At 34.6% G+C, this 144,179-nt stretch overlaps 2 protein-coding genes across 2 annotated transcripts; both read right to left on the bottom strand.

The window, feature by feature from the left end:
* Nucleotides 1–23,056: 23,056 nt before the first annotated feature.
* Nucleotides 23,057–47,374, bottom strand: GGH (gamma-glutamyl hydrolase). Its single transcript, XM_051970132.1, has 9 exons — nucleotides 47,154–47,374; nucleotides 44,357–44,471; nucleotides 38,696–38,746; nucleotides 34,791–34,875; nucleotides 33,295–33,433; nucleotides 32,645–32,751; nucleotides 32,466–32,556; nucleotides 28,765–28,902; nucleotides 23,057–26,888 (listed from the first exon to the last, which is right to left on the bottom strand). Exons 1-9 carry the CDS (start codon nucleotides 47,254–47,256, stop codon nucleotides 26,767–26,769), a joined length of 951 nt encoding a protein of 316 aa, XP_051826092.1. The 5' UTR covers nucleotides 47,257–47,374; the 3' UTR covers nucleotides 23,057–26,766.
* A 16,480-nt stretch (nucleotides 47,375–63,854) lies between these two features.
* On the bottom strand, nucleotides 63,855–118,748 carry TTPA (alpha tocopherol transfer protein). The gene is made up of 6 exons (XM_051970131.1): nucleotides 118,170–118,748; nucleotides 114,249–114,874; nucleotides 79,055–79,208; nucleotides 67,972–68,165; nucleotides 66,356–66,466; nucleotides 63,855–64,116 (listed from the first exon to the last, which is right to left on the bottom strand). Exons 2-6 carry the CDS (start codon nucleotides 114,453–114,455, stop codon nucleotides 63,943–63,945), a joined length of 840 nt encoding a protein of 279 aa, XP_051826091.1. The 5' UTR covers nucleotides 114,456–114,874; nucleotides 118,170–118,748; the 3' UTR covers nucleotides 63,855–63,942.
* Between the last annotated feature and the right edge of the window lie 25,431 nt (nucleotides 118,749–144,179).

The following is a 144,179-nucleotide window of genomic DNA, read 5'->3' as shown; positions in this document are numbered from 1 at the left end:
TCACTGGATTGAATAGTACTTGATGACTGAGTGATCTAGATTAAAATACAGCAAAGGAGATTGAAAAGAAAGCAGTCAATTAGGTAGGAGGAGAACCAGCAGAAAGTGGTATCCAGAAAACCTAGAGAAGAAGGTGATAATATTTGCATTTACCCACATCTGAAACTAGTGGTTCTAAGAGTTGGATCTTAAGAGGGAAAGCATGGCAGGCTTGAAAGGAAGAACAAATGTAGGAGATGGGAAATAACAAATTGGACAGTTAGAGTGTAAATGCTTTGTGAGCAGAAACTATTGTATTTATTGTATTTGTATTCTAATCACCTAACACAATAAGTGGAAAGTAGTAGGTATTTAATATATGTAAATTCTTTGATTTGGCTAGAGAGAAGGATTTGTTATTGAGTGGGATAAAGTTTCCTCCAGGGTTAAGGGACTAGATGCCTTGTCTCAGTTACAATCAGCTGTGCACAGGGGACCCCTTGGGTATCTACTTTGCTTGAAGGAACACCCTGCCCTGTTAGCATTTGATAGCTTGGGCTTTCTTACCTCATAGTTTTCAAAACTTCTTTGTTCTTCATCTCCAGGAAGAAAACTGCCATGCATTCTTAGAAACCTTGTGTGTGAGCTCCAAACCCCAGGCAATGGGGAAAGGAGCCAGAGGTTTAGGGTTGAGTTAGAGCTTGAGTTAAGGAATAAAAAGAGACTGTTACTAACTTGTATATGTGTCTCTCTTAAACTATGCTTTGTGTGTCAAAGACTGCACACCTTTCTCATAAGAAATATTTTTCCTGCACTCATACTTGGACTCCTGATTGTATTAGTGGGCCATTCCCCGTTATTAAGCCATTCCCTGTTATGCCACAGTCTCCTTGAACTGTTCTACCTCAGTTTCTCTGCATTAGTTTCCCTAATTATACTGACTAAGTTTTGATCAGATAAGATTTTATTGGTCCCCTATTTAAAAAATTTGAGGACCCCTGGACTAAAGGATCGATGTCCACCATAGGTATGGTTGTGGCTGGAGAACTGCTCTCTTCCCGGAGGCTCTGGAGAAATACAGAGAACTAACTTTTCCCAAGAAAAAACCCAGATCCTCAACCACCCCAGGCCTAAAGTGGAAACCAGAGGTCTCTAATCTCTAATCCAGTTCTCAGTTTTTATTATCTAGATGGGACCTCCAAATGTAATGCTGGAGAAACTGAGACAAGATAGAGATTAGAGAGTTTTTAATATTTTATTAATCGGAGAGTTTAATTGATTGACTGGATGGGACTCTTGTCTCAAAATATCCAGTTGCAAATGTGAGAATCCCAGGTTTTTTTTATAGGACTCTTGAACAAAGGAGAAAGAAAAGAGTGGCAAGTTTCAGGACCATAAATTTGGTTCTAGCAGGAAGGGGAGAAAACTAGGAAGCCAGAGTCAAGATATCTGAATAAACAGAAGTAAAGGTGTCAATGAGGTATCCGAGATAGTCTTATCTTTTGGAATGTGTAGAAGGGGTAGTGCCATAAATTTTTGATGACAGAAGGAATTAGGAACCAGGAAGTCTGAACTCCCCCTTATCTTGAGCCTCACATTAACAATTTGTAAGCTTAGAGCAAGTGGCCCTCAGTCTTAATGAACCGGGGAGGGGGGGGGGGGGTTGCAACTAAGGGGATTGAGGCAGAACAGTTAAGGAAACTGAAGCAGAACAATTTAGGGAAACTCAGTCAGGACAATTAGGGAAATTAATGCAGGGAAACTAAGGTAGAACAGTTGAAAGAGACTGTGGTATAACATCCCCAATTGACAGGAATCCCCTCAATTTCCTTTTATTTCTGTGAATATGTTTTATACATATAGATCATTTTTCCTTTTTTAAAAATCTCTTTTAGTATTCATGCCAAATTATGGTGTTATTAGGTCAAAAAGTATGCATGAATTTATAGCCCTTTGGGTACAGATCATTACCATCCCATACCTTATCAATCTGGAAAATTAAACCTGTGTGTGAAGAGATTTAAATGCCTGAGGAGTTTTTATTTTATTTTAGGGATGATGGGAAACCACTGAAACTTCTTGAGCAGGGGAGTAGCATGTGAAGACTTGTATTTTAGGAATCTGTGGAGACAGATTAGAAAGAAGCAGTCCATATATGTGACCACAGTATAATGACAACTCTCAAGAGGGGAAAATAAATGGAGTTTAGATGAGTCTCTAGAAGAAAGAACCCTACACAAATGAGAGTGAAAAGATAAGATGTGAGAGATAGAGATAGAGACAAGTTGACAAGGGACCTGGCAAATAACAGAATGACTAGAGAAGTGATAGAGAATATTTATTTATTTAATTCTTTTCCCCAGTTTCATTCAAAACAAAAGGAAAATTTCTACATTTGTTTCTAAAATTTTTGAGTTCTAGGTTCTCTCCCTTATCTACATCTACAATTAAGAAACCACTTGTGTATGAATGTTATGGAATATTATTGTTCTGTAAGAAATGACCAGCAGGATAATTTCAGAAAAGCCTAGAGAGACTTACATGAACTGATGCTGAGTGAAATTGATGCTATTTGAATGGTCTAGATCCCTGGTGGTCTAGAGGTATGTGGCTATAAGAGAGTTATCAAGAATCCCCTTTAAATAGGTCACAGATTCTAGGAGTGAAAGAATTCACTCATTCCTGAGTATTAGTTGCAAAATGAAAGTTTATTGTTAGAAATCAGTTTTAACCAGAAACTGACTTCTATAGTGGCAGATCTATGGAAAATGGAGTTTTGCACTGAGAATGCAGACAGAAGTGTCCTGGGCAGAAAGTCCTGGAAGCTTAATAAGCTACCAAGGTCCATCTGGACTTTAGTTGATGGATGCTTATTATATTGGCTATCTTAGTGGGGGTTGGGAAGCCCGAGCTGGGTGGCCCAAGCAAGTCAGAATGGGGACTGGGGCAATCGGAGCAGATAAGAAACAGTGGGGGCTGGGAGAGCCTAAATTGGCTCAGATCCAGTGGGGACTGGGACAAGCCTGGATCTGCTATTGGAATTCAAAGGGATGCTTTTTGATCAGGATTTGTGAAGCAAAGGCTCTGGCATCCAGGAAAGACAACTTTGTCTGGGGAGGATATGCCTCCGCCAGGAGGGGCTGGGAATCTGAAAGGGATCACAGATCAATAAGAAATACAGTTTTTTAAAAGAACCCCAACCAGCTTCAAAATGAGCAGGACCAGGAGATCATTATATACTTCAACAGCAATACTATATGATGATCAGTTCTGATGGACGTGGCTCTCTTCAACAACAAAATGAACCAAATCAGTTCCATTTGTTCAATAACAAATAGAACCAGCTATACCCAGTGAAAGAACTCTGGGAAATGAGTATGAACCACTACATAGCATTCCCAATCCCTCTATTTTTGTCTGCCTGCATTTTTGATTTCCTTCACAGGCTAATTGTACATTATTTCAAAATCTGATTCTTCTTGTGCATCAAAATAACTGTATGGATATGTATACATATATTGTATTTAACATATACTTTAACATATTTAACATGTATGGGACTACCTGCCATATGGGGGAGGGGGTGGGAGGAAAGAGGGGAAAAATTGGAACAAAAGGTTTGGAATTATCAATGCTGAAAAATTACTTATGCCTATATCTTGTAAAAAGCTATAGTAATAAAAAAAGAGAAAAAAAAACACTTCTGAAGTTAGGTAAAACATTTCCATAAAAGTCAAGTTGTGAAAAAAACATAGCTCTCCCACCCTAATGAAAATAAAAACTCTCAAGAAAAATTAAGTTTAAAAAGAGAGAGAAAGAGAGAATGCTTCAGTCTGTATTCAGACACAATCAGTTCCTTCTCTGGATGGACAGGATTTTTTATCCTAAGTCCTTCAGAGTAGTCATAAATGATTGTACTACTGAGAATAGCAAAGTTATTCATAGCTAGTCATCCTGTAACATTGCTATTACTTTGTATATAGTATATTTCACTTTGCCTGAGCTCATGGAAGACTTTCCAGCTTTGTTTTCTTCTTGAGACCATCCTGCTCATCATTTTCCATAGAACAATAATCATAGACACTCACCATAAACACACATATTACTGAGCCATTCCCCAATTGATGGGCATTCCCTCAATTTCCTTTTCTTTTTTTATTTCCCTGAGAAGAGAACTGCTATGAATAAGTTTTGTACATTTAGATCATTTTTCTTTTAAAAAAAAAATCTCTTTTGGTATTCATGCCAAATAATGGTGTTTCTAGGTCAAAAAATATGCATGAATTTACAACCTTTTGGTTATATCATTAATCATATCATTAAATCATTTATCAATTGGGGTATGACTTATTTTTTTTTATAAATTGACTCAATTCCCTCTATGTTTGAAAAATGAGGTTTTATCAAAGAAATTTGATTCAAAATTCTTTTTACAATTATTATTACTAATTGTATTTCTCCCCATTTGTTCCTTCCTTTCACCCTATCCCTCCTCAAAAGTGTTTTGATATTGATTATTCCCTCCCCTAATATGTCCTCTCTTTTATCACCCTCCCTCTCCCCCCTGTCCATTTCCCTCCTATTTTCCTGTAGGATAAGATAAATTTCTATATCCCTATTGAGTGTGTATGTTATTTCCTCTTTGAGCCAAGTAACAGAGAGCAAAAGTATCAATAGCAGCCAGGTATAGAAGCAAAACTTTGGTAGACTGTGCAAATAACCATATTAGATGATACAGCAAATGCCTCAGCCTAGACTTCTGACAATGTTGATCTATAATATCACTGCTGCCATTTTGGCTGACTTTGCTGCTTTTTTTTTTTTTTTATCCCCAATGTTTATAATAGTGTCTACGAGGTATTTAATAGGTGATTGTTCATTTGATCTGATTTTTGAATCTCTTTCCTTACCCCTCATTTTTCTTGACCTTGATTGTCCTCCTTCCTCTTTGAAACCAAAAAATACGTAAGATCTCTGATCAGTACAATGATCAACATTATTCCATAGAAATGATAGAAAAGCATGCTTCCTATTCTCTGACACAGAGATAATGGACTCAATATACAGAATAATACATACATTTTTTGAAATGAGAATTTGTTTTCCTTGATTATACATATTTGTCATATTGGTTTTGTTTTTCTTCTTTTTTTAATTGAAGGAAAGAAAATAAAACCTTATTAATTGAAAAATAAAGTTTAATTAAAAAAATAACAAATAGCAGTCATCAAACTATGGAAAGTGATCTGGAAACAGGTGGGACTATATCCTTTGAAAAGTCAAGCTCAGCTTCTTATATATACTTGATACATGTTCAAATTCAGACTAATAAACAGGAAAAAAAGGGGGGGGGGAGAGGGGAAGAGGGCGAATACTCAAAATTAAAAAAAAACCCAAATCTTTTTGATGCTAATCAAGACCATTAAATGTACCATTTAGATGTTAAATATTTAAATGAGGTTGCACAGATACCATGTAATTGCACCTGTGGTATACTAATTCAACATAGTAATATAGCAAATAGCAGGATCAGAAATTTTGAGAAATTACACAGGCTTTCCAACATGAGCACATTGCCATACTTAGTGGTATCAAGTGAAATGGCTCTTTAAGCAGCTGCTTAATAACAGCAGGGGTCAATGAATCTGAAGGAAAAGACAGATGGCTTATGGACATCTGAGAGAATTTTAATATTAACCAAATAAATGAAGATTGGAGGGGAGTGTCAAAGGCATATCCTTTTGAATGCTTAATCATGCAAAGTGGATATTCCAAATGTTTATTTCCTATAATCTTTTGCAATTTGTGCAGAATGGCATTAGCCAGGAAGCAATGGCTTGAAATAAGTTAGAAGCAGCCTAAAAGAAAATAGACTGTGAAACAGTCAGGATTCCTACAAACATTGAAAATAGTGTTATTGTTAAGTCATTTTTAGTCATGTCTGATTCTTCATGACCTTATTTGGGATTTTCTTGGCAAAGATTCCAAAGCCATTTACTTTTCCAGTTCATTTTACAGATAAGGAAACTAAGGCAAACAAGATTAATTGGCTTGCCCATGGTCATACAATTTGTAAGTGTCTAAGGCTAGATTTGAACTCAGTAACTTCCCATCTCTTTATCCACTACACTCACAGCTAACTATTCTACTTTTGCAGGAGACAGATGCTGCATATTGGATACATCACTAAGCAAAGGCCATGAAAGGATTCATTTAAAAGTAAAAATCAGGGGTCTTAATATATCTCTTTTTAATGCTATATTAGAACATCATTTCCATCATGTTCCATGATGCTAGCAGCCACATTTCTCTCCTTCCTATATTATATATCAAAAAATATTGAAAGAATAAGACCTAAAAATAGCAAAATATGAGCATCATAAGACCTTTTTCTTTGTGGACATGATCTGGATGTGTGTCTAAGAAGCAATAGAAGTTAAAATGGTTTGTGAGAACAATGGGGTAAGGTATGTGAGTGAGAATGTAGGTAATGGGGTACAAGTAAGAATGTGAGATGAGTGAGGGCATGTGTGTATATGTGTATGTGTAAAGGTTACTCAATTTTGTGCAATGATGAAAATACCTTTTCTGCTGACCTTTTAATTGTGAAGGTTTCTACACTTGAATTGAGTGCAAAAGTAAAGAAAAAAAGAATACTTTATTCTACATAACCACTTCCAATTATTAGGAATTTCTTAACTATTTTATCTGTCAAAATTCACCCACAAATTTTATTTTTAAATACAAAATGGAATTAACAATGTTTAGGCATTAGCTTCCTAACTCCCTTTAATTTTTCTGAAATTGATTATATAAGAAGGAAATCTAAGACAAGAGAATCTGGTTGTCACATAAGAAGAAAAAAAGGAAGGTAACAAGTATTTATTAAGCTCCAGTTATGTGACAGGCATTGTGCTAAAAACTCTACAAATATTATCTTAGTTGATCCTCACAACAGCTTGGGAGTTAACAGTTATTATTAATCCCATTTTACACTTGAGGAAATTGAGGGATAGTAAATTGTCCATGGTCAGAGTCTGAATTCAGATTTGAACACAGGTTTCCATGACTCCAAACCCTGTGGTCTACCCAGGGTCTAGCTATCTTCAGACATAGTACAGACTATACCCATTATTTCCAGTTGGTTTGTCATACTTTGAGAATGGCTTTTTTTTTATTTTAAAGATGTTTTAATCACTGCTACTTTAATTTTTAAGTTGTCGGGGTCTCTAACATCAGTATTTAGCCCAGGGCATAAAAAGTAACAAAGTAATTGAAAGTTTCATACTTTGAAGGTCCCTTTATATATTTCATACAATGTCCATCCTTTACAAGCTCAGCACTGTGGCTATAATAAGACATTATCAAAATCAGTTCCTTCATCTAAAAAATGATGACGTTGAAGAAAATCAAGAAGGAAAGTTAACAGGTCATCTAGTACAATGTTCCCATTTTGCAGCTGGAAAAACTGAAACCCAGAGAGATAAAATGATTTGCTTATGATCACAGAGTTTGGAAGAAGTGGAGCAAGAATTTGAACTTAGGTCCTTTAACTACAAATCCAATATACTTTCTCCAGTCCCACGTTGATAGTTAATTTTCCTTTATCTATGATCCTTGTATTCTCCTTGATATAAAAATTGGAAAGCACTCAGAGAACTCACAGAAGGACTGGAAATATTTCAATAAATGGGAAAGACTTGAAAGAAGGCCAGTATGCAAATGCATATTGCAAATGTTCCCTTTGTTATCTTATGAAACAGAAAAAAGTTATGTTTCAACATATGTGTAATTAGTTTGTTATTTTTTTTTCAATTTATTATTTGCTCCTTAAGGGAAAAGACAATATTTTGCCTCTTTTTGTATTATCATCACTTAGTGTAGTTTCTAGCACACAGTAGGTGTGTAATAAAGTTGATTAATTCTTATCTACAGAAGACAGAACTAGGGCAGTTGGTGGCAATTACAGGGAAGTTCATTTTAATTTATTATGAAGAACAATTTAATGATTAGAGTTGCATGAAAATAGAATGAGCTGTTTCTTGAGCCAGTCACTAGAAATATTCAAGCAAAGGTTGAATGACTATTTTTCCAGTCATTTTTCAGAATTTACCTGCGAGTCTGAGTTTAAGTAGGTGACCTATCACGTTCTTTCTAGTAGACATCTAGGATTTTTTATTGTATATTGAAAATGTTTGACTCAAAGGTGCTTAAATGAATATTCCAAATCACATGATATTTCAAAATTGAAATTATCGTGAAATTTGCATTTCTATTATGAAATACAAGACAGAGTTTAAGTTGCATTCATTTCAAATAATTCATGAAATCTACAGAAAAAAGCAAATTCATCAATCATAATTCATAGCCATCTTTTAGATTCAAAAATGCAAAAAAAATTTACATAATTCAATAAACTAATAAGATTCCAAGAATTCCAGTGGTCCAAATTAGAAATGACCAAAAAATAAGATTACATTGTCATAACATATTTTCATTGTCTTATTTTAATTCATTTTTATAACATAATTGACAAAGCTGAACTTAAAAATACTTGCCTATGAAGGGGGAAAATCATCAAGCAAATTACATCCAGAAAAACTTAAAACACTGAAAAAATAACACAGTCATTCCTGACACTATTTTAAAAGATTTTTTTAAATACTCAGCAGAAGAGATTGTGAAACTCGAACACAATAATTTAATTATACTATTTACATATCACCATCTGGTTGATTTCTTATCATCATAGTGTCCTTTCTTTCTGAAAATGAAATCAATTCACTGAAAGTGCAAAACATATGGCAAAAAATAGTATAAATACTCTTATTCTATCATTACATACTATTATTCTATCATAGATACTATCATTTCTAAACTACTATTTTTAAATACTACAATCAATGTGGAGATAGTAAGAATTCTTGGTCTAGTTAAATTAAAGAAAACTTGACTTCAAATCTCACTATTCATTCTTCCTAACTGCAGGATTCTAGCAAAGTAAGTCATTTAACCTTTGGTGCCTCAAGCAACTTCTTGAGTTTCTTATGTTATAGAGGGGCTGAAATTTGCATGTTGGGAAGAGGGAATTCCCACACTGGAAACTGTAATACCATCCTTTAAACAGTTTAGATAGCTACTGTTTCAGCTAGTTGTTCCTTTGCCAGTATCTAGAGGTCAAACATAATATCAGTTTGGAAAAATAACATTTACTTTAATTGAGAAAATATTTACATATGAAAGGAGGCTTTATATGTGATATATTCCCAGTTTTTTAAACAAAATAACTATTTTCAGAGGCATCCAATTTGGCTTAGGGCAATCACATTTAATTAGCAAAAGTTAAAAATGCCCATATCCTGGAACTACTTCCATTAACTGAAATGAAAATGGCATTCAAAGTGTTATGAATTTTTAGTATACTGTTTACATTAAAAAAAACAAAAACAAATAAACAACAGTGTACAGCATCATTAGAAACTGGAAAGTAGATAATATTGTCTCCCTTAGAATTGTAAAATTCTTTTTTACTATTTTCTTAGAGCATTAGAGGAAATTTTTGTACATTAGGGTATAAATAGAAATATTCTAACACATAATCAGCATGTCAAATATGACTATGTCAACAAATCATGTCAAATTTACTTCATTTACTTTTCTAAAAACATAATTTGACTGGTAGATTAAAAAAGTGTTATAGACTAATTTACTTGGCCAAGGTACACTTTGGGGCTTAAAATACATTGATGGCCTGAGGGAGGATTATGGGAAGATGGTGGAATAGGTTGGAAAATTCCCAAGCTCTCCAGACTTACCTCACAAACAAAATAAACTTGTGGTTTGGGGTATCATAGGGCAGTGAAAAACAAAGATGTGGGACAGAATAGGGCTCCTCCTGGGACAATGGAAGAAAATAAGAAGAAAAACCCTAAAATACAAGTTGGCCAGTGTGAAGTGTAAACACCTCCAGGCTAGTTCTGCTAAGGAGCAATGGGGAGTTACAAGGGGGAGTCCTGAGGATAGCTAAGTTCAGAGGTAACCTCAGCTGGAACCATAGGAACTTTCCGGACAGCCTGGGGAGTCAGAAGTCTGAGTCTATGAAGATTGAGGGAATCTGCTGAGATGAGGCATTGAGGGAATGTGCTGAGATGAGGCCCAGAGAAGGAACCAGCACACTCAGTGAGAAAGAAATGTGCTGGGAGAAAGGAAAAGTGAGAAGTAAATATTGTAAGTTATCTGCCATAAAAAAAGGCAAGCAAAGCTTTTATAGTGAAGGGGAACAGGAAGAAGAGAAAGTGAGCGAGCCTTACTCTCATCAAAATTGGCTCAAAGAGGAAATAACACATATACTCAATATGGATATAGAAATAATCTCTCTTATCCTGCAGGAAAGTAGAAAAATGGGAAATGGGGGGGCATTATAAACTAGAGGGCATATTGGGGGAGGGTAGTCAGTAGCAAAACATTTTTGAGGTCAAATAGCATGAAAGGAGAGAGAGCATAGAATAAATGAGAGGAAATGCAGTGAGCAATAGTAATTATAAAAAGAATTTTGAAGCAAGTTTCTCTGATAAGGCTGTAGAGGGCCAGTAGGTAATACTCTATTCCAGGTTTTGAGTCTTACAGTAACTTGGCTCACAAAACTCCTTTGTTGAAATAGCAAATTCTGCTTGTCAATATAATAAATTAATAATCTAGTGACTGAAGCAAAATGCAAACACTACTCTTTGGATTAAAAGCTAAATCTTTTAACTTAGGACAGGAAAGAATGTCCACAAGGAGACTAAAAATAATTGGGAGAAAGATACCTGAGATAATGGCATAATAAACTTCACTCTGATGCATATTTCAACTATTTACATCTCTGTCTAAGTAAGCAAGATCTGGGGCTTAAGGGGTTTAATCACATATCATAATAGGCTTTGTTAGGCTATAGGAATTTTAAAATAGTGTACTTTGTATCAAACCTATGAGCATTTGTCTTTCTGATCAATAAACTTCAAAGAGTTCATAATCAGTACTTCTCTGCGTGGCCCCAGTATGTTGTCACATCCTTCATCTCACTACAGGAGATGGACTCCAACATAAGCCCTTATTTCTCAAACATAAAGGTAACTTTAATAGAACATTTATAAAAAAAATTATTAAGAGCTATGCCTCAACTGATAATCAAAAGATATGCTCTATGTAAAAATGTGCTATAAATTCATGTATAATTTTTGATCGAATAATATAACTACAAGTCATGAATACCAAAAGAGATTTAAAAAAAAAAAAAGGAAAAAGACCTACATGTGCAAAAATATTTGTAACATCTCTCTTCTCAGGCAAAAATTGGAAATTGAGGGGACGTGTATCAATTGGGGAACAATTGAATAAATTATGGTGTGTGATTGTCATAGAATATATTATTTTATGGAAATGATGAGCAAGATGCTCTCAGAAAAACCCAGGAAGTCCTCCATGAACTCAAGCAAAGTCAAATGTATTGTATACAAAGTAATAGCAATGGTCTGGGATGACCAGCTATAAATGAATCTGATATTCTCAGCAGTACAATGATCCATGACTACTCTTAAGGACTTATGATGAAAAATCTTATCCATACCAGAGAACAAACTGAGCTTATCCATATATAGATTGTAACACATTCTCTCTCTCTCTCTCTCTCTCTCTCTCTCTCTCTCTCTCTCTCTCTCTCTCTCTCTCTTTTCCTCATTTTATTTTTCTTGAGGTTTTTTTTTTTTTTATTCTAGTGGGAGATCTATATTTTCTTTCATAACATGGTTTTTTTGGGAAATGTTTTGCATAATTTCACATGCGGTTTCTTAATAGGGACTGGGAATGGGAATAAGGGAGAGAATCTGGAACTCAAAAGTTTTTTAAAATGTTAAAAATTGTTTAAATGTGACTGGGAGAAAGTATTAAATAAACATTAAAAAAAAAAAAAAAAGATGATTTAAGGCAATCTCAATAGACTTGTTATGGAAAATGCCATCCACATCCAAAGAGAGAACTATGACAACTGAATGTTGATCAAAGCAGAGTATTTTTACCTTTTATTGTTGTTGTTGTTTTCTGTTTGCTTGGTTTTTTTCCCTTTTTTGTCTTTTTTCCCTTTGGGGGCATTTCTAATATCTTTAAAAGAATTCTACACATTTAAATTAAAAAAGAATTGCAAAGGATTTATCAACAGCTATAAAGCAAGACCACAGGTCCTGGAATACTATATATCAACAATCAAAAGAACTAGATCTGAGACCAAAAATATGTTCAACAAAATAAAGTATAATATTGAATGGGGAAAAATGGACATTCAATGAACTGTCAGATTTTTAGGGTTTTATTTCAAACAAATCTAAATTCAAGAGAAAATTGATGGTAATTCTAAAAACCTATTTGTATCAGAAATGAGTTAAAAAGTTTTATGTATATATACATATATATGCATATATATGTGTGTGTGTGTATATATATATATATATATATATATATATAATATATATATATATATATATATATATATATATATAATATGTATATATGTATGTATACCAAGAAAAGTATAACATCCTCCAAAAGTTATAAAGAAATAAGGAGGAAGGGAATAGGAAAGGTGGGTATAGAAGGGTAAGTAAATCAATGGAATTAGAATAAGGTGTGTAGGTTAATGGAGAAGTGATAAAGGGAGAAGGAAAGGACATAGGATAAAGTGGGGTAAAGAAGAGGGTTTAGATTAACAAGAGTGGGATAAGATGTAAATTTTAATAGGAATGGGATAAAGAGGGAGGAAAAAAGTGGGGGAAAGAAGTTAAGGGAGGGATCTATGATGGAGGGAAAAGGGAGGAAGTCAAGTAACAGCAGGGCAAGTCAATAGATAGAAGTAAAATAAAAGAATTAGTAAAGTTAGAAAATAAGAGATATATAAAGATATAATATTAATGATCAGGAGTAGAATTTACTAGGGGGAAAAGTGTTTTGTAATTGTGTTCATATAGCTTCTGAGTTTGGCTTAACAGGAAGACTCCCAAATATTTAATATTGTACACTTTTTAAATGGACTTTCTTTTTCTATCTCCTTACTGGATTTTCTTGGCAATTTATAAAACTCTGATAATTTATGTGTATCTATTTTATATTGTGCAATTGTGCTAAAGTTATTTCTTTCAAGTAGATTTTTAGTTGATTCTTGAAGAATATCATAATATCATCTGCAAAGAGGGATAGTTTTGTTTCTTCACATTCCCTATCTTAAGATCATAAGATCAGTTCTGGGAGATTGACAAACTTCGGAGAGAGCTCTTGGAACCAAGCAGAGAGATAGGCCTCTAAGCTAACCGGGCTATATTGGAGATAATAAAAGATCTGAACTTTTATCACCTGGCTGCTTTTTGAGAAGAAAAAGATCACCACATTTTGGCGCCCAATGTGGGGCTAACAGACCCCCCCCCCCCACAGTGGATTTCAGTGGAAAAGCTCCGATCCTGATTCAAGTGGAAAAGCCACGATCCTGATTCAAATGGAAAAGCCTCTGATCCTGATCCAGTGGAAAAGACTCTTCAACCCAGAAATTAGGGTGAGTGCAACAAAGAAATTTTGTTAGAAGAGTTAAAGTAGAATTTCAGCTAAGATGGGACAGATATTTAGAAAACAGCCTATTTCTGTTCAAGGAAAATGTTTAGAGAGCATTGTCAAAGTTATGGAAAGCCAAGGTTTAATTATAAGTTTACAGCAAATCACTGAATTTTTACAAACTGTAAAGGACATATGTCCTTGTTTCTCTCTTGATAAGGAATTAGATCTAAATGAATGGAAATTGGTTGGAGAGGATCTTTGTCAATTCTATGATAAAAATGGGCCTAACTCAATAATTAATACATATAATGTAATACAATTGGCTATAAGAAGTTATTTAAGTGATAGAATGATGAAAAGGAAAGTACTGGAGGAAGAAGTGCCAACTTTACTAGGTGGAAAGGAGGACGAATCAGATGAGAATGGAGTTAATTACAATTCTGAGTATGATACTTCACAGCAGGAGGAATTAGGTGATTCCACATCTCATGACCCTCCCCCCGCAATTAACCCTTCATGGGTGGAACAAGGGGGAGGGAGAGAGACAGAAACACAGTCAGCTTCTCCTGTAAAGCAGAATTTGACAAGATTAGAAAAAGCATTAATTAAGCAAAAAATGAAGGAGAAGATATATCTGATTTTATAAATGCATATCCTGTGATTGAAGAGCTCAACTCCTCAGGTCAAAAAGAGAGAAAATACACTCCTTTTAATTTGGGAAAAATTAAAGATTTGAAAAAGGGTTGCACTCTTTATGGGGCTACATCATCTTATGTGAAGATGTTACTAGATAATTTGTCTTATGAAATTTTAACCCCGAATGACTGGAAATCCATCGCTAAAACATGTCTTAACAGTCCTGACAAGAGTGACCAAGATGGTGAAGGTCAATTCTTCATGCCAAAGAATAACATTATGCCATGAGTCCTCCCTCAGAGATCCATAAACTATGGTATATAAGGAATTACTAAATAAATTTGAATTCTGCTAGAGCAGAAAAAAATTTTAAAATGGAGAGAACATAATTGTCAAATATTTAAATATGAAAGAAATATCATAGCATTTTGTTGAAAACTAATAAATGGTAGCAAGAGAAAGGCTTGCTTATGGGCAATACTATCCTTATAATTAGCTAGTTTTTATTTTTCAGAATCCTAAGGGGCCCAAAGTGAATTAGTTTTATGTTGAATGTTCTCTGTATCAAAAGATGATAAAATGATATGTTGTGGAAATCAATTTTTGAAAAAATTAAAGATCAATAGTTTTATTGATTCTGATTTCAGATTAGTTTTACAAATGAACACAATAATTTAGAGGGAGAATCACATACATTCTTTATGCTTAAAGAACTCAGTACTGAGATAAAAGGACAACTGGAATAATCAGTGTTAACCAAATTTCACTGTCTTGGTCTCTAACCATGATAGCTGGTGCCACACAAAGCAGAAACAAGTTTCAGAAATCAAATAGCATTTAATTAATTGCTTTCAGAGAGGAATATAGTTTGCAAACTGGATGTTCTCTGGGCAGAAGACCTCTTCCTGTTGCAAAAAAGGCAGAGATTTTATACACAGATCATAAATGAGAAGGAAAACCGTTTCAGGACCCATGAAAGGCCTGTGAATCCAGGACAATAAGAGTGTTCTCTAATCCTGTGAGAACAGTTTGTAAGTGGTTGTTTCAAATCATGGGGATTGTTATATAGTGGAGGAACAGGACCAGAGTTCTGAGACAAGAACAAGTTCAACAATCTTTGAATCACTTTGCTTAATATACACAGTAGGGTGTTGTCAAGAATAGATCATTTCAAGTTGCATTGAAAGATTCTGAGTCCTAAGCTAGAAAAGGCAGTTCTGAAAAACTAAATTATTAATATATTCATTACATAAATTATCTTAATAATTTTTCATCATCAATGACTGTATCTAACACTGCCCCTTGCATTTTAAAGAAAACCAATGTTTGACAAAATTTATATTTCATCTCAAAACATTTTAAAAGTGTAATAAAACTAAGGCTACTCTGAAGGATTTATGATGAAAAAACACTATCCATATCCAGAGAAAGAACTGATTGTGTCTGAATATAGAGTGAAGCATATTTTTTTTTAACATAATTTTTCTTAAGGGTTTGGTTTTGGGTTTTTGGTTATTGTTGTTTTGATTTTTTTGGCAGGGGAGGAGAGCTATGTTTTCTTTCACAACTTAGCTTTTATGGAAATGTTTTGCATGTTTTCTTGTGCCTTTTCAATGGGGTGGGAAGAATGGGGAAGGGAGGGGGAAAGAGAGAATCTGGAACTCAAACTTTTAAAAAATAAATGTCAAAATTTGTTTTACATGTAATTGGGGAAAACAAAATATTAAATAAAAAAAAGTGTGATGAAGAAAAACTGGATCTTATCATTTGACTTCGGATTTCAACATATGTGGGACAAGACCACTGTCTCAAATAAGTCAAATAAATTAAAGAGATTTCTCAAGGCAAAAATAAAAAGGAATTTTATTATGATCTCACGAGAAAGAGCGTCTCCCTCCCAACAAGTACCCATACAAGGAGTGGCAAGGCCCAGTTAACAGGCAAGAATTATATAAGGGCCCGAGCTAACATTCCCTAAAGGCTAGGTCTTTGCCCTGATTAGCCAGGACAAATGAGCTCACATTCTAAGTCATAAATGAAGAAAAACTTTCAGCCCAATCATATCTTTAGGATTATTAAACTACCTTATATGGAAGTGTCAGTGCCAAGTTGACCCCAACTTAGTCTCATAAAGAAAAGTTCCCACTCCTTGTAAACCACATGATTTTTGGAGAAAGAAACCTGGCCCCGGGGCACAGCCAACCTTCACTCAATTTTTACACTGTCTTCATCTTGTGAGACAGCTTTCACAGTTCACTTCATTCAAACACATCATTTTTATACTTAAGGTATGACAATGTACGTCCTTCCCATTGTAGAGATAAGGGACTACGGATGTAGAATATTATTAGTGCTGTCAGTCATGCATGATTTGTAGGCTAATTCTGATGAACTGGGTTTTTTTTTCCTCTTTTTTTTATTCTTCACTGTAAAGACTGCTCTCTAAATAGGAGTAAACTGGGAAATGAAGATATTAAAAGATATATATAAAAATTTAAAACATAAAGTTTAACATTTTAAAGTTAAAAATAAAAATAAATAAATAGAATGTTCTTTTTCTCAACAGATAATAGTTGTCCAATAAAGATATATTGGTTGTTTAATTGTCTACCCTACTTGAATGAACTATGAGCAAATATACTCTCTTTTCTTTGACTCCAAGCTACTTTTTTAGTGTTTCTACATATTTCATACTCTGAGATTGGCCAAACTGACCATCTTGCAGTCTGCAAATAGGACACTTTCTCTCCCATCTCTAGACCTTTTGCATTGGAATGCTTGGAATGTACCTGTTCCTTTACTTTAAATCCAACTGGAAATGTCCAGGTACTTGACTGTATAAGAATTCCCATCTCCACCACTCAATGAGATACCCTAGAACTGAGTCAGATATCCATGAAAACCTTTTTGTATATTCATAGTAGTTCAGACCAAACACTAATTCATATCTATGCTGTTTTGTAACAACCAGATGGTTAAATATTCCCTTAGTTGGTTTTTGCCAGAGACGAAGAGGTTTAACAGTTTGCTGACATTATCTTTCTTTGCCAGCATTCAGTGAGAAAGGGAAATATTGATGGAAATCAGATCATGGCATAGAAAAATTTGGTCTTTAATATGGAAATATATATTACATGTCAATACATATATAACTTAGTATTTTAGGGAGCAAGGAGAAAAGAGCAAAGGAAAAAAATTTGGAACACAAATCAATTTTTTAAATGAAATGTTGAAAATTGTCTTTACAAGTAATTGGAAAAAATAAAATATTATTAATAAAAGAAAAGAAAAAAGTTGATCTTTTTCCTTTCTCATTTCCTGCAAGAAGAAATGCCCTGACCTTAGCTGTTGCATTAGGAGACATAGGACACCTGCATCAAGCAATTTGGGATTCTATAACTTAGAGGACACACATCCAGTCTTATTCTTTTTTATTTTTTTAAATTGTCTCCTTATCTCACCCAGGTTGGAGTGAGGAACTACTGGGGGGCTTGCTCTTACCGATGACTGACTCTGGTGCTTTAACCTACACTATTTCCTGGACCAGTTTATCTCTCCTTGGGCAATCTAGTGGTCCTTGATTCCTGGGGTTCACAATATTAATTTCCAAAATTAATTCAGACACAAAATTGCCCCAAACTATTGTAGCTCAGAACTCTAGAGGTCAAAAGATCCTCCAGTCTTACTATATACAGCACTTACTATATACAGCTCACTTTACTTGCTATGACAGTCTTATATCTTGAATTACATACAGGTGTGTACCACTATTCCCTTCCAGTGAGCTTCTTGATATATTTTTATGCAACCAATTTGCATTAAAATAACTTCTATAATAACTGGACTATTAAATATTTTTTAAACTTTTGACAGTCTATTAAAAATTACATTAATATTTCTAAACTGTTGAATAAAAAAAACCCAAAAAAACAAAAAAACCCTTTAAATGATAAACTGGTTCTCTTCTGACACCTAGTGTTGCTTATATACTACTACAGTGTAACTCCCATTAATGTAAAAACCATCTTTATTATGAAAATGTAACTTTTAATACAGAAATCCTTTACTTTAAAGGGATTTTGCCATAATAGGTTTCATGTCAAATATTATTAAAAAAAAAAAAAAAGCTCCTATGTCTCAGAAGATCAAAATGATTTTCTCTTTTTACTTCTTCCACATGAGAGTATTCTTAAAGTGTAAATACATGTTATACTAGAAATGACACAAAAACACAATATGCTAAGTCATCAAGAGTGGATTAACCTCATTCTTTAGTCTCAGGTCACCATTCTAAAACCAATAAGCCATATGTGCACAATCACTCATTTCCAACACTAACTTCTATTCACTAGACACAACTGGGGAAAAGCAGAATGAATTAGAGAAATTCTGCAGGCAAGAAGTTCCATAACTCCTCCAGGCCACAAATAATGATCTTGCAGTAGCTTCTACAGGAGAGCTAATCAGGTTAAGTCTACCCCATCAAAAATGTGATAATGGATACACCTCATCCTTTATTGGTTTGTTCTTTCCTGATTTTTCTCATTCGATATATATATAATATGAATTCACTTACATACTCAGATTTCATTTAGAACTATTCTAGAATGTTTTGGGCATCAGAGAAGAGGGTGGGAATGAACTTGAAGTTCTAGACCAGTTTAACTCTCCCTAACCTTCCTTGCAATGGATTGGATTCCTTTGACAAATCAATCTAATTTTTATTAATGAATTTTTTTTGGATAAGTTCTTTTAAACCATTTTTGTGAACACATCTTCCTTGGAGCAGCAACTGAACAATCTATATAAATTTAAAGCATTTACTATATACAGCTCACTTTACTTCCTATGAGAGCATCATAGGACAGTTTGACTTGTGATTCTGTACCCTCCATCATCTTCTCTTCCTTGTAGCTTTCATATCTGTTTCTCTATTGATTCCTTCCCCTTTGCATTACTTCTAAGCACTATATTTCAGAAAAGCCATTAGCCAACTGAGGTACATCTAAAAAATAAAAAAAGATGGTGAGAGTGATTGAGTACAGAACTGGTATTATTTAGCCTGAAGAAATATTCTCAAATACTTGTAGGGATGTTATATGAAAAGGGGATTAGACCATTCTGTTTGATCCCAGAAGGCAGAACTAGGACCAAGGAGTGGAAGCTACAGAAGAAAATGTTAACATTCCCCTTCATTTTCCCCAAAAAGAAACAAGGAAAAGAAAAAAGTACATGCATAGATGCACTGTTGATAAACTTAAATAGGCATAGTTCTGGTAAGCCATTTGGAATTATATAAAAAATTATATATCCTTTGGACCAGCTATTTTCCTGCAGCTCTTTATTCTCAAAAGAGATCAAAGAAAGAAAAAAGTCCTTTAGCTATGAAATGATTTTATAGCAAAATTTTTTTTTTTAGAAAAACAAAAATGGGCAACTAAAGAAATGTAACTCAATTGAGGAATGGTTGAATAATCTATAGTCTATGAATGTAATCGTATGCTATTCTATTCAAAAAGACATGGAAGGACTTAAGTAACAAGGGCTGTCATCATACCTGTAAGGGAGGTAATATAAACATCTCTAGCCTTTTTCTCTCCCCATCCTTCTCCAAAGGAGACTTTCCTATCAAAAGAGGAAATAGGATACTGGGAATAAGAATTTGACTACTCTACTCTCTTCAGAGAGAAGAGATACCAGACTAGAATTATATTTATCTGCTCTTTGAAATTCAAGGTAACATCTGTTCACTATTTCATTAATGGGGAGAAGGGCTCAAGTTTAAATTCCATATACCAATACCATAATGAACACACACAGAAGATAGACAAGAAACTAATTTATTCAATTTATTCACAAAAGAGAAATCAGAGTAAGTATACATAGAATATATACCAGACAATACAAAATGAAGGAGTGCTCCCATTTTGAGAGAGATAATTCAATTCAACCAAAAGAAATAGTCTCAGATCTCAGCCAAATGAAAATCTCCCAAAGTCTGTAATCTCTAAAGTCTCCTCTAGTAGTGTGGATATTAGACTAATGGAGATTGCCATCTCATGTCAGCTTCTTCCCAATCTTTTCCTTAAGTAATCTGAAGTGGGGCATATCTTCCATCTTCTGCCTCAAAAATGGAAGCCAGAAGGACCTGAGGAATTGTAGACCCCGAAGAGACTTGGTAGAGACTAGAAATAGAACCAATACTTAAAAGACTAGAGCTCTCCTCTCTCTAGATCTCACCAACTCCACCCAAACCTTAAGCAGGCATGGAGCATTGATGGAAAGTCCTATAATAATGGGCTGTGGGGCTTGTGTAACACTTGTATGAACCAAGGCAGAATGAAGTAAGCAAAACCCAAAAAACAAGTTATATTATATAAAAAGTATACATTATATATATATATATATATATATAACATCACATTTTTAAATGAACAATTTTAAGGGCATTTACAAACTCATGAAAAATGAAATGATCAAAAACAAGAGAATGATTTATACAACAATCTGATACTGTGAAAACAAACAGCATTGAAAGCTACAAAAACTATGATGAATATTCTAGAGGATTAGTGATGAAACACAATAACTCTGAAGGATATAAAAACTCTGATCACTGAATGCAATGAGCAACCATGATTCCAGAGGGCCAGTGTGGGAGTGTGGTATCTGTCTTCTAACAGTCATGTGATAAATCCAAGGTGCAGAATGAGAAATAGATTTTTAGACATGGACAATGAAGGAATGTGCTTTGACTATGAAAGTTTGTTATCAGGATTTTGTTTTATTGTTTTTTTTTTTTCCAATGAAGGTAAAGAATGGAAATGAAAACATAAGCTTGCTAATTTTTTTTTAAAAAGTCAAAAGAAATAAAATTGCAAACATGACTAACTTTCCATCTATGCCTAGGTCCAAGTCATTATCTAACACAGAGAATGCTCTCAACAAATGTATTTTGAATGGAAAGAAAAAGACATTTTGAGGAAAAAAACTTTACCTTGACATTGTTTTGTCCCTATGGCTACCATAATTCTTCCTCCATTTATCTGTAACTAGACTTTTTAAATAATTATCTTTCTTTCATTTCCTTATTGCCTATTCACTCTTTGAACGTTTGCAGTCTTTATCCTCTTGTAACACTCTCTCACAGGTAACTAGTGGCCTCCTAACCACCAAATATAATAAGCTTCTCATTCCTCATCTTCTAGTCATTTCTACCTCCACAACACTTTTAATATTCATCCCATTCTCTTCCCTTCTACAGCTACTTCTTTAGTTCAGACCTTCATCATTTAAATCCAACCCCACCCACCACTCCCACTCCTTCCTCCATTCAGCTGTGAAAGTGATGTTCTTGCCCAACGGGCTATAAAATTATACATACCCTTTGATCCAGCAATTCCACTTTTGGCTCTGTATCCCAAGGAAATCATAATAAAAGAGGAGAAAGGACCCACATGTACAAAAATGTTTGTGACAGCCCTTTTCATAGTGAGAAGAAACTGGAAACTGAGTGGATGCTCATCAATTGGGGAATGGTGAATAAGTTTATGATATATAAAAATAATAGAATATTATTATTCTATAAAAAATGTTGAATAAGTTGATTTTAGAAAGATCTGGAAAGATTTACATAAAATGATATTGAGAGAAACAAGCAGAACCAGGAAAACATTGTACACAGCAACAGCAAGATTATGTCATGATCAATTATTATGGACTTGCTTCTTCTCAGCAGTTCAGTGTTCCAAAGCAATTCCAATAAACTTTGAATGGAAAATGCCATCCAAAAATAGAGAAAAATAAAATAAAGTGATTTTCTTAAAGTGTATCTCTGACCATGTGTCCATCTTACTTAACAGAGTTCAGTGGTAACCTATCACTCCTAGGATTTTACACAAATTCCTGTTGGATATTAGAAGCTCTTTATAGCCTGGCCCTTAATTTCCCTAAATTTATTATATATTACTTTGTTTCACACATTTTATAATTCAACCAAACTGACCTTCTGACAGGTTCTCATTTCCCATCTCAATGCCTTTGCACTGGCTAGCCTCCATGCCTGGATAGCCTTTTCTCCTCACCTCTACCTTGTAGAATTCCTGATTCCCTTGGAGATTCAATGCAAATATCACTTTGTGCATAAAGCCTTTCCTGATCTGCCCAAGTTGCCAATGTTTCCCTCACCTCAGGAACTTTCTCTCTTTTCTATATATACACTTACATAGATATATTAAACGTAGGTTCCTTGAAGGCAAGGAACCTTGTATTTTCATACCCAGCATAGTTTCTGGACATAGGAGACACTTCATAATTGCTTCTTATTTCATCTCTCCCAAGAGTGCTTTTTTCCACCATGACTCAGCTGCCTTCTCACCCTTGAAGTTCCTTCTGCAATGCTGGCCCCTTTCCCACTATTGTGTTCCTTCCAGAGCTACCATTTTGTGAGTAGGTCCAGAATGGCCTTTCTTCATTCCTCTCATGCCTGTGCTTCTGATTTTCTCTGGACTTTATACCATCATTTCCCAGTAGGTATGTTCTCCACACACAGCCCTCTTTTCTGTGCTATTCTCTGCCACTAGAATGTAAGCTCCTTAAAGGGAGAGATTATAATTCTTTTTCCATATATTTATCTTTCAGACAAAAAGCAAAAAGTTAGTGCTCAATGAAAGCTTGCCTATTACCTTCCTGACTCTGAAATCCTATAGTTTTCATTATCTATTCTTTTTTTTTTTTTTTGACACTTACTTACCTTGTACTGTTATTTAACTACTTAGGTGCCCAATTTCTCTAATTAGATTCCTTCAAAAAAGAGAGACACACTCACACATACACATTGAACTGAACACAAAACTACTCACAAAGATTCTTAATAAATATCTGTTTAATGAATGTATTCACGTTAAGGACAGTATTATTGGCTTAAAAGAAAAACACAGCTTTGGCACTTTTTATTTTGAATGTTACATATTCATTAATTTCCAATTAATGAAAATTTACCAAATAAAACCAAAAGAAAACACTTTGTTTTAAAACAAAAATATTGATTACTTACAAATCTATCACTATTACATTCCATGTGCACAATGTATATTATGTTGCAAAATTTTTACAACTTTGAATGTTATAGGTACATTACCTTTGTATATTGTAGGCATATCAAGCTAGCAGTTCTCAAATTTCTGTCAAGGATATCCCCTTTTATTCCTTATAACTTAAGGCTGATGGTTCCTTCTTTCATGCTGCAAAAAAGTGCTCTGCATTCAGAATTTCTCTTTCAATGTCTACCCTTTACCACAAACTATCCTCTCCTAACAAAACCTCCTGATTATGAGCATTAACAGAAAGTGAAACCTCATGGGAATCTTTTGTATTTAATATGTTGATTTGTTTTGCTTACTTGTATTTCTTCACTGAGAGGAAGGGTTCTATTTAGAAAGTGAAATAAAAGTAAGAGCATCTAGAAAATATTTACTTCACTTAAAACAATAAGAAAGATAATGAAACTCAGATACTGGCAATTCTTAAATGTAAGATACCATGTAACATTAGCAGCTAGATCCTAACAATTTAGGAACTTAATGAAAATATTACAAGGAAAACTGGGAAGCAATTTTAAACAGGTACTATCTGATCTAACATAGATCTACATCTTGGAGAAAAAGTGTTTAATACGTAGTTAGTCCATCAATACACATATTTTTTATGTGACATTGTATTAAACATACAAAAGATTCAAATGATAACCTAGGATAGCTATCCTCAAGTAGTTTACAGGCAAATTGAGGGTATATGTCAAACCAATTCAAAAAGCAAAGAAATGGTGCAGGGCTCACATAGTAAATGCCAAATGAGGGGCAGAAAAAAATGAATTGAGAGGGAGAGATCACTGTCATCTGAGATGCTCAAAGGGAAGTTTCATGGAGGAGGTGAGACAGTGAAAGGCCAAGCAGAGAGAATGATATTCATAACCTCTCCATAAGGTAAACAGGTTAGGAAATCCTTATTACCATATAAGATTGGAAAAGTGAAACACAAAGGAAGTTAATAATTTGATGATTACCTCAATTTAGTGTCAGAACTAGTTCTATTTTTCAGTTTGCTCAATTTCCACTCAACTACTTTTTCTCTTAAAAATAAAAAGAGTTTATAGTTCACTTATTCACTTAAGCTTTTAATATCCTATTATAAATGAATGGTTTAAAAAAGAAAAAAAAAAAAAAAAGAAGAGCAGGCAGGCCTCCCCAAAATATCTCACTGACCCAAACAGTGGTAACAAACTAATTAATGTGTCTTGGAATTTACTATTTTATCAGGGAAAGAAGAAGAGCTGGACTTCAAGAGTTAGACTTTGACAGAAGCTTGAAGAACTTTAATTTAAACAAAGAATGTAAATATCAAATCACAAATAGTTGCATTTCAGGTTAGACCCTTGTGCAATGAGACCAGATAATAAATTAAATGAGTGTCTTCTTGGGCTTTTTATTATAATAAATTCAATGATATTCGATATTTCCATTTTAAAAATTTTCTAAGACACTCAACTGATTACTATCATTAATTAATATGTGTACACACACACAATATATCTTCAAAAAATAGAACTATTAGCAGCAGCATGAATTAAAATGTTTGATTGGAAACATACTTCTTTTAGAAAGAGTAAATGGTCTGTTCCTTTAGGAAAGATTTGTTACATTGTTTATAGTTGTCTCAATAAAAACATTTGATTGAGCCAGTGTTCTTCAAGGCAAATGCTACATGCCAGAAATTCACCTACATTAAAACCTATTATTATTTATACACATTGATAAATACGAATAATTCATCCATAAGACTAAAGATAAACTAATTTATGTTTAAAGCTTGAATTATCCTATCCAGATATTAAATCACCTGTGACTTCTTATATATTTTTCTCCTTTGTTCATAAGAGTAAAAATCCTTTTCAAAATTTTGGTTAAACCACATTTTTTGCTAATTTGCAGAAAACAAGAAGAATTTGCCCTCTCCGTAATGGCATTTCACATCTGCTAAGGCAATACATTAAAGTATAATCTAGAAGCCTAATTACATTGGTTCAATAGAAGCAAAATATAAAAGCTATAATCAACAATTATCCTTGATAATACAAGTAGGAAAAGGACATTAAGATCTCCTCAGCTAGTCTATCTATAATCCTACAACTTGAATTCATGAATTTTTTGTTCTTCCCACAAAAATACTAACTAGTTAAATCATTACTTTGAATTTACAAGAGAAGATGGTGCATTTCAAGAAATCAGCAATAACTTTTTTTTGTTTGCTATCAAAATGACTACTCGAGGAGCAGTTAGGTGGAGCAGAGTAGAGAGCACCAGCCCTGAAGTCAGGAGGACCTGAGCTCAGATCTGATCTCAGATACTTAATACTTCCTAGCTATGTGATGCTGGCAAGTCACATAACCCCAATTGCCTCAGCAAAAAAAAAAAAAGAAAGAAAGAAAGAAGAAGAAGCAAAATGACTACTCGATTTTTTATTATCTGGACTATAACATGTTAATAGAAAATTGATAGGAAAAATCAGGCTCATGATTTCCTAGGCAGTATGCTGGCACATCTGCTCTATTTAAAAGTTTATGTCATCCTTACATGAAAATGTGTTTTCATGACTACACATGTATAACATATGTCAGATTGCTTGTCTTTTTAAAGTGGGGAGAGAAGAAGAGAAAAAGAAAATTTAGAACTCAAAATTGGATAAAAAATGTTTAAATTATTTTTACATGTAATTGTAAATGTAAATGTAAAATATTAAAATAATTTTCTAAAGGAAAAATAAAAGCCGAAATCATCAGGGTAGCTAAGTGATACAGTGGATAGAGCACCAGAAATTCCTGAGTTCAAATTTGTCCTTAAATAATTTATTAGCCTCAAAAAAAAAAAGTCTAAGTCATCTATAAACTATTAAATTCTAAGTTGTGCACCTTCTTTCCCAGTGGGAAATGTGGTATCTGGTCAAAAGTATTATATGAAATGCAAAGTATTTCATCTAAAATCACTCTAAAAAATTTGATACTATCATTGATTTCCATGATATGTCAAGCACTTACTTGCCTAATTTAAACTTCCTTCCATTTTGCTTAAGTATCAATATTAAAAAAAAAAAACCCAGAAAACTTGATTTTGCCAACAAAGTACTGTTCTTCTTAGTAAGACTAATTATATTTAAAGCTTGAATTATTATTAAAAGATTAAATCACATGATAATTTACAGAATTTCTCCTTCATGAGAGGAAAAAAACTTATCTACATTTTCACTAATACATATTATTTTTTTTCTAATTTGCAAAAGGCAAGAATACTGCCATTTCCTTAAATGTAATGGCATTTTACACCTGCTGATTCAGTACAGTCAAGTATGATCTCATCACATTGAATGGAAACCCAGAAAAAGTCTACAAAACCAAAAAACAAAATAACATAACAGAACAAGAAAAAAATGATCTGGCTTCCTTATTGTCATTGACATGAATAACAATCGTTTAATGACTCCATAAACAAATCACTGTGGTTCTACAAAAATTTCCAAGGACATTCAATCAAAAAAATAGCATTGCTGAAATAAAGATGCATTTCCGGTGAAAACAGGGGTGTAATTATAAATCAATGCCTTAGTTTCTTCAGCTTCACTTGCAAAATGGTGATGGCTTTTTCGAGCTAAATATTATACCAAAAAAGAAATATACACAGAGAACATGTCAATTATTAATATAACTTTTAAAAAGCTATCTTATCCCCACAATGTTTCTTGCAATGTTTGTCCTTAAAAGAAAGTTAGCATATCTAGGAATATACTGGCACCAGTTCAAACCAGTTTGAGAGAGATAATTTTTAAATTTTCAGTACAAGCTTTATACTTTGGAAATCAGCAAACACTAAGAATCAGGACTTGAATTAGAATTTACTTCATTGTCTAGATCTAAGGAAATTAAAGTTAAATGTTAAAGTTGATTAAACTTAAAAGGTATGTCATGATTGTATTTTTTTTCAGCATCAATTGTTGAATTTTTACCAGTACATTGTCAAGCATATCACTTCTCAACTGGAAAAAAATTTGTTAACTTTCCCAATAAAAGAGTTGCTTTTTTTTTTCTCTCATCTATTGATTTCTGTTTATTACAAATATATAGAGTAGCTGGTTTTTCTTGGCTCTAGATTCAAGTTTGTTTTTCATTAGTATGCTACCATTATGAAAAAACAAGAGTATAAGAATTTTAATTCTCTTATCAAGAAGTAATGTAATTTGAAAACAAATAAACTAGTCTATCCTAAGTACTTGCTAAATAATCTTCACTTTGCTCTTTCATATTTATTAACAATGAAGTCTTTCTTTAATAACCACATTATCTATACCACTTACTCTGGAGGAATACACTTTTTTGAAGAGTTGGCTTTTTGTATTAAAACAACTTTCAATTCATCTTAGCACAATTCTAGATACAACAGAGCTAAGTATAATTAATTCTTATACTTGGTGAATAAGCAGAATTATTGATGGAAAACTTAAGGTAGCTTTGTACACAGTGCACAAGAGAATCTAAAAACATAATCACTTACTTGCACCCCAAAACACCATCATCATTTACAATTATATACACAACTCCAGAGGAGGTTGAAAAAGCACTTCATATTAATTTTCTCCAAGTCAGAAGTTGTTAGGCTGGATCTCACAAGTCACTTGAAATTATATAGGGGAGAAAAATACAGCTTCATTTCTATTTAATTAGTTTCCTTTGTAAATCTATATTTTTTATGTATTTAAAAACATTATTCTGAGAACAGATCTATAGATTTCACCAGACTATCAAAAGGAAGTATGCTGAAAATAGGTTTAAAAAACTCTTCTCTAGGGCCTTCTGGGAAAGATTTCTAAAGTCTTATACCAACATCTGCATCTGAATTAAATTTATGTAATGCCTTAAAAGAATAATATTCAGTTTTTCAGAGAGCCCACTAAAATTCTTCATCTTATTCAAATAAGGACAGTTAAAAAGTATGTGCATAGTTCTAGCATCCCTTGTACTTCTAAATCCTATACTCATATGTAAAGAACAAACAAAACAGGACTCAAAATCAAGGAATTAGCTAAACTTGGAAAATGATTTAATGCCATTTAGCAAAATAAATTTTCCTACTTTCTTATCATGTCTACTACTCAAATATAGAACTTTTGCATTACTCAACTGTTCCTCCAGATTTTTCTACTTAGGTCATTTCTGAAACTTCAATATTTCTTAATAGAAAACATTTGATCCAGTGATACTGCTAAATGTTTAATGGCTAGCTCTCTAAAGAAAAAAAAAAAGACTATTACAAAATTTTCTCTGTCACTTCCTTAAGTTTAGACAATTAAGCAAACAATAAATCAAGCCCTGATTTATAGCTTGGCCAATTTCCAAGGTGTAAAAGCTCACTCTGAAAATTTAACAATCATCTCTCTTAACCTGTTCTAAACTAGTTCTAGCACATTCCTAATTCTACCTGAAATATAAGCTTCCATCAATATAGAATGACAAAACTAATGTTTTCTTACCTTCATTTACAAAGAAATATGCCAAGTGGAATGAACTTCTAATAGCTGGTGGTGAATGGACTATGCCCGTTAAATTCTTCCATTCAAAAGTACTCTTCTCTGGATGCCACTGGACAGCATAAATGGGGTAATTATATGCTAGATTTAAAAAAGAAAATCAATACAATACCGCATTAAGAGGCTATCTATATTAATCTTAAATTTAATCTCTAAAAGTCATTATTTTACATATGCCTACAGTAAATGAAGTCTTATTCCAATCAAGGCTTCATGGTATCATGAAGGTGACTGTAGAAGGCTATGTCAGTAAGTGCTGAAGATTGCCAAATTTAGAAGGTTTTCAAACTCAGGTTTAGATTCAAATGGTCATATTAGTAAAATTTGAAGTGGCTCATTATGGCAATTCCTTGGCTACCAAGTAATGTATTTTTAGTGCTACAGCAACTGAAAGAAGTCTACTAAAGAATGGGAGAAAATACATACACCACATGGATCTTTCCAAGTGTTAAAGACACAGACTTTAATACATAAAATAGAATGGCTGGATTCATCTGACATACTACATTTTGAAAGTTTCAGCTAAATAAAAGACCACCTGATATTACCAATAAAATAATTTATTAAAATGCAACTTTTTTACAATATATTTAGTATGGTGCTCCTTTACTGATAAGCAAAGTACAAATAAACTCTAATTGTTACAGTTTCATATCTTAATTCAAGACTAACCATTTCTTTCGTTCAATCTATACTAACACATTTTATTGCTCTTCACTGTCTACTTTTGTATCTTTTCAGCTACTTACATAAAAATAAAGTATATAAATTGGAATCATGAAGCTGTAAGTTTAAAATCACCTCTGACACTAGTTGTGTAAGTAAGACAAAGGACTTAATCCTGAAATCTCAGTTTCTTCTTTTGAAGAATAAGGAGGTTAAACTTGATAATCTCTTAAATTACATTTATAATTCCCTTAAGTCAAATCAAAGGAATAAATTTTACTAATCATCTATTACTTGCAAAGTGCTATGCTAGACACTCTTGGTAACTTCTTTCTAACTGGCTTATCACAGCTTAAATGATATTAACTAATTATATGTAAATATACATATATGTGTGTGTATATGTATATATATATACATACACATATAAACTATGTGTGTGATATGTATTGTGTAACATACTATATATGTATATATACAGATATATACACACATGGTATATAAATAATACACACATGTATGTGTATTAGATTGGGGGAAAGAGAGAAAGATAGAGAGAGATAAAGGAAGGATACAGAGAGAGAAAGATGAAAGAGAGAGGGGGAGGGAGGGAGAGAGAGAGAGAGAAAGGGAGAGAGAATAAAAGAGAGAAAGGAAGAGAAAAAAGAAAGTGAGAGAGAAAGAAATGGAGAAAGAGAAAAGAGAGAGAGAGAATTACCTATCTGAACTCTAGATGTCCTAAAGACACTTTAAATTCAGAATATCGAAAATTGAACTCAGCATTTTCCTCTTTCTAAATTTCTTATTATTATCAAAAGGACCATGCTTCCAATCATCCAGGCTGACAATCATGGGGTCATCCTCGATTCCTCACTCTCTCTCACCTTCTCCACATATATTTTATAGTTAATCCTAACTTAATATCTCTCTAATCTGCCTTCTTCTCTTCTCTGACACTGTCACTTCCCTAATGTAAGCTCTTATAACTTCACATCTGAAGTACTGCAATACTCTCTATTTGGTTTACCTGCCTCAAGTCTCCCCCTACCCCAATCTATCTTCCATTTAGCTCACCAAAGTGATCTTATTAAAGCACATATCTGACCATGTCACATATATATCACTTCATTCAATAAACTCTAGTAGCTACCTATTACCTCCTAGTTAAAATACCAAATCCTCTGCTTGACTTTTAAAGCTATTCATAACTGTATCTCCCATCTTTCTAATCTACTTACACCTTCCTCATCTGTATATATTCTGCAGTTCAGTGACAGTGACACTGGCCTAGAAGTTTGCTAGACCCAAATCTAAGTGAAAACCCAAATGATTTGTATGAGCATTTGCACCTCAGAAATCAGCACTCACTATAAATCAAGATTTGATTTATTCTTTTGTCAGTTGTCTAGACTTAAGAAAGTATTGATAATGCAGACTGAACTTAAAAGTGTATATTAAATACATACATTTCCTCCCTAGCCTGGTTATTAAACATTTACCAGCATACCCTGCAATGCTTTATAAACACACTGCCTGTGTTCAGTTGGAGTCTAATAGGAAGCTCAGAGAAAAAAAGTTATTTCCAGATTGGAGTTCTAGTAATTGGAAGTTAATAATAATAATTAGCATTTTCATAGTATTTTAAGGTTTGCAAAATTCTGTGCATCCATGATCTGATTTGAGCTTCATACCATTCATACATTGGCTTCCTTGATGTTTCTAGTACCAAAAACTCTTATCTTCAACTCTTTGCATTTTCACCATCTGTCCATTTCCACCTCTCTCCATCCTCCCCATCCTTGATTCTACCTCCTGGCTTCCCTGGTTTTATTCAAATACCAGCTAAAATTTAACTTTCTGCAAGAAGCTTTTCCCAGTTCCCCCTAATGCTAGCAATGCTAGTTCCTTCCCGACTATAGATATCTTGTTTGTACATGTTGTCTGTGTTTGCCTTTCATTGTATTCCCAGTGCTTGGCACAGTACCTGAAATATAATAAATGCTTGTTGTTGACTGTTATTCAGAAAGTTCAAAGTCCTATACCCTAGTTTTGTGGAAACTTCAATACTTATATCTTCTTAATATAATTATTTCCTCTACTGATTCATCCCAATGATGGTTCTTTCCCACCTAATAATAATGAACTTTCTGACAATAAGCTTTTCCAAACTTGGATTAAGAATCATAAAACAAATATTTAATCCATCACTGGGCCTGTACTTGAAGCCTTTGCAAATGGCAGGCCTGCCAGAACTTGCCATCCACTGGTACAGCTTTTAAGAATCCAGGCTAAAATGAGGTTTCAGAGTAGGCCTTTGTGTTAAGAGTTTATAAATAAATAACATAATTGAAGTATATGTATTACATTCTTAAATTAACTGAGATGCACCTGCTTCCTATGCCATCCTCTATCTCACTCTCGCTAAGACAAGAAAAATAAGTATAAAAATGAGGTTAACATACTTCTTTACCTGGCACTATCCAAAGGCACAGACATCAAAATGTTCATCCATTTTATTCCTTCTTTTCTATTTCTCTTAATCAGCTATTTTTTTCTCTATCCACCCTTAGTCTTCATTCCTTTCTCTTTCTCCCTCCTTCCCTCTCCCTCCAATTCTCTCTCTTCTTAATCCCCTTCTTCTCTCCCATATTTTCATTCTCTCTGTCTCTGTCTGTCTGTCTGTCTCTCTCTCTGTCTCTGTCTCTCTCATCATTCCTTTTAAAGACTGAGTCAAGTAAATGACTATGAAAGATAAGACAATGAGAGAAATATCAAACACAAGCTTTTCTCTCACCCCAAGGCAGAGTCCTACCTCATCTTTCACTTCTTTTGTACTTCTAAAAGTGACAAGTATGTTTTTCAGGCTTCAATATCCATGACCAATATAGAATAATGTTGTCCAACTATAAAAAATATCAAGTGAAATAAAGTATATGTGTTAAGTGTAAAATAAAGTGAAATAAAATGCATATACATACCTTCCATTGTGGAGATAAATTCGATGCCATCATATGTATTTGTAGATAAAACCTTGTAAAATTCATTTAGCTTCTTATTCATAGTAAAATTCTATGACATAAAGATTTTTTCAATTACAATTTGTTTTTTACTATAGTTGTGATTATCATTATCTTTATTCTTAAAAAAAAATGAGTACCTTCAAGGAAAGGCTCCACTTATGAAAATTTGAAGTTAGTGGTTCTGTTGCTAAGGCCTCTAACAAGTCCTTAGAGATATTCTGGAACATCCTACTATCAGCTACAGCTGAAAAAAAAAAAAAAAAGATAAATTAATAAAACTTATTGGTTTTGTGTTCAAACCAGAGATGGCATTATTGAAATATGGTTGGTATGAATAAATAATTGACTAAATACTAATATTCATATATTAAAATAAAAGATAAAATGTGTCAAATATAAAAATCTAATTGAAGGTGGGAATTATGGGGCAATGCATAGACAATAAATTATATTCTTGTCACTGATTCTTTACTCAATAGATACCAATACTAAAATTAGTATCAATTTGAGAGCTTAAAAAATTTGGCAATATTAAAAAGAGGTCCTCACATCTGAAAATGTTGCGATCTATTGTAGTAGATCATACTCTCCTTTTGTAAACAAGGATTTTTAAAACTTCTAAAGACCTTCAGACAATTTTTCCAATGTTTGTCTATAAAAAATAATTTACCACCTTATTCATGTAATATGTGACCAGAGAGTAAAAAAGGATGCTTTTGATAATTTTTGCTTAGTGATTTTAACAAATAATTGCATATGGGAAAATCTTTAACAACAAAAAACCTACCTTTAGTAAAATTTAATGGCAAAGCAATTCCACTAGTGTTGGTCAAAGTGAGTAATAGTTCCCCACTGGTCAAGACAGTAAGCTCTTCAAATCCAAGGCATGTTCCCCAAATGGGAAAATAATCTCCTTCTTTATTAGCCTTTATGTAGAGAACAAACAAAGAAACTAAGCTTACGTACTGACCTCAATAGCAATAAAACATAAGATGTCTTCCAAGATGATTTCTAAGGCTCATCTTTTCTCTAAATCTTACACTGCAGTCTGTGACCCATGGACCCCTGAAAAGCTACAAGGAGGCCAGCCCAATGTATAATTCAGTGTAATAAATAATCAAACATATCTTCTAAAGACAGAATAAACAATATGATGTAATATATATATGTTAGTTTTCAGATGCCACTTAATTGTTATATTCACAGTAAAATGTAAATCATTTAAAATGTTTAATTCAGAGGTGCTTTTGATTAGGAAGTAATCTAGTAATCAATTGATATAAATACTATACCATGTGAAGATACACAAATATATTTACATAAAAAAAAAGGAATCTTCATACTTGAAAAGGTTGATTATCACCAGTCAAAAGTCTCTACATAAGCATATTTTACACATAAAGTCACAAATCTTCAGGCCTCTCATTAAAAAAAAAAAAGTTACTTGAAGGCCAGTTAATGAACGTTTTATTGAATATAAATCTGAATATTCACAAGAGAAAAATCAAAGTTAATTATTTACTTTACAAAATGATTATCAGTAGGGTTTCTTTAAATAGTGATTTTTTTTCTACTACATTTTAAATTATTGCATTTGTAAAAAAAAATTCAAGTTCACTCATGGATATTCATTCAATAAATTACTATGCATCTAAAACATGTAAAGTGCTATATATATATATATATATATATATAAATAATTCGGGACTTTAAGCAACTTGTAAGGGAAAGAGACACATGTACAATATAAGTTAGGAAAAGCTAAGCATTCCATAAGAATGATAAATAATTTCATGGAAGAGATAAAAATTGAGCTGAGCTTTAAAGAATGGGCAGGATTTGGTTAGAAAGAGATGAGGGCTGAAAAGAATATATTTCTGCAAAAAACAATAACATGAGAGAATACACTGAGAGAGAGAAATGTACATGAAGCTCAAGCAAAAACACACACAACTGTTTGGCTAGAGCATGGGGTTTATAGAAATAGTAAAAACTAAATTTGGAAAGGGAAAGTTAGGGCCAGACTATAAAAAGACTGAATGTTAAGTCTAAGGAAGTTGAAATAAACCCAGATAACAATAAGACGACACTGGATATTTTAGAAGAAATAAGTAACAGGATCAAAGAAGTATTTCAACAGAATAATCTGGAAATGGCATATAAAATCCATTTGAGGATGGTGAGAGGAGATGTCAAAAAGACAGAGGTAGAAATACCAATGGAGGGGAGGGTTAAAGGTTGGGACTATTATAATCTGGAAATGAAAGAACAATTGAAGATTACCTTCAGGGCCTTGTCGTAAAACAGTTGGGCTACATGGCTATATTTTGAAGTCTGAAGATCGACAGCTCCACCAGGGAAAAGTATCCTGAAACCCAATATCAAATGTTTGGTTTTGGTTTATATTACAAAATATAGACAATTCACTTACTTAATAAAACATATAGTAAAGATAAACATCTGGAATAAAGGAAATATTAAATTACAAATTAAGTATAGTTAAAATTCCAGTGTAGCAATATGAAAATGAAGACATAGATACTATTTAATTTTATAATTACTATTCAGAAACAATAGCATTTTTTTAATTACCATAATGTCAAGCTGGAACTAACCTCAGAATTCACCAAATATAACCCCCTTATTTTACAAATCAGGAAACTGAGGCCAGAGAAATTAACTGATTTATCAAGAGTCATACATATATAGAGTTTCTGAGGTAGAATTCAATTCCAAGTATTTCTTACTCCAGGACACTCCATCTACTATTTCACATTGCCTCTTAATATAAAATTTCTTTGATTATTAAAGAAACTTATTCATGTAAGAGCCACAATGACATATTCATTTCTTTATCCATGAAAGCTACTTTAGACTAGGTCTTTTAAATACTTTGATAAAAAGATAGCTGGTATAATAAATATTTTCATGGGAATGAGTGGCAATTCAGAATTAGAAAAATATGAAAATCTAAAAATTCAAAAACCATAAGACAAATTAAATGATTGTCTTCAACTAAAGCTTAGTAGATTCTGCTCCAGTCTCTTTATTTTAAATCTATGTAGTGTGTTTTTCAATTTTACGTGTATTTCTTCTAAATAACATATTGTTGGATTTTGGTTTCTAATCCATTCTGATATTCTCCTCCATTTTATGAGTGAGTTCATCCCATTCACATTCACAGTTAAGATTACCAACTGTATTTTCCATCTTTTTCTTTTTCTAATTTGCTGAGACAATTGGGGTTAAGTGACTTGTCCAGGCCAGGGTCACACTGCCAGGAAGTGTTAAGTGTCTGAGGTCACATTTGAACTCAGGTCCTCCTGACTTCAGGGCTGGTGATCTAGCTACTGCATCACCTAGCTGCCCCCCTCTTTTTCTATCACACTTATAAACTTCTCCTTTTATTCTGTCTCCTCTTTAAAAGTCTATGCTTCTTATCTTTACCTTTCTTAAGATACCTTTCCCTCTTATTCTCCATTCTCTTGTTTCTCTTAACCGTTTTTTTCTCCTACTGTGCACATATATGTTCTTTTCTTGAACCAGTTCAAATTAGAGTGAGATTCATATGTAGCTCACTCTCCATTTACCACTGCCATTTCCTAAGTTTTTTTTTTTCTTCTTAGTGGATTTCAGGCCATCTTATTCTTAAATTTTCTCTCCTAGATCTATTTGTCAAGTCAATTTTTTTGTGATTAGATAGTTCATATTTCCTCCATTTTTTTAGTCTGTTAATTGTTTTCATTATTTGTTCATATCTCATAATTCATTAGCTTCTATTGAGTCATAAATTTTAAGGAATTTTCTTTAGCTAATGCTTTATATCTCTTTTACCAAGCTATCCTCTTTTTTTAAAAAATAACTTTCTCAGTTATCTCGTGTTTATTTTTTTTTCCCAATTTTTCTACTACTCTTTTTTGGTTTTTAAAAATCATTACTTTCCCCAATTCTTGTTAAGCTTGTATCCAACCTGCATTTTTCTTTGCAGTTTTGCTAGTATATAATCCATACATTATTAACTTTGTCATCTCCAGGAAATATTTATGAAAATGATTTACATGTGTATTAAAAATATTTTTGATGAAATATTAGAAGGGAACAGATGAATAATTTTCTAAAGCAAAACTAATTTTTATAGTCACAGGGCTAAAATTATAAAGGATGTAAGGTCCCATGATATTTGTTTATTTATCTTTAAGAGATTAGAACTGTTTTTTAAAATAAATTATTTGCAGAATTAATTCTGCCTACTTTCAAATTGTTTTCAATTCATCTCCAGTGTCTAGAAGATAACAAAAAGAAACATATTTTAAAGTAATAGCTCTAAATCACAGCAATAGCTACAATTACACAGCATAGCACACTAAAAAATTATCTTGAGAGGCAAAGGGAAATTATTATTATAGGTTCTATTTATTACAGGCTCTTATTATTACTACAGGAAGTTATTACAAACAAAAAATATATCTAATATTAAGTATAATCTGGAAGATTGGATAAAGTATTTAGAAGTTATTTATCTGCTATAGCACTAGATATGGGATGAGATGAGCTCAATTGAAACTCTAACTCTGTAACTGAATGACCTTTTGGGTAAGTCAATTGTCTGGACTTCAGTTTCTTGATCTATCAAATGAGGTGGCTCTTCTGTCTCTAAATCTATGGCCCTATATTCCTACTATGTACTCCATCCAAGTTCATATGCCACTGACAATACCTGGCAAAAAAAAAACAAAAACAAAAACAAAACCATAGATAAATCCCAGCTATAAATTTCTGTCTCCTTTACCCATATTTGAGCAGACAAAGAGAAACGGGTGACAGTGGTCCAAGAAATGGGAAGGTGGGTTCTATGACTGACTTCCATTCCTTACTTACCAATTCTGACTTATATTGTGAGAAGATGAAATCTATGAAGGTATAATCCTGAGCCTGCTCAAATAGTTCAGATCCCTCCCAGATAGGAAACTGACAACTTAGAGCAATAGTTAATGTGCAAAGTCTTTGAGAATTTTAAAAGTGAGGAACATAGAAAAAATTAAGTCCTTTAAAGAAGTAACTGCCTTCAATATATTAAAAAAGTCAAAGAGCTTTGTATAAAAATGATTTAATTATAAATGAATTTTGATAAAGGAAAAGAGAAAGGAAGTTAACCCAATAATAGGAAGGAACAGGAAATAATCATTTGAGGTCTTCCCTCAGGATGGTAAGGCAGATCTCCTAGAGGGACTAGATAAATAAAAAGAGATGAACATCAGTATAAGGAAACCAGATTACCAATGATTTTTAAGTGATGCAGATAGCAGAAGAAAAATTTATGAAGGCTTCACATATTTAAGCCACAAATATCTCATTTAGAGGCCTGGATAAGTAGCAGATTAAGTACATTTCAAAGTCTGGAAACCCTCTATATAGATAAAAAGAAAGGAAAAGTTTTCTCATGGAAAGAAAAGTCAAAACTTAAATATTGACTGTTAGTAATTAAGTTTAATGAAAGATGGCACTATTTTGTATTTATATTCTTTTAAATCCAGTTATATATCTTGATTTAATTTGTCTAAAAAAATATAATTTATGGCAACAGTATAAATTATTAACAAATAGCTATATTTGTAGAGATGAGGCTAATAAACTGAATCATTCACATATTATTCTCAGTTACATCTGAATAATGGTACCAGGTGTTGTAATTATCAGTATGATATTTAAAATAAAAAAAATCAACTTCTATGGAATTTATCTTGCTAATTTTACAATGCAATTAAAAAATACTATCATTACCTTCTTCTGGGAATCCTCCAAAGCAAGAAAAAGAACATTATTAAACAGCCTTCTAGACATATCAATGAACTAACAAGCACACCATGGAGACATGTGTGATTTTGCTACTATCAAAAACTCCTTCCCTTTATCAATGCAAATCAGAAGCTTCTCTGCAACTTTTAATTTTAGTAAGTTGCTGAGAGCACTAAGAGGTTCACACAGTCATTCTATTACAGAAGTAGAACTGGAAATGACCTGAGGACAGATTTCTAATTATTATAAGATGTTATTCCTAAGAAACCCCTAAAGGATTACAGCCAAAGTACAGTATGTGCATTATACACAGATGCCTGTACTTATGCAATAATTATTTCATATATAGTAAGTCTTTAGGTGTGTGTGCTACATGCAAGTCTGTAACTTACCCATTGATAGAGTGGAAGAGATTATCGTATTCTTCATCTGATTGTGTTAACCTGAATGCAACAACAAAAATAATGACAGGGTAAATTTGTTTGAAAACTTAATGTTATAGTTATATACTTTTTTTTTTTTTTTTTTTTTTGCTGAGGCAATTGGGGTTAAGTGACTTGCCCAGGGTCACACAGCTAGACAGTGTCTGAGACCAGATTTGAACTCAGGTCCTCCTGACTTCAGGGCTGGTGCTCTATCCACTGCGCCACCTAGCTGCCCCTATAGTTATATACTTAAAATAATGCCTTTTTAAAGATCAAAGTAGTATCCGCGTGTGTGTGTGTGTGTGTGTGTGTGTACATATGTAAATACATACATACACACATAATTTTTATAACTCAGTGAACTTATAATTATAATGAAATTAATAATTTACATTAATATAATAAAATTCATATATATATGTAATTTTATTCGCTTCTCAGGAGATAGAATACTGGGATTAGAGTCACGAAGGTTGAATTCAAATCCAGTTTCTGACACTTATAAGTTACATAGTCATGAGCAAGTCATTTAACTATGTTACAGGTAACTCCCTAGAATTAATCTAACAAATCACAGACAAGTTGTGACCTGCATTGGAAGACTCCCCATACTAGGCTTTTCCTATTTCAATGAAATCACACATGCATACACACACATACATCAAATCACAAATCCTTTGGGTATTAAATAGCTTCACAAAAACCATACAAGGCAAATAAATAACACCAATTATTCTTATCCCCATTTTATAGATGAGCAAACTAAAACTGAGAGAGGTCATAAAGCTAACTGCCTAAAAGGCAATGCCAGAACTCAATTCTAGGTCTCTGCATCCCAGACTTGTGTGTGTATGAGAAAGAAAGAAAGAAGAGTACAAATATGAAAAATCCAGGTTAAAAAAATGAATTTAAAGCATTTAAGAAAAAACACTTTGCAGACCAAGGTGTTTATTAACCCCTCTCCATTTGCAAATTCTGAAGGTTTTCTTTTCTTAACTAAGCCAATATCATATCTGCTGCATTCTTATCTGTATATTCACTCATGCCAATTTTTATGAATACTGATGTTAATATCTGTTAAGTACTGTAAAAAAAAAAAAAACATGAATAGTATAATTTGGTGGAAAAGCAATGAACCTGGACTCAGGAAATCTGAATTCAAATCCTAAGTGAAATTTACCAGCTATGTGATCCAAGATGAGTCATTTCATTTCTCTGATACTCAGTTTCCCCATATGTAAAATGAAGCTAATAAGGCTCCCTATCTCTCATATAAGGTTATTGTGCAGAGAGTGTTTTATCTAGTTTAAAATACTATATTAATGTTTGATTATTATTATTAGAATTTTCCTGTGTACATTGTTGCATATGTAATATCATGATGTTAAAAAAGTTTCCCAGGGCAGCTAGATGGCACAGTGGATACAGCACCAACCCTGAAGTCAGGAAGACCTGAGTTCAAATGTAGCCTTAGACACTTAACACTTCCTAGCTGTGTGACCCTGGGCAAGTCACTTAATTCCAACTGCCTCAAGGGAAAAAACAAAGTTTTCTTAGTATGGAAAGGTAGAGAGACTATCCACAATAATTTATAAGTACAGCTAGGAAGAGCAGTGGATAGAGTACTGTGTGACCATAGGCAAGTCACTTAACTTGTTTGTCTCAGTTTCCTCAATTTTAAAATGCAGACAATAGCAGCACTTATTTCCCAGGGTTGCTGTGAGAATCAAATAAGATAATTATAAAACACTTAGCACAGTATTTGATACATAGTATCAAAAATATAAACGTTAGCTATTATTAAGTGTTTCCTATGCATCAGGCACCAAGCTGCTGGGAATACCAAGACAAAAACATGGTCTCTGCCCTCAAGAAGCTCTTATTCTAACTGGAGAGACAAATGCAAACAACTATATACTTTTAAGATTTGTATTAAATAAATAAAAGCCAATATTAGAGGAAAAGTAGCAGTGGGAAGGACCAACAGATGTTTCCTGCAGAAAATGTGGTTTGACAGAAACCAACAAGTTGTGCTGAGGAGGGAAAGAAAGCATTATAGTAACCAGGGACAGCCATAAAAAGGCACCAAATCAGAGATGGGAGGGTCATGCTCAAGGCTTGTCATTGCTGGATCTTGAAGTATGTAGAGGGAAGTAAAGTGTTTGAGAGGAACATAAACATTGTGTGAAAAAAGGAAGCTGGTAGTTTAGTGACCATGAGATCTAGGGAAAGGACATAGTAAAAAAATTTATTTTGACAGAAAACGCAAGGACTACATGATAGTCTTACCAGACACCAAACTAGTTGGGAACATGGTCCCATTTGTCCAGGAAACATGCCAACCTGTAAAGTCAAATTACTTTGAATAACATTTGTATGTCCTATAAATTCAACTAATTCACTCTTTAAGTGTTGCTTTATTTAACTATCTCTCCTTTGACAGCTAGCTAAAAAGAAAAGAAAAAAAAAAAAAAAAAAAAAACAGAAAACACAAGCCAACCTTTCTTTTAGGAAGAGATAAAGGAAAAGAAGTGGTGAGATTGGGTTAGGCAAAGATTGGTGACAATAGCAGAAAAATACAAATCTATCCTGGGCAAGTCACTTAACCCCAACTGCCTCAGCCAACAAAACAAACAAACAAACAGATCTTCCTACAAGTTTGATGCATGAGTCAAGGTCAAGGCCAGAGAGCAGAAGAGGAAAGGGGAAATCCAGATAGGTCTAACACTACTTCAAGGGAACTCTTGCCTGCTTACAATCCCAGTTCTTCATAAGTCACCTCAACAAGAGGAAGCATGAGATTTGTTCACCATCAGTGATGTCTGCTAGCTGATGAAAAAGTCAAATAAGTCAAGGATATCCCACACTTTCAAACAGATAAATGACTGAATCCAGAGCCTTGTTAAGATAAATATCATCATATTTAACATAGTGAAACGTGATCTTCTTAAAGGCAAAATGCGCTTGCTTTTTTATTTGTAATCCTAGTTTTAAATAGGTCTCAGAAGCTGAGAATAATAACCACCTTTTTTTTCATTCATTCAGTCTGCTTGAGTATAAAGTCAACCCAAACTTATTTTGCTGCTTCCCCTATATACTTTTAATAAGTCCTAATAATTTTCCCCCAGAACATCTCTTAAACTGATGCATCACTTCACACCTGAATTATTACAAAAATCTTCAATTTAACTCCCTCAACTTCCACTTCTGTCTACTTCAATCCATCTTTATATACTACTACCCATTATTCTCCTGACCCTTCATCCCATATTCTTTCTCATACATTATGCTGCCTAACATTTAGAAAGTAGATGGACATGTTCATTGAGCATGTGAATAAATTACCCCAGTCTTGTAAATATTTAAGCACACTGATAAACTTGGGTTAATTTTAACTACACAAGACTCTGTGAGTGGACTGCATATATTTTTCCAGATTTCTGGTCAGATATTACAGAATAAATAGATGTATGTACATGTTTACTTTAATAAAGAATGCCCACTCTGCAGAAACAAAAGATTGTGGAAATTATTTTATCCTTATATCCCAGTGTAAAGTAACAATATAGAATTGTTTATGTCACTAAACTCCAGGACAGATATCACAAGCAGCTAGAGAACTTGCTTCAGACTATTCATGTCAGAGAGAAAAGGTCAAAGATGAGAGAGAGCTTTTATGGTCAGAACTTGGAAACAAGTAAAAGAAATGTTTCTTGAAGACTGAAGTCTAGAGAGGCAAACTTGAATATAGGATAATTTACTCTGGAGAGAATACATGGGATTTTCACTCTTTAGACTTCAGCCTGGACTTTCCTTCCATTCAGAATTCTGTTTTCTGTTTAGCAAAGCTGTGGATAGAATTTCAAGGTGTTCCTTCCCTTCTCCCTCCCCTAATTCATTAATAAGGTGTAGATAACAGTAATGATAAAATAGGGTCTGACACATAGTCAATTGATGGTGCTGAGCCACAATTGTGTGAGTGTTTATATTAGCTTTGATACACCATATTTTTCTAACCATACCACATTTACCACAAATGGACCACTTACCTGGCAACAGATAATATACATAGAATGCACATGTAGCTGTTATTTCAATACTTTTTCACCATGATTTTTCATCTTCTGTCCCTTGTTTATTTTTACCATATTTGCTGACCTTCAGGTCACTCTTTGTCTAATATTTAAATTATAAGACAATGAAATTTTTAGGACATTTTGAAAGTTTGTGGAGATGAGATTTGTAATTAAGACTGTTCCAGAAAATTTTCAGCATATGTCACCAAAGATAAGAAACACATTGAGATCCCAGGCCAAACAGTGGACACCCATTCTTGGTCTTACTCCACCCTTTCCAGTGAGCTTCATATTGCTGAGTCATGGATCAGAATTTTTCCTTCAAGAGTTTCTTTTTAGCTTCCAGGTTTCACACTTATACATTCATATATACATTTATGTGTCATAATATATACATATATAATATATATAGAATATAGTATCTCCTCTCCTCATAATGGCAACTTATACATGTATAAGTCCTTCAAAAAAATATTAAGCAAAGACATCAATAAAACTACTAATAACCTGAAAGAGGATTATTAAACAAAACATATCAGAAAATTTTGGAAGGAATGATTAAAAGCAAAGAGTAGTAGCAATAAGTACTTGGGGTAGAAACATAGCTGAACCGAAAATTTTTTAAATGCTTTGGCAATGATGTCATAATTATGAAACAAAATCTACTTTTTATTTTCAATGGTAAAGATAAGATATATTACTTTAACTCTTCTCAGGATAGCATTTCTCCAAAAATGATATAAAATAATGCAACATAATATGTTTGGAATGTAATATATAACACAGGGAATATATGTTAAATTAGTATAATATTCTGGGAGATTCTAGAACATTTTAGACCAATGAGGCAAATTAAATATAAAAGAGCCTTTTCTATAAGGAAATTATTCTTTAATATAATATCCTTTAGCCCTACCAAATCAATGGAACCACAAATTGAGTTTCATCTTAGGAGGATCTGTCATAAATCTGATTTAGAGCTGTAGAGAATTTTACAGATGAAGAAACTAAGACACAGAGAGGTCAAGTGACTTGTTCAACTTCACGCTGCTTGACATAAACTATTCCATAATCAGCTGGGATACAGCCATGTCTACTATAGACAAAGCTACAGAGTCATTTGCAAAAATCATATGTAAATTTCCTTTGCCATCCTTTCAATGAATGATTTCTTTGTTCTTATATGAATGTTTTTAAGTAGCTTCTTTTGTTTCACTTCAAATGAATTGTTTATATAAAACTCAAGTTACTTTTTAATATTTGTGTTTCTTATGATAATATTTAATTTCTTTTCTATAACCTCTATGTGTGTGCCCTATCTAACCATTTCTGTTACTTACACACTATTTTTAAAAGCTAAAAAAATCATGTTAAAAAATGTAGGCCATTATATTCATAGTCAAAATGATACATCATAATAGTGGAATAGAAAAATAAAATCCTCAAACTGACACATTCTAATCACAAGAGTAAAGTTACCATTACATGATGACTTTAATTTTTAGAAGTGTAGCATTTTCTATATAGATGGTATAAAGTTGTCAAAAACTACCTGATTGGCACAATCCTTGCACCTGCAGACTCCAGATATTTTATATATGAAGCAGCAATGTAATATTTTCCATGGTGTTTCAAATTTTTCATGCGGTTAGCTTGTGCCAGTATTCCTACAGGTATTCCAAAAGAAAAAAAAAAGTTATTTCAAACAACAGTCTGTTTTGCTAAAGCAACTCAGTTTTGTTTACTTGTTTTTAAGACAAATCCCATTGCTATTTTTATTCAAAGAACTACGTACATAAAGTCTCAATTATGCCAAATAGGTAAATTCAAGGAAAGGCCTACCAGAAATTACCTAAATGGTCTGAGCAGTGTTTCAGAAATCAACAGCTTTAAGAGTACTAATTTCTTAATGAAGTGAGGTCCAAATTTAGCTAAGAGCTAATCAACATCAATATCTTTACAGAATCAGAAGGATGAAAGTGGTCAGAAAGATCACCTAGTTCAATTTCAATTCTGAGGCCTTGAGACGGTAGTAACTAGCCCAAGCCTACACACTGCTGCTTTGACCACAAAGAAAGAATTATGAGAACAGATTTAGAGTGGGAAGGAACCTTACAGATTGAATCCAATCTCACCATTTGACAGATGAGGAAGATGAGGAAGCTGAGTGCCAGAGAAGTAAAGCAAACAGTCTCACAGAGCAAACATCTGAAGAGTTTTCTGCCCCTAAGGGTCATCCACCCTATTGGGAAAGCTCCTGTTCTACTCCCTTTACTTGAAAAATCAGTCAATGCTCTCTACTAAGGGAATGCATTAATGTCATCCAGCCCTAATTCTCCACTAGTTATTAGGCCTCTCTAGCAACTCTGGCAAACAGATCAAAATTCTAAATCAGATTGGCTAGGCTTGAGGAGCTGGAGAAAGTGGAAGAGAGCAAATTGGTCTGAATTCCTGTTCATTTAGTCTAGTAAGTTTACGGCCCTGCTTGCACAGTAGAGAGATGGCTCAAGGGATTATTGGCTTCTGATATCTCTAGGAAGTTCCCTTAATATCACTGAACACATCTTTTTTTTTTTTGAGGTTCTACTGGCTGCTTCAAATGAAGCCAGAGCTACTTCAATAGTCCAACTTCTATATCCAGCCTAGCTAGAAAATTCTAGTGTCAGGAACTCTTATATTACATTTAATTGTCCAGAACAGCAAAGCAGAAAGTGAAGATTCTGATGACCACAATGAATATTGATGACAACCTTGTCAATAACTATGAAGTTTCTGCTGTGCCAAAAATGCTAACCATTAAAATCACCAACAGGGTGATGTTATGAGTATAATTGAAGTTATGTAATTTGAAATTATAAATATAATTGGTTATAAAATTTTCAATTTAAATAACTAAATTAATGATAAATTGACTGATTTATTCATCTGTAAGTTTATTCATCTCTTCAGTTCTCTTTTGTCTAGAAATTTATCATTCTCTGATCCATCTTGTGACTTGGAAACTGGACTCTTACGATCTAAATACACAGGGGATCATCAACTCAAGTGTGATGTTGAGCTTATTTTACAGATGAAGCAGTTGAAACTCAGAAAGTTTGGAAGTTGCCCAGGTTATGAAAATAGTAAGCTCCAGAGGTGGGCTTTGAACTCCTAAATCTAAGGGCTAGAGCATTTTCCATTGTATCACCCTGTTGGTGATTTTAATGGTTAGCATTGTTGGAACAGCAGAAACTTCACAGTTATTGACAAGGTTGTCATCAATGTTCATTGTGGTCATCAGAATCTTCACTTTAAGTTAAATGACTTGTCTAAGGTCAAACAGTTAGCAAGTGGCAGGGCTAGTATTTGAATCCCTAATGAAGTAGTACAACTACTTCCTCTTCCCAAGACATATATATTAAGTAAAATTAGAAAAATGAAGTTTTCTGACATTTTCTAAAGCCAACAATATGCAAAGGAAAATGTACTTTTGACCACTAAAGTCAGGAGTGCAAAGCCCATCTCTAAAGATGGGCTATATTCATGATTTTCAAATTTCGAACTTCTCGAGCCTCAATCACTTCATCAATAAAACAAGAGGTCGGACCAGAGGAACCCTGAAGAACCTTCCAGTTCCCTATTCATGACTGGCCACAAAGCCTCACACAAAACTACTGCTTGCAATATCAACCAAGGTTACCTCTTATTAGGATGCTTGTAGGGCCAACGTGACTGTAGAGGAGGATAATTACCTCCTACATGACACCCTGGACTGATTCCAGAAGAAGCGAACAGGTAATAAACTAGTCCATAATCAGCTGGGACACAGCCATGTCTACTTTCAAGAGCATTGCTCCTAAGGTGGTGAATTAAGGGGTAGGAGGGGCTGTTGGTGGAGCAGTAACTGTTCCTTCCAAATTACAATCTCACACACCCAACACCTAGGGGGCAAGGGGGGAGGGGAAGGAGCTGGGTGATTTCTAGGATGTCCTTGGGCTGCAGCACTCAGTCCCATGAGGTTCCTAGGATTCTCCTTTCTCCTCTTTCTCTGGACCCTTAAGGATGCGCCCCGTCCCCCACATTAGCGCGCGCGCATACACACACACCACACACACATACACATACACCACACACACACACACACACACATACACATACACCACACACACCACACATACACACACACCACACACACACACCACACATACACACATCACACACACACACCTCACACACACCCACTACACATACACACACACACACACACACACCACACATACACACACATACACACACACACACCACACACACACCCCCACACACGCACACACACCACACACACACCAGCGCCCAGAGCCCCCTCCTCTTACCAATGATCGGTCTCTCGTTGATGCCCTCCCCGAACAGCTCGCCCACAGAGCAGCAGAGAAGGACAGCTCCCAGCGCGCACAGACGCTGCCAAGGGCTCCCCATCGCGCGTCTCTCAAGCTACCTCCTCCCTGCTGGAGCCTTCTTCCCCTGGACTGGCGAGAGAAGGAGCTCCGAGCCTAGGGAGGGTCCGCAGATGCCTGGGATTCCTTCCGTACTGGGCGGTGGCTCACATCTCAAGCTTTTTCAAGCGCCAAGAAACAGGAGGGCGGGAGAATTGCCCCATGGGAAATGTAGTCCCAAGGACGCTGCAGCATCTTGACACCCCGAGGCAAAATTGAGTCATTCATAACTCCACCAACAATGCACCAGTGTTTCAGTTTTCCTACATCTTCAATATTTATCATTTTCCTTTTCTGTCGTATTAGCCAATCTGATAGGTATGAAATGGGACTTTGGAATCATTTTAATTTCCATTTCTCCAATCAATAATGATTTAAAGCATTTTTTTTATATGACTATAGCTAGCTATAATTTCTTCATCTGAAAACTGCCTGTTCATATCCTTTGACCATTTATCAATTGGAGAATGACTAAATTCTCTATATATTTTAGAAATGATGTCTTTATTAGAAACACTGATTGTAAAAATTAATTTCCAGCTTTCTGCTTTCCTTCTAATCTTGTTCAATCAGATTTGCACAAAACCCTTTTAATTTAATGTAATCAAAATTAAATTATCCATTTTACATTTTATAATGTAATCTCTTCTCTATCTCTTGTTTGTTTATAAATTCTTCCTTTTTTTGTATAGATCTGGCAGGTAAACTATTCATTGCTCTCCTAATTTGCTTATATTCATTTACTTTATGCCTAAATCATGTACCCATTTTTATCACAATATGTCAAATATATCAATATATATCACAATTGCAGTGGGGAAAGTTGAGATGTGAAAGGGATAACTGTAGAACAAAGTGTTTGGAACTGTTCCTCTTTTAATTCTGGTACCTTCCCTCTGTTAACTATTTCCTATTTATCCCTTAGGTAGCTTGCTTTGTAATATACTTATTTGTCTCATGTCTGTCCTATTAGATTATAAGTTCTCTGGAGGCCAAGACTAATTTTGCTGTTTTTGTAAATTTAGTAATTGGCAAAATGCCTTACATGGAAAGAAATAATGTGTGAGAAGAGTAGAAAGGTAAAAAAGACATAAATTAGGAAGGGCTTTCAAAGCCCAAGATTTACATTTTGATCCTGAAGGTATGAGGAAGCACTAGATTTATTGAATAAGGGTCTGACTTTCCCTTGAGGAAGATCAGCTAAGAGTCAAGAGAAAGAGACATGGCATTCCACAAAAAAGGACAGCCAGTAAAAATATCCAATAAGGATACAATGTCACTGTACCAGAGTGTTTGGGGAGTGGTATAATTTTATTAGTATTTTTGTGTAAGGCCCTATACTAGTACAGACACAAAAATAAAATATAAAATAGTCCCTGATGATGTGAATCATGAAATCAGCTTATTCTCTCCCTTTTTCAGGAAATGTTAAAATCCTTATCCTGGGAACTTAGTTTCTCAGACTGTCTTATTACTATAGATAAGGCAATCATCATATGCCCCGGCTATTTTGTGAATTCGTCATTATTTCAAAATAGGAATTGCTACCCTGACTCAACACCTTACATCATTGATTAAGGCTAGGTAACAATTGAGGCAAAGAATCTCTTCTTTCACCCAATCAAAAAAAAAAAAAAATCTAAGGAAATAAATAAATCTTGGAGGAGAAAACCCTTATGTTGGAATCCTTACTAACTGCTAACTAATTAGAGTTGATCTAATCTTACAAGAAGATGTTTTGGGCAGAACCTGAAACAAGGTGCTAAGTAGAACTAATTAATACAAGGCTTGTGTTCACACCTTTACTCATTGGAGTTCAATGAGTTCACACCTCCCTTGAAGCTCTTTGGGTCAGAGAGCACTATGGGAGAAAACCCACAATCCCTCTCTTGAGCATAAATAGAGCTTCAATGGGCCAGTCGAAGAAGGTCTTCAGAGTGAAGAAGCTACAAGTTGGGATTTCACCGGAATGACATGAAGAGTGGTGCTGGCTCTGGAGGCAGAAGAAAGCAGAGGCAGAGGCTGAAGGACCAGACCTTTGGATTTGGCGACATTCGGAGAAAGCTCTTGGAACCAAGCAAAGAAATAGGCCTCTAAGCTAACTGGGCTATATTGGAGATAATAAAAGATCTGAACTTTTATCATCTGGCTGTGTTGGAGAAGAAAAAGCTCACAACACCCTTAGGTTTCTGTTCAAAGCAGAAATGACTGCAATTTACATTCAATCTGAGTCAATCAGGACCCAAACAATGACCAAATGGGGCTTAAGCTGGAATCTATGGGGCCAATCAATGAGAATCGGAGTGGTTTTGGTTTATGCCATAGTTCTTAAGAAAGAAATCTAGTCAATAAATCCTTAGATATCTTGGGAGGATTCAGAGATTTAATAGAAAATAAAGTAACTTTTAAGAGCAATTGTAGGAAAGGATATGATCCTTATCTGGACAGAGGGAGAGAAGGAAGGTGGGAAGCCACTGAATGGAAGCAGCTTCAATTAAACTGACATCTGTTGAAGACCTTTTATTAAAGAGCCAAAGGAGCAGTTAGGTGACTAAGTGGATAGAGCACCAGCTCTGAAAGCAGGAGGACCTGAGTTCAAATCCGACCTCAGACACTTAACACTTCCTGGCTGTGGGACCCTGGGCAAGTCACTTAACCTTAATTGCTTCAAGGGAAAAAAAAAAAGCCAAGGTTTCCCATTGCATCTAGCACCATATCTGGTTGTCCTGATCTATCTCCAGCTACTGGATCCAGATGGCTATGAAAGTAATCTTACATAATCCTCTCTCACTTAAAACCAACTCACTTGTATGTCATGTCATCATCTCTTTGAAGTCATGGTCTTCTTGGAGAAGGACAAAAAACATCTGACATCAAAAAACTTATTTTCTTTTTCTTCAGGAATAGCAGTGGGGAGAGAGAAGAAGGTGTGGCTAGGATGCAACATATACAATATACAAGATATATATGAGATATATATACATATATACAAGATAATTGGAGGAAGAGGGAGTCAGACAAGGATTCCCATAGTTGACAAAAGAACCGAACCTGAGAGAAGTGAGACTCTTCTTGTTTAATCATTTTTAAGCTGTGTTTGACTCTTTGTGACCCTATTTGGGTTTTTATTGGCAAAGATATTGGATCATTTTGTAGATGAGAAAACTAAGGTAAACAGGATCAAGTAACTTGCACAGGGTCACACAGTTAATAAGTATTTGAGACCAAATTTGAACTCAGGTCTTCCTGACTTCAGGCCTGGTACACTAACCACTGTCATATAGCTGCCCCATCACTGGTGGAAATTTTTGAAGAGTGATTTCTAGCATTGGGAATAGCTTGATCAAAGGCATAAATATGTGGAAGATGGAATTTTGAGTTTGTACAACAGTTTGTACAAATAGGCCAATTTGTCTGCATTATAGAAGCACTTTACATGCATTATCGCAGTTTATTTTTCATAGCCCTATTTTTCATGCTACTCTTATACTCATTTTATTGATAAGGAAACTGACCCAAGTAAAGATTGAGTTACTTGCCCAGAGTCCCTTACCTAGAAAGATTCTGAGACTGGGTCAGAAGGGAGTTGTACTAATAGCTCTGAGTAAAGCTCTCATATGGAAATATGGCAGGCAATATTAGCTTTAAAGCGAATTATGGATTTCTTCTTTTTTTTTTTTAACAGTATTTTACTTTTTCTAATTACATGTAAAGACAAATTTTAACATTTTTTTTAATTTTGAGTTCCAAATTTTCTTCCTTCCACCTCTCATCTCTCCCTTTCCTAAGACATTAAGCAATTTGATAGATTATACATGTACAGTGTATATTTTAATTATTTAATTTAATTAATTAATATTTTACATGTAAAATGTATTTTCATATCAAGTTATCAATTTCAAGAGGTAGAGATGAGGTAGAAGTGAATTCAAGACATTGTAGCAAGGCAAATAAACAGGAGAGATAAGTGTGATGAACGAGACCAGTTGGACTGGAATGTAGAGTACGTGAACTAGGATGATATGAAATCCATCTATAAAGCTAGATCAGAACCAGATTGTGAAGGGTTTTAAATACCAAATAGGAATTTGTATTTTATCTGGACAGAGAGTCCTCAAGCTTCTTGAGCAAGGGTGTGATATGGTAATTGTAATTCAAGGAAGACTAGCACTTCTGGTGTGAGGGCTTGTCAAACCCTTTCCTGGGCTGCTCATCCTCCTTTGCATGTCTACCTGGCATCCAGTTCTCACCTGCGGCTTTTAGAGCTGTAACATGAGTGACCACACCCTGGTAAAACCAGGTAAAACTCAGGAAATGGGCTGAACTGAGTTGAATGTAATCAATAAGCCTCAAACCCATTAGTATCTACCCCAAGTATGTGAAGGCTTCTCCCATGAGGTATGAGTACCCCATATACTGGCAGACTAAATTCATAGTGGAGCTTATAAGACTAACTAATGGGAATGAATGGCAGAGAACAATTTGTTTCAAAGGCCATGGAGGCAGTTGAAGCAGGTGCTATAGATCACTTGGAGCTTGGTCAGAAAATAAAGAGACTAGGATGCTTCTTAGACCATTGCCAGTCATCCTGACTTTTGTCTTGCCATCGGACTTTGATGACTTTAAAAGGGAGTGAGGTTGATGACTGTGCAACTTAGCCTCATTTAAATCCAATTCATGGGTGAGTGAAGACATCACATTGGTTCTTTTCAAAATGAAGGATGAACAACAAAGGTGGATAAAAGAGAATAATAATATGAAATAACCCTGGAAAGGGTTTTTAAAAACCAGTTTCCTACTAATGGGAACTGTCCAAGAGCTGAATGGTCTTGACAGGTAGTGACTCCTACATTTGCCACTGAAAGTCATTGGAAACTGGCTAATTTCTAGTTGGTGGAAATTATGGTCAGAATTCATAAGGGGATTGATTAGCTAGATGACTTCAGATTCTATTGCTTCTAATTCTATTATTATATTTCACAGAAAATACTCTTTGTAAACCTTAAAGAGCCCTATAAATATGAGTCATTTTCATATTCCTTATCTCCTTCTCTAATCATTCTTCTCAAAGTCTGAAAGAGCCTCCTCCCTAAGATCTGTATCATAATTCTTTCTGAATAATAGGATAGGTCACTTCCCTTGATTAAATCCCAGGGTAGTCAATCACTTCAGAAGATTTAAACAAGCTGGGAGGTCTATTGAATTAATTAATCTTTTGTACTAGTCACCTAAATAAAGGGAAGGGGTTTTGACCTGGAGAGTATATTATTTCTTTTTTTTTTCTCTACTCATTAGTATTTTATTTTTTAAATTATTTGTAAAGATTGTTTTCAACAATTATTTTTGTAAGATTTTGTTCCAATTTTTTTCTTCCTCCATCTTTTACCTTTCCCTCACCCCCAAATAGCAAGCATTTTGATTTAGGTTATACATGTACATATATTATTTTTTAATTTTCAATTGAACTAAAAAGAAGCTTTCCAATATGCTTCAACAATCTATATAGTTTTTCTCTCTTATTTCCTTCTCATTTGTTTCTTTTTCCTATCCAGATTAAGATACTGTTTAAAATATTCCCTTCTACCTCATCCTTCTTCTTACTTTGAGATATGTATTGATCAATTGATTTAGATCTATATATCTAAATATATAAATTTATCATAGTATCCAACTCTATAGATTTTCTTTCTTACTTAGGGAATCAGCAGAGATGCTGGAGAGTGTTGAGAAAAAAAATATGTTGAGTACACACAATGTATTGCTACAATCTTTTTAATTTCTAGTACTTGATCCTCATGCCCTTTCGTAAAGATTTTCATAATGAAAAGATGAATTAGGCATCATGAGTGGTAAATGAGTGAAATAGTTTAAGGAAAGCAATAAATTTTTGATGGGGGTGAATCCTGAAACTGTCCCCCGTGACTTTTGGGGGGAAACTATGGGGGTGAACTCTGAAACTCTCTTCTGACAGACTCCCACCCTTCAGGACAGTTAAATGATTTCATTAAGATTAGCCAAGGACCCTCCCAGTAGCTGGAACTCCTAGTTACTGAGTTTCTTGAAACTTCCAAGATAAGTATTTTCTTTTCAACTGGAAATCTAGGCTAGGGGCAGTGACAACATTGAAAGAATCTCATTCAATGTCAGCTCTACTCCCAGACTGCCAATAAAAAGACAACTCTAAACCTCAAATCTTTGCAGAAGTCTGAAGCAGGAATTATGCTTTGCCAACAAAGCTCTCTTCTTGGCAAAGCTGCCTGCCATGACTCCTGCCTGCTGTGAAGAGACCCTCTTCTCAATTATAACCTTTTGTTATTTCTCTGCCAGGACGTCTTGCCACTGAGGAATCTATCTTCCTAGCAAAGCTGACTTCTCAGTGCCAACAAACTTCCCTTTTGCCATTCAGACTTTTCAGGTTTGCGAATTCTTTCACGTTGGACCTGTGCATCTCTGACCAGAGGGGATTCCCACAATTCTCTGCACTGCCACTAACCACATCATTTTTAAAATTATTTTAAAAGAGCTTAATAGAAATTCAGTTCATGACAACCATCTATCACAGGTTACAAAATTTTTCTATTTACACAAAGCATACAATAATGCTTATTGCTTATTTTGTGGGCAATTCAAAAACTGTTATAATCATTTAGACAAGATGTTATGAAAACCTGAAATATAGTGGTGGTCATGTGAAGGAATGTATATACAAGAAATTTTGTAATGGAACTAGAATGAACAAGAGAGCTAGTATGAAGAAGCACCAGATTTCCTAAGGAAACTTGGCTTTCCTAAAACTTAAGAATTGGCCCAGGTTGACAAAGCAGGCCAGAACTTCTGTACTGATCAGTGATGTAGTAGACTGGTTAATTACTGCTGTATTTTCAGCCTGGATAAGATAGGAAGGGAAGGAAGAGAGAAAGGAAAGAAAGAAGGAAGGGGATGGGAGTGGGGGAAGGAAAATGTAGGTTAGGAAAAATTATGTCAAATCCTGAAATGAGGAGAGTTTGAAGGGAAAGGATAACACTTGAGCATTACTCTTCTCTAAACTGCTCAAAATATACATATATACACATATATACACACAGACACACTTAAAACACACACAAAATTGGGTATAGAAATACATTGTATTCAACAGGGAAATAGGAAGGAAAGAGGGGAGAAGAAAGAATTAAAGAAAGGGCAGATTAAGCAAAATAAACTCTAGCAATATACATACATAGTTATAGTTGTTTTTGAGGAAGCAAAGAATGAGAATCTGAGAAAGAGCCCCTAAATTGGGGAACAGATGAACAAGTTATGGTATTTAAATGTGATGGAATGCTATTCTATCACATTGTTGTCATAGTAATGACCATCAATCAGGCCAGAGAACTAATGATAAAACACGTCATCCATCTCCTGGTAGAGAGATAAACAACTCAGAATGTAGAATGAAACATTTTTTGGACACAGCCAAAGTAGAAATGTGTTTTTGATTGACAACATGTTTATAATGGATCTTGTTTTTCCTGTGTTATCAAATTTGGGGGGAAAGGAGGAGGAGCTTGGGATGAAAGGGTGATGAGGCAAATTTTAGCTGATTAAAACAATTTTTTCCCAAGGAGATGAATGGACAAAGAATGATGTAATAGAAAGGAGAATTTCCTACTTTTGTGTTTTATATAAGCATTAGTAGCACTTTTATATGGGAGTATATAAATCCATGTCACAGCTCTATCAGCACCCTTGATGTTAGCTAACATCAAACATTCCACTTATGGGGTGTGTTGACTGAGTTATTTGCAAGATTTAAGGAAGTTATATTAAATGTCAGAGGAGGAGTGTCTTTGTATGTATGAAGGTTAAGGGCATGTGGTTGATGGGAACAGAGAGAAGACAGGTGATGATATCAGGACAAGGTTGGCCTGTAGCTATTTAATTTTTCCAAATGTTTTCTGTTGCCTTCATCCTTGGAATTGGAACAGCCAGTGCCTAGTTTCCTTCTTGAGGAGAAAGACAATCCCATAACAATAAATCCAGGACAAACCACGAGGCGGACAAATATTGGTGAAGATTGTTAACCCTTAGGTCTCAGCTATGTGATGCCTGACAAGGTGACGTTCAAGAATGGCAAAACTAGCTATGTAAGTGAAGCTGAAGGCCTATTCAAGTAAATAACTTTTAACACCCAACTTTAATTAGGCAGAGTGCACAATACATGCTATTGCAACTGCTTCCTAAATGAACTGACTTCCTGAAAATCCATCCTCTACACAATTGCCAAATTAATCTTTCTAAAGTACACTTTGATCCTGTTCTTTTTATTTATTTCAAACTAAATACAAAATGGGAGGGGATTGAAAAAGATGGAAAAGAAAAATTAAAAAACAAACAAAAAAAAAAAAAACCAAAAGCAAAACACTGTTGTGTGCCCAGCAGAATATCACAGAGGATTCAAAATATGTAACAAGTTTCCATTTCAAGAAAGTGCATATGATAATAGAAGAAATTACATATTCTTAACTGTCTATCTTTTCTTTGATTCCTTGCAGGTTATTCTTTTGTTCTCTGCTGTGCAAAAAATATTTTATTTTATTCTTTTTTTCCCCTTTTATTTCTTCTACCTCCCCCAAGAAGGCTACAATTAAGCATGGATACACACACACACACACACACACAACACACACACACACATATATATATATATATATATATTCATACTCAGACAGTATATATATCTATATATACACACATATATGTGTGTATTTATACAAAGGTAAATATGCATCTAAAATTTTTAATATGGCTGACATAATGTAGATTTCTCTTTTGATTGAATCTTTGAGTCTCACTTTGTCTGACATTAGTGATTACTAGCCCTACCTTTTTTTTCCTCTAATAAATGCTATTACTGATCTTGTTATAGTGTAGGTATTTCTTACCATCTCAGCTGACCTTCTACTTTTAATTCTATTCCTTACTTTGCCTAGCTATTACTTAACTTCTCCCCACCCATGGATCCCTCCCTTCTCTTCTCCTCCCACCTTTTTTCCCCCTCCCTCTTTAATCCATTCCTATTAATCTAGGAATTATCTAAATTTAAATTACTAAATCTACAGATTTAATCCCATCTCTAAACACCTTTCTGTGCCCCACTTCATCCCATGCTACTTAAGGTAATTAGGATCAAGTGACTTGCCCTATTTATACAGCTAGTATTAAGTGGTCTGAGGTCGAACTTGAACTCAGGTCCTCCTGACTCCAGAGCTGGTGCTCTATCCAACCGCACCATTTAGATACCTCTTTTCAACAATCTCTAGTTTCCTCAGGAGAAAATGCAATTTTCATTGAGGCATTTAAATCTCTTTACAATATGATTTCCAGCTTATCTTTGAAGATTATTCCATATATTACATTTCTTCTTATGTAGTTCTATATTCCAATCAAACAGAACTACTTACTTTTTTGTGTTCTGCATTACATCTCCTGTACAGATTATCCTCCCCCCCCCTTTTTTTTTTTGCTGAGGCAATTGGGGTTAAGTGACTTGCCCTTGTCACTTGTTTCATGATCCATGAATATAAATAGTATAATTATTGCCTTATTAGGTATAAAATGCTTTGTGAAATCATCAGGAATATAAAATTCTGCATTTTATTATCCATGGAATAGAGTGCCTTAGGTGTTAATGACCTGTCTGTCCTTAGAAGTCTTTAAGCAGATGTTGTTTGAACACTTGACAATGATGTTGAAATCAAGTTTCATGATTAAGCTAGGAAGTGTTACATTGTCTGAGGTCAAATTTGAATTCAGGTCCTCTTGACTTCAGGGCTGGTGCTCTACCCACTACACCACTTAGCTCCTCCCCAATTCTTTTAATACCCTTTCCTGACCTCTATCTCTTAGAATTCCAAGTATCTATCACTGCTCAGCTCAGCTGCATCTTACAAAAAGCATTTGGGGATTCCCCCTAAGTGTTAGTACTGTCTCCCTTCTCAAGTCATGCAATAATTTTTAGAATTATATTGATAATATTTGGTTTTGTACCAGTCATTTCCTGATCATAATATTGCGTCACATACCACATCCTTAACCATTGCTCCCCAACTATCTGATAAGAGATAGTTCTATTTCACCATTCATTCTCAGGGTCAAGGAAGTGAATCAGAATTTGTTTGCCCTTTATTATTGTTTTCCTTGAGTCATTACATTTTTTGTAATTGTGTATATTGTTCTACTGATTTTATTAACTTCACTTTATGCCAATTCATAAAAGTTCTTCTGAACCCCTCATTATTTTTATTATTATTATAATTATTATTTTGATATTGGTAAGAAATAAATAGTCTTCTCTTAATTCACAATCCACAATTCTCAGGTGTTCCACAATTAAGAGATAACCACTTGGTTCCCAAATTTTCTTTCTTACCACAAATAGTAATGCTATAAATATTCTGGCATATATTTGCTTTTCTTTCTATATTTGATCTTCTCAGATTAAATGATAGTAGGACCATCTCAAAGGAACAGAATATAAAAATTTTAAAAAATAAAAACCTTAAAATATTAGGATTTTAGTACAATAAAAGATCTAAAACAAGGCTAGGTCAAGCTAAAAGGACAAAGAATACATATGTTTTGATGTTTCTCCAGCTTTTTTTGGCACAGTGCTAGTTTTGGCTTAATAATAAACACCAAGAAAACACAGGTTCTTCTACAACCAGTACCATATTATCCATACATGGAACCACTGCTTACAGCAAATGGAAAAGTTTTGAATACTGTAGATAGGTTCACTTACCTTGGCATACTTTGCAGGAATGTGTACATTGATGAGGAGGTTGATGCATGCATTGCCAGAGCTAGCTCAGTGTTTGGAAGTTCCAAGGAAAGTGTGGAAGAGAAGGGGGTATTAGAGTGCTTACTAAACTGAAAGTCAACAGATTTGTAGGCATACACTAAATGAGGTCCGCACAAGAGCTCTATATTTTTTGACAAGAGAGTTGTTCAAATTAATAAAAACAATTCAGTACTAGAATTTATTTAGAAGATTAGAAAAAGGTTGGTTTGAGGAGGAAAGAGAATAAGTTCTATTTTGTACATGTCAAATTTGAAATTCTAGGAATCAAGAAAAGAAAAGATTGAAACTAACACTGATTTGGGGAAGAAGGGACTTGAGGAATCAATTAAGGAACTTAAAAGGATTATTTTACTGCCAAGAGAGCCCAATTGAGATTCTATAATATAAATTTTCTATGGATCCAATAAATACAATTTGATATCATGTGATAGTAGGAAGATGGTGAAAGAAATCCAGGTTTGGGTTTAGCAAAGCATTAGCAGTAACAGAAAAAGATGAAAAGAAATCTGAGAGTAGAGAATTGATTTTGGAATGTATTAATTGAGGAGTATGGTGGTAAAGAGAATTTCTTCATTGGTAGTTCCCTTTATCAACAGAGTCATAGGTCTAAAACTATCCACTCCTCACCCCTCAAAAAAATTCTGCTTAGTCTTACATGAAAAATACTTTATAATCTCTAAATATATACAAACTGAGGATGAGGAAAAGTGGAATTCTGCCTTGCATTAAGAGAAAAATGATTACCTTGTGTAATGCCAGAGAAACTGAGGCAAGATAGAGATTAGAGAGTTTTTAATATTTTATTTGAAAGGGAGAGATTTACTGGGACCAAATGGATTCATGGTTTGGTCTCAGGATTGAATGAGACTATGGTCTCCAAGAATACAGCAATGAATGTCGGGTATAAAGATTCTTTTATAGGGTAACAAGAATGATAACATAATGGGGGGAGGCAGCTGGGATGGTGTTGACATAATGGGGGGAAGCACGGGAGAGGGAGAGGTACCTGATATTCTAATTAATTGGGATGAGAGAAGCACTTGATATTCTAATTAATTGGGATGGGGAGAGGCACCTGATATTCTAATAACATGTAAGATATAAGATCTTTATCATAGAATAAACATTCTGATGATTAAGAGGGTAGAGTGGTGTTGCAGGATTGAGCATTACAATTAGGAACTGAGGCAGAACAATTCAGGGAAACTGAGTCAGGACAATTAGGGAAACTGGATCAGAACAATAAAAGGGAACTGTGGTACAACACTTGGACCTAAAATTTTGCTGGGAATAATATATTTTTGCTTAGTCATGCTTCTTGATTTTGTAGGCAGAAAAACTATTTCTTGCAAAAAAAAATGCTTTATACATATATTAAAAAAAAAACAGTATACCATACCTTACATGAAATATATTTATTTTTCCATGAACAATATCATTAAAACAAATAAAAAATTAATTTTTGTAAAGTTCAGTAACAGATTCAATATTTAACATGGTTATCTTTTAAAGGCACTCTTTGCACAATCATAGAAAAATAACAGGTAAATAGACAGTGTTTTTATTGTAGCCTGTCTACTCTACTTAAAAATTATTTGTTCATTTCAAACTCTTTTATTCTTCAGGGTACTCTCATATTTTAGACCAATTTCCCATCATAAAGAAAGCCCTTCACATAGATGTGTTTTAATCTGAAGAAATAACCGTTGAAGAATTATTATTTAACCACACTACTAGATTAAAATGTTTCAGTCATACAGAAACAAACAGCATTCACTTATTCTAAACATTTCAGCAAAAGACTATAAGAAAATAGCTTGTACATTCCAACAAATGACCATAAGAAAATAGCTTATATGTTCCTTGTATACTAGAAAGAAAATAGAAGAAATGGGATAGAGGGCAACTTCCAAATAATAAACAAGGTTAAATATATTTTTGAAAGGGATTAATTACATTCCTACCAAACAATAGGCTCTCCTATCACTTCCTGGTTTTACTTAGTTCAGTGAAATTATGAGCAATGTGCATAAACTATGTGTGGGGTTACTCAAGACAAACAAGTCATAGTGGTGGTTGTTTATCCTTCTGCCTCAAATGGGATCATGACATAAGAAAGGTAATACTATGACATTCAAAGGAACTAGATTTAAGGAAAAAAGAGCTGTGTGAGTCTTGGCCTTACTTTCTCTTCTGGAGCCATTTGGGTCCAGTGACAAAATCTAGATCAGGAAGACTGGCCCTGGATGTGATGAGAAACCTTGATCTTCTTACGTTTTTAACATGTCTCAGTTGACTAAAGTAATAATGCCCAAACAGTGATTAAGGCTAAGTTAAACATGAGGCAGAAAAGGGCCTCTTTTACCTATTCAAATTGTGTGTGTGTGTGTGTGTGTGTGTGTGTGTGTGTGTGTGATCAGTTTGAAAGGGAGAGACCCTAAGGGTTTCTGGCCAAAAGAGTTCAGAGAAAAGATGACTGATTGGAGAAGAAAATGGCAAACTGCTCTAGTAACTTTGCCAAGAATATTGTCTAGGCAGTTTTTAAAATGATAAAATATAATGAAAATGCAATTGGAAGATGAGCCTTTCAGGGCAGAAGGTATCCAACATGAGACTGAGGAAGAATTGAGGACAAGGACAAATACTCTATAAAGAATGAAGCAACTGGGCCAAAGTTTAAAGGAAGTTCAGCTTTGCATGTGTTTGGTGATGAAAAAAAGTTCGATGCTACAAAGATTAATATTGCATTGGAACCTGCGATGTAAGGTCTATGAACAAGATAAGCTAGATATGGTCAAACAGGAGATGGAAAAATTAAACATCAATATCTTGGGGACATATGAATTTAAATGAATGGGAATGGGTAAATTTAATTCAAGTGATCATTACCTATACATTAATGTAAGCAAGAATCCCTTAGAAGAAATGGAATAGTCCTCACAGTCAATAAAATGATGAAAAAAGCAATACTGGGGTGAGGTATAATCTCAAAAATGATAAAAAGATATCTCTTCAAATCCAAGAAAAACCACTGAACATCACAAGGATACAAGTCTATGTTCCAACCACTGATGCTAAAGAGACCAAAGTTGCTCAATTCTATGAAAACTTATAACATCTTCTAGAAATAACGCCAAAAAAAGATATTACATTCATTATAGGGGATTGGAATTGTAAAGTAGGAAATCAAAAAATAATTGAAATAATGGATTAGCTTAGCACTGAAGCACAAAATGAAACAGGGCAAAGACTAATACACTTTTGTCAAGATAACTCAATGGAGATAGCAAATAATTTTTTTTCAACAACCCAATAAGTTATTGTACACATGGACATTATCAGATAGTCAATAATGAAATTAGATTCACTATACTTTTCAACCAAAGATGGAAAAGGTCCATGTAGTCAGTTAAAACAAGAACTGGTGCTGATTATGGTTCAGAACATAAGCTTCTTGTTAAAAAATTTCGACATAAATTTAAAAAAAAAGGGGGGAGGAGGGAACCATCAGACTGTAAAGTTATGACCTAAGTAATTCTCTTATAAATATGAATTGTAGGTGATGAATATATTTAAGAGATTTGATTCTGCTACTAAAGTGCCTACAGAACTATGGACAGAGCTTCACAATATTGTATAGGAGGCAACAACAATAACAAAAATCCCTCCAAAAGAAAAGCAAAATGGATGTTTGATGAAGCTTTAGAAAAAGCTGAGCAAAGAAGGAAAACAAAAAAGAAAAAAGAAAGAAAAAGATATACCCAACTGAGTGCGGAATTCCAGAGAATAGCAAAGAGTTATTTTCTTAAATGAGCAATGAAAGAAACAGAAGAAAGTAAAAGAATGGGAAAGACAAGCAAGAGACCTCTTCAGAAAATGAGAGATAACAACAGAACACTTCATTCAAAAATGGTCATGGTAAAAGACAAAAATAGTAGGGATTTAACAGAAGTAGAAGAAATTTTGAAGAGGTGGCAAGAATGAAACAACTGGGCCACTCCAATCAGTACCTTTGCCAAGAAAATCTCATAGGCAGTTTTAAAATGATAAAAGAAATGAAATCAGAAGATGATTTCTTTTGATTTTTGAAGTGCTATAGAATTGAAGCTTTTCAATTATGATACTAGAAAAGACTTTTGAGAGTCCCTTGGACAGCAAGAAAATCAAATCTGTGACTACAAAAGAAATTAATTCATATTATTCATTAAAATAGTACTGAAACTGAAACTTAAGTATTTTGGCCACATAATGAGAGAGCTGGACTCATTGGGAAAAATTCTGATGCTAGGAAAGATTGAAGACAAAAGGAGGAAGGAGACAGCAGAAAATGAGATGGATCAATAGTGAACATAAGCTTGGATAGACAATACTCTGATTGTATGAAAAGACATCTCCAAAACCCAAAGAAAGCTCCAAAATTTTCAAATTAAAGATACAAATAAGTAACAAAATACCAAATACAGAACTTTATATTATAGATTGAAATTTATATTAAATAAGAGGGCTGAGTTGTTCTTTTCTTTTGAGTTATTCTTGCACAGCAGGAACAGTGGAAATAGTACATCTTAATTACCTGAAATTATTTTTCAGAAGCCTGATTAACATTTCTAGAGCCTCCTAATCTAATTGCTCAATTGCTACTATTAAAAAAAAAAAAACACTGAAAATTCTATTTAAATGGCATTTCTAAGATCATAAGATTTACAGTAAAACTGAAAAAAAAAAAAAAAAGGCTTTGGAATTGTGAACTAAGCTCTTAATTTTTACAAATAAAATTGCCAAAGTCACACAGCTGAAAAGAGTTCAGATCTGAACTTAGATCTTCTGATTCCAAATGCAATGCTTGTGCCCCAACTATGCCAAACTGCTCCCCAATTATAATAAAACAATGTGAGCATTTCCTCTATTCTTTAATATTAAGTTTCTAATAATATTGTGCTTTTGTTAAGACTAGTTTATATAAGAGAAATGGACACTATTTCCAAATTCTTGTGCCTATGTATTAACTAAAAATATTAACTCATCCAAAAGTCAACATTAAAAACCTGATGAAGATAGGAACACACACACACACACACACACACACACACACACACACACACACACACACACAATTAGCTATACGTGAAACATTTCCACATTTTTTCTTTTTCATTAGCAATATGAGCAGCTCCACACAAGTTCATAAATGATGTGAATGAGTATATAACATTCTGTCATGCTTCAGCTAAAGTGTTTCAATGTGCAACGCATCTGAAATATCATTTCCCTGAGATGAATTCCTCCTTTCATTTCCTTATCTTTCTGGGCTGAGGAAATAACTTCACACATCAAAAGTCAGATTCCAAACTTAGTTGGATTTCTATAACCAAACTATTTGGACTATACTCTCATAGGTTAGTTTGTCATTACTTTTTTCTATCATTGAACTACTTTATATATTCTGTGGAATTGGGATTTGATTTTATGTTGTTTCAGTAACTACAAAAATATTTCTTTGAAGTATATTCCAAAGACATGTAATTTGCCTGCAATAGAGATCAGCCTTGTCACATCTAATTTTGACATAACTTATTCAAGAATAATGTGCAATAATTTCTCTTAATATTTCCTGAGGTCTAACAATTATGTAATTTTCTAAAAATTAATAGAAAATTCAGTTTAAAAAATTTAAAATGGACATTAATATCTGTCTTCACAAAAAAATTTTCACATTCTAAACTTCACATTTTCAAAAATTGGTTTTGGTAGAAATTATTATTCCACATAATTACCATGGAGAAATTCCCCAGGATTCGAATTAGTAAAGCCTCTTAAGATACAGTATTATTGAACATCTTGAGAAATGCTGTGAAGATAATCTTCAGAGTTCATTATAAAATCTCTCCACTCTTGGCAAAGGTCCTCCATGGAACATGTTTCACCACCATACTCTAGGGGTAGAATATCTGGAAAATGCTGGGATAAGTTTTCTTTATAATTGCTTCCATGCATATGAATCTGAAAGAAACAGTAATTTTAGAAAATGTCTTTCTCCTCCTTTTTCAACATATAAGAAATATATAAAAGCCTATTTCCAACTGAAAGTCTACAATGTAGGACAAGAATGCTCTAACATTGAAACACATAAAATTGAGTTTGGATGTCATATTATATTAAAGAATGCATCTTTACTCGTTTTGGATTTTAAAAATATATATATATCAGTATCAGTACAGAATATTACAATACTCAATTTTGAACCTACTTTGACTCTGACATCAATCTTTACTGAAGCTAAGTTTGAAACACATGAACATTCATTAGTAATAGCAACTCTGGAATTCCCACAACCATTTTCAAGGTTGTAATTTTGGGGAAAGGGGATAGGTTGAGGAGGAACCTTTTCCCTTCTAAAAGAAAAAAAATGACACTCTAAAATTCAACATTTTCTGAATTTCACTTTCTGATATACAACTGATTCTTAGCAAAGTAACTATTGAAGGATGTTCATAAATAATTGTAATCATGCACGTTCATGCAAATAATATGCACACATCTTAGCTATATTGTGCTGAGAATAATATTTTTGTACCTTTAATCCTTAGGGTCAATTAGAAATGAAGAAAAAAATATCATCACTGGTTAAAAATCTGAAATCCCTCAATTTTATAAATCTTCAAAATTCATCTTGAGTATTAAAAATATTATTATGAAAGAACTGAAAATCCAATGCCAGTTCATTTAATTGTAAGAATAATCTTTTCCTCAAATCTCAAACATATTGACCAGTTCTCTGTGTTCTTAAATCACTTTTAAACATTAAAAATCAGATTGATTGGTCAAAGTTAGCTCAGGAAGGCCTAAGAAAACTAACAGGGATATTGTTGAATGACTCAGAGACAGAGAATTAGTTGTTATTTTTCCTTCCTATTTTGAGTCTTTCATAGCAGTTTTTACCCACTGGGAAATTTTCCTTGATTAACCATCTTTTGGGGGCTTTTATTCTGCTCAGCTTTAGCTCATTAAGACTATATAATGATCTTCAGGTATATAAAAAAATTACAAATATGATAGTAAATAATTACTTCCCAGTTCCAAGAAATATATTTTTTTAAAAAAAAGGTCTGTTTTCAGAAAGAAGGATTTTAGGAAGTTACAATGAATATTTTTAAACATCGAAATGCTGAGTATCCTATAAGACATCATCTTCCAATGTTATGGCAGTTAAATTCCAATTTAACATCTCAACATAGGACATCATAATATTAAGTTATATTACTATACATCTTTCTAGTGCAATGGAAAGAATAGAACTGAATTCTTTCAGAAAAAATTATAGGACTTGGCTTGGAATTCAGCTTTACTATTACTTGCCACTAACTAATAGCAAATTGCTTATTTATCTTGCACCTCATTTTCCACATCAGCAAAAAGAGGAAGTAGTACTAAATAATTTCTGGTTTTAGTTCCGAAACAATGTAATTATGATTGCAAAGGTATTTTAAAGGTTTTTAAAAAGCAGAGTTAGGACCACTAGGAATTTTTTGGATATTGAACTGCCTAATCATGTAGGAATGCAGGCTTTCCTATCACTAACCATTTTGACTATATTTTGGCCTTCTTTGACCTCCTCACCTTTGAACTCTGCACTGGAGACAATGGACTTTGATGAGGTGAAATTTCACCTTATCTTCTCTGGAATCAGGTCTCTGTATCACTTGCTAAAAGTTTTTAAACCAGATCACTGACTTTTTTTAGTGACCAGATAACTATTTTTTTTAAGTTTATGACAAAGATTTTTCTCAATTTTCTTCTAATTTTCTACAATCAGTATATTTAATTCTATTTTTGTACCTGTGACTTCTGTTTGTTGAACTGCTAAGATTTTCCTCCTTTTTTGTAAATGAGATAGATATAACTCATCACTGCCTTCTAATGTTGATGAAAAATCAACATTAGCTGACTTCAATATATTTATTAGTGATAAAACTGATAGCTAAATGAAATTTCATGTTTACAATGTTTACAAAGCACTTTCTATATATCATCTCATTCTGGAATTTACAGCAAATCTGATTTTTACAGCAAAGGTGCTATATTAGTACCCTCATTTTATGGATAAGATACCAAATCTGAGAGAGTTGTTAAGTGACTTCAGTTTCAACACAGTATAATCTAGGTGCCTAAAATCCTTACAGAGACTATGAAAAATCATAACTTGCATATCACCAAAAAAAAATTCTAAAATATGACTCACCCGTTGCTTAATTTTTTCAGTCAGAAAAGGTTTAATCAGAGAAAAGACAGTATGGAAGATTATAGGCTCATTTATCAAATGGATACCACGAACTTTTAAGGGAAAAGAGTCCTTTAAAAAAAATTTAAATGTGTCAGCAAAAAAGCAAAAAATAAATATTAACACAATTTTATTACAAATAAGTTACAAGTGAAATATGTTTTTAGTAAATAATTATATCCAAAGCCAAATCAGAGCTACAATTTTTAAAAAAAAGTTCATTCATTATAAAAGTTTGTCAGATTTACAGATAAAAATAAGCAAATACACAGGCAAGGAATTCAGAGTATACAGTTCAACTTGGGGAGGAATCACAAAATCTACATGGAGAAGTAATAAAACTCCCCCTCACACCAATTATATACACAGCTTATAATTAATTTGGACAAAGTTTATCATTACTCATTTTGGACACTGGCATGAGCAGGGGCAGGCAGGTGATGCAGTAGAAAGAGCCCAGGGCCTAGGGTCAGGAAAAATTGAGTTCAAATTTGGTCTCAGACATTTACTAGCTGTGTGATCCTGAATTAGTCATTTATTCTTTTTTTACTTTCATTATTTTGTCTTAATTCTTTGGAGAAGGATTATGGTAATGGAGAAGGAGAAAGGTAAACCACTCTAGTATCTTTACCAATGCATAGACAGAATGCAGTTATGTAGCATTAGACTGAATAACAATAATAAAATAAACTATTAGCACCAGATTTTCAAATCTGACATACATATGCACATACTTTACAATATGTATCCCTCAAACTTTTTTATGGAGAGGCAACTGGGTTAAGTGATTTGCCTAGGTCCACACATAGTAAGTGTTAAGTGTCTGAGGCTGCATTTGAACTCAAGTCCTCTTGATTTCAGGGATGGTACTCCATCCACTGCACCATCTAATTGCCCCAATCTACTAATTCCTCAAATATTCAGTGCCTCTTTTGTAACAAAGCAATGTATTAGGTTCCAAATATGAAAGAAATGATCCTGTCCATAGCCTACTAAATAGTTTTTCTTAAAGTTATGATGTTTGAATTATTATGTGCATCTTTGTATATGTTGATTTCTTTTGATTTTATAGTCGTCTATTTTTTTCTTGGGACTCATTTATATGACACAAAATTTACAAACCTTAATGAAGTAAGTGTAAAAATATTTTAAAGATCCAGTGGGGAGAAAGCTCATCATCTGGGCTTTTATGCTACACATAAGCTTCAGTTAAGGTCAAGACCAAATGATTTGATTCAATATATTGCACCAATGGTTAAAGCCTCTCAATTCACTTTATTTCACTTCATTATATATGAATTAATCACTAGATAAAGTAAGCAGATTGTGAAAAAAAAAGGCCATTTTTTATTTGTTTGGACCAATATAGCATAGTGACTAGAGTAAACCTAACCTCTTTAAGTCTTGGTTTTCCTATCTGTTAAATAGAGATAATAGTAACTATAGTATTCATTTACTTTTCTTAAAAGAGGCCATTTTTAAACTTGCCTTCTACTAAATTCAGCCCAAGGTTAGTCACAAATGTCACTAAATGTGAAATCCAATAACTAAAATTTAAAATGTTGGATTAAACTTACTGTTAGCACAGCAGCAATCTTCTTGGAAACAGATGGACTGATTTGAAAGGCATGAGAAAATTTCCATCCTTCCAGATCAAAAATAGCTTTGATTCCATTTCGTTGTGTATCTACTTCCTTAACAATGAGCTCTGATGTGATAAGACTTACACGAAATACATCATAAGCTGTGAAAACTTTTGGGTCCCAATGTGCTGAAAATAAAACATATATGATAGAACTAAGGAGGTTTTAAATCACACGTCAAAAAGATGTTGAACAAGTTTTTCAAAGACAACTACCAAGAAAAGATACAGGCAGAAAGGATAAGCTAAAATAAGCACAAAGATGATAAGCCTATGCAAGGTATCTTATGTTACTAACACTGGCCTCCTTTTGTCCCTCAAACAAAACATTCCATCTCCTAGCTCCAGGCATTTGCCCTGGCTATTCCAAATCCTTGGAATGTTTTCCCCTTTTTCTGCCTTCATGCTTCTTTCAAATCCTAGAAAAAAATCCCATTTTCTGAAATAAGCATTTCCCAGTCCTCCTTATTGCTAGTGCCTTTTCACTGATGATTCTCACCAATTTATTCTGGCCAGATCTTGTTATATAGCTCTTTTCACATTGTCCTCCCCCTTTAAACTTTGAACTCCTTGAGAATAGAGACTGTTTTTGAATTTCTTTGTCTCGCCAGTATTTAGCACAACACCTAACACATAGCAGGCACTTAAATATTTACTGATAGACTAATTTGTGAATAGCTTAGCAGGATGTATGGGTAAGGTTCCATAGAGGAGTGGAGCATATTGCATCAACAATGGACCACAGGGATATTACCTTTATTTCAATCCTGAAAATATTTCATAAATGTCAGCTCAAGCCCGCAGGCCCTTGCACTTAAAAGAAAGCTAAGTTATTAGCAAGTAAAAATTTCAATAATAATAGAAAAAACAATTTACCTTCCAATACTAACTATCCTTCAGATTGCAAAGAACATATTTGCTGCAACAATGGGAAGGGTGAAAAGGACTAGATTAATAGAAGCTAGCATATTGTGCCTGGGTAATGTTTTCGTTGAGATCCCTGATTTGAATCTCCAGATTCCCTGGTGACCTCAGGAAAACACTCCTGGTACACACACACACACACACACACACACACAGAGCTAGTAGTGAAGGTAAGTATAACATAAGGTAAAATCAAAATACTCAACCTTGAGGGCTCCAAGCATAGAGTTAGTAGTCTGTAGGAGAATTTTGATACATCATTTTTAAAAATATCCCTTCATATTTGGCTCATTAAATGTGGTTTTAATGAAACAGGTTCTGAAACAAGTTTTAGTGCCTTCACCTAGGGATTATCTCCTATCTACTCTGTATCTCATATGTATGTGTATTTACCCATTGCCTCTCCAATTAGAATGTGAGTTTCCTAAAGAGAGTGTTTATTTTCCTCTTTCTTTGCATTCCCAGAACTTAGCACAGTGCTTGGCTCATAATGAACACTTAATTTGTATGTTTTAATTACTTTTCTTCTGATTCTTCCTTCAATCAAAAATGTTTTTTTGTGGAAGATAATGTTCCCCATTTGTTTTCTATGTCCCTAATAGGATAAGACAAAGAAAATTTTTCTTTCACTTACTCTTCTGTTAGAATTTACTTCAACATTTCAAAGATCAGTAATTTTGTGAGAAAACTTATAAAAGTTGGTAGATGGTCTTCAGACGCTGCAGTGGCCATCATTCTGTGATAAACATCTCTAAACATAAACAAAGTCTATCACCAGGTCTGTCCCTGAAGCATTTCTAGCTGGCTAGGCCCTCTTCAACTGTCTTCCATGGACAGATCCTTCAAGAGCCCAGGTTCTTTCCACACTGTGTTGAAGTATAATTTTCTAGGTATATATTCCATCTACAGAATTTCAGATTTGGAAAAGTCCTTAAAAACCACAAATGCTCACTCTCCCATGAATAAAAGCCCCATTTACAGGAAAAATATTCACATAGTAACATGCATGGTCAGGGTACACATGTGAAGTAGAAACTCATGCCTCATAATACAGCTCATGCTGAAAAAAATAAAAAATCCCCATTACAGCATACCCACCTGTGCTTGAAGACCTTCAATGAGGGGGGATACATTCTTTCCTGAGGCATCATCTGCCACTTCTGGATAGTTCTAATTTTAGGAAATTTTCTTTTTATAATCAAACTTTATTTTGTTGTTGTTGTTGTTTTTTTTTTTTTTTTTTTTTACAATTTCCACTCATTGATCCTATTTCTGCCCTGTAGTGCCAAACAAAACAAATATAATCCTTCCACAGGATAGCCTTTCAAATGTATTTCATAAATAGCTATCATGTTTCCCTCCTCCCCCACTCTCAGACTTTTCTTTTCCCAAGCTAATACTCAGCTTCTCTGACCAATCTTCATATGACATGGCTTGGGACTCTTTAATATTCTGAATTTTCTCTAGCTTGCTTGTCAATATTCTTCCTAAAATTTGATACCCATAATTAAACCCAAACTCTAGATGTGCTTCTGACTAAGTCAGAATACAGTGGGTCTATCTTCTCCTTATTCTTAGAATCTAGACGTCTCTAAATAGCACAGTAGATAGAGTGCTAGGCAGGGAGTCAGAACCTTCCTGTGTTCAAATTTGGCCTCAGGTACTTATTAGCTGTGTGACCCTGGGCAAATCACTTAACCTCAGTTTTCTTATATGTAAAATGAGCTGGAAAAGAAAATGGTAAACCTCTCTAGTATCTCTGCCAAGAAAACCCCAAATGGGGACATAAAGAATCAGAAACAACTGAACAACAGATCCCAAGATCACACATAGTCTATTGTTAAATCCTATAGAATTAACAGTCTCCTAAATCTCTAGATGAATTGGTGTCTAACCATATTTTCCCCATACTGAAAATCTAAATCTGATTTGTCCAATCCAGGTATAAAATTTTACATTTATGGCAATTAATTTCCATGTTAGTCAGAGTAGAGTAATATAGATTGAGATATGGAAGGGTTCTGAGAAGCCATCTGGGTAAACTTCCTCATTTTACAGATGAGGAAACTGAGGGTAGGTAGATGGCACAGTAGAGTACTGACCCTGAAGTCAGGACCTGAGTTCAAATCCAGCTTCAGACCCTTAACCCTGGGCAAGTCATTTAACCCCAATTGCTTTGCCCCCCAAAAAAAGAAAGAAAAAAAAAAGACATATAAACGAGGCAACTAAGGTTCAGGGAGATTAAGCAACTTGCTTATAAAGGATTCAGTCACCATAATGATTGAACCCAGAACCTGATTCCAGTCAATACTTTTTCCATTATTCCATTCTGCCTCAAGATTCAGTCCAACATTAAAGGTTGTTCAAATCTTATCAGATCTTAATTCTGTCATCAAATATTAGTTACCCCTTTCAGATTTCTGTTACTGCATTTGATAAACATAATATCTTTATTATGTATTTTTATATTATATAATAATTTATTTAAGACATTGAAAAAAGTTTAAAAGCACAAATTCCTTGGGCATTCCATTGGAGAACTCTTGCAAGTCAACGTAAAAGCAGTGATGGTTATTTTTTGAGTTCAGGCACTATGCTGACTATGAGGCAGTTAGATGGGCCTGGAATCAAGAAGACCTAAGTTCAAATTTGGCCTCAGACACTTATTACCTATGTGACCCTGAGCAAGTAACCAAACCTTTATTTTCCTTATTCCCCTGGAGAAGGAAATGGCAAATCACTCTAGTTATCTTTGCCAAGAAAATTCCACATACCCTATTAGTGTGCTTTGGTCCATGGGGTCATTAAGAGCTAGACATGACTAAATAACAAATTTGCTGATTGAACTATCATTTAGTTCACTTCCTAAAATTATTTCATAAAAAGATTATGAGAAAACTTCATAAAATATTTTAGTAAAATCAATATATGAAAATTAAAATCCATACATGATATTCCTCTAATGTCAGTTCTGTCAAAAAAAGGAAATAAGGTGAACATTGCATGATCTGTTCTTGATGAGGACATGCTACCTCTTTATTATTACTATTTAACTTTGTAGACATTAATTAACTATCTCTAAATGAACATTTTCTAGAATTTTGCCAAGAATCAAAGTAAAACACCTTGGCTTATAGTTTTCGGCTTCTGATCTTTTGGAGAGAGAGAGACAGAGACAGAGAGAGAGAGAGAGAGAGAGAGAGAGAGAAGAAAAAAGCCATTAAAACAGTATTTGAACTTTTCTAGTCCTTCAAGTGCCTCTCTATTTTTCAGTAACTTTAAAATATCACGAAAGCTAATTCATCAATCACAGTCACCATTTCTTTTAGTACCTGAAGATGTAGTTCATCTGGGCCAGGTGATCTGAACTCATCAAGGTCAAGTAGGTGCTCTCTTATGATCTCCTTATTCATCTTGGACATCAACTCCCTATCAGCCCCCAAATGCTTTTTTCCTTCCTTTCTAGTCCAAGGGTCCTTTTCCTTGGCAGACAAACAAGTAATTATAAGAACTGGGCAGGTCTGCTTTTTCTCTGTTGTTAGATCAATGATATATCATCTACCTCAGGAAGTAAGTAGCCCAATCCTTTCTTTGAACTTCTTTTCTCCAAGATATATTTAACACCTGTGAGGAATTCCCCTCTTCCAAACTCATGGGGTGGTCCACTAGGCCATGGTTATCAATTTCAAGATAAACCTCACATCTGTATCCTTAAAAAATTGCTTGGGAGCCCACATGTGTTTACATATAAAAGCCATAAGACAAACTTAGTTCAAGGAGAAGTTGTTGAACAAAATGTCCTGGTTTAAAAAAAAAAAAAAAAGTAGCAATAGATTATTCCTTTTATAAACCTGGGGTGTATTTTCCCATGAATAAAAACAATTTCAGTGGGAAGTTTACCCAAGTGTAATATGCATTGTCAGGGTATACATATGGAGGAACAACCCATGCTTCAAATGCTAGGCCACTGATATTTTCTAGTGATTTCATCATGCTTCGAGATGCTGGCAAGTACCTGTCTGGTTGGATGCTGCTGTGCGGAATGTTAGACCAAGAGTCTAATCTCTCCCTGCCCTACCCCCACTCTTCTATTTCTTTCAGCTTCTGCCTCTCTGCATTTAAGGAAAAAATATGCCCAAATGTAACGTTTTAGCTTAAAGTCTATAGGATTTGCCCCATCCCCCACTCCCGTGTTCTTCTAGAAAGGGCAGAAACACTTGTCTGGAAACCAGGGCAAAATTTCTCGAGCCTTCTTCCCACGGAGCTTTGGTGACTGAAACTTCTCATCTGCCCAGTAAAAGACTGCCAGCCCCAAGCTCCACATTCTTAGAACCAAGAACAGGGTTCTAGAAGGGAGTCAATGTTATTCTTTTATTTAGACTCTTGTTTCTTGGCGAAGGCTTTGAGTTTTTATGGGACATCACCCTGGTAATGGTGAGCAATAAATATATCTCCTGATTTGAATTTCTAAAAGCTGATCGATATATAAAGCAAGGGCCGCTAGGTGGCGCAATACTGCAGCGTGCCAAACGAAATCAGGCACTCGGCTTCCGGAATTCCAACAGGACCTCAGACACTTAATAGCTGTGTGACGCCCGGAAAGTCACTTAACCCCGTTTTTCGCATTTCCTCATCTGTAATAAGAGCTGGGGAAGAAAAGGGCAAATCGCTGCAGTATCTTTGCCAAATGTGACTCCAAATGGGGTCACAAACGGTAGCACACGACTGAACAACAACAAAAAAACTACACAATAGGTAATGGTGATTTTTCTCAATACGACCTGCCAGTTTGGAGATCAAAGGTTCCCTAGTTGTTATATTCGAAGTCTCTTTCTATCTTCCATGTAGTTGAATGGTCCAAAAAAAAAAAAAAAAAGGCCAACACCAACTAAGCCTAAGGAGCAAGTCTGGTTCCATCAGACTAACTGGTCTTTCCATATAGCTGCAGCCAGATAGAATCCAGGGTGTGCGTTCACATAGATTAGATTTTTTAAAATCTCCTTTAATGTCCTTAGTTTTATCCTCCCAGCCCTGATCGTTCTAAATTTTAGCCCTCTTGACATTATTCTTGCAATGCTATGTCTCACTTCGATATTCATCTTATTGTTGCTCCCATCTTCTATATGAAACTTTTGAAAATCTAAGTAAAATAATAAAATTGTTCTGTATACATGCCAAGCTCTTTAGCCAATAGAAGTGTTTTTCTGTCTTTGAAATTCCTATCTGCTAATCGTCTAGAATTCTTTCCATTATCTTCTATTTAATTTTTCCTTTGGATCCTTTGAAATCTATTCTCCCCAAATATCAAATGCATAGTAAATTATGCCCAGTTTTCCTCTTCTTTGTCACAAATTCCCAGATGCAGCAGTCCCATTCTTTCCCACTCCAGTTCTGCCTCTTACCACCAGTGACCTGATTGTTGTCCTTCATGCTTGAAGAAGACCAAAATGACATCACTATGTTAGAGTTAAATTTCAGTGTGTCTGACTGTGGCTGAGCACATCAGTACAAGCTTGGAATGCCCTGCCATAGGGCACAGTACCTATGGACATGTGGGCTGGCTTCTTTAGCTTTGAACATCCCTCATGTGTTTTCTGAGCTAATTCAATTCCGCTTTGCTCTTAAAGCACAGCGCCTTCTCTGATGAGGGCACGCCATGGAGGGTGGTCCTGTGTCTCCCATGTCATACAATCATTTCTCAAGTTCTTAAGAGACCGTGAGTGTCCTTGTGTTGCTTTTTCTGACCACTTTGTGAGCCCCTGCCCTGGGAGTTTTCCATAAAATAATCTTTTTGGCAAGCATACATTTGGCTAGCTCAACAGAGTTGTGCTCTGTACACTAGAGCTGGACTGCTTTTCAATTGAGTTCAACATGGTTTCTTATCCTGTTGGGTGATCTTCAGAATCTTTCTAAGACAATTCAGATGGAAGTAATTCAGTTTCCTGACATGGCAATGGTATATAAGCATCCATGTCTCACAGGCATAAAACAATGAAGTCAGTACAACAGTTCTGTAGACCTTTATTTTAATAGTCAATCTAATACTTTTCCTTTCCCACATTTCAATCTATTATCAATGTGGACATCCCTGGAAAATATACTGCCAGGGCAAATGAACTTATCCACAACATTCAAAATTTCCCCATTGGCTGTAATTGATGGTTCTACATGTGGATGGTGTGGTACTGGCTGATGGAGGAGCTGTGTTTTCTTGGGTGTTATTAGGCCTAGTAATTAGGTTATTAGCACAAGCAATAGAGAATTGATCCAAATTTGTTGTATCTCAGCTTCGGAGGCTGTATTGAGTGCACAATCATCTGCAAACAAAAATATCACACACCAACACTCACTCCATTTTAGTTTTGGCTTGTAGCCTTTCCAAGTTGAAGAATTTATCACCAAGGGAGTAGTTAACTTTGAATCTAGATAGTACTTGAAATCAGGAAGATTTGAATTCAAAACTGTCTTCAGACACTTACTAACTGTGTGATCCTAGACAAGTCACTTAATCCCTATTTGCCTCAATTACTCATCTGTAAACTGGGGCACACTGGGCAAGGAAATGGAAAACTACTCTAGCAACTTTGTCAAGAAAACTCCACAGATAAAAGTCTATGACTTCACATAGACATGACTGAACAACAACATCTTGTGAAAACTGAAATAATCATTAAGGCAACTCAACAGCTACTCTGCTTTTGATAGAAACAGAATTTCAACACATATGTTGAGTAAATTAAATCCTTTATCATTATTACATCATATTTCAATAACAAGTTTATTTATGGTCAGTTGCATAAATATCTAGCTTGTGGCTCTTTTTTTCTGTGATATACTCTTAAGACAAAATGAAATATTCCATTGATCTTCATCCAAAAACTCTTCACCATCCTTATGATTCCTGATTCCTGAATTTCCTCATATGATTATTTCTCATTAATACATATACAATACTATTCCATTCTCCCCCACTTTTTTCATAACCTAATCCTGTTTACTTTAAATAAGATATACTCATTCAGAACCAAATTGTAGTCATGGGTTTCATCCCACCAAGTCTCACTGATGTTTATGAAGTGAAATACAATTGCTTGTGTTCAGACCTCAAAGTCACCTTTACTTGCATGTAGATTTTTAAGGCCATGAATTTTGCTACTCACTATTTCTTGGTCTTTCATTTGCTCTTGTGAAATTCTGGGTGCTTCAATATCTTTTCTCCCTTCTTTATATCTACTCTTTATAGGATCTAGCTTGGCAGAGATAAAACAAAGGCAGTTTAGTCCTTCCCCTTATCCATTTTAGCTTAAAGCTTCTTTGATGAGATACCAGACAAGATACCAGACAAATATGTTCTTTTATTTTTCAAGATAATACTTAAAGTCTTTATTCTTAAAATATTCTTATACATTAAAAAATAGATGTCAGTAACATCTTGGTAATCCTCTGATCAGTGTAGTATTATAATTCATTGGAATAGGAATTTTTCTGAAGGGCATTACATATATTTAACATTTTATAAATAATGAATAGTTGAGCCAGTAATGACAAAGCTACAGGGAATAGATCAACATTCTTTAGCATGGGTCTTTGTGTACATATGTTACAGTGTACAGAAAATAAAAACTATGCAAATAGTTCAAAAATCAGAGAACTATGATTCCAAAGCCTATTCATGTTAAGAATAGAATGGATAAAAGGAAATGTTTTACTTTAAAAAAACTACTAACAGACATTGCTAAATGCTAATTATATACAAAGCAATAAAAAGTTCTAATAAAGATAACCATGAAAAGTAGTGGAAAAGTGAAGGGGAATGTGACAGTCTCTCACATAGAGTCAAGCAAAATATATTCTTAGTAGTCTTTGCCAGGCATACACCATCCCTAGCTAGGAGTTTGTTAGTCCAAATTTTAAGCCTTATCCTGAAATCAAATCCATTCCCAGACACCAACTTCTTAAAGCTGACAGTATCTGTGAGTTTACCTTACCAATTTCCTCCTCTTCAAGAAGAGACTCAATTTATGGTTTTTTTTTCCTTTTTTCAAATGTATTCTTTCTTCCCTTCTTCCTCTCTTCTATTCTGTGGCAGGTTAGAATTTTCTTCCTTTCTTGATACCTTTACTTATTTCTTTTCATAACAAAGGGTTTTTTTTTTTTTCCTTCTAGAAACTCTTCACTGTCACTGATTATTTGGAAGATGTAAAGACATTCCTTGATCCAAAAAAGTTCCTTGAGTCACTTCTTAGAAGAAAGGGATGGATTAAAGGTATAGAATAGGGGCAAAGTGCCTAGACTGCATTGCATGAGTAGATGGTATTTAATTATCAACTCATATAAATTCATCATATAATGTGATTACCTAAAAAAATAATGGAATCTTACACTGCCTTAAAAGTCTCACTGTATACCATAAAAGTCAGATACTTGAAATATTGTACTCAGTTCTGGATACCAACAAGAAAGGAGTCAATAAGCTGTAATGCATAAGAAGATAATGGCCATGATGTTGAGGCAATCTGAAGCTTTGTCATATGAGAATGGGTTAAACAAATTAGGGACATTTAACCTAGGGAACAAACTTCAGAGACACGTGATAGTTCCCTTTCAAGTATTTGAAGTGCTTTTACCAGGCAAAAAAGGGGAGAAATGGGTTATTTCTGATTGATTCAAAAGGGAAAACTAGGACCAATGAGTAGATAGAAACTGCAACAATGAACAATTTAGTTCAGTATAAGAAAGGATTTCTTAACAATTGACTTTGAAAATGGGATGTGTTATTTCATAAATAGTAAGTCCCTATCACTGGTGGTACTGAAGTAGAAGTTGGGTGATTACTTTTCAGGGCTGTTGTAAGAGTTTTTATTGCCCTAGAATAAAATGTGGACTATAAAGGTGATTGGTAAACTCCTTTCCAATTCTAGGATTTTCTGAGTTAGACCTTCAAAGGGAGCCTCAAGCAAAGTGAAGGTAAATTCTATGTCTTCCCGTTTGGTTTCAACTATGCACAAGTATTAGGAAAAAGAAAGATAGTTATAAGGTATCAACCTACACATCACAGGAAGTGATAAAGGTTTTTCCCATAAATTTCTTTTGGCCTTTGAACTGTCAGAAGGGAAAAGAGATAGAAGAGAAAAGGGGGAAAAAGGAGAAAGAAAAGGAGGGGGAAGGAGAGGAGATGAGGGGACGAGAAGAGAAAAGGAAGAGAGCGAGAGAAGGAGAGAAACAAGGACAGATAGCAAAGACAAGCAGTAAAAAAAAAAAATGAAATAGAGAATAGAAAAAAGCAGATGAAGATAAAAAGAATATAAGACCATAGATTTAGAGCTGGCAAGAGTTGTAGAAGCTATCTATCCCGATCCTTCATTTTACAGATGAAGAAACTGAGCCCCAGAGAAGTGAAACACGTTGTTTAGGTCAAAGATGTAATAAGTAGTACTGCAAGGATTTGAACACAGGTCCAATTTGAGGGATTTAGCCAAGGTGTATGTTGTGAGAACTCTAAGAGTGCCACTAAAAAACGCTAAGGGTTTAACCCACATGAGTTACTCCCTATACCAATGAATTATGCACTTCCCAAAGCTATCCTCTACTATGTGCTTTGCCTCTAAAAATTATAGTCTAAATATTCTGTTATTGTTTGATTATTGCAACAATGAACATTTTAGTTCAATATAAGAAAGGATTTCTTAACAATTGACTTTGAAAATGGGATGTGCTATTTCACAGAATAGTAAGGTATTGTTTCTTATTAACTACTTGTAAACTTCTAGATGTCTGCTTCTACCTTTTCCTTCCTCTTCTTTCTTAGGACCTTTTAAATCTCCTTCTCTTTCATTTTTCCTTCTTTCCTCTATCTATATGTCTTAAAATTGATGCTATTTGTGGTGGGTAACATTGAAAGTTGAAATCACAGGTTCTTGACCTATTGACATAATGATGAAAGCAGTCTTTATAAATCTCGGTGTTATATTCTCAATTTTCAGAATCACAATGAATTTCTAAATCCCTCTTAATATTTTAAGACTAAAGGCAAGAAGCTCTTTTATGCTTTCAGCAAAAAGTTAATGTTGATGATGTTCTATTTTATTACTTACCAATTCTATAAATAAGAACTCTGCTTCCAGTTGGGTCCCTGGATTTCAGGACCCCATGATAACCAGAATTCAAAAGGCCAAGGATAGTTGTAGGACGGAGATCTGCAGTTATTTCAGGACATTCCTTTCTCCATTTGTGATAGTTTTTCATTAACTGAAAAGAAAGTGTACCTTCAGATGACCTCTAGTAAATAGAAAATACTTAGGAAATTTTGAAAAAGGTAAGAATTATGCAATAAGGTATCTGTTTCTGTTGTGCAATAGCACATAAGCCTTTGAAACAAGTTATTTCTTGTGCTCTTTTGTTTTTTGGATATTATGCCAGCAGAGGGCAAGCTTCAACAGGTTCTGTTGAGTTGGAAAAGTGTGTACAAGCCTGCGACACTCCCTTTTTTTGCCTGTTGCTTGAATAGAAACATCACCTGAAAGTGAAAAAAACCAAATCTGCTAAGGCATGAAGGAATTGGGAAAGACAATGGGAGAGGGTTTATCCATACCTTTAAAATTACAGATCTTTTGAAATAGTAATAAGGTATTATTCCAAGACTATTTTCTCCTTGGCAGAATATAAGAAACAAAAGCAAAATGAATTTTTAAAAGCCTTCAAAAGTTTCATAAATTTTGTCAAAAGGATACTGTGGATCCTGTGATAAATATATATCTATTACTTTTTTCTTACTAATAACATATTTTGTTAAATAAATTAAAACATATATACAGTAAGATTTCGTTGCTGAGGAACAAAATGTCCGATTTTTAAACTGCTGTGAATTAGGTATTTGATTTGTTTAATCTCCTAATAACTAACCTAAGCTTGTCTGAGGGTCAAATAAAAGCTGATTTTATTTTTATTCTTACAGAGGGAAAAATGAACCTTCCAAGGTAGTAACAAAAACACCAAAGAATGGCTACATTTCCTTTTTTTGCTCCATTCCCTAAACATATGCACAACATTCTCAATTCCAATCTCAGAAATACAAAATAAAACCCAAACCCAAACCCAAAACACGCTTCCCCAGCCCAGTCCAATTAAGTCCCATGAAAAACTTTAAGTACAATATCCTTGGATGGAGACTTTTGAAATTAGAGTTCAGAAAAATATTTCTATAGCAGGTATCTAACTTACCTCATTAACTTCCTCCCCCCTTCCTCTACCCAAAATAAACTCAACAGTATGGTAAATAACCTCTAGCTAATCCAAATGAGAAGTAATCAATAGAATTTTCTTTGTAAAGGGCTAAATCTGGTAAATGAGCTTACAATAACCTAGTCAATAAATTTTAAGGTATTCAAAACTACTCCTGTAATGAATGCCTACTAAAATCTTTTATTTCCTCCTCAAACTCTGATAAGAAACAATACATAAGTAAACATGACACTGTGATGTTTGACAAAAGGGGAAAAAAAAAAATTCAAGCACAGCTGGACAAGAGACTCAGAAGTCTAGCAGAGAAAGTAATCGTGAGAGTATAAAACTTTAAAAAATCTTTCAATCAATTGTGTAATAATAAAGATATGATTTTACATGGAATATGGTTTAAATTTGCTAATTCCTCTCTGATATCCTCATTATGGATGTCCTTTATGTTCATATAGATTATTCTGCTAAACAACAACAAAAAAACCCCAACATTTTATATGGCTATTGTGACAGAATTGTTTGAGTCAGTTAATTAGGTACGGCTGTCAATAAATGATCAATCAGTAAACATTTATTAAAAATCTGCTATCTATCAGTCACTGTGCTAAGTGCTGGGATTACAAAAAGAGATTCCCTGCCCTTAAGAAGCTCACAAACTAATTTAAATCATATCCTATGTAAAGTCACAGCTTTATCATTACACTGTTGTGCCACAGTTTCCTTTAATTGTTCTGCCTCAGTTTCCCTGAATTGTTCTGCCTTAATTTCCCTGAATTGTTCTGCCTCAGTTTCCCTAAATTGTTTTGCCTCAGTTCCCTGAATTGTTGTGCCTCAGTCCCCATGGTGGCAGCTCTCTTCCTTACCTTTGGGACTGACATAAATTAGGGCTGGGAGCCCTGTCCATTAGCATTCCATAAAACCATAAAATGCAGATGGTTTATTTAGCGATAGGTAGGGTTATCTCCTATCTCAGACTCAGTGGCTCCTAAATCCTCCCAACTTATCAGAATTTATGCTTCTTCCTTACCCCCAACCTGTCAGAACTGAATTGATGGTCCATTCCTGGAAGTTCCCTCTCACCAGTGCTCTCCCCCACCCTGCTTTGTTCTACTTATTCCTGGAGCGCTATAAGAATCCCTGGAATCCATCACTCAATGCTGAATGCTTTGAGACATGAATCCAATTCAGCTACTGAGGGTAACATGGATTCTATTTTGACCCTAGCCCAATCTCTCCCTCTTAAAAAATATTAAAAACTCTCTAATCTCTATCTTGCCTCAGTTTCTCCAGTATTACAACACAAATAACTGAAAGATGGAGAGAATATAAGATCTCAATTGGATTTACTATTTGTTTACTATGAAAAGATGTTTGGTTCAGTAAAGCAAAATAAGAGCTAAGGTAGCTCACTTCCTCCATGGAAGCAAATAAAAAAAAAAAAAATCTGTTTAGTTCAACTGAAATTATTAAGGTGTAATATTTTCTTCATCCAAAAACCTTTTCCCTTTAGGAAAGTAGGTAGAACTAAAACTAAGATTTCAAGGTTTTTAAAAAAATGTTCACAATAATTTTCAACAGGGCTACCAACGACAATAATGCACTTATTAAACCAAGTCACTTTTCTCTAAATGCATACTTTGGAAGAAGCAGGAGAAACCATGAAAACAAGAACAAAAATTGCTGACTCAAAGTTAATCCACAATTTGAAAGTTCCTTATGTTATGCCACAGTTCTCTTTAACTGTCCTGACTCAGTTTCCCTGCACTAGTTTCCCTTGTCTCAGTTTCTTTAACTGTTCTGTGTCAATCCCCTAAGTTGTAAAACACCCCCTCTGGCCCATTACTGAGGACCAATTACTCTAATGTTATAAATTGTTAGCCCAAGCAAGATAAATAAGAGAGTAGACCTCCTGACTCTTTTCTATCCTCAAGAATTTACAATATAACTCTTAAAATATTCCAAGATATTTCACTGACATCTTTATCTCTGTGTATTCAGACATCCTGTCTCTGGGTTTTTTGGGGTTTATGGCCTCTTCTATCCTGACAGAGGCTTTCCTGTGCTTTTCCTCTTTGTCTCCAAAAGATATTTAAGAAGTTGGGGTTCCTTCATTCATGGCTGGAGGCTGGAGGCTGACAGCTGGAGGTTGGAGGCTGGATTCTTTGAGATGACAGTCTCCTCCAGCCCTGGGACCAACATGGATTCCTTGGTCCCAGTATACTTATCTCTGTCTACTGGATAATTTGAGACGAGAGTCCTGTCCAGTCAATTTTACTCTCCCATTAATAAAATATTAAAAACTCTAATCTCTCTCCTGCCTCAGTTTCTCTGGCATTACACTTATACTAAGAGACAAATCTGTGAAATAACTTTAAATTTTTGTGTGTTTTTTCTTTAAAAAAAATTGAACTTAAATACAAAAAGACTAAAAAATAACATTTCTATATACATAGTACAACATAAAAAGAGGATTCAACATAGAACCATGAATTTCCATTTCACACTAAATTTTTTTAAACTATGTAATAAATATTATGCACCATTTTGAAAGTTACCTTTCAACTTAATTTTTCTGTGTTTTTAAATTTTCTTTTGTTCACTTTCTTTCTACCCTATTGTAAAGATGATTACCTAAATTTGATTTTAATGGATTAAAGGTGATTATCAAACTTTGGCTAAGAACAAAGCCTCAACCTGTTTAAATGAGAAGGCTATTGTCCCATTTAAATAATGCTTTTTCTTTCCCCATATCCTAAAGCCAGGATGCTATGACTTACCTTTTTCTATTCAGAAATTATCATATTGATTTTAACCATATCAGTTGCTAGGAGGGGACCCTTGAAATCCTAGAGGAATAGTTGGGGAAGGAAAGGAGCAGTGACTATGGTTCTGAAATGTTAATCCCAAACTGTATCTTCTTCTTGTTCAGTAGTCTTAGAGACATTACTTTTATTTTGTACTAGAATTTAGAGGGACATATCTATAGGGGAGAGAGGGTAATAGAAAGGAGAAGGAACACAAGTGGTCACTCCTGTCTAAAACAGAAAATGCTTGGATATAGAAAAATGTTGAATTAAATAAGATAGCTTCTGGTAGATTTGTGCCTAAAACATAAAGCATATTATTAATAGTTTTTCCTTAGACATAAATCTATGTTAAAATTAATTGTACCCCATCCTCCACCTAGGTGTTAGATTTCTATTCTCTTTACATAGGCTGTTGTTCATATTTAGAATGTACATACTTCTCACCTCTGCCTCTTAGAAACCCTAGTTTTCAATTCAAACACCACCTCCAACTTGAAGTTTTTCTGAATCCTTCTAGCTGTTGCTACTTCCCCCTTCAAATGGCTTTGTCTTAACTTAATATATACATGGCTGGTATTCTTATATGGATATATCTTCTCTCCTTCATAGAAAGTTGTTCTTTTAGGGCAAGAAAGATTTTGTTTTTGTCTTTGCATTCCATATAATAAAGATGTTCTTAAAGAAAATTATCAAAGAAAAAATCAAGAAAATATAAAAAATAAATCTGATGATATGCAAGGCTTCAAATCTGTGGACCCTCACTTCTATAAGGGGGGATGGAAGTGTCTTGTCGTTTTTTGTCATAGCATTTAATTTTGATTATTTTGTGGTTGTGTTTCTTTTCATTTACATTGCTGCACTCATTATACATTCATATGATTTCTAACTTTAAACTAATCTAATAAGCATTGCTATTTACCTAAGTATCTCCCCTCCCATCCAACTCACATATGCCTTTGTCCTTTGAAGAACAAAGACAATTAAATAAGCTAACTTATAACATGAGAGACAACAGAAATAAAGAAATAAATTAATGAATTAACAAACAAATAGTAAGACAATTAAGAAAAGACACATTTAGAGTTTATTGGGGCAGAGGATACAACAGAAGAATAGCAATTAAATTATGAAAATAATTATTAAATTTTCATCAAACATGCTACCCCTTTCTGTTTTCCTTATTTCTGTGAGTAGTACATTTCATTTTGCTTCCCAGGTTCATAACTTTAGGGTTATCTTTGATTCTTCTTTCTGTTTTTCCTTTCCTATCAGTTAACAGGCTGTGCTGACTTGATCTCTATATTCCACCTGAATGGCATCTTTCACCTCCATCTGCTCCTTTTTATTCCTATCTGTCTCTACTTAGTATCCTCAATACCACATGATTATATTATTGCAGTAGTTCCATACATAATTTTCTTGCCCCAGTATTTCTCCAAAATTGTCAAATAAATATTACTCAGAATAGATTTGATTCTACTACTTGAGATCTTTGTTCCTTGAATAAGTCAATTCCTTAATTTGTTATTGAAATCTCTCCACAAATCTGATATTACCTTTCTAGCTTTATCTTACTTTATTCCCTTCCATAAACTCTAGCCTCTAGCTAAAATGCACTACTTGCAGATACATAATTCCTATGTTTAAAATGTTTCCCATTGAAAATCTTTGTTTATTGAAAATACTTTCTCCATCAGGCTGTACTGCTCTAGATTTCTCCTTCTTTCTTACAGATATATGCCTAAAGCAGAAAAAACATTTTTAATCATTTTTCTTTGACATGAATCCATGTTAAAATTAGATGTAACTTGTGTTTCATCACACTCTTTATCCTGGAATTTCACACCAACTCTGGAATTCGGACCTTGTCAATACATTCTGCTCCTGATGTCCCTTTCTCTTATTGGAAAATGAAAGATTCTTCCAAGAACCTCCATTGAAGAAGGATTGCTTAAGACAGTCTCTTCTTTTCCTACAAAGCTGCAATCCTCTGGCTTTCTCCTGCATGTCATACTACATACATATAGTAAACATTTAATAAGTGATTATGGATTGATTGATAGAACCGAGGAAAATGAACATGATTTTAAAAATGACATGGTACTCTGTGGTTTTCTTCTTCTTTTTCTATAATATAATGGTTCTCTGGGAGCAAGTTTTTTGGGGAGGTTTTCTGGAGGCAGCCTTAGTTTCAGTTCAGAGTAATAATCACCTCAAATACAGTCAGCTGATAAAATCCAAACATTTATTTTCTCCTTCCAAGTCTTGTCTTTTTCCTTGGGCCTGGATAGCTCTTTTAGAGGTCTATCTTTCAGTAAAGAAGCAAAGGAGGAGAGCCTGCCACCACGGTGGTATGAGATGGGATGAATGAATCTGGTTCTGCTTCAGAGAGTGGGCATCTTCTGAATTGACTCTGACTCACTAAAGCTCTTTTTATGCTCGATGTAAAAGGTTGACTCCTCCTCCAAGAGTGGGATTATGGGAGGTGTGAATTCACAAAGTTACAAAGCTAACTTTGTGTATCTCCCATATTTGTGAACACTTGTGAATCTTCCAAACTTGTGAACTAATGTGTGTGGGCTAATGTGTGAACTCTCAAAGGTGTTAAACACACAAGCATTGCTTCTATCAATTCCATTGAGTTATCGCCTTGTTTCAAGTTCTGGCTCATAACAGTATTCTACAGCTATAAATCCTGAAATGAGTTAAGATTTAGATAAAAGCTAAGGACAATCACCTATAGAAGAAAAAGATTTTTAAAATCTCTATATATAGATCCTATAGATAATTATAGGCAGAGCAAGGATTTGACCCCCAGTTAAATTACTTCAACTCCAGTTTTGTTTTGTTCTCTCCACCAATGTTCTTCCTAAAATGTGGGACTCAAACATTAAAGCATTTTATGAAATTAAATTCTAAAAAAATTCATAAAAATGCAAATTAAAAGAACCCTAAAGTGTCATCTCACCCCTAGAAAATGAGCAAAAATATCAAAAACTGCAGAAAATTTCATTTCTTTATAGAACTGTAAGGGACTAGGGGAATGGAATGTTGCACATCAGCAAATAATCATTGAAATCAGTTGTAGCTCAACTTTTTTTTGTTATGAAAAGTTTTAATGGGGAAAAGGAGAAGAACAGAGTAGTTAACATGTAGAAATGACTAAATCTGTAGCATGCAAACATGTAAACATAAAGGCAGCAATATTTATTTTTAAAAACCAGGGATGGGAAGGATTCTGGGAAGATGGTGGAATAGATCAGCTCTCCAGATTTCCCCCACAAATAGAACAAATTTGTGCCTCAGGGCACACACAAACTGGTGAAAAACCAAAAAGAATTGGGACAGAATAAGGATCTTCCTGGAAAACCGGAGAAGATCCAAAGAAAGCCCTCAGGCCAAACCTGTATGAAGTGCAAACACCTCTAGGGTAGCTCCCCAGAAACATCAAGTGGGGCCCCCTGGGGAGTTTGGGAAGAGCTTCAGCAGGAACCACAGAAATTTTTACTTCTTGAACTGCTTGTAGAATCAGGGATCTGAATCTGGGAAAACTGAGGGAATGCTGGGCCCAGCTGTACTTTAGAGATGCAGCCCTGGGCAAGAAAGAGCCAGCACACCTGAAAGTGCAGAAGCAGTGGGGCAGAGACGGGCCTGGCTGTAGGCCCCTGCTGGGAGGGAAGTTGGGGTCCCAGGTCAGGGAGAGCTGAAGGAAGAACTAAAACTAGAGGTACCATCTTCCCATTCCTCAATTAGAGGTGTTTACACTAAAGATTATCATTTAAAAAAGAAAGAGAAAGAACCCAGCAAAGAAGAAAGAATTCTCCCCCAGAAGCTTACTATGGGAGTAGAAAAGACCTGTGTTCATCTTCAAAGGAAGACACAGAAGTAAAAAAAAAAAAAAAAAGCTTCTTTTACTTGAAAAAATAATGTTAAAAGGCTCCTTGACCAAAAAGAATTTATAGATCATCTTCAAATCAAAAGTAAATAAAACAAAACTATAAAGATCAAATAGGACAAAGAATGAAATAATATGAGAAGATATCCCCTAATCCACCTGCTTTGTGGAGGTGGGAGGTCCACAGAGATTTTACATTGCACATGTTTTCAGACATTTTCAGTGTTTGCTTTTTTTCACCCATCTTCAAAATATAGTAATTGTCTTATGGATATGATGACTCTCTGCGGGAAAGGGGAGGAAAGGAAGGAGAAGGCATATATGGGATACTACAATGACATAAGAAGCAAATAACAATAAAGCTTACTTTAAAATTTTAGAGGAGAGAGGAAGGAAAGACCTAGACAGGTATGGTTAGGAGAAAAAAAATTATTCAATTAAAAAAAATTTTTTTTAAGCAGTCCAAATTCACTTCCTGCCCTCCCATGGGAATCCTTTTCCCCTTAACTAAAAAAATTCTACATTCAAATTCCTACCTCTCTCACAAGAGGTAGGCAGCATGCTTTATCACTAATCCTCTGCAATTGTGATTGGTCATTACAGTAAGAGTTCAGTATAATAATATTCCATCATGTCCATATAACAAACCTTATTCATTCCTTACAGGCACTCCTTCAGATTCTCATTTTTTGCCATCTCCTCCCTGTTTCTTCCCATCCTCTACTGAATGAAATGTATCCCTGTGAGATTCAAGTGTTGGCTACTCCACCTCACCTGCTCTTCTTATTTATATTGATGTCTATTTGTATACCTAGTTTAAAATTTTCTCTAACTTTCCTTTCCCTTCTCTCATAGTGTATTCCTCTACTTCTTTTTATTCTTGTCTTAAGATTTTATAAATATAACAGAATCAACAACAGGCATTATCTAATTGGATTCCCTCTAAGACTCCTAATATGATAGAGTCCAAGGGAACATATATAGTATCTCTCCATATTTAAATATAACCAGTCTATCCTTGTTTAGTTTTTTAATCATTTTGCATTCAAGTTTACCTTTTTATGGTTTTTTTTTTTTTTTCACTCCTGCGTTTATACTCCAAGGCTCTAGTCTTTATGTCAGGAATGCTTAGAAGTCCTCTTTTTCATTAAAGATCCTATTTCCTCCCAGTAGCATTACACAATTTTGTTGGGTTATTCTTGGCTGTAAACCCATATCCTTTGAAGAATGAAATATATTCCAAGTTCTCTGCTCATGGTGGTTGCTAAGTCATGTGTGATACTCCTTGGAGCTCCCTCCTCTTGAATTCTTCCTGGAAGAAACTTCCTGAAGTTTTTTTTTTTTTTTTCCTTGTTTGACCTGAAACTTTGCATTTTGGCTATGATGTTCCTGGGAGTTTTTATTTTAGGAGTTCTTCCTTCCTTCCTTCCTTCCTTTCTTTTTTCTTTTTTTTTTTCTCCCTTCCTTTCTCTCTTCCTTCCTTCCTTCCTTCCTTCCTTTCTTTATCTGTCTTTCTTCCTTCTTTCCTTTGTTTTAGGGTCACAAATTGGCATTTGTTATTTAAGTCCAAGAACAGATTAGAAGTTTGGGAAGTTGGGGGACACATTCAAAACAAAGAGTGAAAGATGGAAGGAGAGAAGGGAGGAGACAGGGAACCAGAGTCTCTCATTTGCATATGCTCGGGGCAAAGTTGATTTCTGATTTCTGAGCCTTGGTCTGGGACACACAATGAATCAGCACATAATAAGGTAGAATTCTAGAGGCACAGTTTTAGGAAAACATCATGGGATGGCCAAAGTTACATATCCAACCAAAGGTGGAACTGCGATTCTCCTTGGATCAACAGCACTGCTACCTTTTATGGAAGTGAAGCATAGAAGTTTACTTAGTTCCACCCCACGCATTTCAGCCCTTATGAAACAATTCTGTTGTTAAAGGTTTTGTGAGAAAGAATTCTTTCATCGCCTCTCTAATTCCAAATTATTCTACTTGAAGGCTGCCTAGCTGCTACTTGCTCCTCAGTTAAAGTGATCTCATCCAGATTAGGCTGAAGGGTTGCATATTTCTTAGTTTAAGTCTTTAAGATTTCTACTTACGTTTACTACAATATCTTTTATTTCTAAATACTTCAATCTAGTCAATTTGTTCATATTTTCCAGAAGTTTATTATCATCATTAGTACTTGGCCATCTCCACCACTGCATCATCTAGGCTGGGGAACAGAGGGAGGAGAGAGGAGAGAAGGATGGATAAGGAAAAATGAAAAGGGAAGGGGGAGGAGAGAGAAGGGAAGGGTGAAGACACTGAAAAGCAGATCTCAAGCATGGGGTTTCTTTCAGAGAGTGAGTTGCCTGATGGGGAGGTGTTTTCTTTCTATTTCCATTTTACCTCTGATTTGAACAGTTTTCTTCTAAAATTTATTGAAATAAAATGTGTAGGTTCTTTTCTTGTCATCTTCAGATAATTCAATGATTCTTAATTTTCTCCTCATTGTTTTTCAAGTCAGCTATTTTTGTTATTCTGCCTTACATTTTCTTTTTTTTTTTCAGCTTCTTAAATTTATCTTAATATTTCTTGTTGCTTTATAGAGTCATTGGCTTCTATTTGGTCCATTCTGATTGTCAGAGAGTTTGTTGCTTAGGCAACATTTTCTACCAAATCTGGTGCCAAACTATTAATTTTCTTCCCAATTCTTTCTTCCATATCACTCATTTCTTTTCAAATTTTTTCCTTAAGCATTCTTATTTATAAATTTTTTTCTTAAATTCTTCATTTTTTCTAAGAATTCTCAAAGAATTTTTTGTACAATCTATGTTTTTTCTCATAGGCTTTATTTGGAGAGATTTTTGGAATCATTTTTTTACCTGAGTCTGTCTTAAGCTTCCCTACAACCAAAATAGCTCAGCATAGTTGGATTCTCTTTTGCTTGCCCATTATTCTAGTCTACTTCTTGACTTCAGACTTGATGTTCATGCTGGATTCTACCATACTTCTGGAAGGATATGCATACACATAGATAGCATATATGTTACATATACATATGTAACACAATATGTAATAGATATTACTCACATATCAGTTCCCTTTGTATCCTGAATACTAATATCTAAATATATATTGCATATATATCAGTATTGCCTACACACACATACAAATACATCTATGCATACAAACATGTCAGTTTCCTTTATATCCTACATATAAATATCTAAATATATCAGATAATTTAATATATGTACATATTTTTATATACAAAAATGTTCACACTTCAGTTCTTCTTAGATCTTCAATATCAATATCTAATAGGGTCTGACACAAACACAAAACATTTATGTTATTACTTTCCAAATGGAGACTTTTGAGAGCCTGTTTTCAGGAGGGTTGAGATGGTATGTAATGGAAGTTTCTTGTCAAGACTGCAGAAAACAGACATAGTGGAAGTGGTTTGGGTCTACTGATAATGTGGTTCATCTTTTTTCATTGACCACAGTTGCAGAATTTAATTTGAAGAAGCTTTCAAAATGCCACCATAGTAATTCGATCTCTGAGCACAGCATCAGCTCCTGACTTCAGGCATTTTCCTTGTCTGCTATTCCTGGGATGACCTTCCTCTTTATCTCTTTCTTTTGGATTCCTCCAGCTCTCAGTTGTCCCACCTTCTACAGGAAGCTTTTCCCATCTCATATTCTCCCCTAATTGTTAGAGCTTTCCCTCTGAGAGGATTCCCAATATATCCTACATGTAGCTTGTTTGTATTGTTGTGTGTATGTTTTCTCCTATATTAGTTTGTGAGTTCCCTAAGAATAAGAATTGTCCTTTGTCTTTCTGTGTATCCTCAATACTTGTCATTTGTTCTTTGTTCAGGACTTAGCAAAATCCCTAGTGCATACTCTCTACCAACTGTTCTTAGTGTTTGTCCTTCATTTGGGGGAAGGAGCAGTGACATCACAGGGTGATGATATGAGTTATGTGTGAATTGGACTGAAGTGAGGCTGGGTTGCCCAGTCATCAGCCTCATTCTCCCTTCCAGCATCATCAAAGTCAAATGGCAGGACCAAAGTCAAGATGCCTGGTGATGGCCTGGGACACAGTGGATGACCTTGTCATTTTCAGAGTCTGACCAAGCTCCCAGTGTCCCTGTGTCAGCTGCCTTCATGGTCATTGGAACCAAGCATGCTCATCCATCCATTCCCCCAGAAGAAGTCTTCACATGCTAGATGGGCACCCCCCTAACTCACCAATTGGTTTGTGGCCCCATTACCTGGTTTACCACATCTACCCAGATGATTTTACTGGAGTGTGGCCACTGCATCTTGGAACCACAGGTGAGAGGTGAGTACCAGGTGGACACCAGGTGGATAAGCAGCCCTGAAAAGGGTTTAGCAAGCCCTCATACTGAGGCCCTAACTCTCCCTGAACACTCATACACCCCAGACTGTCCTTAGTAAATGCTAGTTTACTAGCTTTCTTTAAGTAGATCTGAATGTCAGTGTAAACTGAGGAAAAAGAGCTAGCTGAGAGAATAACAGATGCTTGTCAAGTATGGGAAAAAATAGTGTTGTCATACCCATTTTATCTTTGTTTCATTGACCCCTGTTTTGGCTTTTACGTCCTCTCACCTGGCCTATTCTAATCACTGGCTGTTTGTTCTTCCAAGGCTCAGTCTCAGGGTAGAACTGCCAAAGATAAGTGGACTAACTTCCCAGGAACAAGTCTATCCTCACTCTAATCTATCAGCCACTCAATTGTCAGTGATTTTCCTTAAGTGCCCATCTGATTGTGTACCTTCCTATGCAATAAACCTCAGTGGCTGCTTATCATTTCCAGGATCAAAGGTAAAATCCTACGTTTGTTATTCCCTAACTACTTCATCTCTACTTCTCCCATTTCCCTCTTTTCCTTCCAGCCCATCAACAATCTCATCTTCTATGGAAAGCCTTTCCCAATCTTCCTTAATTCTGTCTTCTTTCTGTTGATTATTTCCAGTTTATATTGTATATAGCTTGTTCATACATAGTTGTCTGCATGTTGTCTCTCCTATTAGACATAGTTCCTTCAAAGCAGGGACTGTTTTTTGCCTCCCTCTCCCCTCTTTCTCTGTCTCTGTCTGTCTGTCTATCTCTCTTCCTCCCTCCATATCTCCCTCCCTCTCTCCCTCTGTCTGTCTGTCTGTCTGTCTTTCTCTTTTTTGTATCTTCAATGCTTAGCACAATGTCTGGCATATATTAAGTTTTTCATTAATATTTGATAGTCTGAAAATGATGGTGTTTGTGACGGAAGGGGAAGTTTTAAAGGATAGGAAATAAAGCCATAGGGAAGTCAACTGGCATGATTTTTCCAGAAGCAATGATAGTAATAATTTGATTACTATATGTAGAGCAAGAGGTATAAAGGGTAAAAGGTGGATATGTACATGGTTTTAGGAAAGATGGTTTTTGTGGAGAGTTAATGTGAAGTAAGATTTAACTTGAAGGCCTGCTAGATAAATTTTCATTTAATGAGTCATCATTCAAGACGACACAGATCCTAAATGGAAGGGCCAAAGATGAGTAGATTAACATTCAGGGAGTGAGACTATAGATTTCAGAAATTTGTTTCCTGGTATTACTTCAAGTTGGGAGGAGTAAAACAGGTAATAAGATGACTTAGAAAAATGTCTGCCAAGACCTGGACAGGAAGATATAACAGACTAGATAATTTCAAAGCCTTAAAGTTACTTCTGGCTCTAAATTGTGATCCTATAGCATGGATATATCAAAATAACTCTAGTTATTACCAGAGGAAAATAAAATGAATACTAATCAATTAACATCAGAGGCGGAGCCAAGATGGGGGAGAAGGCACACACGACTTTCTAAGACCCTCTCATCGCCTCAACCAACTATTGAATTCAGCTTCAAAAATAGCTCTTCACTGCTAAAATTCATGAAGATTAGAAGCACTACAATTTATCACCTGAAAATAATCTAGAAGATCACCAGGGAAGGTTTGTCCTGAGGGTCCAGGAACAGACTAGCACAGGCAGAGAGAGACTAGCATCCTGAGCAGACCAGGGGCAGCGTGATCTCTGTGGCTAGAGAAGGTATAGAGACTACTCTGCTATAGGCTAACTGCTCTGCCTTGACTACAAAGCAGTAAAACTGGCAGAGAGATTAAAGCCTGAAACAGAGGGTCCTCTAAAAAATGCCAGAACCTAACGAGATCTGGCTGGAACCACTCAAACCCGGAAATGACTTAGGCAGACCTGTAACACAGCTCTGCATCCACATCCTGCAGTTCGGGGCTTTTGCTGGGGGGCAGGTACAAATCTGCACGGCAGGGGGGCGCAGCCCAGGGAAGCCTCTAATCCGCACAATGCAGGGCTCAGCCTGGGGCAATAGAATTTCCCCAGCAGACTATGCTTCCTGGGCAGACATGTCAGGTTCCTGCAAATCCATTCACTGCTCAGCTGCTAATACCCACAACCCCAGGGCAAGCTTTGGCTTGGGCTAGTGAAACTCTCACTGCTCAGCATCTAGCCAAAGGGCAGTCATTAACCCACACAGCTGGGGGTTCCTTGCAGGGCACTTTCCCAGCTCGGCCCTGCAGGTCTGAGTTGCTTCCGGGGAACTCTTTCCCAGAGCACTCCTGTACCTCGCTGCTCTTTATAGCTAGTCTGTAGAAAAGCTACCCATCCATACACCTTTCACTGCTCTGCAGAGGAAACTGGTAACCTCCTGGCCCTGAAGTCAGACCCTACAGGCTTTAACAAAATGAGTAAAAAAATCAAAAGGACAATTGATAGTTTCTATACAGAAAGAGAGCAGTTTTCAACCCTGAACAGACTAATAGCAGACAGTCTCCAGACAATTGTTGGTCCCCAATACAAAAGGCTCTTCTAGAAGAGACTATTAAAAACATTAAAAGGGAACTAGAAGAAAAATGGGGAAAGGAAAGAGAAGCTATGCAAGAGAGAAACAACTTCCTGAAATGTGAATTGGAAAAGGTAAAAAACTCCCAAGAAGCTCAGGGACACTGAATTTGCGAATTGGAAAAAGAAAATTAACTCTCTAAAAAAAAAAAAAATTAATGAAATGGAAAAAACTCCATAGAGCAAAACAACTCATTTAAAAACTCAATTGAACATATACAAAGAAGTAAAAAAAAGCTAATGAAGAAAATAACTCAATAAAAACCAGAACTGAACAAATAGAAATGACTGATTCATTGAGACATCAAGAATCAGGCAAGCAAAACCAAAAAAATGAAAGATTGGGGAAAAAAATGTCAAATATCTACCTGGAAAAACAACAGATCTGGAAAATAGATCTAGGAGAGATAACCTGAGGATCATTGGACTACCCGAAAATTATGATGAAAAAAAGAGCCTAGATACTATTTTACAGGAAATCATCAAAGAGAACTGCCCAGAAGTAATAGAACCGGAAGGTAAAATAGGAGATGAAAGAATTCATTGAACACCTTCTGAGAAGGACCCTAAAATATAGACTCCAAGGAACATTGCGGCCAAATTTCAGAATTTTCAGACTAAAGATAAAATATTACAAGCAGTCAGGAAAAAAACAATTCAAATACCGAGGTGCCACAATAAGAGTCACTCAAGATCTGGCTGCCTCAACATTAAAGGATTGAAGGGCCTGGAACCTGATATTCCGAAAGGCAAAAGAACTTGCAATGCAGCCAAAAATAAACTACCCAGCTAAGCTGAGCATTTTTTTCCATGGGAGAAGATGGACATTTAATGAAACAAAGGAATTCCATTTGTTTTTAAGGAAAAAACCAGACTTAAACAAAAAAATTGATCTCTAACTACAGGACTCAAGAGAAATAGAAAAAGGTAAAAGAAACTCTTGAGAACTGTATTTCTGGTGTGGATATACATAAAAACCATATGTATAATTTGATTTTACTGATATAACATAAAAAGGGGAAGTAGAAATGGAAAGGGGATAGTGTCAGAAAAAGGGAAAAGGGAAGATAAAAAGAGGATAACTACATGCGACGATGAGGCAAAGGAAACCTATCATATCTGAGGGAACTTAGAGAGGAGGAGGAACATTGTGTGAATCCTACTCTCATCAGAGTTGGCTCAAAGAGGAAATAATTAACATATTTGTTTTACAGAAAATCTTCTCTCACCTCATTAAAAAGTGGGAGAGAAAAAGGAAAAAGGGTAATAAGGGAAGGGTACAAGAAAGAGGAAGGGATTCAAGGGAGAAGGGAGAGAACCTAAAGAGGGAGAGCTGTATGACGCAAGGGGGACCAATAATTTTAATACTAGGGAAGGGGGGAAGGAGGTCAAGAAAAAGAAAAGCATAATCTGGGTATATTAGGATGGCAGGAAATACAGAATTAGTAATTTGAACCATAAATGTGAATGGGATGAACTCTCCCATAAAGCAGAGGCAGATAGCAGACTGGATCAAAAGTCAGAACCCTACAATATGTTGTTTACAGGAAACACATTTAAAGCAGGGAGATACATACAGAGCAAAGGTAAAAGGATGGAGAAGAATCTATTATGCTTCAGGTGAAGTCAAAAAAACAGGGGTAGCCATCCTTATCTCAGATCAAGCAAAAGCAAAAATTGATCTAATTAAAAGAGATAAGGCAGGAAACTATATCTTGCTAAAGGGTACTATAGACAATGAAGCAATATCAATATTAAACATGTATGCAAGTGGTATAGCATCTAACTTCCTAAAGGAGAAGTTAAAAGAGTTGCAAGAAGAAATAGACAGCAAAACTATAATAGTGGGAGGTCTCAATCTTGCACTCTCAGAATTAGATAAATCAAATCACAAAACAAATAAGAAAAAAATTAAAGAGGTAAATAGAATATTAGAAAAATTAGGTATGATAGATCTTTAGAGAAAATTGAATGGTGACAGAAAGAAGTATACTTTTTTCTTAGCAGTTCATGGAACCTACACAAAAATTGACCATATATTAGGACATCAAAGACCTCAAAATTAAATGCAGGAAGGCAGAAATAGTAAATGCTTTTTTTTTCAGATCACGATGCAATAAAAACTACATTCAACAAAAAGTTAGGTGTAAATAGACCAAAAAGTAATTGGAAACTAAATAATCTCATCTTAAAGAATGATTGGGTGAAACAGCAAATAATTTCACTCAAGATAATGACAACAATGAGACATCATACCAAAATTTGTGGGATAGAGCCAAAGCTGTAATAAGGGTTAATTTTCTATCCTTAGAGGCTTACTTGAATAAAATAGAGAAAGAGAAGATCCATGAATTGGACTTGCAACTTAAAAAGCTAGAAAAAGACCAAATTAAAAACCCCCAATCAATTACTAAACTTGAAATTCTAAAATTAAAAGGAGAAATTAATAATATTGAAAGTAAAAAAAAAAAAAACTATTGAACTAATAAATAAAACTAAGAGTTGGTTTTATGAAAAAAAACCCAATAAAATTGATAAACCTTTGGTAAATCTGATTAGAAAAAGGAGAGAGGAAAAATCAAATTAGTAGTCTTAAAAATGAAAAGGGAGAACTTTCCACCAATGAAGAGGAAATTAAAGATATAATAAGGAGTTACTTTGCCCAACTTTATGCCAATAAATTTGATAATCTAAGTGAAATGGATGACTAACTACAAAAATATAGGTTTCCCAGATTAACAGAGGAGGAAGTAAATTGCTTAAATAGTCCCATTTCAGAAAAAGAAATAGAACAAGCTATTAATCAACTGCCTAAAAAAAAAATCCCCAGGACCAGATGGATTTACATATAAATTCTACCAAATATTTAAAGAACAGTTAGCCCCAGTGCTTTATAAACTATTTGAAAAAATAGGGAATGAAGGAGTCCTACCAAATTCCTTTTATGACACAGACATGGTACCTAAACCAGGTAGGTTGAAAACAGAGAAAGAAAATTATAGACCAATCTCCCTAATGAATATTGATGCTAAAATCTTAAATAAGATATTAGCAAAAAGAACACAGAAAATCATTCCCAGGATAATAGACCATGATCAAGTACGATTTATACCAGGAATGCAGGGCTGGTTCAATATCAGGAAAACTATCAGTATAATTGGCCACATTAATAACCAAATTAACAAAAACCATATGATCATCTCAATAGATGCAGAAAAAGCATTTGATAAAATTCAACATTCATTCCTATTAAAAACACTCAAGAGTATAGGAATAAATGGACTTTTCCTTAAAATAATCAGAAGCATCTATTTAAAACCATCAGTAAGTATCATATGTAATGGGGACAAACTGCAACCATTCCCAATAAGATCAGGAGTGAAACAAGGTTGCCCACTATCACTATTACTATTTAATATTGTATTAGAAATGCTAACTTGGGCAATAAGAGTTGAGAAAGAGATTAAAGGAATGAGAATAGGCAATGAGAAAACCAAATTATCACTCTTTGCTGATGATATGATGGTATACTTAGAGAACCCCAGAGATTCTACTAAAAAGTTATTAGAAACAATCCACACCTTTAGCAAAGTTGCAGGATACAAAATAAACCCACATAAGTCATCAGCATTCTTATATATCACTAACAAAACCCAACAGAGTTACAAAGAGAAATTCCATTTAAAGTAACTACTGATTGTATAAAATATTTAGGAATCTATCTGCCAAGGGAAAATCAGAAACTTTATGAGCAAAATTACAAAACACTTCCCACACAAATTAAATCTGATCTAAGCAACTGGAAAAAGATTAAATGCTCTTGGATTGGGCGAGCAAATATAATGAAGATTACAATACTACCTAAATTAATCTATTTATTTAGTGCTATACCAATCAGACTCCCAAAAAAACTATTTTAATGACCTAGAAAAATTAACAACAAAGTTCATATGGAAAAACAAAAGGTCAAGAATTTCAAGGGAATTAATGAAAAAAAAATCAAATGACGGTGGCCTAGCTATACCAGATCTAAAATTATCTTATAAAGCAGCAGTTATCAAAACCATTGGTATTGGCTAAGAAATAGACTAGTTGATCAATGGAATAGGTTAGGTTCAAAGGACAAAATAGCCAATAACTTTAATAATCTAGTGTTTGACAAACCCAAACTCCCCAGGTTTTGGGAAAAGAACTCATTATTTGACAAAAATTGCTGGGAAAATTAGAAATTAGTATGGTAGAAACTAGGCATTGACCCACATTTTACACCGTACACCAAGATAAGGTCAAAATGGGTTCATGATCTAGGCATAAAGAATGAGATTATAAATAAATTGGAAGAGCATAGGATAGTTTACCTCACAGATCTGTGGAAGAGGGAGGAATTTATGACTAAAGAAGAACTAGAGATCACTATTGACCACAAAATAGAAAATTTTGATTATATCAAAAAAAAGTTTTTGTACAAACAAAACAAATGCAGACAAGATTAGAAGGGAAACAATAAACTGGAAAAACATTTTTACAGTCAAAGGTTCTGAAAAAGGCCTCATCTCCAAAATATATAGAGAATTGACTCTAATTTATAAGAAATCAAGCCATTCTCCACTTGATAAATGGTTAAAGGATACGAACAGACAATTCTCAGATGAAGAAATTGAAACTATTTCTAGCCATATGAAAATATGTTCCAAATCATTATTAATCTGAGAAATACAAATTAAGACAACTCTGAGATACCACTATACACCTGTCAGATTGGCTAGAATGACAGGAAAAGGTAATGCGGAAGAGGATGTGGGAAAACAGGGACACTAATACATTATTGATGGAATTGTGAATACATCCAGCCATTCTGGAGAGCAATTTGGAACTATGCTCAAAAAGTTATCAAACTGTGCACACCCTTTGATCCACCCTTTGATACTAAAGAAGGGAAAGGGATCTGCATGTGTCAAAATGTTTGTGGCAGCACTGTTTATAGTGGCCAGAAACTGGAAAATGAATGGATGCCCATTAATTGGAGAATGGTTGGGTAAATTGTGGTATATGAATGTTATGGAATATTATTGTTCTGTAAGAAATGACTAGCAGGATAAATACAGAGGCTTGGAGAGACTTACATGAACTAATGTTAAGTGAAATGAGCAGAATCAGGAAATCATTATATACCTCAACAACGATACTGTATGAGGATGTATTCTAATGGAAGTTTATTTCTTTGACAAAGAGCTCGAACTCAGTTTCAATTGATCAAGGATGGACAGAAGCAGCTACACCCAGAGAAAGAACACTGGAAAATGAATGTAAACTTTTTGCATTTTTGTTTTTCTTCCCAGGTTATTTTTTACCTTCTGAATCCAATTCTTTCTATGCAACAAAAGAACTGTTCAGTTCTGCACACATATATTATATCTAGGTGATACGGTGACATATTCAACATGTATAGGACTGCTTGCCTTCTGAGGGAGGGGGTGAAGGAAGAGAGAGGAAAATTCAGAACAGAAGTGAGTGTAAGGGATAATGTTGTAAAAAAAATTACCCTGGCATGGGTTCTGTCAATTAAAAAAATCAATTAACATCAATTGATTAGCATTGATTAAGCATCTACTATGTGCCAGATACAGTATTTGGGATTAAAAAATAAAACAGATGCTACTCTCAAGAAAAGTTTTTAAATCACAGTATTCCATTTAATGAGAAATTATCCATAGTCCCAAATTATGCAAGTTAAATGAGTTAATATATTGTATAATGATGCTGTGAAACTCTGAGTAATGAGGGGGGATAATGACATCTTTCAAGACATTATGTATCTGGCAGCTTCTTTGGAGCACCATAGCATGAAGTGCTTTGTATAAAAAGTTATTCCCTAAGTCAGCACAAATGTTATATATATATTTCTTGTGGTGTTCAGTTATGTTCAACTCTTTCTGATCCCATTTAGGACTTTCTTGACAAAGATATTAGAGTGGTTTGCTATTCCTTCTCCTGCTCATTTTACAGATGAAGAAACAGGGGTTAAGTGACTGACCCAGGGCCATATAGCTAGTAAGGTTGAATTTGAAAGTCAGGAAGATGAGTCTTCTTAATTGCAGCCCTCAAGTGCTATCCAGTGTTCTGCCTAGCTGTCCTTCTTATGGAGCAGAAATAAAATAGGTTCCCATTTCTTCTCTGGAGATGTAAGGTACAGCCAGGGGTATTCAGGGAGAACTAGCACCTCTGGTATGAGGGCTTGCCAAGTCTTTTTCAGGACTGTTTATCCATTTTTAGTATCTATTTGGCACTCAACTCAACTTCCAAGAAACTGTAGCAGACTCGGGAGCCAGCTCAGCAAACAGGCTAAACCAGATTGAGGGAGAGAGGCCAGCCTCAGACTCCTCGGTGAGATGGGGGGGTTGTCTATCCCAAGTAGATGAAGACTCCTCTTGGTAGAATGGGAGGATGGGGACACTCTGTTCCAGCAACCCTGAAGGCAGCTGAAGTGAGTACCATGGAATTTTTAGCGTTTAGTCAGACACTGAAGATGCCAAGGTCATCCACTGTATCCAGGGCTACTGCCAACTGTCCTGACTTATCCTGCTGCTGGACTTTGATGGCTCTGGAAGACAGAGCAAGACTGATGGTTTTGTGCAACTCTGCTCAATTCACACGTAAGACATCACTAGTCCCCATCAAAAATGAAGGATAAACAACAATCAGGAATAGCCTAGATGAATAGATGGATCAACAACATTTGTCTTATCCTTTGAGGTTTCAAGAGAGAGATGTCAAGTTAAGAAGAATGGAGGAGGGAAGATAAAGGAGCTCCTGTCAAATGGCCTTAATCTTCTCAATTGTCTCAGCTTGAAATAGAATACTTTTTCAAGGATATAATCTCCAATTATAACATTTGTTTTTAGGTAGAAATTCAGTCTGCTTTGTTACAAGGTAAATCCACTTTATCATATAACATCCTTTAATTTTTCAAAGTGAAAAGTGGAGACTGGACAAAAGAGTGACCAAGAGATTTAATACAGAATTAGAAAGAAAGTCAGAGTACTTTAATCTTTTCCCAAACTATTAAATGCGTAGAATATGCCGTTGCTGGTACTTTATGCACATGGAAAAGCCTAGTTTGGAATATGTTTTCTTTTTTTTAGTAATGATAGATATAAAGTTCTAGTTCACACAACTAAATTATTAACCACTACTGAGCAACTTTCAAATAATTCAGTGAACAGGCACAAAGCAGGAGAAATATTGGCACTGCATGAATGTCCCTTATTGTGAAGCCTCTTTGCTACAATGAAAAATCAGTGAACAGTTACTTAAAATGTCATTTTGTTTTAGTTATTTATCCTTTGTAAAGAAGGATATTCCCATACTTTACTGTAAAATCACTCAAATATAACAAAAAGTCTAATTTATTTAAATAAAAGATTTTTAGCTAAAGAGGAATAATTAAGTTCTATGGGAAAGCATTGAAGAAACTAGAGTTGTTTGCTGGGAAAAAAAGCAGGGAAAGGATTAATCATCATGCTTGGGAGGGGCTATGTAAATAATGGTTAGCAGATGCTTTCTATGTATCCTTTATAAAATTTGTTTCAAATTGTGGTGAAGAATACTTAATTATAATAAAACTTTATCAGTTCAATAAGTGATATTTTAATTTAGCTAATACTTAAAAAATCTTCAAGCAATCAACATGTTCTTATTACTTACTAAGAGGTATAGGGAAATGAAAAGAAAAACAAAATTGTTTTCAAACTTTCACCCTTTCCCTTTTCCTCTCCTTCACAGGAAAGGAAAGAAAGCCATTCAAAAACCTTGATTCATTTCCAATTTTATTTGCAACACTATTTGCTTCAAATTAACCAATTGCTTCCTGGAAGATATGGTACAATAACAACTGTATTCTCATGTCCCATTTTTATCCCTATCTTTGTATTCATGAAATAAATCATGTAGAAACTCCATGTAACATGGAGATTTTTGTTGTTGAGGTATTTTAGTTGTGTAAGACTCTTTGTGACTTCATTTGGAGTTTTCTGGACAAGGATATTGGAATGGTTTGACATGTCTCCAGCTTTTACAGATGAGGAAACTGAGGCAAAAAGAATTAAATGACTTATCCAGGATCACAGAGCTAGTAAGTGAACTGACAAAGTTTGGAATTCACAAAGATAAGTCTTCCTGACTCCAGGTTTGGTGTTCCAGTTATTTGGAGTCAGAACCTGGATTTAAAATTCCAGGTCCACTATTTGCTATTAATTTAATGTTGATCAACTCATTTAATTACTCTGGGCTTTGCTTTTCTTCCTTTGTAAAATGGAAGGGGGCTGAAAGGGAAGGCATCAACTAGATGTCCTTTAAATCTATTCCTTACCCTGTATTTGCATGGAAACAAATGACATAATCTTTTTTGTTGTTGAAGTTGTAGGCAAGGAAAGTCTTCCTTCATGTTACTATTTCCTGTCCTATAATTTTTCTTTATGATCACCTAGAAATGTAGATTAATGAGCTTGTAATATATATATAAATGCATGCCAAAAGGACATGGAATGATCCCACATATTTAAATCCTGGTACTGCCACTTACTATGTATATGACCTTAGACAAGTTATTATTTATCCCTTCTGAGCCCCAGTTTCTTCATAACAGTTATTTAAAAGACCTTTGAGGATCCTCCCAGTTCAAAGTCTATGATCAGATGATCTGCCCATACTTTGATGTCATCTTCTGCTGATATGTGGTTCCAAGAGCCATCTTTTCTTTTTCATACATCTTTAATCAATCTCTCTCAATTGGCTCCTTCTTTTGCTTGGATATCTCTAATCCTAATTTTTTTTTTAAGCCTTCAATTACCTCTTCTGTCTCATCTATTATTTCATCTCTCTCCTCCTCTTCACAAACAAATATCTTCATAAAGTTGCCTGTATTATGTCCTTCAATATCTTCACAATCAACATACTGCTTATCTTTACTCAACCAGGCTTTAACCCCTTCCATTCCATTCCATTAAATTTGCTTTTTCAAAAGTCATTAATGAACAGTTAACTCACCAGTTCTTAAACCTTAATCACCAATCCCCTCCCCCCATCCTCTTTGGCCTTTCTAGAATACTTAAGATTGTTGGATTTTTATGTTTTTGTTTTTGATTTTTTTTTTGTTAGCCAGTGATTTAATAGTGCATAGAGTGCCAGTCCAGGAGGCAGGAAGATCTGAGTTCAAATATATACTTAGACAAATATTAGCTATGTATAATCCTAAAAAAGTCCTTGATCTCTGTCTGCCTCAATTTCCAAAACTATAAAGTGGGGATAAGAATAACACCTCCCTTGAAAGGTTGATTTGAGGATAATATGAGATATTTAGGGAAAATGCTTAGCATAGTGCCATGATAGATGCTATATAAATGCTTATTCCCATCCCTTGACAACTATTTCTTCATGCATATCTTTTTCTCCCTTGGCTTTAGAGACAATATATTCTCCTGTTCTCCTAACTTTCTCGGTCTTTTGTGTTAGTTACTTTTCACTACACTATACACTATTATAGTCCTGTTTGCCAAAAATGTGTTACTAGTCTTCTGTTCTCTTTCTCTTCTCTCTTCAGACTCTCTTCTATAACAATCTAATTTCTTAGGCCTGGTCTATCAGGAATTTGGGATTTCCCTGGATCACCCCTATTATACATATACACATAGATACATATAAACATATAAATAAACGAGTGACCTTTTTTAAAGGCACAGACTCACATTTACAATTACCTCTTCTTCTCCTTTCTCTGTTCACATAATTTACCTTATTTGTGGGTGCTTTGCCTAAAGGAATGTAAATATTTATTGATGAAACCTAGAAAGATATCTTGGGGTGTTCAGGCTAGATTTTTTCTTAAGGACCATGCCTTAAACCCAGATCATTCTGACTTTCATTGATTGACCCAATAGGTCCCAGCCTAAGCCCAACTTTGGTCACAGTTTGGACTCTGATGGCTCAGAGTAAATAAAAACAGAAACTATTTCTGTTTTGCCAGAAATTCTGAAAATCTTCCCCTCCTAGATTGAGAACTAGGTAAAAGAGGCTATTCTTTGCCTCATTTCTTACCTAGCTTTAATCAATGAATGAGCCTTGTCTCAGTCTAAGTGAGACCTGTTAAAGATATTAGCTTAAAAAGGCCAAGATTTCCCATTGAATCTTAAGCCACCTCCAGGAGACCTGATCTCTATCTTGCCACTAGACCCAGATGACTACAAGGGAGAAACTAAGTCCATGACTTGCACTACTATCCCTCACTTAAATCCAATTCACTTGAAAGTCATTGCTTCATTTTCCTGATGTCATTGTCCTCTTTGAAAAAGAAAGACAAACAGCAATAATGATTTGAGCCCTCCAGCACTTGATTCACTTTTCCTATTTTTAGCCATTTGTTTAAAAAAAAAAAAAAGAAAAAAGAAAGTATGGTAAAAGTAATGGGCCTTTTCAAAACTCTGCTCTCTCTTAAATTTATATCACAACCTTCTGCCAACTTTTAATTTGAAATTCGATGCTTTGCTATAACTATACAAGATAAAACTCAAGTATTTACTTTTTCTCTCCTAAGATGTGAGAAAATTTTCTCTAAGAGGACTCTAGGAAAACAAGAGTAGATCAGAAAAGTTCAAGCTCTCCAGATCACCCCCAAAGAAGACAAAATAGCACCTCAGGGTGAATGTAGGGGGTAAAAATAAACAAGAATTTGGACAGAACAGTATTAAGATGGGGCAACCAGAAAAAATGCCAGAATAGAGATTGTGTATGATAATACCTGTAAATACCTCCAGGCTAGGTCTACTAAAACAGGAAGCCACAAACTCTGGGGCTAACAGGGATGGGAGATAGCCATTATCCCCAGCCACAAGAATTTTTACCTTCTGGACAGTATAGGGAGTTGGGTGTCTATGTGGGAAAAAAGTAAGGGAACCTCTGCCAATAAGGGATTCAAGGTCTAGCTGTGATGCTGAGATGTGGCCCTGGAAGTGCAGAAGCAGTAGCACAAGGCACTGATGGTTATGGACATACAGGAGAAGGGAGTTCTTGGTTTCAGTTCTGGGCCAGAGGGGAGAATTAAAGGAGGACCTGAGGCACCCTAGAACTAGAGATGACTGCAAGCACAAATCGATATAAACAAAAAAATTTAAATGAGCAGGAAGAGAAAGAACCTAACAATAGAAAGTTATTATGAGAATGGAGAAGACTAGAGTTGTCATAGGAGGAGGATACTGAAGCAGAAAAAGCCTTTCCTATCCAAAGAGCAATGTCAAATGATTACCTGCCCCAAAAGAATTCATAAAAGAACTCAAAAAAAGACTTTCAAAAAAATGAGGGAAAAATTTTTAAAACCCAAGAACAATTAAAAAATGATTATGAAAAGAAAATCTATCAACAAAAAGGAGATTCAGAATCTTAAGGAAGAAAATGACTCCTTTAAAATTAGAACTGGGCAAGGGAAAGCCAGAAAAGTTATAAGAGACCAAGAAATAATAAAACAAAATGAAAAAATGAAAAAATAGAAGATAATGTGAGATTCTCATAAGAAAAATAACTGATCTGGATAACATATCAAAAAGAGAAAATATAAAAAGTCAGACTACTTTTAAGCTACAATAAAAAAAAATTTTGTTGCAATAATACAAGAAATTATTAAAGAAAATTGTCCTTAAGTATTAAAAACAAGAGGGGAAAGTCAAAATAGGAAAAAAAAAAACAAAACAAAACACTAATCACAATCTGAAATCCTATAAGGAAAACTTATGGGAATATTGTAGCTAAATTCCCAAATCCCCAGATGAAGGAGAAAATATTACAAGCACCAAGAAAAAAACAATTCAAATATACCAAGGCCACAATTAGAATCACACATTAAAAGACTGTCTGTCTTGGAACACTACATCTCAAAGAGCAAAAGAACTGGGGTTGTAGCCAAAAATATTATACCCGGCAAAGTTAAACATAATCTTAAATTGGGGAAAATATATTCAATGAATTTCCAGACTATATATAAATATATAAAGAAATATGAGGGTGAAGAAATAGGATAAAGTTAGAGTAGGGAGGATAGAAGGATGTGTAGATTAATGAGAATGGGGTAAAGAGGGAACAATATATATAATTAGAAGGCTATGAAAGTTGTCTAAATTCAGATAGAAACAAGAGGCTAAGGAGAAAGGGTGGCAGGGAGAATAAAGGATGGTAGGAGTATAGCTTAAAAATTAGGAGAGCAAGTTGGTGGGTAGAAGTAAAACAAGAGTTATCAGGGATAGGAAATAAAAGACATAAAGATAAAGATCAGAATAAAATTTATTATGTAAAAAAGGCAGGGGTAATAATCATGTTAAAGTTAAAGCTAACATAGATTCAAACAAAAGAGAAAAAAGTACACCCTATTTGCCAGCCATAAAACAGTAATGCTTTAGATTACTTAAAATAACCAGCCAGCCTACAGTTGAAATATCGCTGTGGTGTAAGTTGGTGAAGTTAGAAAAATATGTCAGGACTTGAACTTATGAAGGAGGATGCAAACAGAATACAAAAAAGTTAGTATAGTCTTAAGTAAATGCATATGAATGTATATGTGTATATATGTATATGATTATGGATATCTCTCTATATATGTGTGTAAATCTAGATGTATATGTGCATGTACATACGTTTGTATGTATAAGTTCATATGTATTTGTACATACATTTAATTGTATATAATTATATTCAATTATATACTTAATTGCATATAATTATACATACAATTGTAAGCTTAATTGTATACAAGGCATAATTGTCTCCTTCTTGGAGAAGAGGAAGGAAGGGAACAAAAGAATAAAGTATAAATAGCACAGCAGAGAACAAACTGTGTGTGTGTGTAGTAAAGATAAAGTGAAGAACTTCGAGCAGCTGAACTTCCAAGGAAGTTTAACTTCTTCCGTATTTTTAGTTTCTCTTGGTCTCTGTGGCCTATGTGGGTATGTTGAGTGGTAGCCAATATGTACTTAGATTTTAGACATATATATTTAACCTCCAATGATGACATTTATCACTGTTCAAGTTATCAACATCTGGACAATTAGTTGCCTGATGTATGGTTCCTCCCAGAACTAAGGAATCTGCTGTTTTTTAGCACGAATAACATCCAATTAAGGGGTGGGGGGGTGGGGGGAGCACGTATCTCTTAATGTTCTCCAACTCATGATATAATCCTTTGCAACTAAAACCTATAAAAACTGTATACCTTATCCCCCTCTTTAACCCTTCTACCCTGAGCTTTCTTTCTTTCTTTCCCTCCTCATGGTGGAATTGCTCATTCTCATGAGAATTTATTAAATAAACAACTTTTCTGCTTTTTACTTGGAGAGGTCTCTGAGTAGTCATTTTTGGATAGGATTTTCTATCCCTTACAGTTTCAGGGGCTCGGTGTGGGATGAGTCTTTGGGGGAGTCGGCAGCACACCAGAACGGCTAGTTTTTCCGTGGTATCTGGCTCTGAGTGTGTAGCCTCCCTCCCTCTCTGACAAACGACCCGAGGCAGAGATACTCAGTGAAAAGAAGAATTGAAGACGAAAAGGAGAAATAGAGTCCTGACCAGCCAGCGGGCAGTCTGAAAAGAAAACACATGTTCTCGAGGTGAGCTTGGAAAGTCTGGAGTCTATTGGCTGGGTCAAGGGAGACCGGAGGGACTAGCGCTCCTAAAAATTGCTTTGGTGGACTGATATTGACCCCAACGGTAAAGGACTTTCTAAGGAGGCTCTCTCGGGTGACTGCAGGCATGAGGATAACAAAGGACTTCCACTGACAATTTGGTTTGAGACCAAGTTGCAAAAATGGGGCAGAAGCAGTCCAAAGATTTATGTCAGCACGTTAGCTAGGAAATTCAAGAAAAACAGAGCTCTATGCCTGTCTGTGTGTGTATGCTTGCCTGCTTTGCATTCTGTGTTAAAAGTTAGCAAGCTTATAAGAGAAAAGAATTCAGCCTCTGTGTTGCAGGCAGTGGGTTAGGTAAGAAAAAGAAGTTTGAAAAATCTTTTTCTCTCTCCCTCTACCTCTAGGTAACAGCTTCAGCTTTGTGGGGAAAAAGGGGAGGAGGGAGAGAAGGAAAAAAAAATTTTAAAAATGTTTAAGGTAAAGCAAGGATTTGGTGCTTAACTCTTTCCTGGCTTACTAAAGAAAAGAAGTTTGAATGGACTATCTAGATAGATTTCAGGAAATCTCACGAACTAAAGTATGGGTTAATTTTAAAATAATTTTAAATTGGTATGTTGGAAACAAGAAACTGCAGATCTTGGAAGGGAGGAATAAAAATAGAGAGGTAAATAGCTGAATACGGGGGCTTTCTGACTTGCTGGACCTGTGGGAAAACTAAGGGTGTTTCTAAAAAATTGTGCCAGGAGAAGAAAGAAAAATCATTATTAGCAAGTTTGCTTTCATGGAATTAGAGAATAGAAAGTTTAAGAAGACAACTGGGTAATTGTTTGTCTGCAACATTTGCTTAAGAGTTTGGGGAATGTACTATATTTTAAAGAGGTACTATAATTTTGAAATTGAAATAAAATTGAAATTGGGGGCAATAATTTTACTGTTGCCTTGCACATGTTAGATTTATTCTGGGTAAAAATCTTAAGAATTGTTTGAATATTGTGGCCTTTACAACTGAAGAGAAAAACTTGTCTTTTTTTATTATTTGATTGGACTTCAAATTGAAATTCAAAATTATTGTTATTAAACAAAATGCCAGTAGTTTACCTTGGGGGGGGTCATATTTGTATCTCCCTACTTAAATGGTATATTGCTTTTTAAAAGTATTAGGTAATTTGTAAACTATATTATAAGTTTTATGAAATTTGGTTCAAAATTAATTGTGAATCTTAAAATTTAAAGTTTTTTTTAAAAAAGTGATTTAAAGACAAGGGAAAAGAGAGATTGATTTACAAAAGCAATTAATAGTTTAAATGGAGCATCTAGACAGAAGAGTCACAGAGAGATGGCTATGAAACGGGATGTGTTTTTGCAGGAGGAGAGCAGCATTGGAAAGCTGCAGCCGCTTTTGGCTGAAGAAAGCAAACTAATTTAAAGGGACACACTCCTCTTACAAGATGTTAATTGATTGAACATTTGTTTCTTTAGATACATAATGGTTTTTGTGTTTAAAGAATATGATCAGAAATGTGATATATAGTTTGAAAGGGTTACTTCAAAAAAAGTTTAATTGATGTTTTAAAGAACTTTTCAGGGTCTTTTATTTAAAAATAGGAAGTTTTAATTAACTGTATTGATGCCAATTATTTAAAGGGACTCCAAGGATAATAGTTTTTGCCTCTGTCCTTTTGAAACTGTTTTTGTTATGGACAATATATAGTTTGGGATTTTTCTACATATTGGGTATTTTAAAAAAAAGCAAAATGATTGATATAATATTCAATTTATGGAACACTTATTTGGGTATATAAGAATTGTGTGAGCATTCTGGGATAAATTTCTTATTGTTAAAAGTCTTACAATACATAGATAATCCTCTAGTGGCAGGGAGGAAAAAGAGTGACCTTGTCCAAGTCACTATCAGTTTGTTAAATTATTTAGGGACACAGGGACTGAGAATTTCTTAAGACAAATTGCAATTTGTGAAATGTGAGGTAAAATATTTAAGTCATTGTATAAGTGAAGGGAAAAAGAAATTAGATCCTGTAAATTACTTGAGGGAAAGAATCAAAACAGTAAAGGTAAAGGATTGGCACACAGGGCATTGGTCACTGAAATTTCAACTAATCTTATGTTACCTAAAAATGTTGCAGTGATTCATGTTCAGGGGCACCAAAGAGGAGATTCATTTGAGACAAGAGGAAACTGCTTTATGGATGAGGAGGCGAAATGGATTGGAAGAGAGGAATATGTAAGCACGGAGGAGATGATGGTGCTAATTCTGGCATTTCTGCCTCAAATGCCTCTACCTTCCCTTACCCCAGAAAAGAAGCAGGAAATCCAAAGTCTTGACGCTTAGGAGGATAAAGAGGGACATTGGTTCCTACCCAATGGCAGAGAGGTACTAACCACAGCAGGTATGAGACATGTACTCCCACATTTACATCAGAGAAGTCATTGGGGTGTCCAAGGCCTGTGTGACGTGGTGCTGACTAAGTTTGTGGTACTGGCTTGTACACAATAGCAGGCAACTGGCCAGCGGGTGTCCTGTTTGTCAGAGGATAATAGAGTGGCCCAATGACAAGTCCAGAAAGGAGGAAGGCCCTCTGGTATCAGGGCATCTCAAATACCTGTTGGTCTTAGTGGACCATCTGACCTCATGGGTGGAAGCCTTCCCCCTTGCCTAGGCAACTGCCTCATCAATCGTAAAAGTCCTCCTTGAACATACCATTCCAGGGTATGGGTTGGTGGAGCAGGTAGATTTGGACCAACGCACCCATTTCACAGTTAAAATCCTCCAATCTGTGGCCTGAGCTCTAGAAATATCCTGGGACTTACATACCCCATGGCATCTGCCCTCATCAGGTAAAGTGGAAAGGATGGATAAGGAAATTAAACATCAACTGACTAAATTGGCTGAAACACAATTGTTCTGTACTAAGTGCCTTCCCCTTGCCTTATTCAGAATTAGAACAAAACCTCGGAGGAATGTGGTATTATCAACTTATGAATTGTTGCATGGTCACCCTTATCCAAAAGGGATTCAAAATTTTTCCTTGGATCCAATATTTGAAACCAAGGATTTGTTTTTAAAGAAATATGTCATGTCTGTACTGCAACATCTGAAAACTTTATAACTAATAGGGCTTATTGCTGAGACTCTTCCCTCAGGATTCACAGTGCATAAGTTCTAGCTTGGAGATTGGGTCCTGGTTCAGACATGGAAGGAGGACAAGCTGACCCTGAGCTGGGAAGGACCGTTCCAGATCTTCCTAACATCAGACACAGCAGTCCATACCAGAGAAAGAGGATGGACTCACCATACCAGAATTAAAAGACCAGTGGATGCTCCAAGGGTGTGGACCTTGAAGCTGAATCCAGAAGACCAGTTAAAGCAAATGTTAAAAAGGACCTGATGAATTGTGCATGTAGAATCTTAATAGCAGTATTAATTTGGGATGCTATACTGGGACTTTTTCTGGCAGTGTTAGATTTTATTTTCTATTGGACAGTGTTACTTCAACTCAGAAATTTGACTTATTATTCGGTAGAATGGGGGCCAAACAAAACATACACAGAAGGGGATTGTGCTTTCTATCCCTATGTATAACACTACCCTTTGTTGGAACAATCCCTAATCCTTTACTGAAGGATGGCAACAGTTTCCAGAACTTGATTCAGATTATTACTGATATATTTTATCTCAAAAACTGCTGGATATGTGGGGGACCTGAACAATTCACATGGTGGCCCTGGGTACCTGTCCCTTTATTTCCAGCTTGGATATTGAGTAATAGATCAGTTGTACATGATGGTACAGGATTTTGGTCAGATCAGGAGGAACATCAGTGGAAACTAACCAATGCTGTCCCAAAAGGGCATTGTTTAAATCAAGCAGGCACAGGGCCTTGGATGGGAGAAAGTAAATGCGAATGGACTTTTACCTGCTGGCCAGAAAAGATAGATATTATAGATTGTAGTAAATATAAAAATAGATAAAACAAGTATTGTTTGTGATGATGGGTCAGTGATTAAATGTATTCATCAACATGTAGCAGAGGGTAGTGAAGAATGCTTGAAGGAATTTAGAAAGAAACCAATTTGTCAAACATCCTGAGATTTATGGAGATGTTTAAGGTTAAACAGTACAAAGCCAGGTACTGCTAGTACTGTAATGGGATGGAAGTGGGAAAATAGTAATGGAACTATTAGAAGAATGTTTGGTAACTTCTGGAGTAAAATAGATTTTACTGGGGAAAATGACTATAATTGCACTTGGATGCCTGAAAAACAACTTTGGAAGTATAATTCAAAAACTATGAAAGGAGGACCATTAGGCCCATGGGATGTTAGATATTTCCCATACTCAATAGGAGCTTTTATCTTCTGGCATGAGAAAAACCTAGCTTTAAGGGGACACTTGGATTTGTGGTCAAATGGCATATACTCACCTCCCAAAGAATTGGACTGAGAGTTGTTATATAGGTACAATAAGGCCCAAGTTTTTCTTTCTTCCAGAAGAGAGTGACAAACAATTAGGAATACGACTAGTATAGATACTTCTCTGACTCAAACAGGTGATGCTAATGGATGGGGAAATACATGGCCCCCAGAAAGAATCAACAAAGAGTATGGGCCAGCTACATGGGCTCAGGATGGAAGCTGGGGGTATAGGACACCTATATATATATATATATATATATATATATATATATATATATATTATATATATATATATTATATATATATATATATATATATATTAGGCTAATTAGATTACAAGCAGTCTGGAAATAACCAAACAAACCAAAACAAGCTCTTGATTTGCTAGCTGATCAAGCCCCTCAAACACGAGAAGCTGTTTTAGGGCATTGACTAGTCTTAGATTATTTGCTAGCAGAGGAAGGAGGGGTCTGTAGAAAATTAAATTTGTCCACTTGTTGCATGCAAATTGATGATAATGGGTGAGTGGTAAAAGAAATTACAAAAGGCAGAATAATTCCTGTGCCTGTACAGGAGTGGAAATCCCCTTTTTCTAATAGTTGGTGGTCCTGGTTTGATGGTAGCTGGTAGAAACCACTTTTATGGTATGGACTAATTGCAATCAATGGTATTATATTGTTACCGTTATGTTTGCCCTGCATGATTATATTAATAACAAGAATAGTCCAACGATCCTATAGAAATTATTACATCCAGAGGATGCTATTAAGATGACGATTCTCCAGAAAAGAGGCTAGAGGGTCCTGGAAAGAGATAATTCTGATAATGAACTTGACAAACAATGTGTAAGTCTGTTAACTGACTTTGAGCAATGTATAAGTTCTTCCTAGGCAATATGAGGAAAATCATTTACATATTAGAAGGGGAGAGCTGTGTGTGTGTATAGTAATGATAAAGTGAAGAACTTCCAGCAGCTGAACTTCCAAGGATGTTTAACTTCCTCTTTTGTATTTTTAGTTTCTCTAGGTCTCTGTGACCTATGTGAGTATGTTGAGTGGTAGCCAATATGTACTTAGATTTTAGACATATGTATTTAACCTGGAATGATGACATTTTTCGCTGTTCAAGTTATCAACATCTGGACAATTAGTTGCCTGATGTACAGTTCCTCCAGGAACTAGGGAATCTGCTGTTTTTGGCACAAATAACATCCAATTAAGGAGTGGGGGGAGGGGAGGGAACCTATCTCTTAATGTTCTCCAACTCGTGATGTAATCTTTGTAATTGAAACCTATAAAAACTGTATACCTTATCCCCTTTTTTAGCCCTTCCATCTTGAGCTTTCTCTCTTTTCCTCCTCACGGCGGAATTGCTCATTCTCATGAGAATTTATTAAATAAATAACTTTTTTGCTTTTTTACTTCGAGAGGTCTCTGAGTAGTCATTTTTGGACAGGATTTTCTATCCCTCACAAAACTTACAAGGAAGCAAAGAAAAAAACGACAGTGTAATATTTATTATATAAGCTTTCTTAAAATGAAAATTTATTGCTTTCTATTTTGAATCCTCTCTTTCTGCTGTGCCCACAGCAATGTTTCCCCCCCTTTTCCTACTTTGTATGTAAGATTAAAATAAATAAACGAATGAATGAATAAAGCTTTCCCCCAAATTTCCTTGTAGACACACCTCTTTCTAAGAAGTCCCAGCCTAGGCACATTACCGGTTTCAAGAGCCAATATCATCGCTGTCGAACAAAAAAATAAATAAATAAAAATAAAATAATAAATTCTCATGCTATCATTATCTAGAACCACTGTAAGAGTCTTCTCTCTTGAGTAAGAGTTCTTAACCGGGGATTCTTATAAAACTTGTGGATAAGTTTCAGGAGAGTATTTGAGCAAGAAAAAAAAAGTCTTTATGTTTACTAATCTCTAACTGAAATATAGCATTTTCTTCAGTTAAAAACATTATTCTGAGAAAAGGCTTCTCCAGATTGCCAAAAAGTTCGTGGCGCGCGCGCACGCACACACACACACACACACACACACACACACACACACACACACACACACAAGAGCCACTTAAAAATTCCACCTGGGACTGCAAGAGAGATAAGAGATCAGATTTCTCCACAGAAGAGATAAATATTCTTTCCCCACAAATGCCCTCCGAGAAAACTCTTCCCCCAATAACTATCTCCGGACCCATTTCAAATTCCGCCTCTTCGCCAGGCCAAGGCAGTCTAAGGATTCAGACCCCGCCTTCACAGCAGCGAGCATCTGGGAGGAAATCTGTCCCTAGGACCAAGTCACTTTCCTCTAGTCCCTGCCCGTCTCTTTAGTGTCTTACCTTCCAGGCCAGGTCTAGGTCAAAATCCCTGGCGCGGAGAAACCTCAGCAAGAAAGCATCTGTGAGGGGCAATGGCCAGTTCTGGCCCTCGTCCGCTTCAGCTCGCTGACGGAGCTCGCTGATGCCAGATTGCAGTAGCGGAGAGGAATCTGGGAGGTCGTTAAGAAACTTCCCGTTGAGACCCTGCTGGGGCCGTTCCAGAGCCATGCTTGCTGCGCCTACGGCTGCTGCTCAGTTCTTGGCTCAGAGGGGCAGGACGCAGAGCAAAAAATGTCCAGTCACAGGAAACCGCGGCTGCAAATTTAGGGACGAGAAGGGCGGCGGGTGCCGCTGCCTTTGCGGCCAATCCATCACCTGCTCCTCCTTCAGTAGCCACTGCCAATCCGGACAACCCACCCTCAGAGCCTCTGGCGGGGCCCACGTTGCCCTTGCATAACTGGGTCGCTTGGAGGGAGCTTGGATTTTCTTTACCCTTCCGGTGCCAGACGGGGAGTGCCCCAGCTCCAGGGTCTTTGTCCAGCCTCTCACTGGAAATCGCTGGCTGTTTGTTGCGCTGGTTTCCACCCACTTGAATTCATGAGAAACTTGATTTCAATGGGAACGTTCTCTTCTATGTCTTCTTTTTGCTAAAGAAATTGCAAGGATTCCGAGTCTAAGTGCATGCATTGATAGTTCCTTCACTAATCCAAAAATGAAGATCAGAAAATGGCTAAAAAGTTTTAATAGGTTTGCTGGTCTGGACTCCAGTAGAAGGAAATAAGTCATTTTAAAATATCAATAGTAAGGCTACAGGATTATAGGATTTAGAATTGGAAGAAATATTAGCGATAATCTGTCCAACCCTTTCTTTTACAAATTAGGGAACTGAGACTCAGACTGAAGAGAATGGGATTTGTCCAAGGTCACACAGTCATTAAGAAAATTTTGCCAAGGCTAGAAACTGCTATTCTCAAGTTACTCTAAAATGGAATTCTGACTCCACCAGTTCGACTTTTGAAAATGAAAACAAAATTATAGACTGTTTCCTTGAGATTATTTTAAGGATCTGTTTTTAAATGTTAATCAATGTAGTTTGGATTTGTAAGTTTGTTTACAGAAAAAAAAAAATTGTGCCAAAATAAAGTTTAAATTCCAGGGTCTCTTATGCAATGCTTGTTTATGTATTTTTCTCAATTGTGCTATCTTTGTTTTCACCCTGGTGAATTGGATTGACCCCATTTGAGGTTTTCTTAGCAAAGAACATTTCTTTCTCTATCTTTTACAGATGAGGAAACTGAGGCAAAAAGAGCTAATTTGACTTGCCCAGAATCACACAGCTTGTGTTTGAAGCCAGGTTTGAACTGAGAAGATGTCTTCTTGAGTCCAGGCCCAGCATCCTACCTAAGGTACCACTGAACAAATAGATAATAGTTATAGCAGAAGTTACCTGAAAGGAGATGAAACTTAGTGGGAAATGTGGGTGGAAGGAAAGGGGGAGGGGGAATGGGCGGGGAAAGGAGAAAGTGACTTCAGAACTCATAATAAAAATCTAGAATGATATTTCTGGAACTGGTGGACTTAGGAAATGAGTTTACAAAAGGAAAACAAAGTAAATATTCAAAAGGTAGCCTATGATCTGTTTTTACAGCTACTTTGTATCTTAAACTTTAACAATAATTTAACTTTGGTTATTAGATTAATATAGAACAGTGGTCAGTTTATTACCCCAATTTCAAGGTAATACCTCTCCCCCCAAACAATTCAGATGCCATCTCTTTTTGGCAATTTAGTAAAAAAAAAGTTTCTTTTGCTCAAATTTGAGTTTTAGTCAATAGCTCATTACCCAAATCCATAAGCTAATTATCAGATAGACCACTTTTCCAAATGTTTCCATAAGACAAAAAATATTTTAATTTATGTTTATATTTAGGAATGTTTATTGTTATTTAATTTGTTTTTTATGGTTTTTGTTTATATTTAAGAATGCTTATTGTCCATATTATGATGAAATTTCATGGACAAACCTAAAGAGCTCAACCATTTTTATCTTGGACAGCCAGTATAAAATGAACAACAAAGTGAATTCAAAATGAAGAAGGAAAATAGATTGGAAATCACTTCTCAAACAAACAAAAAAAAGTGGTATAACATAAAATGCTCCTTTTAAAAAATGCTTTCAAACTTTCACTGGAGACAGAAAATTCATCTTTATAGTACTGATATTTTATCACAGCTGTTATGTCATAGAATATTATTACACATCCTGAAGTTCATCTCCAACATGTTGAGTGTACTCCTTGTGAATTTATGGGAGTACATGGGCAAGAGCTGCACAAGATAAGCAGTCATGGCTGTCTTATAATCTGAATCATTAAAGAGAAATTCCAAATGATGGGATTCATTTGAGCACACATTTTATTTAAAGTATAGGTTGATAGGAGTGGCTAAGTGGCACAGTGGTAGAGTACAGCCCTGAAGTCAGGGAGACCTGAGTTCAAATCTGATCTTAGACACTTAACACTTCCTAGCTGTATGACCCTGGGCAAGTCACTTAACCCTAACTGCCTCAGCAAAAGGTAATAATAATAATAAAATAACCTATTTTGGGACTTCTTAAACTTCTTCCACTCACTATTCTTATTACCTAAGAAATTTTTAAGCAACTGTGTTTTGAATCTGAGCAGAGATATATTTGGCAGCGTTTGTGCATACTCAGCATAAAGTGTTCAAGTTGTGTGTTCGGAACCAATTCTTGAATGAAGCCTTGAGATGCAAGATGGGCAAGCGCTGCCAGAAAGTGCTGCCTCAGATTCATGACCTGTTTGATTTTGACTTAATTTTTAGTTATTGCATTCAGAAATCTTTCACTGTTGTCAAGTTTTTATCATCCTTCCCATATTCAGGGGATATGATCCTTAGTTTAAGAAACTTTGACTTATTCTATATGTCTGTGGCTGCCAAGAATGTTCTTTAGAAAACCCCTTCATCCTTACAAGGGTTACCCACTCAGCCTACACTTACAAGACTTCCTGTAATGGGAAACTCAGTACAAGGCAACAATCTATTCACACTTATTTTGTATTCCTGTTTCTATCAAATTGAAGTCTACCATTCTACATCTTTTGCCTCATTGCTCCTATTTTTGCTATTCAGGACCCCCACAAAAAAACATAATCTAATCGCTCTTCCAATAGCAACCTTCAAATATTTGAAGATAGTTATCATATCTCTAAGTCTTCTCTTTGCCAGACTAACCATTTTAGATGTTTACATCTAAGGCTTTACATTTAACTATTAAATTAAATTTTATTAAATTATATGTTCATCTCTGTTAAGAGCAATAATGATGTTTATTTAACACATTAACTATTTCTTCTGCTTGCAAAGTTAATGAAGATGAGAATAAATCTAAAATCTAAGCTTTTATCCATACTTTAGGTACTGCACAGGAGACTTTCTTCTATATAAAATTAAACCATGAATAACTATTTAGATCCAGCCAGCCAACTGATTCCAAACCCACCCAATTATACTATTGTCTAGCACACTTCTCATTTTTTAACCCTCACAAACTTTGTCAACTATTTGCTTAAGATCTAGTAGGTTTTATTTCTTGAATTATCTTGAGCAACTGGTATGAGACATAAAGAGGACAAGGATCAGTATTATCTTCAAAACTAGAAGTTGTCAATACATTAATTTCTTCGACCAATAAAGATAATGAGCCATCTATAACTTGATAGGTGAGACTAAGAAATTGGCTAATGTACATAGAGTTTAAGTGATTTGTCCTGGATGATATAGCTAATAAGTTTCAAGGATGCATATAAACCTACATTTTCCAGACCCCAAGCCCAGCAATTTATCAATAGGCCAGAATATTTCAACATCAATTTAGTAAATCTGCCCAAAAAAGAGAAATATGGTTAGTTTTGGAACTACCTTTTCTTGAAGAAGTCATTCTGATGAATATTTTTATTATTTTTTGTCAGAGTGTTAATGATGTTGAAAAACTCAGAAAAAAATCTTGGATTTTCAGGCCTAATCTCTCCTGTTACCAGTTGTCTCTGCTGTAAATAATTTCCTTCTACGTGATACTCCATTCCTTTTCTGAAGTCTGTAAGAAAACTTTCATTCTGGAGATTTCCTTCTAATCTTTATTCTTACCAACTGGAACATCTTTATCTTTGACAAGAAGGCTGAGAGATAAATTGGTTCTACTAGTTCATTGCCTACTGCCTATAACTTTGTAACATATTTTTCATTCTTAAAAACAAAAACAAAAACAAAAAACCAACAAAAAACTTAATGAGACCCTTCCTTCTCCTTAAGTATCATCCATATAATATAAATATTTTCTCAGCCAAACTCTGAGAAGCTACCACTCATTGTCTCTACTTCATTTCTTATTCCTCAGCCCTATGCAATCTGTCTTCTGATCCCATCACTCAGTTTAAACTGCTCTCTCCAAAGTTACCAATGATCTCTTAATTATGAAATCTGACAGTCTTTTCTTAGATCTCATTCTTCTCAATCTGTACTTTATACTGCTGACCATTTTATTCTCCTAAACTGGGGTCTATAAACTTGTTGTTGTTTTAATATTGGTGACTATATTTCCATACAATTGGTTTCCTTTGTAATACATTTTCTTTTGTTAATTTAAAAATATTATTTGTAAGAAGAGTTCTGTAGGCTTCCTTAGATTTCATTAAAAGGTTAAGAACTCTGTTCCTTCATTGTCACGATACTGCTGTCTCCTGGTTCTCCAGTCACTTGCCTGGTCCCCTTTTCTTAGTCTCTTTTGTGGACTCCACATTCACACTCACTACTTGTGAGTGCATCCTGGTCCTTCCTCTCTCTACTCTAACATTTGCTAATTTCATCATCTACCAAAGGTTTAATTGTCACTTTTATGCAGATGACTTACACTTCTACAAATTCAAAGTCTTTTTTCTGTGTTTATCAAATGCTTAGAAATTGAAAAGTGAATGTTTCAGAGACATCTTGAATTTAATATATCTAAAACAGTACTCATTATTTCCCCCCATTAGCTCTCCCCTTTACTAAACTTCTCTATTATTGTCAAGGGCACCATCCCTCTTCTGGGCTCCCAGGATTGTAACCTCAGCATCATTCTCACTTTTTCACTCTCCCTCAATGTCCACCAGTTGCAAAGTTCTGTTGATTTTACCTACACATCATTTCATATCTGAACCCTTCATTCTACTCACCCAGCTACCTACCTACTTTACTTCAGAATCCCACCTGGATTATTTCATAATTGGTTTCCCTGACTCAACTCTCTCCTAATTCCAAACAACATTCTATATGGCTGTAAAAGTGACTTCCCTGAGTCATAATTCTGACTATGTTACTTGTCTACTCAATTAATTACAGTTATTTTTTATAGTAAAATATGAACCATTTTGTTTGGCTTTTTAAAACCTTCAAAATTTAACCTTAACATCTTTCCAATCTCATTAAACTTATTCTTCCATTTTTGTTCTACAGTCTGGCTAAAACACATACCCACACCTACATGCATTGTGCATGTATAATGTATGTATGTATATGCATACTGTGTGACTGTACATACATATAGATGTGTATAGATATGTATACATACACATTGTGTGACTGTGTACATATGTATGTGTAAACAAATATACACATGTTTAAGTATGACTACATACCTATTGTCTCCCTTGATAGAATGGAAAAGGTTCCAAGATAACAAGGATTAAAATTATACCAAATAGTATTACTAGAAGCAAGACTGATAGGTAGATTTAGGCCTGATTTAAAAAAAAAAAACACTAAATTATAAATTTAAAAATAGAACTACTTAACAATTAGTTCTGTCCCAAAATGGAATGAGCTATTGGGGCTCATTCTTTTCTATCATTGTCTGGGAGCAGCTTCTCCTTCAACTAACGGTCTTAAAATATGAAGATATGGATATGACAAAGTTCAAGGAGGTGGGAAGGCAGTTTAACTTTTTTTGTTTTTGTCATGGACCATTAGGCAGTCTGGTGAAGAGGGATCCCTTCAAAAATTTTTTTAAAAGTATACATTAATGTAGAGGGCTGAAACTCTGGAGAAGTATACTTAAAACAAGATGTTAACTCAGTGGAATTAATGAGACAATGATTATGTAATTTATATATACTTAGTACTTAGAATGGTGATGTAATAGTTCTCTAGTTCACACATATCCAGTATGCTGTAATGATGTAATTGTAATAGGGTATATAAGAGCTAAGAAGGACTGGAAGAGAGACATTCTATCTTTGACCAGCTTCATGGTTGCTCTCAAGCCTCCTCAACTAAGATCAAGACTGAGCCAGAATAAAGAATCTAGACTTTATTCTTGATCATTCTTGTGGTATCTATCCTGCTAAGACCAAAACCCGTCTCAAGAACCTCTAGAAAGCTAGTCTGAACATTACACATTAATTTACATATATTTAAAAATAAAAGCAATTATACTGAAATATAGTTTTGGGGCCATTTTTAGAAAAATTCACTTATCACAGGTTAAAAATTTCTGATATGTCCTTGATATATCTGGTCAGATATAGATTGGACTAAATAGCTACTGACTCTCCTAAATACTCTGTGATTTTGTGCTTCTGCTGCCTTTTACTGCCTAGTTCTTACACATTTTCTTCTATGAATGATTGGCCTTTTTACTGTTATTCTTTTCCCTAGGTCATACTGGATCCACTTTTCCATACTGTTCCACAAAACTAATCACAATGACTATTAAGTACTTATTATATGCCAGGCACTGTTCTAAGTCCTAGGGCCACAAAGCTCAAAATATATCAGTATTTGCTCCCTTGGGCTTCTAATTAAACAACTTATGCATGTACATAGAAAAAAAATCTGTTATTGTTTAAGTATATCTGATTCTTCATGATCCTATTTGGGGTTTTTATGGCAAATATACTGGAGTAGTTTGCCATTTCTTTTTACAGATGAGGAAACTGTGACAAACAGAATTAAATGACTTGTCCAAGACCATATAATTAGTGTCTGAGGTTGAATCTGAACTCACAAAGATGAGTATTCCTGATTCCAGATTTGGCACACTATCCACCACACCACCCAGCTTGCCCTACACAGGAAAAATAAATACCTAACATTATTTGATTACTGTATTGATGTATGGATGTATGTATGCATACGTGTATATACATAACTTTCTCCATTCACTTCTACTTTCATTTTAAAGTTCTTTGAATAAGATATGCCTATTCCAGGCTCTAGTGCAGTGTATTGTAACTATGTCCCAAAAGTTTGTTTTAACTGTGTCTGAAATCTCTTATTGATATTCAAATCTGAAACATTCTTCTTAAATAGCTTTTCACTCTTAACAACAAATAATTGACATTTTATTTTCTACCATATAATTTGAGTGTCTTCTTTTTATTGATTAAAAAGCTCCATTTTACTAATACAAATAAGAGTAAAATGTGATGTCTCCTCTCCCAGTTTTGTAATTGTAAGAAATACAATGCATTAGACCATTTGTGCTTATGTAGCAGGGACAGATTATGTGGAAAACATATTTGAAACTGAGATATTTTTAACTGCATATTTACATCTTTATTGCCATGTTAATTTACATAGTTTACATTTCTAATACTATGTTAATATTAAATTATTCTTACTCCTAAGTATATTTGAGAAAAGATGACCTAGAAGTATGAGTTAATAAAATCAATACTTAACTATAATTAGAAGTCATTCCTAGAACAAAACTGTCACATGCTTCAAAAAAAAAAATGACCATTTCGCATGAAAATAGAATTTATAGAGATTTTGAAAATACACTATTTTTAGTGCTAGTACACTTTCCAAATGTTTACATTTAGCAAATATACTCCCTGCTAGGTCTAAATGAAAATGAAGTAAGTTGTATTATATTGTTAGCAATTTGTCAAACATATTCTAAAAAAATAAGTTAAAGGCTATCCATTGAAAAGAACATGGTTGGTCAATTGTTCACAGTATTATAGAGTTATATTTTTAAAGAATTTTTATTTATGTCTTCTGTTTTTACTGTCAAAGTCATTTCTGGATTCACCTTCCCCACCAACTCCCAGTGAGCCCTCCCTAATACAGTTAGGTAAAACATAGAAATCTAGTCTAAGAAAGTAGAAAACACTCCACATCTATAGTTTTCCATCCTGTTTACCAAAAGAACCATAAGAAATATTTCATATATTCTCTAGGAATAATATTTGTCATTATGGATCACAGAATTAGAGTTAGTGGTGACCTTAGGATCACCTAGTCCAAAGTCCATGGGTTGTGATCATGTATGGGATCATATAGCTGAATGTGAAGGAGTTACAGAAATTTGGTAATGGTAAAAGTTATCCAATATTCCTCCAAGATTTAATTCTTTATATAAAAATAAACAAATACATTCATCTCATTAGTATGCAAATGTGTTCATCTTTAACATTAAAATTTATATATATAAGATATTTTTCCAAATAAATTTCTTTATGATTTATTGTTAGTGTTTTATTTGTATGCTTATTTTATATATTTATTTGCCTGGAGTTATGTAAAAATTTCTCAGATGAAAAAGAGTCATGAGTAGAAAAATTTTAAGAAGTTGTGATTTGGTCTTCTCCCCTATTATGAAGATGAGAAAACTGAGGGCCGAATAGTTAGTGATTGTAGAGGGCCATAGATAGTGGGTGAGGTATCATATCTGGGTGAGGTATATAAGACCCTTCAGCCCAGAGGTGGAACCTGCTGACAACATCTGGTTGGGCTCCCCATGTTCCCTAAGGGCTCTTAATCTTCTTGAGAAGTCAGGAGGTGGTGACAACTGTGTTGTAATTGAAGCAGAGTGATATTGATATGGGTAAATTCTGTAAAAGAAACTGTCCCCTTTTGAGCTGTAAAATTAAATCTCTGAAATTCTGTTCTGATTGTTGGCCTCCCAGACTCCAGAGAGTCTATGAGAGAGAGCATTCCTCCTGGTTGGCCTTTTCTAAGGCAAATTACCTTCCCCGCATTGGTAGCCAGATCCTTATTTAGGAAGCCTTAAAAGTGATTTCCATTCAATTGGAGATCTGAACCTGAAACTGATAAACATCTAGGCCTGGAGACATTGGCTTTCTTTTCAACCTGATACCTAAGCCTCAGATTTCCTAATAAAGGATATTTCTATACTCCTGATCCTTGCAGAAATCTGGAGTAGGGCACAGCTGTCTACCAGGACTTCTGTCCACTATGAAGACATTCTCTTCTCAGTGAAAAACCTTTTTTATTATTTCTCTGCCACTGAGGAATTCAGTCTCCTAGCAAAACTGACTTCTCATCATAAATTAAACTTCCCTGTTTGCCACTTAAACCTTTCGGGTTCATGAATTCTTTCACAAAGGACCTGCTCTGACCAGAACGGTATTCTCCTACTCTCTGCACTGCCACTAATCTCATCAATACCAAGTAGCAGAGAGCCATCTACATATAATCGCAAGATGTATATGTGGTCCCTCAAGCGCAGTGTTGCTTTGGTTACATAAGGGCATTAGGATATACAAGGGTGAGAGAATTTGGAATAAATGGACTCCATGTTTGACTGTCCATATGAGTCTCACCTCTTCACTCCTTTTTTAAGACCAAGGACTTGGGCCAGCACTGAGATCCAGAGAGCTAGTCTGGAAACAATATTTGATGTTCAACACAGGTCCCTGGAAAGCAGGGCACCTAGCAGCTCAACTGATGCTATCAATGAGTTTGGTTGAGGAGTCCCCGTGATCCACAAAAGGCAGCTACAGACAGGGGAGTGGGAAGAATCAGTAAGGGCTAATCCAGTCACTTTTGTTTTTCAGCCAAAATGGGGCAACTGCTAACAAAACAGCCTTACTCCTGAGGGAAGTATGAAGTATGCTTAGTTAGGTTAGTAGAGAAGCAAGGTTTGTTAGTAATTCAGAAGCAGATCACTGAGTTCACAGATCTTGTGGAGCAAAGGTTGGAGCCAGAGATGTGGAAGGTAATGGGAGAAAAACTAACTGAATACAATGATATAAAATTGGCTTTAAGGAATCCCACATATAAGAAAAAGAAAACTTTTAGTGTGGCATGTCAAATAAGGAAATATCAGGAGAAAAACAAGCAGAGGGTTGGTGCCTATAACCCCAGAAGGTACAGCACATGGGACAGAGCTAAGGAAGTCTTTTTTTTTTTTTTAGTATTTTGTTGATTTATAATGTTTATTGCTGCTCAAGGAGGTTTGAGGGGCATGGAGAGTTGGGTGGGAAGGGAGATAAGGACTTCATGGAGAAGTTTAAGGGGCATGGTGCTTCCCTGTTTCCCAGCCTACTTCTCTTCTGCCAAGCCTGTGCATGTGCCCTTGGGGTATCTTCTCTGTGCTTCCAGACCCTCCTCCCTCAACACCACCTTCATGGGTGGGAGGAGGAGGAGCAGGAGGAGCCATGACACCATCAGCCCTTTTAGCACAGTTTTGTCCTCCTATGTCCCCAGGCAAGGTGAAAAAGAAGAGACTTTTTACTGCAGTTGGGATTACTACTGAGTGCTTTGGATTTTTAGGTAGGGTCACTGTTGAAGTCCTGCCAGCCCTTACACCTATGCTCATCCAGTGGAAAATTGATACACAGTGTGGGTGGAACAGTGGCCCTTAAGCAGTGAAAAAATTCAATCCTCATTAAATATAGTACAGGAGCAACCTGACCAAGGATATCCTTCTCTATATATAGAGAGAACCTATAACCTTCTCTTAGTCTTTGGAATTCCCCTGTTTTTGTTGTCAAAAAGAAGTCTGGAAAATGGAGAATGGTGTCTGATTTAAGAAAAGTAAATGGACAGATGGAAACAATATGGTGTTGTGATACAGGAACCACCTGCCAGTGGCTGCTGAAGGTCTAACTCAGACCTGTAGAATGGATCTCTTCATGTGAGAAGATGATAATGATAGAAGGAGACTGAAATACCATTGTGTTATCTGACCTCTTTCCTCTTCCCCTCTTGCCTCCAATTTATTTCTTTCCCAATCCACAAGGAATATCTGCATTAGTAAAGGCTGCTTTGCAACTCCTTGAAGTACGTTATGATTCACAGCTGTGAAGGCTCTTGGAGAATTGGCCTGCTCCTTCACCTAGGCCTGGTCCTTAACAATTCCCCATTTTTTTTTTTTTTTTTATGGAAATGTGATTATTTCCCCCACAGCATGGTCAATAAGTTTATGCTGTTATCTAAGTCCACATGCTAAGATATCTGAGTCCACATGCTAAAAAGGGCAAATAGCACTGCAGCAGCTGTTGAAGCTTGTGAGAAACTTGTGAGAGGTAAACTTTCAAATGGAGAAGAGGACTATAGTCAGAACAGCCATTTTTCATAAGTCTCTCATCAGTCTCCTGACTCGGCCCTTTGATGTGTTGGCCCATTTAATTACCCCAACTCTCACTGGGTCTTTCTCCCTTTCCTTCCCCATGGGTTACCAAAGGAATTCTGGGAGGATCCTACTCATAAACAGCTCTTGGGCACTGCTGCTTCTTTGTTTCTTGTGTTTCTTATGTCCCACATTCAAGCATCATATGTTGTGTCCTGCTTTCTAGAGTCCCCAAGTTGGGGTGACAAAACGTACCATGCTTTCTAGAGCCCCCATGGTAGAGTGATTAAAATATACCTTCCTAGTGGAGAAGTAATGAGGTGGGACTCTTGAGTGCATTTATTATAAGGTCTTTTCCCCTTTTATATCCTCATACCCTTTTATATAACAAAACACTGGGCATGCACCCAATATATACTGCACACATAGGACCACATAAACAACTTGCTATTATATGTAGATTTTCACCTGGTATCACCCTGCTTCAATCACAACACAGATTGTCACCGCCCCCTGACTTCTCAGGAAGGCTGAGAACCCTTAGGGAAGATTGGGAACCGAATCAGACCTTGTGAGCAGGTTCCTTCTGGGCTGAAGGGTCTTTTACATTATCCTGAGTTCCCCCACTGTCTGTGACCCTCTACAATATAGGAATTCTTCAGCCTGAACTTCCATGTCCTACTCAGTTGCCTAGGAATGGCCTCTTTGGATTACAGACATTAAGGATTGTTTCTTCTATCCCTCTTGTTAAGGAGGATATGAAAAGATTTGCCTTTTCAGTGCCTAGCATTAATTTAGCTGAGCCTTATAAAAGATATGAATAGACAGTCTTGCCACAGGGAATGAAAAATAGCCCTACTATGTGCCAAATGTATGTGGCTGCTGCTCTTACTCCAGTAAGAAAAGCATTTCCAAAAGTTATGTTGTTACCCTACATGGATGATATCTTGGGATGTGCACCTGAGGTGCAAATGTTAGAAGCATGTCTACAAAAGACCATAGAAACACTAAGGAACTACAAGTTGCATATAGCTCCAGAAAAAATTCAAAATCACACTCCTTTTCAATATTTAGGATATGAAGTATATCCCAAGATACTTATAGTACAAAAGCTTTCTTTAAGAACAGAGAAGTTGAACCCTTAAATGACTTTCAGAAATTGATAGGAGATATCCAATGGATATATATAGTATTAGACTTAACTATCTATCAATTACAACCATTGTTTGACGTTTTAATGGGAGACACTGCTTTAGACTTACCACACCAGCTTACAAAAGAAGCCCAAGAGGCTCTGAGAAAAGTTGAACTGGCTTTATCCAATGTGGTTGAAAGAGTCTCTCAAAAACTCTTGGAAATATCAGTTTTTGCTACAAAAGAAGCACTCACAGCAGTTCTTCATCAAAGAGACAGTGTGATAGAGTGGGTGACCGTTCAAGCACAACTAGAACAAAGCCTTACTCTTTACCCAGTACTTGTGTCTAGAATCTTATTAAGGGCTTTTAAAGGAGTAATACAATGATCTGGGATAGGACCCGACAAGATATGCATCTTCTATATCAATGCACAAATTAATGTATGCTGTGAAATCATCCCAGAGTTACAGTTGTCAGAACTTCCTTTCAGTCTACTCAGCAGAATGAGTTTTAGCTGATTTGGCTTATTCAGTAGGTGTGATACAAAGAATTGCCACAACCCAAATAAAATTTGTGGCCTCTAACATATATCAGCTTTTTAAGAAATTTCAGGAGCAAGTAAAACATCCAGGTAAGTATTACCTATTGCATGTCTATTCTCATAATGATATTCTAGGAACTGTTTTTAAAGCAAACTCAAAGGCAGATTACCTTCTCACCATGTTAGCTAACACTCCTCTATTTCAGGCAGCCTGAGAATCTCATTCTAAATATCATCAGGCTGCTTGAGCTTTACGTTTGCAGTTTGGGGTAACAAGAAAGGAAGCTAGGGCATAGTAAAAGCCTGTACAGCTTGCTTTCCTTTCCACGCTCCTACACTCCCTCCAGGGAAGAACGCTCATGGTTTGAGACCCAATGAAATTTAGCAAATAGATGTGATCCATTATAAATCTTTTGATTGTCTGTCTTTTATCCATGTTGTAGTAGACACATTTGGTCACTGAATTCCTCATCCATTTTGTACACTTTTGTGCACAGTATAAGATTTTATACACCACTGGCATACTTTTTAATCCTCAAGGACAGGCAATAGTAGAGAGGAGAAACAGAGCTACTAAGATGCTCCTCCAAAAACAAAAGAAAAGGGGAGCCACAGGTAACCCTAGAGAATTTTTAAATTTAACTCCTCATACTATTAATTTTTTTGACTTTTGATGAAGATGCACTGGCTCCAACACACAGATTTCATAACCCACCAGAAGGAGAGTGTGAAGTTTGAGTAGCTTTGGTATCTTTGGATAATAATCAAGTGATATGGAGAAATCCACAAAGTGGTGAATGGAAAGGACAAGATTGGTTACCTTCTTGGGAAGAGAGTTTGCTTATATATCTACAGAAGTTACCCAATGGGTGTCAACAAGCTGTATCTGCCTTGTCCATTGGAGAGAGACAGAAAAAGAGAAGACCCTCAAAATGAAGGAGAAGACCAAAAAACATCTGGTGGTTCCATCTCTGACTACATCCACCACTGAAAGAGTATTGCAGTTTATCCTATGTGTATGGCAATTGACTCATGAGCATTACCATGACTTCAAAACTTGCAGGAATCATTGGATTCTCTGAGACATGAAGTGATGGACAATGGATTGGCTTTGAACTATCTCTTAACTGCTGAAAGAGGCATATATGTGGTTGTGAATTGATAGTTATTTCCTATATCCTCCTTCTGGGACTCATGGAAGTCTTTTATAGTATCTTGTTTATTTATATTGTTTGTTATATTACTACTTGCTTATTTAATTCCTCCCATGTGATGGATTTAACTACTGATGTATATCTGCTTCAATTAAAACAAAAGAAAGGGAGAAATGTAGAGGGCCATATATAGTGGGGAAACTCTGGGTGAGGTATAAGACCCTTCAATGCAGAGGAAACTGCTGACAATGTCTGGTTTGGCTCCCCATCTCTCCTAAGGGCAGTGACAATTAATTAAAGCAGAGTAATACCAAGTGGTAAAGAGTCATCTACATACAATAGTAAGCTGTTTATGTGGTCTAGCAGGCACAGTATATAGTTAGCACATATTCAGTGTGCTATAGTTATGTAAGGGCATTAGGGTATATAAGGCTGAGAGAATTTGGAATAAATGGACTCCATGTTTGACCATCCATGGAGGTCTCTCCCCAGGATGGTCCTGAGATCCTCCAGAGAGCTAGACACAACAAGTGACTTACTCCAAATCACATGGGTTATAAGTAGAAAAAATGGGAATTGGTCTCTATTTTATGAATATTAATTTGGCAGCTTTGTTGAACAGATTGAAGAGGAAAGAGATTCTAAAACCCGGAAGCAATTAGAATGTTGTTGAAATAGGGTAAGAGATAATAAGGATCTAACCAGGATAGTGATTTTGTACAAGGAGAAATAGGGGTGGATGTAATTGTGAATATAGAATCAATATAAGATCTAATGGGTGGAAGATTTAAATTATCCAGCAAAGAAGATTAGAAACAATGGTCAGATAGATAAGAACAAGAGAGACAAATTAACGCCTCAGAAGTCAAGGAAGGAAAAATAACTGGGAAAGTTTAAGTTTTCATTAATTTAAGTATTTTTATAATTTACATTTACAGCTTTGAAAACTTAATTTACATTTCATTCCAAAGGCATATCACCACTGCAAGCTGAAATTAAATTCACCTGATGGAGAAATGCACTGCAATAGCCTTCCATGATCAAGACTGGATTAAGAGGAGAAAAATAGTAGTGAACAAACAAAAAGTGAAGGACTATTCATTTAATTTTGGCCAAAACAGCATGCTGAGTCAGAGATACAAAGATTCTAAATCGAAATCTCCAGATGATTCAGGTAAAAATTTATAATTTCATAAATACAACATTATCATTCCTTTGCTCTGATCATATTTATTCTGGATCAATTCTGCTTAGGTAGTCTAACTTTCAGAACATGATTATTATTCAATTGGGGTGTTTGAACACTCTATTTTGTTGAGCCACCCAATTTTCTTGATCCTTAGAAATTTAGATTCCTTCCAAATGAAAATTTAAGTTAAGATTCTTTAATTTTAAAAAATGAATTTTCAAGATAGTTTAACATTTGCTTTGGTACCTTAACTGTAATTTGTTTTTATAATTAAATATATTCACAAAATGCAATTTAAAAAAAAATCTAGACCAGCAGACAATAACAGACTCAGTCCTTGAACATTTCCCAAAAGTTATATAAAAATTGAAATATGTGCTTTACAGAAGTAGCTTGATATTTTTTAAAATAGCAATATAAATTATTCATAATAAATACATTCGTAATAAATACAAAGACCCACTCAGGTTACTTGCTCTTTCCCAAATTAATGTCTTACATTAGTTTTGATACTTTGATGCAACTGTGATTTTACTAAAGTTATTACTCTGTACCTAATTCATTCCTGATCATTTCTTGTCCATGTTTTGCCAATAAATACAAAATCTACGCATGCCATTGCTGCTAGATTCTTGTCTCATCTCCTTTTATTTTATTTTATTTTTATAAAGCTTCTTATTTCAAAACATATGCATAGATAATTTCAACATTCACTCTTGCAAAACCTTGTATAACAAATTTTTTTCTCCCTTTCTTCCTCCCACACCTTCTCCTAGAAGGCAAATAATCCAATATATGTTAAACGTGTAATTCTTCTCTACATATCTCCACAATTATCATGCTGTACAAATCAAAAAGAAAAAAATAAAAATTACATGTCTGCCAAAAATATGAAGGAAGATATAAAAGTAAATCTCTCTGTCTTTTCTTCCCTCTTTTTAGTAAAATATTTATCAAAAAAGAATAAAAATTTAGTTTTTCTTTAAAAAAATGAGGAGGTGACTTGGTATCATTTTTAGAAGATAATCTTATTAAATGTTTTATCTGTTTAAGTGCTTTCTGTTTCATGGTCTAGATTTAATCATCATTTCAAATGCCCTTTCCTCTTCCTCCCTCATTTTTAATGTTTTTAATAGATCAAGAAATGATCTTCTTCAAAGATCTTCTACTTCTTCAAAAATATCTTCTATGTAAAAGAAAATTAAAAAGAATTAAAGAGAAAAAATACATAAATAATAATAATAATTTTTTATTATAGCTTTTTATTTACAAAATATATGCATAGATAATTTTTCAGCATTGACAGTTGCAAATCCTTTTGTTTCAGCTTTTTCCCTCCTTCCCCCCATCCCTTCCCAATGCTACATAAATAATTATTAATTTTAATTCAAAACTAATGAGATACTCATAAGCTGAAAAACATCTCATAAATTTCCTTATAAATAAGACAATATAGACATTTATGAAATGTCTAAATTTAGAAAAGGTAACACTTAAAGAATTCATTTCTGGAGACTTTTTAGGACTCATTTTTAAGACCTGAAGTTTGTTTTTTTAAAACCAATCAATAATGTGAATGTCAATGAATTGGGTAGTGATTGACTGCTAAGCCTCAAATATGAAGACTAGTAAGCAAGCTCTGGCTAATATTCTTGGAGTTTAGGATTCTCTGAACCAAGACCCACTCAGATTATTTGCTCTTTCCCAAATTAATGTCTTACATTAGTTTTGATACTTTGATGCAACTGTGATTTTACTAAAGTTATTACTCTGTACCTAATTCATTCCTGCTCATTTTTTGTCCATGCTTTGCTTGTAAATACAAAATCTACTGCATGTCATTGCTGCTAAATTCTTGTCTCATCTCTTTTTATTTTATTTTATGTTTATAAAGCTTCTTATTTCAAAACATATGCATAGATAGTTTCAACATTCACCCTTGCAAAACCTTGTGTAACAATTTTTTTTCTCCCTTTCTTCCTCCCACACCTTCTCCTAGGAGGCAAGTAATCCAATATATGTTAAACATGTGTAATTCTTCTCTACATATTTCCACAATTATCATGCTGTACAGATTAAAAAGAAAAAAAATGAGAAAGAAAACAAAATGTAAGCAAACAACAACAAAAAAAGTGAAAATACTATGTTGTGATCCACACTCAAACCCCACAGTCCTCTCTCTGGGTACAGATGATTCTATTCATCACAAGATCATTTGAACTGGCCTGCATCATTTCACTGTTGAAAAATCATCTCCTTTTAGAATCATATTATTAAATACTTCAAGAGTGGTAACTTTATTTGTGAGAGCATATTCTCCAATGATATAGATTTATGTCTCAGGAAATAGTCTTTGAAAATTGGTATAGCAAAATAAAACCTTAGCATCAGATTTGATCTCCTCGTGGCAAATTTTCTAGTGATGAGCTTTGATTAATCAATAAACAAACTAACCAATGTATATTCTGTTATCCAGTGCATATTTGCAATCTTTCCACCTTGATTAGACCTGCCAAAATTTGTGGTCCACTGGCATATTCTTCCAGAAACTGAGGTCACCTCCATATCATGATGAAACATATGAACAAGATTTGAATGGAAATTTCACTTACAAATCTTAAAGTCTTTTATATCACTTCTCATGAACAAATCATCACCGTCAACAAGTCTCTATGTCTGAAACCATAATTGGATTACTCTTTGAGTTATTTATAATTTCAATTCTTCCAAAGATGAAATATATAATTATTATAATATTCAATTATTTACATCACTATGGCATGATTAAATCATCATTAAAGACTCAAACTTTTTTGGCAGAAAACAGTGTGAGGTTACTCAAAGAACTGCTCAGTTTCCAAAATGTGATTAAGAACAATCTCTTTTTAATTTCTGTTTTGGATAACTATCTCCAACTCCTACAGAAAATGTACAAATTGATTGGTTTGATCTTTATGTCAAAATCTAGACAGTATACATTTTTAATTTACTTTTTCTTTTCCCAGTACTAATGATTTGACCAATCTATTTCTCATTATTATGGATTTCATTAAGGAGGTTTATGGTCAGCTTTGTAGCAATCAGTGTAAAGTCATTTATTAAGTAAGAGTATTTAAAGACCTATGCCATGAAAAAAAAAAAGGAATCCTTTTTTTAAATTTAGATTTCATATAAGTTATCATTTGTCATAGTGAAGAACATTTAGATTACCAGAAATCTCTTACTTTAACCCTTGTTTGATGTCAATACTAAACGACTAATTGAACAAACAGATTCATCTATCATAAAGTCCTGTCTGATTTTAATACATTCATGAAAGATTGCAAGACAGTATTTAGTTTTCTTAAGTTACATATGCTTTCTCAAAAATCAATATAAAGGATACTTATTATGATGTTATAATTCTATTGTTGTATGAATATAAATAGAAGGTCTCTAATATAAAAGTGACCGGTAATCAGGAATTCCATAGTGAAAAATGTCAACTTTAAGCTACAGAAATCACCTAAATTAAAAATAAAAATCTTACTATTAACAAGTCTTTAAATGCATAGCATTCAAGCATCATGAAAACATCATCATAGGCCTTAATTTCTGCAATTGTAAAATTCTTCTGTTAGAACCAAACATGGAATAACTAGTTCAAAATTGGGAAAGGAGCATAACAATGTTGCATATTGTCATCTTATTTGACTAATATGCAGAGGGCATCATTTCAAATGCCAGATTGGACTAATAAAAGCCAGAATTAAGATGGTTAGGAGAAATATTAACAATCTTTATAATGACAGAAAGTAAAGAATTAAGAAGTCTTTGAATAAGAAGAAGAATGAAAGAAGAATGTGAAAAAAAAAATGGGCTTGAAGCTTAACATAAAACAAACAAACAAAAAAACCCTAGATCATGTGATCTGATTTCATTACTTCCTGGTAAATTGAGGAAGGAGAAATGCAAGCAGTACCAGATCTTACATTCTTGGACTCAAAGAACTTTGCATTTAATGACTGCAGTCATAAAGTTAAAAGATACTTGCTCTTGAAAGAAGAGCTATGGCAACTCTGCACAGCATACATAAAAAGCAGTTATTACCTTGTCAACAAACAAATAGCCAAAACTATGAGTATTTTCAGTAGTAGTATATGCTGTGAGGACTGAACTAAAAGGAAAGCTGAGCACTATTGAATCAACTCTTATGAATTGTGTTGCTGGAAAAAATGTTTGAGAGTTCCTTGGGCAGTAAAGAATTCATATCAATCTAAACTAAAAGAAATTAACTTTGATGAATCATTATAAGGTCAAATACAAAGGTGAATCTTAAATACTTTGGCCATACAATGAGAAGGTTGGACTCACTGGGAAAGATGTTTGGAAAGAGTGAAGGCAAAAGGAAAAGGGGACAGCAGAGGATGAGCTGGATAGACAATATTATGGAAATAAGAGGCATGAGCTTGGAGAGACTTAGGGAAATAGTGAAGGACAGAAAGCCCTGGCATGTTATGGTCCATAGGGTCATGAAGAGTTGGACACAATTACTGAACAACAAAATTCTTCTAAATCGTAACTGCCGTTTATGTTATTTACAAAATGTGATGAGCATGCCATTTATGCCTTTATTCCTAGTCATTAATATATTTTTAAAAAGTTCAACATCAAGGCAAAAATCTCATTTAAAAAATTTTTCTTGATCCCTCTGAATTGATTTTAAAAGTTCTTCTTAATTTCTTCCAAGAACTCTTTTTTGTAGTTGGGAACATTTGATATTTCTCATTGAAAAAGAAGTGGCATTTTTAGCCCCACTATCTTCCTCAATATGTCTCCAGTTGAACTTTTTTGTCCTTTGCTTACTCATTTTTATTTTATTTAATCTTTAACTACCATTAATATAATTAAGTTCTAGTCCTGAGATGGGGGGATGATCTTTCGGAAACCTCCTTCTATACTGATGTGAACAATTTATAACTGTGATAGGGAACCATGAATATGATCATCCAATCAGTACTGAAACAATCAGATTTTATTATTGTTTAATCTACTTCTCTCTTCTTCATAAATGTACTGAGATATTTTATCAAAATCCTTGCTATAACCTAGAAAAACAATATTCATAGCATTCTTCTCATCTAGTAATTTAGAAATCCTGTCAAAAAAGTTAGTCTGGCATGACTTAATGTGTTACTTATGGTGTAAAGAATGTTTTCCTTTGTGAAGAAACAAACCTCAAACCCAAGTATTTTATATTCTAGCTAAATGGGAAACTAGATACATCTTTCTATCATTCTGCTGTTTCCTACCTTCTTTAATTTTATAAGCTGTTTCTCAGTCCTGAAATGTATCTATTTAAAAATTTATCTTTTCCTTCAAGAATCAGAAAAAATGTCTCCTCCTGCTTAAAGCCTTGTCTAATCACTCCAGTTAACAAATGTTGACTTTCACATTTTCCTATAGCTATTTTTCTATTTTGCCTTTAATATATTTTATCTTGTAGTACACATATCTGTGTACATATCATATCCTCTTCACTAGAATTTAAGCTTTCCAAAGACAGAGATGGATCATGTTGCTTTTTTGAAATCTTATCTGTAATCACTTTACTCAGTGCCTTGTACAGAGTGGTTGTTTATTAAAATTTGTAAAACAGAATTTTGGCTGACATGACTGGAATTGGAGATTATAGTAGACAATTTTGAATGTCTTTTCAAAATCTAAGATTGTATGATTGAAATCCAAAGGAAAATGAAAAATGAAGTTTCATTAAATCCATTAAACAAAAGGATAAATAACACTGTGTCAGCTCAGTCTTTATTTAAAATTTTTGATTTATTGATTACAAATAAAAATGATTCTCAAAGAGGTTTTCAAAAGTTAGATTTTCAACTGCCAAAGGATTCTGGCAAGATGGAAAAGTAGATCAGAAAACTTTAGGCTCTCCAAATTTCCTTCTTGGGTGTGTGGAGGCCCTAGATGAAGCTGGACCTGGAAAATAACCTTCTGGGAATAACCTCAGAAAATAATAGTAAGGAAGAACTGAGGGGTCGGGCATCATTCCCCCCATCTCAGGACTAGAACTTGATTGTGTTAATAGCTGATAAAGATGAAATGAAAATAAGTAATCAAAGGAGAAAAAGTCCAACTGAAGACAGAGAAGATCAGGGTTCATATTCAGAGGAAGATAATGAAGCTAAAAATGCCATTCCTTTTTCAATGAGAAATATCAAATGGTCTCAAACACAAAAAGACTTCTTAGAAGAACTTTAAAAGAACTTTCAAAATCAATTTAGAAAAATCAAGGAAAAAAATTATTAAATGAGAGCAATCCAAGAAAATCAAGAAAATTATGAAAAATTTGAAATAGAGAATAAAGACTTAGAGAAAGAAATAATTTCTTGAAAATTAGAATTGGACAAAAGAAAGATGTAGTAAGTCATGAAATAATAAAATAAAATCAAAAGAATGAAAAACTAGGAAAGAATGTGAAACATCTCATCAGAAAAACAACTGATTTAGAGAACAGATGGAGAGGAAATAATAAAAGAATAGTCAAATGCTCTGAAAGTTATAATTAAAAAAAAGAATCGATGCAATATTACAAGAAATTATCAAGGAAAATTGTCCTGGAGTTCTAGAACAAGAAGGCAAGGCAGAAATTAAAAAAAAAAATCCACTGATCACCATCTGAAAGAGATCACAGGAAGAAAGCTTTCAGGGATATCACAGCCAAGTTTCAAAGCTTCCTGGATAAGTATAAAATATTGAAAGCAACAAGAAAAAAAACAAAACAAAGCCTATCAAATATCATGGAGCCACAATAGGGATTATACAAGACTTAGCACCTACTATAATGAAGGGCCATAAGTCTTGAAATACGATATTTCATACAGCAAAAGAGCTGGGTTTATGACCAAGGGTAGCTTACTGGGCAAAGAAATACAATCCTGAATAAAAAAGTAAAAAAGACATTTAACAAACTGAAAAACTTTCAGGTATTTGTTACAAAAACAGCAGAATTTAACAGAAAATCTACTTATAACATTCAGGAGAAATATATAGTAATCATTAAAGACAAATTATAAAGGACTCAGTAAGGTCAAATTGTTTGCTTTTTATATGTGTAAATGTTCTCATTACTCTTATACTGTCATTATTTGGGTAGTTTTAAACAAAGGCTTGAGATGAGCTGTGTATTATTGGGGTGATTCTACTAAAAAAATAAAATTGTGTAGGAAAACATACATATATGAAAGTGTATAAAAGTCTTCCAAATTCAGAAAGAAACCAAAGGGCAAAGGGATGAGGAGGGGGAAGAGGATAAAGAAAATATTCCAAGAGGGGTAGATTAAAGAATAGGAAGGCAAGGTAAACAAGTTACAAGTAAATAAAAAGAATGAGGGAAATAGGGCAAATGAAGTGAATGTTGATAGTGAGGAAAAATAGGAAGGAGGAAATATTCAAGTAATTATAGCTAAAAATATAAATAGGATGAATTTACCCATGAAATGAAAATAGAGATTAGATTAAAAGTTTGAATACAACTTTTCAGTTGCTTTAAGTAAACACATACACACACACACAAAATGAGATACACACAAAGATAAAATAAAGGGCTGAAGCAGAAGTTATTTTTTTAAAAAGCAGGAGATAACTATGATCTCAAAATTAAAGCTAAAATAAATTTAATCAAAAGAGAAAAATAGCGAAACTACACTATTTGTCACCAATATTATTCAATATTGTTTCAGACTATTTAAAATAACTAGACACTATAAAGTACCTATGAATATAATTGCCAAAACAGACTCAAGAACTACATGAACATAAATATAAAACTTTTTTTAATACAAATACACCAGATTTAAATATTTGAAACATTTATTATCCATGTGTAGGTCAAGCCATAAGAACAATTTTATCTAACCAGTCTATTTATTCAATGCCATCCCAGGTAAATTACTAAAACATTAACAAAGTTCATTTGGAAGAATAAAAAGTCAGGAATTTTAAGGAAAACAGGGGAAAAGATCTAAAGGAAGGAGATCCAGCAATATAAGACTTAAATTATATTATAAAGAAAGAGAATTGTTGAAATGTGAAATGGATTAATCTGATAATTTTAAGTTAAAATTTTTTTTGTATAAACAAAACTAATATAACCAAAAAAAAAAAAAAAAAGGATTGCAGAAAATTGGGAGGGGGGAACTTCCATAAATAATCTCTTAGATGGGATGTGATCATATTAGAATATACCTGTGGTATAAGATATAGATAAGCTGGCTGATTTAGAAAAACTAGGAAAGATTTGAACATATGAAAGAAGATGCTATCCATTTCCAGAAAAAGAAATGAGAAATGGAAATATTCATAGTATAGGCATGAGTGTATATGTATATGTTTATAGATACATATATATATGTGTGTGTGCATATGCACTTAATGGTAGCATTCTTTCGGGGGAAGGGAAAAATAAAGGTAAAAATGTGCAAAATGAGAACAAAAGAAAACCTAGAAGCAAGCATAATATATAATATTTATTATAAGTTTCCTTGAAATGGAAGTTTATTGTTTTATGTTATATTTTCTCTTATGTTCTGCTGTGTCCATGGAATTTTTTTTCTTTTCTCATTGTATATTTAAGTTTAAAATGAATTTTAAAAGTACACAAAAAAGATTGTATTTTTCTCTCCTTTTTTCAGTATCAATGAATTTAATTTTATATTATCCTTCCATATTATTTAAAAAGAAAGAAAAAAAGGGTGATTTTACGATTCAAAAAGAAATACATTTGCAAAGTAGGTTAAGCAACAGTCCAAATCTTGGGTTCTTAGTCTTAGCTATGCATCTAACTAAGCACTTACCATAGATGAAACGTTGCAATTCCCTAGGTATTAGTTTATGTAACTTAAAAACTGAACTAATATCTGCACTACCTAATTTATAGGATTGTAGAAGTCAATTAAATAATATTAAGCAGTTATTTGAGCCTTTTTTTATAGTGGACATTGCTTCTACTGAATGACTATACATGTGTTAGCTTATTTCCTGTGGAGCAGATGCAGCCAGAAATGCCAGGCTATTTCCCCATTATTATTTCCCCAAAGAATTTATAAACTGATAACACAAGGCTTAAGCACACAATCAGAAATGGCCTCAGTGAAGTCATCAGACATATAAGTGAATCCTATTGATTTCCCCAAAGTTCATTCAGAAACTCTGGATCTTCTTTCTTTATCCTAAAGCTACAATTGACTATAAGTGCTCTATACTGCCTCCAGGACCCCCAGATCTAGACTCTGATTTAATATATTACATCTCCATCTCCTAGCAGTATTAGAAGTGTCATCTACAAGCCCCACTAAATAGCAAACCATTTCCTCTTTAATGACAGCCTTGAGCTTCATTGAGCTGCTCATCAACCAATGAGGTTCTAAGCATTATCCAATTTTGTACCAATAGTTATAACACCACAGTTGTGAGCTGAATGTAGCAAACAGCAAAGAGCATGGACATCAGAAAAACCATAAAAACATATCAGAATTTAACATCACTGAGAGTTTTGGCAGAGAAATCAAAGGCCTATATCAGATCAGAATTGGAGGTCACAGAAAATATTACAACATATATTGCACATATTAGGCCATTAACCAATGTTTACTGATGTGGGAGAATATCTAGTCTTGCTACAAACTAGATTTGTAACCTTAGTAAAATCATTGAACCATTCTGATCTTCAATTTTTTTCTTTGTAAAGAATTGGGGTAGGGGAAGGGAAAGGATGGTAGTCAGCTTAGATGGTTCCAAAGGCCCCTTCTGGTTTTAAAATGGTATAATTGTAGTACTCTAAGAAGACAATTTAATACCAATTTTTAGCAAATTTTTTCAGAAAAAATAATGTTGGGGTAAGTTGTCTAACTTTTCTGGGCCTCAGTTTTTCTATTTTCAAAATAAGATAGACTTAATAACACCAATTAACAATAATGATGATAATAAATAGCTAACATTTACAAAGTTTTTTCATGTTTGTAATGTACTTTACATATATTATCTCATTTGATCCTCATAGTAATTGTAAAGTTATTTCACAGGTTTTATATAAGTAGTTTCTCTTCTACTGATTTTTTAAAATAAAGTATTTATATAAAGAACATTATACACCTTTGAAAATTAAGACCTTTATGAAGATAGTAGAATATTACTGTTCTACAAAAAGTGATGAACAAGCTGATTTTAGAAAGACTGGAAAGATTTACATGAACTGATGCTGAGCGAAACTAACAAAACCAGGAATACACTGTACACAATAACTGCATTATTTGCAATGATCAACTATGAAAGGATTGGTTCTTCTCTGTGGTTCAATGACCCAAAGCAATCCCAATAGATTTTGGACAGAAAATGCCACCTACATCCAGAAAAAGAACTAAGGAGACTGAATGTAAATCAACACATGCCATATTCAATTCTTTTTTTTCTCTCTCTCTCTCTCTTTTTTTTAAATATGGTTTTTCCCTTTTGATCAGATTTTTCTCTCCTAACTTGATTCATAATGTGCACTAAAAATAAATTTACTAGAAAAAGTTAATAAAAATTGGAAAAAAATAAAATTAAGACCTTTGTATTTAAAGAGCTTTTAGGGCAAACATCAAAAACAATGTTAGTAAAACATCACCTGAACACCATTATTCTATCACAACTACACATATTGCTTAGAAAAGAGGTTATTTTTTCAGCAAGATGAGGGGAATGCCAGATGATAAGAAAGAAATATGAAGTTCTTCATTGAAAACATTTGTAATTATACTTTCAATTACAGGTTTTTAATAGGAGAAATAGAATTTAAATTATTTTACATATTAAGCCTGTTCCAGCCATAATCCATTAGGATGAAAAGATTTCATGACACTTACAAATGTAACACCTTTTAACATGTACTGTAGCTTATGTTGGAGATCAAGATTCTTTTAAAATTATATATAAATTATTTGTTTATTATTTTTATTAATAAAAACAATAAATTTGTTATTAATTATTTATTAAAAAGAAATTTTGATCTAGATCTTGATATATAGATGAGGTTTTTATAAAATGGTTCTTTGCACTTCTTGACTAGACAATTGTACCCTGTTTGCTCAACAGTGGACTTTAACAACAGAGCTGCAATTATTCAAGTCTGTACATGAGTTTACTTAACCTTGCCCTTTGAGTTCCCAGCATCAGACACTGCTGAGCAGAGATTATATGAACCCTGGTCAGGATATTAGAGAAGTGATTCATGCTTTATATGGGCTGTGGTAGTACAACATTCTCTTGGATACATGCATGCATATTCACAAACATGTATATATACATATATACACACATATATATGTATGTATATATATATATAAATGTATAAGTATATATCGTTTCATAAAGTCCTATTGTGATGCTTCATCATGGTATGGAGGTTCCCTTGAATTCTTAAAGCTCTACTAGCAAAGTATGTGTTCTGGTAATTATGCTTTAGTTATTCTAAATATATGCTTATATACTATATACACATATAGTATAATATATACATATGGTATTTGCATAAAGTTATGCTTTACCAGGCCAACAGAACAAGTCTGTTGTGCAAGGATCATAGTGGGATATGCAGAGGCACCTAGCATTTTGTGATACCATAGTTTTTTTTTTTTTTCCTTTTTTACTCATCCTTTTTATTCTTATATTTGAGGTAATTTTCAAAGTGGTAATGTTTTCTTTTCTTTCTTTTTTTAATGAATGATGATTTTAAAATTTATTTTCTTTTTTAAAAATAATTATAACTTTTTACTGACAGAATCCATGCCAGGGTAATTTTTTTACAACTTTATCCCTTGCACTCGTTTCTGTTCCGATTTTTCCCCTCCCTCCCTCCACCCCCTCCCCTAGATGGCAAGCAGTCCTATCCATGTTAAATATGTCACAGTATATCCTAGATACAATATAGGTGTGCAGAACCGAACAGTTCTCTTGTTGCACAGGAAGAATTGGATTCAGAAGGTATAAATAACCTGGGAAGAAAAACAAAAATGCAAGCAGTTTATATTCATTTCCCAGTGTTCTTTCTTTGGGTATAACTGCTTCTGTCCATCATTGATCAATTGAAACTGAATTAGATCTTCTCTTTGTCGAAGAAATCCACTTCCATCAGAATACATCCTCATATAGTATCATTGTTGAGGTATATGATGATCTGGTTCTGCTCATTTCACTTAGCATCAGTTCATGTAAGTCTCTCCAAGCCTCTCTGTATTCATCTTGCTGGTCATTTCTTACAGAACAATAATATTCCATAACATTCATATACCACAATTTACCCAACCATTCTCCAGTTGATGGGCATCCACTCAGTTTCCAGTTTCTGGCCACTACAAACAGGGCTGCCACAAACATTTTGGCATATACCGGTCCCTTTTCCTTCTTTAGTATTTCTTTGAGATATAAGCCCAGTAGTAGCACTGCTGGACCAAAAGGTATGCACAGTTTGATAACTTTTTAGGCATAATTCCAGATTGCTCTCCAGAATGTTGGATTTGTTCACAACTCCACCCATAATGCATCAGTGTCCCAGTTTTCCCTCATCCTCTCCAACATTCATCATTATTTTTTCCTGTCATCTTAGCCAATCTGACAGGTGTGTATCTCAGAGTTGCCTTAATTTGCATTTCTCTGATCAATAGTGATTTGGAACACTCTTTCATGTGAGTGGAAATGGTTTCAATTTCATCATCTGAAAATTGTCTGTTCATATCCTTTGACCATTTATCAATTGGAGACTGGCTTGATTTCTTATAAATTATAGTCAGTTCACGATATATTTTGGAAGTGAGGCCCTTATCAGAACTTTTAACTGTGAAAATATTTTCCCAGTTTGTTGTTTCCCTTCTAATCTTGTTTGCATTAGTTTTGTTTGTATAAAGGCTTTTTAATTTGATATAATCAAAATTTTCTATTTTATGATCAATAATGATCTCTAGTTCATCTTTGGTTACAAATTTCTTCCTCCTCCTACAGTTCTGAGAGATAGAACTGTGTTTCTCTAATTTATTTATAATCTCATTCTTTATGCCTAAATCTTGGACCCATTTTTAATCTTATTTTTTGATCTTATCTTGGTATATGGTGTTAAGTGTGGGTCCATGTCTAATTTCTGCCATACTAATTTCCAGTTTTCCCAGCAGTTTTTGTCAAATAATGAATTCTTATCCCAAAAGTTAGGATCTTTAGGTTTGTCAAACACTAGATTGCCATAGTTGACTATTTTGTCTTATGACCCTAACCTATTCCACTGATCAACTAATCTATTTCTTAGCCAATACCAAATGTTTTTGATGACTGCTGCTTTATAATATAGCTGTAGATCAGGTACAGCTAGGCCACTTTCATTTGATTTTTTTTCATTAATTTCCTTGAGATTCTTGTTATTCCATATGAATTTTGTTGTTATTTTTTCTAGATCATTAAAATATTTTCTTGGAAGTCTGATTGGTATAGCACTAAATAAGTAGATTAGTTTAGGGAGTATTGTCATCTTTATTATATTTGCTCGGCCTATCCAAGAGCATTTAATATTTTTTCCAATTATTTAAATCTGACTTTATTTGTGTGGAAAGTTTTTTGTAATTTTGCTCATATAATTCCTGACTTTCCTTTGGTAGATAGATTCACAAATATTTTATGCTATTGACAGTTATTTTGAATGGAATTTCTCTTTGTATCTCTTGCTGTTGGATTTTGTTGGTGATGTATAAAAATGCTTAGGATTTGTGGGGATTTATTTTGTATCCTGCAACTTTGCTAAAGTTATGAATTATTTTTAATAGCTTTTTAGTAGAATCTCTGGGGTTCTCTAAGTATAACATCATATCTTCTGCAAAGAGTGATAATTTGGTTTCCTCATTACCTATTCTAATTCCTTTAATCTCTTTCTTGACTCTTATTGCCAAGGCTAGGGTTTCTAATACAATATTGAACAATAATGGTGATAGGGGCAACCTTGTTTCATTCCTTATCTTACTGGGAAAGGTTCCAATTTTTCCCCATTGCATATGATGCTTACTGACAGTTTTAAATATATGCTCCTGACTATTTTAAGGAAAAATCCATTTATTCCTATCCTCTCAAGTGTTTTTATTAGGAATGGATGTTGGATTTTATCAAATGCTTTTTCTGCATCTATTGAGATGATCATATGTTTTTTGTTAAGTTGTTATTGATATAGTCAATTATGCTATAGTTTTCCTAATATTGAACCAGCCTTGCATTCCTGGGATAAATCCTACTTGGTCATGGTGTTTTATCCTGGGCATGATTTTCTGTAATCTTTTTAGTAATATTTTATTTAAGATTTTAGCATCAATATTCATTAGGGAGATTGGTCTATAATTTTCTTTCTCTTTTTTCAACCTACCTGGTTTGTCTATGTCTGTGTCTGTGTCATAAAAGGAATTTGGTAGGACTCCTTCAATCCCTTTTTTTTTCAAATAGTTGGGATATAGCATTGGAGTTAATTGTTCTTTAAATGTTTGGTAGAATTC

This window comes from Antechinus flavipes, chromosome 1 (assembly GCF_016432865.1).
Source record: "Antechinus flavipes isolate AdamAnt ecotype Samford, QLD, Australia chromosome 1, AdamAnt_v2, whole genome shotgun sequence".
Lineage (NCBI taxonomy): Eukaryota > Metazoa > Chordata > Mammalia > Dasyuromorphia > Dasyuridae > Antechinus > Antechinus flavipes.
This window is presented reverse-complemented; position numbering and strand designations above follow the sequence as displayed.

Bases quoted from the DNA above. Each gene is read 5' to 3' on its own strand.
- GGH (XM_051970132.1), bottom strand. From the start codon at position 47,256: ATGGGGAGCCCTTGGCAGCGTCTGTGCGCGCTGGGAGCTGTCCTTCTC. The intron at 44,472-47,153 runs GTAAGAGGAGGG...GAATACCTGTAG, and splicing joins CAACGAGAGACCGATCATTG to GAATACTGGCACAAGCTAAC. The intron at 33,434-34,790 runs GTAATCTTCAAT...CTCTACATAAAG, and splicing joins TTTACGACAAGGCCCTGAAG to GCTAATAAAGAAGGAGATTA.
- TTPA (XM_051970131.1), bottom strand. From the start codon at position 114,455: ATGGCTCTGGAACGGCCCCAGCAGGGTCTCAACGGGAAGTTTCTTAAC. The intron at 79,209-114,248 runs GTAAGACACTAA...CTTTCTTTTCAG, and splicing joins ACCTAGACCTGGCCTGGAAG to TTAATGAAAAACTATCACAA. The intron at 66,467-67,971 runs GTAAGTTTAATC...TTTTTTTTAAAG, and splicing joins AGATTGCTGCTGTGCTAACA to GACTCTTTTCCCTTAAAAGT.